The sequence below is a fragment of the Schistocerca nitens genome, chromosome 2 (assembly GCF_023898315.1).
Source record: "Schistocerca nitens isolate TAMUIC-IGC-003100 chromosome 2, iqSchNite1.1, whole genome shotgun sequence".
Lineage (NCBI taxonomy): Eukaryota > Metazoa > Arthropoda > Insecta > Orthoptera > Acrididae > Schistocerca > Schistocerca nitens.
This window is the reverse complement of record NC_064615.1, coordinates 284351206-284495384: the sequence shown is the minus strand read 5'-3', so window position 1 is coordinate 284495384 and position 144179 is coordinate 284351206. Positions and strand designations below refer to the sequence as shown.

Sequence of the window (144179 nt, the reverse complement as noted above, 5' to 3'; positions counted from 1 at the left end):
TTGTAGCAGTCTTTGGCATGGGGAGATACTGTAGATCGGAGAAACAGTCGCACATCCCACGGAATCACCTTCCAGACACCCACACACAGTGCAACCACCCACTTGTACACCGCTAGCGCCTATGTTCAGGGATCGGAGAAAACTACATCCCTGAGGGTGCATTGATGTCTGTCACCCAAAAATTCTATCATCAGTATTTTTTACCATCCAAGAGAAACTACAAATTAAAAAAGCTCCGCTAATGTCATCCGACAGAGAACTCAATAAGAGTTTTCCTCGTCCCTATTTTCCACTATATATGTATGGTTCAAATGACTCTGAGCACTATGGGACTTAACATCTATGGTCATCAGTCCCCTAGAACTTAGAACTACTTAAACCTAACTAACCTAAGGACAGCACACAACACCCAGCCATCACGAGGCAGAGAAAATCCCTGACCCCGCCGGGAATCGAACCCGGGAACCCGGGCGTGGGAAGCGAGAACGCTACCGCACGACCACGAGATGCGGGCCATTATACATGTATGTATGTATCGAAAACAAATACGGTCTGTGTGGTGTCGTCATGCATACATAGTGCTCCTGCTAAATATACAGGTATTGATCCATTGGAGCAGGTGGCAAATGGTTGAAGTCGTTTGCAGAGACTAGTGTAAAGTTTCATCGCCTTTACTGCAGGAGGACCATATCCCACAGACTATCAGTCACAAGAGAGAACCCCTGTTTTTGTTATCTGATACACTGTTTTTTTTCTGCTGTAACACATCCAAGCACTGTATTACTACAGCTCTGTACACAGCCATACATTGCATGGTCTAAATCAAGTTTCTGCTGCTCCCACAACACATACACTGGTCAAACGAAATAAAACACAGCCACAACATAAGGAAATACTGTGGGGTGTTTCCAAACAGCTGTCCAGTGGTGACTGATGACATCCACATTTCAACTCATCAATCACAGTGATGGAGTAGCAGATGGCTTGGTGTTCCATTTCGAATGACTGCTCAAACTGCAGTCATGTACATGATCACTGTTTCGGTGCTAGCCATCCCCAGAAGGTGTTGCTCCTTCACCAAGACTCTTTCTCCATTTCAAACAAGTGATGTCAGTCAATAATTATCTGGTAATCAACAGCATACCAGTGGGGTGGAAATGACACTGTCAGTGTACTGTAATAAGCATCACAGTTGATAGTGCGATCAATTTTAACAATGTTACCAGTTTTTCAATGCCAACCAGTGAGACAGTGGCATGCTTCCCAGTTTCTGTATCATCGCTAAAACACCCCTCCATTACTTTGCGAGTACCATATACTAGATTGCGAATGAGACAGATGATTGTGCAGTACACCCATTAATTGTTAATTCTGGAACACACACACACACACACACACACCCGAATGTAGACAGATGATTGTGCAGTACACCCATTAATTGTTAATTCTGGAACACACACACACACACACACACACCAAAGTATACCAGAGAGCATTCTACATATATCTAGCACCTCGACAATAGACTATAATTTACGACTACGATTGCCCATCTTTCCTTATGCGAATGGGAGTCATAGTACGTTCTCGCATTCTTAGCATAATCGCCAATTTAATTTGTAGCTGACCAGAAGTAGGCCGCTATGTTCCATATCTTGTAAAGGAGCAGAGCAAGCCGAGTCTGTAACTACTTCTCTGCACCAATCTTATTCCTGGCACCCATCCAAGTGTACAATATCTCTCCAGATGCATGCATGTCGAGGAGGTTAGCATCCCTGATTAGCATGTAGTTGGTATGAAAGCGTTGTGATGATATACAGGTGGTTATGAACAAGAAATATGTGGTTTATGCGTGATGGAGCTCCAGATGGAAGTAGTTTGAACCATTTTATGTGACTCTAGTGCGCTATCAGTTCAGAAATATTGTTCTTGTGTCTGAAGTCAGTACCAGAAAGGTCAGTACCAGGAAGGTATTGGCAAGAGAGAACATAAATACACGCATACCTAAGGCTAAACGATTCTGCACTTAAAACATGGCTGTACCGAGTGGCCGTGCGGTTAGCAGCACCATGTCACGGAATGCGTGGCCCCTTCTGCTGGAGGCTCAAGTCCTCCCACGGTCCCACAGGCATGGGTGTGTGTGTGTGTGTGTGTGTGTGTGTGTGTGTGTGTGTTGTTCTTAGCGTAAGTTAGTTTGAGTAGTGTGTAAGCCTACGGACCGGTGACCTCAGCAGTTTGATCCCTTAGGAATTCACACACATTTGAACTTATGCTACAACGCTAGAGCGGTGTGGCTTCCGACCTATTAGTCATGCAGAATGCAATGCTGTTAATACTCCAATGTAAGAAATACATCCCCAGCGAATGACATATCTTACCCATGTATAAACTATGGCGGCAAACTGTGAAGTGATAAAACTACTACCTTGCACGCCAAAGAAAACATCGATTCTTTGTAACACAAACACTACATAGGTTTCTAGAGGTGCATGACTTGCCCTCTCCCTGATGATCCACTTTAGGATAGAACGAATAAGAAAAGTGTAGTAACAGTCGTTTCGATTTACATCCAAGATGTGGCAGAGAAATGCGCTACTTCACATACATCTTCGTTCGTCTAGTGGAGGGTACTAAAACAGGTTTCCCATCGATGGACATGTTTCATCACACATGAGTTGGAAGTCCTCTGGTGACTGTGGTTTGGAGAGGTTTGCTGTTAAGGATCGCAGGTACACAGCGCTCTAAGTCGCACACATAACACACAATTGTGTACGAGTCAACTGCAGTTTATACCATACAACTGATGCACCCCGAGAGAATAACGTAAAAAACAGGTTAAGTGTGGGATTAATGACTTGCAGCAACATCTTCCTCTCAACCGATCATACCATCTACTTGCTAACTTCCTTTAACGCAGATCCGTGTAAGTTTAGAGGCAGGAGAGCATCAAAGGCAGGAATCATCTTGCATGTATCACTATTACCTCAATAGACATAGAGTAGAATGATACCATAGATAAGCTGTTTGTTAGCTGACGCCGCAAGGTTGTGCTTGGCAGAGAATACAGAGAAGCACATTGTAAATACTATTTGTCAGGTTTTAAAGGCCTAAACAAACATGCACAGGATCAAACATGTGATCCATTCTGTAGCTGTATACGGCACCCCAGCCAGCAATACAACACTCTTTAGCTAAGGACCCGTTTACAAAAATTAATAAGGCGATTGCAGATAACTTTGGGATCACACCTGGGCTCGTGATCCGACGTATCTAAATTTATTACTTTACATTTGGCTGCCCCCACGTTAAGAATTCTGTTCCAACCTTCTTATCGCTGTCGATGAAGAATGACTGTTTCCCTGGTTCCCGGTGATTCTACGTCAAGGTTTTCTCGTATACCTCTTGCTGTCACATACTGATTCCCATACACAAGAATCACCATGCACCAAGCCGAAGACATGCAAGTACTCCCTCAACATCCACACTTTTCGGCGTCTTTTCCCTCAATTTATACGTATTTTCCGTCATTTTTCGTTATTTTTTGGATTTTATGTCACTTCTACCCATGCGATTATGACACCACTACTCGTTCTGTAAGCAGGCTGTTCAGGTTTTTATGATGCTAACGCCACGTAGTGCTCTGCATTAAAATCGCTGACTGCGCTGTGTGCAGTCTGTGGCTAGTTGGACTCGTTATTGGAAGTTATTCATCAGTGTAGTGTTGGATAGCTGGATGTGAACAGCCTGTAGGGTTGGGCAGTTGGAGGTGAGCCGCCAGCAGTGATGGATGTGGAGAGAGAGATGCCAGAATCCTGAGATGTTAATATGGGGGGACAATCTGGGCGTATGTCCGTCAGAAAAAGGTAATCTGTTGAACTAGATATCATAACTTTTGAACATTATTAAGGTAAATGGATTGTTTATTCTGTACCAAAATCTTTCATTTGCTAACTACATGCCTATCAGTAATTAGTCCTCCAGTAGTTACAATCTTTTATTTAGCTGGCAGTATTGGCACTCGCTGTATTGCAGTAGTTCGAGTAACGAAGATTTTTGTGAGGTAAGTGATTCATGAAGGGCATAGGTTATTGTCAGTCAGGGCTATTCATTTGTAGGGATTATTGAAAGTCAGATTGCGTTACGCTGAAATATTGTGTGTCAGTTCAGAAATGATCAGAATAAGTAAAGAGAAAACAGTCTCAGTACGTTCAGTTTCACTCTGGAGCTTGAAAATCAAGTAACGCAGAAGTTTTACCAGCACAGTCATTCTTTTCATACAAAAGGGGACGTTTTAGTTCCATATTCTAATATGTGATATCGTAATAAAATCAGATGAATTACCGAGTTTATGAAGTGATATGTAGTGTGAACCTTATATTTACAACTTCTCTGTGCTGTTATCTTAAAAATGGTTCAAATGGCTCTAAGCACTATTGGACTTAACATCTGAGGTCATCAGTCCCCTAGACTAAGAACTACTTAAACCTAACCAACCCAAGGACATCACACACATCCATGCCCGAGGCAGGATTCGAACCAGCGACCATAGCAGCAGCACAGTTCCAGGCTGAAGCGCCTAGAACCGGTCGGCCAAAACGGCCGGCTGTTATCTTAAGAGAGAGATTGAAAGTTAGGAGGCATCCTGTGACAGTGGTAGAACTTAGCACTCTAACATGAATCAAAAATGAGGTTAATATTCTACCTATAATGCAGGACATGACCGATAAGAAAATATATTTTGCTACCTGATGAGAGAATACTTAGAGGGGATATAGCCTATGCCATGATCCTGTACAGGATGTTCACAACAAGTAACGATACTTTAGCAATGTGAAGACGGGTGTGTGGTCTGATTTCTTCCATCTTCGAAATTAACCCATATAAAATGGAGAAATCTACATTTTGCGTGAGACAGTCGCTGCCTCGGATTGGGTATAGCAGATTTTTTTAAACTGGTGGTTCTATATCAGGATAGAATTGTTTAGAACTACTGTATCCATTCAAGCTGCAGCTGCTTGTTTTGCAGTGCACCACGGCTGGCTGCAGCGGTGGTCACGAGGAGTTGGTAACCAGAAGTAACGGATTAGCTCAGCCTGGGCCAGATAAAAAGAATGCACTGACTTATCTGATCTTGCTCACGGCAGCAAGGGCTGGCGATGTGACCAGTGTGCTGGGTGAGAACGACAGAGGTGGATGTGTGTGTGTGGTGCATGAGAGGATTCAAAATGGTGGATGTCTGCGCTGGGTGTATTGATAACATCCGAATTCCTACCACTCTAATCATCCCCAGATGCCCTCCATGGACGGGAGTGGTGCACTCTGGCATACAAGCGCGTCCACGACTGCAGCTTCGGCCGTGGCAGTAGTTGCCTCCGATACCTGAACGTGGGCGCTGGTGGTGTACTAATAGGTGGTTGCACCGTGTGTGGATGTCTGGGAGGTGAGTCTGTGGGGTGTGCGAGTGTTTCTGCAATCTCCAACATCTCCCCACGGAAACTACTGCTACGGACTGGGTCGTGTTTTAAGTATGTCGTGTTTGGTGGTTCTCAGTACATCACAGTGGACTCTATCTGTTGTTGTCGTTGTTGTGGTCTTCAGTCCTGAGACTGGTTTGATGCAGCTCTCCATGCTACTCTATCCTGCGCAAGCCTCTTCATCTCCCAGTACCTACTGCAACCTACATCCCTCTGAATCTGCTTAGTGTATTCATCTCTTGGTCTCCCTCTACGATTTTTACCCTCCACGCTGCCCTCCAATACTAAATTGGCGATCCCTTGATGCCTCAGAACATGTCCTACCAACCGATCCCTTCTTCTGGTCAAGTTGTGCCACAAACTCCTCTTCTCCCCAATCCTATTCAATACTTCCTCATTAGTTATGTGGACTACCCATCTAATCTGCAGCATTCTTCTGTAGCACCACATTTCGAAAGCTTCTATTCTCTTCTTGTCCAAAACATTTATCGTCCATGTTTCACTTCCATACATGGCTACACTCCATACAAATACTTTCAGAAATGACTTCCTGATACTTAAATCTATACTCGATGTTAACAAATTTCTCTTCTTCAGAAACGCTTTCCTTGCCATTGCCAGTCTACATTTTATATCCTCTCTACTTCGACCATCATCAGTTATTTTGCTCCCCAAATAGCAAAACTCCTATACTACTTTAAGTGTCTCATTTCCTAATCTAATTCCCTCAGCATCACCTGACTTAATTCGACTACATTCCATTATCCTTGTTTTGCTTTTGTTGATGTTCATCTTATATCCTCCTTTCAAGACACTGTCCATTCCATTCAAATGCTCTTCCATGTTCTTTGCTCTCTCTGACAGAATCACAATGTCATCGGCGAACCTCAAAGCTTTTATTTCTTCTCCATGGATTTTAATACCTACTCCGAATTTTTCTTTTGTTTCCTTTACTGCTTGCTCAATATACAGACTGAATAACATCGGGGAGAGGCTACAAACCTGTCTCACTCCCTTCCCAACCACTGCTTCCCTTTCATGCCCCTCGACTCTTATAACAGCCATCTGGTTTCTGTACAAATTGTAAATAGCCTGCCGCTCCCTGTATTTTACCCCTGCCACCTTTAGAGTTTGAAAGATAGTATTCCAGTCAACATTGTCAAAAGCTTTCTCTAAGTCTACAAATGCTAGAAACGTAGGTTTGCCTTTCCTTATTCTTTCTTCTAAGATAAGTCGTAAGGTCAGTATTGCCTCACGTGTTCCAGTGTTTCTACGGAATCCAAACTGATCTTCCCCGAGGTCGGCTTCTACTAGTTTTTCCATTCGTCTGTAAATAATTCGTGTTAGTATTTTGCAGCTGTGGCTTATTAAACTGATTGTTCGGTAATTTTCACATCTGTCAACACCTGCTTTCTTTGGGATTGGAATTATTATATTCTTCTTGAAGTCCGAGGGTATTTCGCCTGTTTCATACATCTTGCTCATCAGATGGTAGAGTTTTGTTAGGACTGGCTCTCCCAAGGCCGCCAGTAGTTCCAATGGAATGTTGTCTACTCCCAGGGCCTTGTTTCGACTCATGTCTTTCAGAGCTCTGTCAAACTCTTCACGCAGTATCGTATCTCCCATTTCATCTTCATCTACATCCTCTTCCATTTCCATAATATTATCCTCAAGTACATCGCCCTTGTATAGACCCTCTATATATTCCTTCCACATTTCTGCTTTCCCTTCTTTGCTTAGAACTGGGTTTCCATCTGAGCTCTTGATATTCATACAAGTCGTTCTCTTATCTCCAAAGGTCTCTTTAATTTTCCTGTAGGCAGTATCTATCTTACTCCTAGTGAGATAAGCCTCTACATCCTTACATTTGTCCTCTAGCCATCCCTGTTTAGCCATTTTGCACTTCCTGTCGATCTCATTTTTGAGACTTTTGTATTCCTTTTTCCCTGCTTCATTTACTGCATTTTTATATTTTCTCCTTTCATCAATTAAATTCAATATTTCTTTTGTTACCCAAGGATTTCTACTAGTCCTCGTCTTTTTACCTACTTGATCCTCTGCTGCCTTCACTACTTCATCCCTCAAAGCTACCCATTCTTCTTCTACTGTATTTCTTTCCCCCATTCCTGTCAATTGTTCCCTTATGCTCTCCCTGAAACTAGGTACAACCGCTGGTTCTTTCAGTTTATCCAGGTCCCATCTCCTTAAATTCCCACCTTTTTGCAGTTTCTTCAGTTTCAATCTACAGGTCATAACCAATAGATTGTGGTCAGAGTCCACATCTGCTCCTGGAAATGTCTTACAATTTAAAACCTGGTTCCTAAATCTCTGTCTTACCATTATATAATCTATCTGATCTGATAACTTTTAGTATCTCCAGGGTTCTTCCATGTATACAACCTTCTATCATGATTCTTAACCAAGTGTCAGCTATGATTACGTTGTGCTCTGTGCAAAATTCTACCAGGCGGCTTCCTCTTTCATTTCTTAGCCCCAATCCATATTCACCTACTACGTTTCCTTCTCTCCCTTTTCCTACACTCGAATTCCAGTCACCCATGACTATTAAATTTTCGTCTCCCTTCACTATCTGAATAATTTCTTTTATTTCATCATACATTTCTTCAATTTCTTCGTCATCTGCAGCGCTAGTTGGCATATAAACTTGTACTACTGTAGTAGGTGTGGGCTTCGTATCTATCTTGGCCACAATAATGCGTTCACTATGCTGTTTGTAGTAGCTTACCCGCATTCCTATTTTCCTATTCATTATTAAACCTACCCCTGCATTACCCCTATTTGATTTTGTGTTTATAACCCTGTAGTCACCTGACCAGAAGTCTTGTTCCTCCTGCCACCGAACTTCACTAATTCCCACTATATCTAACTTTAACCTATCCATTTCCCTTTTTAAATTTTCTAACCTACCTGCCCAATTAAGGGATCTGACATTCCACGCTCCGATCCGTACAACGCCAGTTTTCTTTCTCCTGATAACGGGCTCCTCTTGAGTAGTCCCCGCCCGGAGATCCGAATGGGGGACTATTTTACCTCCGGAATATTTTACCCAAGAGGACGCCATCATCATTTAATCATATAGTAAAGCTGCATGCCCTCGGGAAAAATTACGGCTGTAGTTTCCCCTTGCTTTCAGCCGTTCGCAGTACCAGCACAGCAAGGCCGTTTTGGTTATTGTTACAAGGCCAGATCAGTCAATTATCCAGACTGTTTCCCTTGCAACTACTGAAAAGGCTGCTGTCCCTCTTCAGGAACCACCCGTTTGTCTGGCCTCTCAACAGATACCCCTCCGTTGTAGTTGCACCTACGGTACAGCTATCTGTATCGCTGAGGCACGCAAGCCTCCCCAACAACGGCAAGGTCCATGGTTCATGGGGGGGAGGGACTCTATCTTGCAGTGCTATTTGTTGTTGTCTCTATCCTATTACACAGTAGAGCTAAGGGGAAGGTGGGGGAATTACACGGATGTGGGTAATCCCACACAGGCTGATATATGCAGTTTGAATGGCGCAAGCTGTTCCCAGTTGGTGCTACACCCTGCTGGCAGGAGTAACAAGTACTATGCAGCTTACGCCAGCCGTTTTCCAGTGGCATTGTTGGAGCAGTGAACTATTGCTTATTTTCGGCGTGTCTGATGTAATTTTTGTCAGCTGTATTTTGCAAGGTAAGTGTTACTATAAGTTGCTTTAATGTAATTCTTGTGTATCAACTACTAACCCTAGATGAAACCTTTAATTTAATCGTAGATTTGTCCCGCTATTTGAATTAGCTGCCGAGTTATGCTTAGGTTTGTCATCGAACTTATGGTGGGGTAATGCCACGCAGCTGTTGAAGTGCATGGTATTCCCCCTTGCAGGTTATATTTTCAATACTAATGAGAGCTTTTTCTAAATTTCAGATGGGTAGATATTATAAAAGAAAAACCCAGAAAGCAACTTTGACACAAGAGGAACTTTGTAAGGCTCTTGATGCCATCAAATCTGGAAGAAAAATAAGAGAAGTATCAAGAGCTTTCGGGATTCATGAAGCTACACTGCGAACGAGAATGAAGGTTAAAAATACCGAGGGTCAAAAACTTGGAAGAAACCCAACATTTTCGACAGAACAGGAAATTGAGATTAGGGATCATGTTATTACAATGACCAAGCTGTTCTATGGCATTACATTCATCCAGCTGCAAAAGATTGCATTTGAGTATGCAGAGGCTAACAACATTGCAAACAATTTTGATAAGTTATCTAGGTTAGCTGGAAAGGATTGGCTAGCTCTATTTTTAAAAAGAAACCCAAGTATTAGCATGAGAAAACCTGAAGCAACTAGCATTAACAGAATACAGGCATTTAATGAAGAAGAAGTTAATGCATATTTTAAAAATTTAGAACGTGTCTTTGAAAAATATAAATTTAAAGAGGGGCAAGTGTTCAACGGCGATAAACGGGCAAAAATACTGTACAAAAGCCCGACAGAATTTTGGCTCCTAAAGGTGTTAAACAAATAGGTGGGGCCACGTCTTGGGAAACGGGGAGAAACGTGACGGTGATATGTTGTTTCAGTGCTGCTGCTACCTACATCCCCCCTATGTTTATCTTCCCCAGGAAGAGGTTGTCAAATCTCTTAAGTAAAGGTGGACCAGTTGGAGCAATGTATGGATGTTCCGTCAATGGCTGGTCCAATGAGTCATTATTTTTCGAATGGATCCAACATTTTCAGAACCATGTAAAATCAACTATTGATGACCCCGTGCTGCTGATTTTAGATAATCACAGCAGCCACATTTCACTTGATATTTTTGAATTTTGTAAAAAACATTCTATTGTCATGGTAACCATACCTCGACACACTTCTCACAAGCTTCAACCACTAGATGTTACATTCTTTTCCTCTTTGAAATCAGCCTTCAATCGTGAATGTGACATGTATATGAAGTCACAGGTGTATCAAAAAATTACACCATATGAGTTAGCAGAGTTTTTTAATAAGGCATATATTAAGGTCGCTACCATGGACAAAGGGCAGTCAGGGTTTAAGGCATGTGAGATTTGCCCTTTCAATCCAAACAAATTTCAGCATGACGACTTACAACAATGTGAGATCGTCAGAGATGTTGTCCTTGAAGATGAAGAGGTTCCGAATGCAACAAATGGAAATGAAGTGGTTGCATCTACAAACGAGCCGCATATCCCCAAAAGGAGTCAAGAACAGATTCATGGATCTTCAACAGAAGATGATCCACTTCCAGTAGGCCTAGAAGAGGTCACAACAACATCAACTAAAAGTGCATGTGTCAAGCACATTAGTGTAATTGACATATCTCCTGTTCCAAAACAAAAACAAGTTCTTCCTAAGACGAAACAAGCCAAGGGAAAGTCAGTGATCCTTACAGCAACTCCAGAGAAGAATAAACTGCTAAGGGAGTTATCAATAAAGAAACGAAAGGAAGTCATGAAAAAGAAAGCTGAAGGAAACAAAAAAAGAAATCTTAAGGATAAAACAGGTAAGTGCAGAAATCTGCAACTTAAAAAAGTCTCAAAGAAGAAACAGACATCATATAAGAAGAAACACAACCAAGAAAGTGAAAGTAGCAGTGAGGATGACCTAAATCTGGACTTGCAGAACATTTGTGATGACGATGAAATGGATGATATTGATCCATTGGCGATTTCAGAAGATGTCTGTTTAGTTTGTGGAGAGTTTGGGAAAGATGGAGAACTATGGTACCGATGTATTTCTTGTAGCAGATGGAGTCATGAAGAATGCAGTGGCTGGAACACTCCAAAAGGCTACAAGTGCGATCTTTGCTGTATGAGAAAATGAACTCTTTTTCACATCAATAAAAATGTAGAAAACGAAAATTATAAGAGATGTTTGTAGAATTACATTATTTCGTTCTTAAATATACTGTTTACTATTTGTAGTAACTAATAAGCAAATAAAAATAGCAATTATTGTACATTTTTATGGTTTGTTTGTTTTACATGTTATTACCCAGTACTTTGCGTGTCATTACCCTCAGGGGTGGGGAATACCACGCATTTGCAATTTTTTTATTTTAATGTTCAAAATTAAGGTACTGTATATAACAATTTACAGACGATTGGAATATGTGGAGAAATGTCCATTGTATAGTATGTACTTATTTTCGTAGGTTTTAATGACGTAACGAATGGTTCACATCGATTTTTCCTTAGGTGCGTGTATTTCCCCCACTCTCCCCTACTTTCTTCCTAATGTAGCAGAGAGAACCATTTTAGGAATTCTATAGTGCTATAAAAACTTATCTACGACGCCAAATTACGACTGATAGTGATCTCCGACATTTAGCCACGACAGCTACTTCTACTACGAATTGGATTTTTGTTTGAGTGTGTCGCATTTATTGCTTTGCAATGCATCACAGTGAACCCTGTCTTGCAGTGGTATTTTGTTTTGTCTCTATACTATCACGCAGTTTTATATCGAAATTGCGCCAGCTTTCCCTTTGTTTCCTCCATTAGCCAATATGCATACAATATTCTGACGAGAGATGAAAACTTCCATCTTCGTTTTTGGATACGTTGGTTCACATGGACAATCAGGGAGTGGCCTCATGGGGGAGGCAGAGACAGGAAGCGAGCCTGAAATTTACTGATCAACAGAATGCTGTCATTTGATGCTTTATTTGGGGGATGCAAGATCAAAGGAGGCTGATATCCGGTCTGCGGTCGGTGGTATTTAGTAACTCTGGGTTGTTTTGACCTTCGTGGTGGTGCCCTGGCGATAGACACACACGTGGGAGACCCCAAACGGTGGCTATTATACTGCAGTTCATTCCATTCCCTGGTGATTATAGTTATTATGTCATGGGGAGCAAGGGTGAGGGTGCAGTAATGATGTCTACTCAAGTGAGGGAGCGCTGTTTGCCACAAACTGATTAAATAAAGAAAAGTATCAATATATTATTGACTTTTATTTGAATTTCGTGTCATGGGATCTCTCCTCTCCAGCACTGAGTGAGTCTTTCTGCTACCAGTTTTTTCTGGGATTGGTGGGTAGGGAGGGGGCGATGGATAGGGGGCTGGTGGTAGCACTGTGCACTAGCTCAGTCGATCCCTGCATGTCAAGGTGAGCATGCACATAGTATTTTCCAATAAGACGATACCTCCAATCTACAGCAGTGTAAATACGTAATTAGGACACGTAGGTCCTGGATGAGAGTTTTTCCCGACAAATAACAGTGAAATTCGGCCCTCTGAACTGAATTTTATAAATGAACACTATATCCTACGCTACACAGCTGAATTTCTCTCCAGCACAGACGACAGCTTAGAGCCCATGGCGGAATCGATTCTCAGTCAGACATTTGCCTTGGAAGGAGTGCTCACATGCGTCGGTATTCCATGGGGGTTTACTGGGTGAACGCTGCTTTGTCTGCAGTTCGGTGCGACCGCAACCGACGGTGCGTGCAGCCCCTGGCAGTCGCACACTACAGGAAGAGAGAAGGAGACAGAGAGAGAGAGAGAGAGAGTGCACATGTTTCAACGGGAATCTCTCAGGTGTCAAATATCAAAGGGCTACCTCCACCTGATGCTTTTGTTTTGGGATTAGCGTGACATCCAGTCTCTCAGTCGCGGATTCCGAGCAGACATTCTTCAAGCCAGCACATTACATGGCTGCTGAAGTATGCGTCGCTTTGTGAGATCCCATGCGACCCTGTGGGTTTGGTGGCACGAGCCAGCTCTGGTTCAGGATGTCGTACAGTCTGTGCTTCGAGATCGAAAGATTATTAATGGTGTCATTACATGTGAAGTGTATTTCATGGAAGTATTCCTTGCGTAATAAGAATGGAAAAGCATCCCAATTCTTTAAATATTCCGTATATCACCTTCTATACCCGTAAATTGTTTAAATAAATAATATTCCACACGTTGTCTAAAGTTTTCAAAGAGTATTCCATACACTGCAATCGGTTTCCCTCGAAATGGCCGATCAACTGACTCTATCTCCCACCAATTTCCAGGTGGGGGAGGGGAGGGGAAGGGCGGGAGTGTTCCCAGAGGGGGAGAGGGTAATTAATTGATCGATTAATTAGTAATCAAATTGATATAAAAAGTGTGCACGTTTTGGTGAGGGGAGTTCAGAGCAATGAGTGAGTAGGAGGGGGGGGGGGAGAAGGATTGGGTGGGGGATGGGTGGGAGAACAATAGGTTAAGGACCTGTCAATCAAAAGAAAAGATTATTCCCAGCAGGTTACAATCCTCCTAGCTCTTAGTGACATCTTTTGTTAGATGTGGTGCACAATTTTGTAGCAGCTGTACTAGTTTTAGGGCCTCAGATGGTTGTGCTCTATACAGTCATTGGAAACGTTCTTTGATCTCTTCCTGACTAAAATATTCGTTCCAATCTGTTGGTAGTATGTTACTAATGTGTCTCTGTTTTCACCCTTTTGTTCTCTTGTGAGATGATAAATATTCCACTTCTCATCTGGTATATATCATAGTACTTGCAGGTGATGGTTTTCTCTTCACTTCTAAGCAGCTCTAAAATTTTCTTTCTAAACTTTTTTAAAGTAAGTGCTCAGTCCTCCCCGCCATCTACTTTTGATTGCAGTTCGTGAGTGAAACGGTAGTAGTACTCGATGTTCTTCCTTCTGGTTTCGTTAATCCTGTAGGCGACATTTGTAAATAATCTCTGAACCCAGTTTTTAAGAGGTTCCCTCAACACTCAGTCACGTTACAGGAGATACGTTTCTGGTTAATTCACTGTAGTGAGCAGTGAGGTCCATATTTACCCATGTTATGTGGAGCAGGTTACAATTTAATTTCCAGTATCCTCTGCTAATTATTTTGGGGCGAGATACACCTTTTGCTTTAACAATTACAGCGTGAGGGTCGGAAAAGCTGACAGGAATTACGTCGTAATCTTGAAAAATTACTCCAGTTGTGATGTAGTTTCTGTCAAACCTTGATGCTGCAACTGCCGAGACATACGTGTAGTGACTATGTGTAACGGCAAGCTGCACGATCACATGTTTCATGTTCAGATCTCCAATGTTTCGCGGAGTGCAACAGAAGTGCCTTTTGAATTTGTCACCCGTGAAATGCAATTAAAATCTCCTGCGATGACGACGTTGCCCTTTGCCTGTATCAGAAAATACGGGACTTCCCTGCTGAAAAACTTTTGCCTTTTAACTCTGTTATCTGATCGCGAGGGAATGTAGAGGTTTAAAAAGGTTAACCCATTCAGAACACCTTTGACAATGCGTCCTCCACTCTCTTTTTCGAGATCTTTTAATTCTAATCCATTTCTGGTTAAAGTACAGCGACTTCTCCCACCATAGCCAACATTGTTAGACACATTATATGTCTGAAAGAAATCGATCTCTTCACAGACGACTTCTTGCAAGAAGGCAATATCAACATCATTTGTTCTAAGAAATTTCCTCAAAATGTTTATCTTTTTTTGGTTTGTAATCCCCCAAATAATTAATTTTGCAAACGCAGCGCTCTTCTGTTTTCCACGCAGCTAATAGTTAATATTTTCGAACATCTCCTTGTGTTTATTTTTTTGTTCCAATTCAGATTCTGTTTGTCCACTTTCTATTTCAATCCTTCCTGTGTTTTCATGTTGTGTTTTCTCCTCTTCATTCTTCATTTTATGGCATACCACCCTTAAGTTTGCTTTCACCTTCATCTTTGACGATTTTGCTCCACTTAGGTGTTTACTGGTGATTTTCTCTGTGTCCCTGGCAACGCACTCAGCAGGTTCGTCAATAACAGTGAGATTATTTTTCGAAACGTTTTTTGCTTTCCTTCCTTGTTATTTTCATTTTCGTTTACAGCTGTTGAAGTCTCAGTTGGCCATTGCTGCGTTGCGGCCTGTTGGGTTCCTTCATTTATTAATTGTCGTTTGCTTTCTTGTTGGATTATGCTTGGGTGGTCTGTTATATCTGGTTGAGGTGTCTAATTTACCACAGCTTGCACTTCATTTTCTGTTTCCGTCTCAAATTCTGTCAGTAAATTCATTGTTTTATCAAACTTTTACTTTCTTTGTATCTGCAATGGTTATCCACGATCTTCTTCTTCTGACGTCAAACTTTCCTTTTGGAGTGGTCGCATTTTGTCATCAAATGAGATTGGCTGTTGTTCTGTAGATTCCACAGGGATAGCTTCAGTATTATCCTGTACATTAAAGCAGGTCATATGTTGCGGTTGTTGGCTTGTACGCTGTTGTAGTTTATTCCTCGAAAGAAACACCCGCCATGGACAATTTTCGCAAACGTGCCTTGGCTTGATACACAAGTGACATTTAGGGTTCTGTCCTGAGTAGATACCATGTGCCTTACATTCAGCTTCAGTGCTGTGGGAAGGGATATCAAGTTACATGAATATCTGCACTGGCGTTAAGCCATTATAACCCTGAATCTTGCATCTACTGGACCATCCTTTATATTCAATGTTTTCAAAGTGGCCATATTTTGAAGGAACATGTACTAAATCATTTTTTCCTAGTTCTGGGGGAAGATTCAAAATTCTAACAGTTTTCAGTTCGCTGTTTGCACTTTATATGTTAACCATGCTAACAGAATCATCACGATGGCGATATTCAGATTTTTCCTGAGTTTTCATTAAAATCTTGTCCAGCAAAACAGCAATATAAAGCTTAACAAATACGCAATACTTTTCACTATCAAACTGGTTGAACTCAGCGTAATCTCCTGAGATACCAGAATAATCATATAACTAATCATGGATTGCCAAGGCACTAGGATGAACGTGATGAATATGCTTATCAAACAAGAATCTTGATGTATTTTTCCTGAGCTATTCAGAAGATATAGTGAATATGTGGGAAGTGGAAAACCTGCATCTTCAACCAAGATAAAGGAAACTTAGTACGATTCAATACTTACACACCTGGAAATTTTACACCAGATTCACTAAGAATACTCGATGACAGGTTATCAAAGTCGCACCATGATGGGAGCTGTTCACAGCACAAACGGCCATTCAGAATGGCTACTGCAACCACACGGAACTTATTTGTTTTCACTTGCTTTAACGAGACATGATTCACTTCAGACAATACAGTTTAGAGCCGAACTGTTAATAAGTAATCTATATTTCTCAATATTTTCGATAGCGATTAGAAAACAATGGGCTATGGCTTCAGGAGGTCGGTTGCTTCTCTGTATCAGTACATGCTGAGTAAAGACTGTGCCTAGAAACGTAATTATTCGATATTTAACTATGACAAATTGTATCCAAACTATATTAATGCACCAGTTGCATATGCCCTTAATGTCAACAGAAGTCTCTTCATAACTGGGACATTGAGATGTGGGAAATTCCACCCTCTTGTTGATTTGACCTAATAATCACCACTTTTTTTAATGGCGAAATTCCTCTTCAAATGTCCTGCCCCCGAAATCTTCGATAAGATTTTCCCTTTTCACAAGTACACCAGTACAGCTGCAGTGACGATTGCATGGTGAATATATAAAATTTTTCATCTTTGACCGGGGTTAAATGCAGACGTCACTGTGATTATCTTTTAATCAGCACTGGTGCAGTTGGCTCTTTTAAGGCCAATTCACACTGACTGCCACAGCACCGTCATGTCATGGCACCATGAAGTCAAGGTATATTCACACTGTCTGTCACACCATGGAATTTCAGGTGAGTTTAAGTCGCAGGATCGCAACTTGCATGGCTGTCCTCAACTGATTTTTCGTGGGAATTGCGATCTCTGCAAGATAGTTTTCAACTGTTTTTAGGCGAAGTGCACTTACACAAGGTAGCTCATGTATGTGGATGCTGCTGTCTACTTTGTACGAAAATGATATTTATTGGACTCAAATGGTTTACAAATTGTATGGATAGCCTGTATATCAGAGAAAGAAGACAGAAATGCAAAACAACACAAAAAAGTGAGGGGCCGAAACTTGTCATTAAGTGATATAGAAGAGGAATTTCACACTTTATACAAAGAGTTCGAGGAAGAAGAATCTTCATTTTATATTTTAGGAAGTCAAAGCATCAGGTTTTTGATTTGTTGCATCAAACTGCACCAGAACTACTAAAAGGAACACAATGTTAAGAGCTCAATACCTTTTCCTTCAAGATGCAGCGGTTTTCTCTAAGTCTTGTATTTGGCTTTTAATAGTTCAAATGCCTTATTTGTACCAGGGTTTAGCTAGTGAAACCACATAAATATTGACCACCAATCGTTTCACACCCAATCCATAGTGTTACTTAACAATAAATAAGCCTGTCACAAACATATATTTAATCAAACAACCTACAGTGTATAAATGTTTCAGTTCATTTCCTTATGAAATGGTACAAATATCTGACAATATACAAATAAATTGCACCTGCCAATCAACCTGATTCAACCACCTGTACTTTTTTCACTTCGAGCTGGAGCCATATTGCAATGCATTTCATTGTAAAATATGAAGTACCACACTTGTATGTAAAAAATCAACTTTATAAATATAGTAAAGGGCAAGTAATTTAGTATGCTCATTTCATACAATTCAGACTGCAGCCTCACTGCTTCAATTAATGTTTCATCATTTATTACAAATTTTATTAAAAGCAATAATGAAACAAAACAATTTATAACAAATAATGAACAAAACCAACTGATATTAACCACCAAAAACGCAACAAAATGAAATCTGGAGATCTGTGCGTGGCTGATTATCAAAAGGAAATGAACCTGAGGTCATGTGATCAACAACAGTCAGATGACGCCAACCAGCAAAACTTCCTTCTTGAGGAACCTTGATTTTGCTGTGATGAGGCATGACAGTATACGATGGCCAGTCTGGATGCAGCCGTTTGAAATGTGTTACTGAATGTTTTGATCGGACTTGACGTGACATGATGTGACGACTCGTGTGAATTGGTCTTTAGAAGCAGTGGATTAGAATTCTGATATAAGTGTTAAATACCTTGGATATATCACAGGTATTATTCCATCTCGTCAGGGCAAGCGTATGTCCTACTCAAAGGCGTTAAATTGCATCCTTCCCATGCAAAAATCACCTTGCTTAAATAATGGAAACTTCATGGTTTGCGAGTGGAATATTGCATATGTTATACAGAGTTTGTCTAAAATATAACCCAAACAAGGTGGAGGATGCTTATAAACAAACCCTGAGGCAGATAGTGGCATTTTCTGAAAGAATTGTATTTCGCAGATAAGGTCAGTTCTCACTGGTCATCACGACACCGTGATGTCATATCACCACAGCAAGGTCTATTCACACTGTCTGTCACGTCAAGGAATTTCAAGTCAGTTTAAGTCACATGATCGCAACTTGTGCGTCTGTCCTGAACGGTTTTTTCACGGTAACTGAGATCTTATGCGCTATGTGAGTCTTGCAGGATCTGCTTGAGTGTTAGAGAAGGAAGAATGTGGATCCAAAAAATGTCATGCGTGGTACAGAAGGGAAATTTCACACACTATCCAGGGAGCTCGAGGAAGAGGAATCGATATTTTATAAGTATCTTAGGAACTCAAAGCTCCAATTGTTTCCCTCTTTACGTGAAATAGCACTCAGAATTACTATAAAGAATACAGTGTTACAGGCTGCCATCACGTTCCATTAAAGTTGGTTTATGTAAGCTTAATTTAAGTTGCCAGTCCAGTTCAAATTTTTGTGCAATGGTCACACTCTCACAATACCTTCCCCTTCAAGATTTATAGTTTTTTCACATCTTGTATTTGGCTTTTAATAATTCAAGCGTCTTACATGTACTGGGATTAGCTAGCGAAACCACATAAATATTGACCACAGGTGCTTACAAAACTGTTTCACACGCAATTCAGAGAGCTACTTAACCATAAATAGGCTTGTCACAAATACATATTTAAACAAACAACTATAATACCTTACTTGATGTATATTCCACAAAGAGTGTTATGCTGCTGTTGCAGAGCATGAAGATTCCAGTTCATTTCTTTATGCAACATCATAAATATTTGACAACATACAAATAAATTCCACTTACTTATCAATCTGATCCTAGCCATAGTATTTGTTTCACTTCAACTTTCAGCCATATTGCAATCCATGATACTGACAAATATAAATACAGTACTGGTGTGTATAAGAATGAAAAATATAAAATTATAAAGAAAAGTAGGAACGAAATGAAACAATTTATAAAAAATAACAAACAACTGATACCAACCATGTAAACTATGATGAAACGAGATGTGGAGATTCTATGTGTCTGTGTATCAAGTGTAAATTAGCTTCGGGGTCGTGTAATCGACAAAGAATGAATTACATCAGCACTCAAAAGTTTCTTCCTGGGAAACCTGGATGGTATGGTATGGCCAGTGTGGATGCTGCAATTTGAAATGCATTTAAGAATGTTTTGAAGAGATGTGACGTGATGGACAGTGTAAACTGACCTTTACACCATCTAAAGTGTTACAAATTATTTAAATCAGTCCAAACAATTCCCTCACCTTCCTAAAAAAATGGAAATTGATTAATATAGCTGTTAGTTTGATAAAAATTCCTAGACTCCACAAATTACACTGATATAAAAACACTAGCAAAAATAAACGGTCTGTCTAATCACGATGCTCAATTGACAACCTTAAAACTCGCCAGTAGAAAAACAGTAAATGATCACACCCAAATTAAACATATTAGAATAAAAAATATGGAATCTATTAGCTTGTTTAGAAACAGTTTACACCATGAACAATGGGAGGAAGTGTAACAGCCAGTTACAATGAATGAAAAATTCAATTCATCCCTGAACTTATTTCACAAGCATTTTGAAGCCTGCTTCCCCCAAAGACAGATTAAAATGAAATCAATCTGGTATGGATGGAAAGAGTGTATAACAGCTGGCATCAGAATATCATTTGCTAAAAAGAGAGACATGTATATAAAACAAAAGGCTAGTACAAACTTAGCACTGAAACTGCATTACAAAAATACTGTAAAATTCTAACATATGTAGTCAGGAAGGCCAAACAATTGCATTATGCAGAAACATCGGCAAGTCAAGCAATAAAGTAAAAACCATATGGAACATCACAAAAGTGAGGTAAATAGGAAGATAAAATCTGAGCAAGGATGGACTCCACAGTCCTGTGGTAGTGGTTCTGGCAAGAATAAGCAAGAAAGTTGTAGCCTCTGATTTTAATAACTTTTTTCTCACTGTAGCTGAAAGAAAAGGGAACCATAATAAACTGTCTCTGACACAATCCCCAGAGCTACTAAATCACATGCATATCATACTAAATACAAGACTTCATTTCAAACGCACAACTACTAAGGAAATTAAAAAAATCATAAAATTACTTAAAAGCTTGCATCTTGTGGATATGATGGAATATCAAATAGGATTCTAAAATCATGTGCAGACTTAATCAGTCTGCTATTATGCTATATATGTAACCAGTCAATGAAAAGTGGGACATTTTCAGACAGAGAGAAACATGCAATAGTGATGCCCATCCACAAAAGTGATAGGGTTTATGGCCATATGACACAAAATGGCTTACTGACATCTACACAGTTTGGATTTCATAAGGGATTCTCCACATAGAGAGCTATATTTAGCCTAACAGATGAAACTAGGTGTATCAAACCTCAGAAGGTATCCAGTGGGGATCTTCTGTGATCCTACTAAAACTTTTGACTGTGTAGATCTTAACACATTACTAAAAAAAGGTCGGCCCTTGTGGCCGTGCTGTTCTAGGCGCTTCAGTCTGGAACCGCATGACCGCTACAGTCGCAGGTTCAAATCCTGCCCCGGGCATGGATGTTTGTGATGTCCACAGGTTTAAGTAGTTCTAAGTTCTAGGGGACTGATGACCACAGATGTTAAGTCCCATAGTGCTCAGAGCAATTTGAAACATTTGAACTAAAAAAAGCTTCCACACTAAGGCATCAAAGACAAACCTTTCACCTGGCTAAAATGTTATCTACACAACAGGAAGCAAAGAGTTATCTTACTGGAGGCAGGTGTAACAGTAATCTCAGATTGCAGAATTTAAAATGCGAGTCCCCCAGGGCTTGATCCTCGAGCCACTGATTTTCCTGGTCTGCATAAATGATCTACCAGTTACAATTAATGACAGACCAAAAATAGTCATGTTTGTGAATGATATGAGTATTCTGATCAAGGGTCCCAAGTCTGCAATGCACGATGCCGCCATGACAGTCACTAAACAACTGCACAAATGATTCACAGCAAATAGCGTAATCCTAAATTTTTCAAAAACTGACATCATACAGTTTCAGATAGTAAATAAAAAACTCCAAGGTCCTCAAATGGAGATCAACAACCAAAAAATTTATGAAATCACACATACAAAATTCCTAGGAATCCAGATACACAGCCAACTAAGATGGGCAGAGCAAATTGATGAGCTGGTGCAAAAACTTTACAAAGAGTGTTTTGCCCTGAGAGCTATTTTCCCCATGTTGACGGAGAAATATTGCTTTTGCCATATTTTACTTATTTCCATTCCATGCTGTCCTACGGTATTATCTTCTGGGGAAATGTTACAGTGGTGGAAAGAGCCTTCAAACTACAAAAACGAGCAGTGGTTGGTATGTGGGGTCTCTAACAGAACATCCTGCAGAGGTCTCTTTAAGACACTCAGGGTATTCTTACAAATCAATCGATATACTCACTGGTGATGTTTGTAGTAATCAACAAGGAATTATTCCAGAAAACTGTGACATCCACAAGCCTAACACAAGAGAGGAGAAAAATTTCCACCAAGGCTCTGTAACTTGACTAAAGTCCATAGGGGAATAACTGAGTCAGGAATAACAGTATATAGCATCACTATAAAAAAGGAAATTGATAACATGCAGGTATTCAAAAGGAAACTAATAACATTCCTCAGATAACAACCTTATTATGACATGAATAAGTTCCTAGAGTAATATGGCATACTTTTGAGTAAAAAAAAAACAGGAAAGAACATCTTTACGTCTGCGATGAAGACAAAATTGTGTACTTCTAACTTAAATTACAGTGATAAAATGTAAATTTATTTAGATGAAAATGTGAACTACCATTTATTCAACACTATTAAGTAGCACTTAACTCATCTGACAAAGAGAATAATTTCGTATTTTAATTCAAATCATAATGACAAAATGTAAATTTCATTATTTATTTGTGACATTGCGATAAAAATGTGTACTTCCATTCATTCTGATGTTTTAAGCATTCACTTAAACATATACCAGTAAAAGGCAGGTTGTAACACTGTTCGCAATCAATCGTTCATAGAAAATAAGTATTTGTGTGATATACAAAATGCACGCATAATTTTGTAATATTTAACTTGTTGTTGTTGTTGTTGTTGTGGTCTTCAGTCCTGAGACTGGTTTGATGCAGCACTCCATGCTACTCTATCCTGTGCAAGCTTCTTCATCTCCCAGTTCCTACTGCAACCTACATCCTTCTGAATCTGCTTAGTGTATTCAACTCTTGCTCTCCCTCTACGATTTTTACCTTCCACGCTGCCCTCCAATACTAAATTTATGATCCCTTGATGCCTCAGAATATATCCTACCAACCTATCCTTTCTTCTAGTCAAGTTGTGCACAAACTTCTCTTCTCCCCAATCCTATTCAATACCTCCTCATTAGTTATGTAATCTACCCATCTAATCTTCAACATTCTTCTGTAGCATCACATTTTAAAAGCTTCTATTCTCTTCTTGTACAAACTAGTTATCGTCCATGTTTCACTTCCATACATAGCTATGCTCCATACAAATACTTTCAGAAACGACTTCCTAACACTTAAATCTATACTCGATGTTAACAAATTTCTCTTCTTCAGAAACGATTTCCTTGCCATTGCCAGTCTACATTTTATATCCTCTCTACTTCGACCACCATCACTTATTTTGCTCTCCAAATAGCAAAGCTCCTTTACTACTTTAAGTGTCTCATTTCCTAATCTAATTCCCTCAACATCACCCGACTTTATTTGACTGCATTCCATTATCCTTGTTTTGCTTTTGTTGATGTTCATCTTATATCCTCCTTTCAAGAAACTGTCCATTCTGTTCAATTGCTCTTCCAAGTCCTTTGCTGTCTCTGACAGAATTACGATGTCATCATTGAACCTTAAAGTTTTTATTTCTTCTCCATGGATTTTAATACCTATTCCAAATTTTTCTTTTGCTTCCTTCACTGCTTTCTCAATATACAGATTGAACAACATTGGGGATAGGCCACAACCCTGTCTCACTCCCTTCCCAAACACTACTTCCCGTTCATACCCCTCGATTCTTATAACTGCCATCTGGTTTTCTGTACAAATTGTAAATACCCTTTCTCTCCCTGTATTTTACACCTTCCACCTTCAGAATTTGAAAGCGAGTATTCCAGTCAACATTGTCAAAAGCTTTCTCTAAGTCTAAAAATGCTAGGAACATAGGTTTGCCTTTCCTTAATCTTTCTTCTAAGGTGAATCGTAAGGTCAGTATTGCCTCAAGCGTTCCAATATTTCTACGTAATCCAAACTGATCTTCCCTGAGGTCGGCTTCTACTAGTTTTTCCATTCGTCTGTAAAGAATTCGCGTTAGTATTTGGCAGCCATGACTTATTAAACTGATAGTTTGGTAATTTTCACATCTGTCAACACCTGCTTTCTTTGGGATTGGAATTATTATATTCTTCTTGAAGTCTGAGGGTATTTCACCTGTCTCATACATCTTGCTCAACAGATGGTAGAGTTTTGTCAGGACTGGCTCTCCCAAGGCTGTCAGTAGTTCTAATGGAATGTTGTCTACTCCCGGGGCCTTGTTTCGACTCAGGTCTTTCAGTGCTCTGTCAAACTCTTCACGCAGTATCGTATCTCCCATTTCATCTTCATCTACATCCTCTTCCATTTACATAATATTGTCCTCAAGTACATCGCCTCGTATAGACCCTCTATATACTCCTTCCACCTTTCTGCTTTCCCTTCTTTGCTTAGAACTGGGTTTCCATCTGAGCTCTTGATATTCATACAAGTGGTTCTCTTTTCTCCAAAGGTCTCTTTAATTTTTCTGTAGGCAGTATCTATCTTACCCCTAGTGAGATAAGGCTCTACATCCTTACATTTGTCCTCTAGCCATCCCTGTCTAGCCATTTTGTACTTCCTGTCGATCTCATTTTTGAGACATTTGTATTCCTTTTTGCCTGCTTCATTTACTGCATTTTTATATTTTCTCCCTTCATCGATTAAATTCAATATTTCTTCTGTTACCCAAGGATTTCTACTAGCCCTCGTCTTTTTACCTACTTGATCCTCTGCTGCCTTCACTACTTCATCTCTCAAAGCTACCCATTCTTCTTCTACTATATTTCTTTCCCCCATTCTTGTCAATCATTCCTTAATGCTCTCTCTGGAACTTCCTACAGCCTCTGGTTCTTTCAGTTTATCCAGGTACCATCTCCCCAAACTCCCACCTTTTTGCAGTTTAATCAGTTTTAATCTGCAGTTCATAACCAATAGATTGTGATCAGAGTCCACATCTACCCCTGGAAATGTCTTACAATTTAAAACCTGGTTCATAAATCTCTGTCTTACCATTATATAATCTATCTGAAACCTGTCAGTGTCTCCAGGCTTCTTCCATGTATACAACCTTCTTTTATGATTCTTGAACCAAGTGTTAGCTATGATTAAGTTGTGCTCTGTGCAAAATTCTATCAGGTGGCTTCCTCTTTCCTTCTCTCCCTTTTCCTACTACCGAATTTCAGTCACCCATGACTATTAAATTTTCGTCTCCCTTCACTACCTGAATAATTTCTTTTATTTCATCATACATTTCTTCGATTTCTTCATCATCTGCAGATCTAGTTGGCATATAAACTTGTACTACTGTAGTAGGTGTGGGCTTCATGTCTATCTTGGCCACAATAATGCGTTCACTATGCTGTTTGTAGTAGCTTACCCTCACTCCTATTTTTCTATTCCTTATTAAACCGACTCCTGCATTATCCCTACTTGACTTTGTATTTATAACCCTGTAGTCGCCTGACCAGAAGTCTTGCTCCTCCTGCCACCGAACTTCACTAATTCCCACTATATCTAACTTTCACCTATCCATTTCCCTTTTTAAATTTTTCAACCTACCTGCCCGATTAAGGGATCTGACATTCCATCCTCCGACCCGTAGAATGCCAGTTTTCTTTCTCCTGATAACGACGTCCTCCTTAGTAGTCCCCAGCTGGAATATTTTACCCAAGAGGACGCCATCATCATTTAATCATACAGTAAAGCTGCATGCCCTCGGGAAAATTTACGGCTGTAGTTTCCCCTTCTTTCAGCCATTCGCAGTACCAGCACAGCAAGGCCATTTTGGTTATTGTTACAAGGCCAGATCAGTCAATAATCCAGACTGTTGCCCCTGCAACTACTGAAAAGGCTGCTGCCCCTCTTCAGGAACCACACATTTGTCTGGCTTCTCAAAACCTACGGTACGGCTATCTGTATCGCTGAGGCACGCAAGCCTCCCCACCAATGGCAAGGTCCATGGTTCTTGGGGGGATATTTCACTTAACTTGCTTTATATTTTTAGTACGCTCTTTGTACAATATGTAATCAACAGGACCAAATAAAATATCAAATCAGTGTCAGCAATGATGTTGACATTCACAATTCTCAAGTGAAGTGTCACTTTAATAACATTGGTAGTCAAAGAGTTTGTTGTGATGTTAAGTTTTTAAGTTACAATAACCTACGACAGTTAGCGACTTTGTCGCCAGAAATGGCGACTTTTGCCTTCGTCTTAGCGACAAAAAAAAACTTTTTAGCGAGAAAAATTATTTAGCTACTTATCTGGTGACTTTTGGAGTACTGATGACTTTTGAAGTACAAATCAAAACTGTTTTGGGCCAGTATTTTCATTGACAAAACTAAGATTTTAACTATAGAATGGGTACTACACTGACTTTGTTCTAGATTTACTAAGTTAAATTAAGTTCTTAGTAGATCATGGAGCATTGTTCAGCATTTAGTAAACCTGAATGAGGGAATTGCCTACAGAGTAAGAAAACCTTGACTATAGAACAATTCATAATTCATTACCCACTAGCCTGTTATCGTAGATAGTGTATCGATCTATAGTTCTTCAACTTTTTTCGAACTGACAAAAAACATATGTAATATTAAGTATAATAAAATATGTTTCTCTCCAGCTACCTCTAATTTTTCGAAATGTTTACTCGCAGTCAAATTATTACCACATGCACAGTGATAACACAAGAACAATTCAGTGGGGATATCTGAGACATTATTGTTTTAAACAATGAAAAATAGGACTGATATCGAGCTATGAAGTGAGTTTTAATGTATTTTCAGTGATTATAAATTGGTGGAACTTATGTTGCCGTTGCTTACATAATGGATTAACCACAGAAGAAGAATCAGTACGTCAAAAACATCGGCATGCGTGGGAAGCAGAACCTGAATTCAATGGGTGGTTGAAACCAGTCGTTGGAGACTTATCCAAGGCAAGATGTTAAGTATGTTCAACAGACTTTTATGCTAAATTGTGTGATATTAGAAAGCATTCGAAAACTATTAAGCATAAACAAAAAAACACAAACCACCTTACCTGTGAAAATTGTTCTGAAAACTACAGTTAGAATAGCAAGCAGAGCGGAAGGCGCTCTTTCTTTATTTATTCCTGAACATTGTTCTATTTTGGCTGTAGATCATTTAGGAATACTGCGCAAGAAGGATTTTTCCGGTGATGAGTTCGCTAAAAACATGCAATTACATCGTACAAAGTGTACTAATATTATAACTGAAGTTTTGGCTCCATATTTTACACAATCGTTGGTTGAAGATATAGGTAACCAAAAGTACAGTGTACTAATAGATGAATCCACAGATGTATCAATATCTAAATTGCTAGGTATCGGTATACGGTAACGGTACTATAGTGTAAACAACCAAACCATTAGATCAGCATTTCTCAAACTCGCTGTAGTAGAAACTGCAGATGCAAGAAATCTGGCTGCTGTTTATGTGAATTCTTTGAAAGATCTCAAACTTCCAATAGCTAATATGGTAGGAACTGGCACAGATAATGCTTATGCAATTGTTGGAATAAAAAATGGGCTTTTCGAACAACTCAAGAGAGAATATAGTTTGAAGTATTTGGTATTGATCAGTTGCATTTGTCACTCTCTTCAGCTTGCAGTTTCGCACGCCTCAGTGAATACCATACCTAGAAACGTAGAGCTTCTTGTACGGGAAACCCACAATTGGTTCTCCATTTCACCCAAAAGACAAGAGGAATTTCAAAAAGGTTTTTGAGACAATAAATTGTGGAAAACAGCCACTAAAAATTTTGTAGGTCTGAGCAACACGTTGTCTTTTAATTGAACCAGCAATACGAAGAAATCTGGAGCAGTGGGAAGAACTAAAGCAACATTTGTCACTTGCCATGGCTCAAGACAATTGTTACATGGCCGATCTTTTGTGCAAGATGTATTGTGACGACTCAAATCATCTTTACATGTTTTACCTTAAACATGCTTTAAAAGAAGTACAAATAGCAATAAAGGCTTTTGAAGGAGAAGACAATGACCCCACTAAGTTACTAGATACACTTGCATTTCTCATGCAGTCACTCGGACAAAACATAGTTTTTCCAACCGTCGATTTGTTGACAACACCAGTTCCAAGCGAATGTATGTACGAAAATCCGAATCTTGGCTTTATGTTTGAACAGAAATTGTCCGAGTCAAGTTTGTCTGAAGAAAATAAAGTTTATTTGAAGAAGAGATGCACTCAGTTTAGCCTGAAACTCATAAAAGAAATTCAACAAAGACTGCCAAGTAACGTTACGATCCTGAAAAAAAATGTCAATGCTGAATGTTGAAGAAACACTAAAAGTGAATAAAAATTATGCTGTAGCGGATGTAGCCAAAGAATTGGGTTTTAGTGGCGATTCCATAGACGGTATGCTGCAAGAATGGCATAATATTAACTTCATTAGGTGGAGTAACACTACTAACACTGTTCGATTTTGGATTGAAGTTTTGAAGTATAAAAATGCCACAGGGGAGAATCCTTTGTCTTTGATTTCACAGCTAGCAATGGCTGTTCAATGCCTACCGCATTCAAATACAGAAGTGGAAAGAATATTCGGTTCTATGACCATTATAAAAACGAAACAACGTAACAGATTATCGTTAAAGACAATTACTGCTTTGATCATATTGAGAGACCAGCTGAAGAAACAAAATAAAGATTGTGCATCTTTTGTCATACCATCAAAAAGTTACTCTTTTGCGACAAAACCAGTCCAACTGCAACATCATCTTCTGAGAGACGTTCAACCCTCTACATCAACTATAGTTCTGTCAGAAGAGTTATTCGATCTTCTGAGTGACGACGATGAATAGCTCACATACCGGTATGTATATATTTTGTAACCTAATTTGAGTTCTTGCTTTCTTTTGTTATAAATATAGTTGTATATTTCTACTATATTTGACTACTGTGATTGAAACAGCACTTTATGTGTGGCGTCAATTACGATATCATGTTTAATTAAACGTTAGCGTATTTTATATGTATGTAGTTGCAAGCGATGCATCATTTAATTAAGACAATATAGCAATTACGTATGAGACAATTTTATTAATATTTTATTACCTCCCCCCTCCCCCGCCCCACTGGCTTATTGCACCATTGACAGCACGAAATTTTCAGTACACCCCTAGTAAAATCAGTTTTGCGGCTTTTGATATTGAATCTAGCGACTCCATAGAGTAAATATCTCTGGAGTGAGCACTCTCATGCGCAGAACAGATTTTGTGTTGACAACAGACATTGCCGGCCTGGTCACGTGATCTCCGGACGTCGTGTGTTTGTTCGTATAGCGCCCTGTATATTTAGAATGTCACTACATCCCTAGTACAGACGGATTTTTTTCGTACGTGTCGTGGATTATTTATATATATTGCGAAGACATTTTAACAGTATCCATTTCATACCGGAAATAAACCAGCTACGTAACTTTTAAGGGCAAGTGATATTACATTCAGCTTCTTTGCGATAGGTGTCAGTTCAGATGCACTCGATTTTTGGTAGTTTTCGGTATGATACGGCACTTTATAGTGTCGCAGACTGTAACATTATGTGATTGCCTTATCATTTTAAATCATTCACTAATCGAGCAGTCGCTCGGCAACAGCTACAGTTAGCAAATAATGTTGCGAGAATGTAAAAGGTGAACGACCTGTGACGTAACTTGTTTATTGTCGAAGCGCGGTCAGAGATGCTGTGAGTTATTGACTTTGAAAATCGCGGCGCGAAAAACGGACAGAAGAAGAACACTTTTACACATTTTTTTTTTTTTTTTGATGTACGAGATATTCTCGATGAACAGTTACTCATTCTTCTCTGGTCTCCTGTAACTTGTGTCGTACGCGCATGTCTTGCCGCCGTATTATTATCGTTAAAATTAATACTGTTCCAGTGTAAAGTAAATGTGTAATACTAAAAGTGACTAGCAGTAGATTTATTGTGCGACGTGTATGTGAAAACGTCAAAGGAATTGTTTTCATTATGAGAAGTGCCAGTCAAAACGGCATCCATGTTAAATCCTTCATTGCAGTATAAGTTCGTCTATTAATTGCCATAAATTCAGAGTTAAATGGAACTGGTGTATGGACTATTCATTTAATATAGAATCTATGTCTCACTCCTTCATGAAGTTATTTAATTTTCTTTATGTTTCTGCCAAATAGAGTGTTCACAGTCACGAATTGTTTCGTCGAAATCGGACGGAAGTTGTATGTGGCAAAATATTTTCTCCGCGCCATATTCTATTGGTAAATGCATGATAAACTACGGTCCCTTAGGAAATTCATGTTGAGCTATCCAAAAATAATTATATTTTGAATAGGCATTTACTCTCTTCCGCAATGCAACTTCCGACTGATCAGACGATCCAACAAGAAACAGCCGCACACGGTCGGCGTTCGCAAATATGTTTCCACCGCTGATTATAGCTATATGTTACAGCACAAAAGTAAACATATTGTTATAACTAGCGGCTACGAACGGGGACATTTATAACTGTATGTTTATGTATACACATTACGTAAACATATCGTTATAAGACCCTGACGTACATTTTTGTAGTGATAGTACTGCAAAACGACTTGTCAGTACGCTAGTACTTTTGCAAGTGTCCGAAAAACACCGAATTTTCCACACATTTGCGATTATATCCCTGCTAATTCGTCCTTTTTTCTTGTATTTCTGCGTATTTTTTTTCTCATTTTTGCGACCTAAAGCACAATTTTTCTTACTGGTGGCACTTTGAGGTATTTATTTAACGCATTTTAAGTACTTGCTCCCAGTTTATTAAATAAATAGTAGACTGAGTAATCTATATACATAATCGAGAAGTCACTGATAAAGGCATGGAGGGTAGTATTTACTGTTCCACTAGCAAATTTACTAGAGGAAGCGATTGTTTGTAAGCTTTTGTACGAGCCGTAATATCTATTATATAGTCATAAAATCGTAGAAAAATAGGTCTACAGAATCAAGTCTTAATTATAATGCGTCTCGAAATTTTGAAACGTATAGTGTCCCTTACTAAAATGATAACTATAATTAGAGCTATATGGAATGTACCCATGAAAAGTTACTATCCCTCCTTTCACATATTTTTCTTTCCATCCGTAGCAACAACGTAATTCACCATCGGTATTACACTATCAACAAACGGTGAAACACAACAAAAACTCTTGGTATTATAAACTTCAAACGCCGCAGAAAGCACACAGGCACAGCGAAGTCCCGAGATCACGTGACAATCCTGGTTTCATGTTGACAACATGCGCAGAACGCAATGCTTACTCCAGAGATATTTACTCTATGAGCGACTCGGGTTTTTTAGACTTGGCAACACTGACCTATGGGACGATGGGATATATTGGTGTTGGTATGCGTGAGTGTGGCTGTTGTTATGTTCTGGGGAGATATATAGCGAGCTAAGGTATCAAAATTGTTAAAATATAGTTTAGTGCAAACTGGTGATTTTTTCCTACTAAAAACAAACGCCAGTTTCTTGGATGATACATTTATTAAATCGTAACTAGACGACAATCGTAAGTAGATTATCCATTCATTTACTCTCAATACTTTAGTAAAAGTACTTTAAAATATGTCGTAGAGTTGCTTTCATTATTTCAATTCTTTCGGTTCGGAGTATGAAGAAAATTTATATTGGAATGTCTGCCCAATTTTATTTTCATGTAGGCCACGATTGCAAAGAAGAGTTGTTTGCAGGTGGTCGTGCGGTTCTAGGCGCTGCAGTCCGGAACCGCGGGACTGCTACGGTCGCAGGTTCGAATCCTGCCTCGGGCATGGATGTGTGTGATGTCCTTAGGTTAGTTAGGTTCTAAGTTCCAGGGGAGTGATGACCTAAGATGTTAAGTCCCATAGTGCTCAGAGCCATTTGAATAGTTGTTTGCTCTTGCATTTTTCAGTGTGGTGCGAACGGTAACAGTAGGCCTTGTCACCGATCAATTTGTTAGCCAACCAGATTTTCTACTTAGCCGTCTCATCAGATTGTCACCTCCCACCCTAATCTAGCCCTCAGCTTATTGCTTATGCTGTAGTATGCAGTACAGTCTGTCACCACAACCAAGATTTCAAGGGGGGGGGGGGGAGGGTGACGTTTCGTTAGGCGACATACTAGCCTATCGATCTCACACTGTAACAAAGAACATTTGCGTATGCGGATTGTTGCGCATGTGTAGTTAAAAATTTCTCGCAGATTGTATTGTTGACTTGTTTAGACAAATCACAGCTACATTCCATCCCAACAATCTGGTTCGTACGCGAGTGTCCTATGAATGCGTCAAACTTCTCATCCTTCTGAAGTATAGACAACAGAGATAGATATTTATGATTATGGGGAGCCGTTAGACAAAACTTCTCGAAAGCAGGAAGAGCCCGATGTTTTCTTCAACCATTTGAAAAGATTCGTTGCCACAGCGATTGATAGAAACAGCTGCTGGAAGGGAACAAGTTTTTCGCATTCCTCTGTTATGCGATTTTTATTTATTAAGTACATTAGACTGAGAAGAGTAATTTACGTCTTGACATGTATGGTCTGTAGATTTTGTAGATTTGTGTGATATTGTTGTTCTTATTAGTGTTTTGCTAGAGAGAGAGAGAGAGAGAGAGAGAGAGAGAGAATCATCAGTGTTAAAGAAAATAAAGGGACTTTCAGCATAAGGCAAGAAATAAACAGAAATACCAAGCTGTCAGTTGTTTTGAATAAAAGATACTTTTCCAGTTGTTGCTCTGAAAATGTTGAATATACCACCTCAAGAGTTGCAATGCTTGCTGCCAGGATTATTCAAAAGGAAAATCGCCCAGGACTTGAAATAACATCCATTATTATTCTTAGAATTTTTCAATAAAAGTTAAGTGACTGAACAAAATAGTATTGGTTTTTACCTGTCACCATTTATATGACATAATGGTGTAGAATGAGTCATGTTATATATATAATAGAGGGAAACATTCCACGTGGGAAAAATATATCTAAAAACAAAGATGATGTGACTTACCGAACGAAAGCACTGGCAGGTCGATAGATACACAAACACACACACAAAATTCAAGCTTTCGCAACAAACTGTTGCCTCATCAGGAAAGAGGGGAAGGAGAGGGAAAGACGAAAGGATGTGGGTTTTAAGGGAGAGGGTAAGGAGTCATTCCAATCCCGGGAGCAGAAAGACTTACCTTAGGGGGAAAAAAAGGACAGGTATACACTCGCACACACACACACACACACACACACACACACACACACACACACATATACAGACACAAGCAGATATATATATATATATATATATATATATATATATATATATATATATATATGTGTGTGTGTAATATGATTAATAATGTGACTTTCATGTGATCTGTCCAGTCATGGTTGGTAAATGATTCAGATTAAGTAATAGAAATAAAGTACTGTTTATATTTATTACGCCATTGTGGCATTGCTTTAATGTAAGTAGGCATGTGATATTTCTAGATGTGCTGCAGTGTTCTTTTCTTAAGTGAGATGCAGTTGTCGAAGCAAGTTTTGTGAGATGAAGGTTCCACTGCCTCTCCTACCCCCTGTTACTTCGGGGTTGAGTTTGGTCACTGTGTTTTTAGGGTTTTGGAGGGCGGTACTAAAAGGGAATTGGTGGTATTGATTGAAGAATATATTAAGGAGGGGAGTACTGTTATTTTAGATGCATTTTCATAGTATAGGGGTTTGGGGAAGAGGGCTTATCAATCACAGTCTTGAGTTTAAAATTTATGAAACTGTGGCATGCACTGATAGATGGCTTTTTTTTTGGGGGGGGGGGCAGTTAAATCAGTCATAGGGAGGGGAAGAGATGGTTTTGTTGCAGTTCATTGATTTGTAAGGTGTGATTGATTCTTGATTATTTTGTGTTCTTTATTTGTTAGCGTTTTGTGGGGGGGGGGGGCGGGCGGAGTGGTTGCGTTTATGAAATGTGTGGTTTGGGGTTGGTAGGTCATGCATGATTTGGGAGGTTTTTTGTTTATGATTTTGTTGTGTGTGTTTGTGTAAAAGTGCTTGGGGTGGGCAATCTAGGTTGTATCGCAGGAATTTGTTGGTGGTAAGTAATTTTTGTTTTGGGTTCATTCTATGCAAATTGTGATGTTTTGTGTGTTTATGGTAGATTACTTGTGTTTCCATTTTTGTAATGTCAGATGGTTTGGGTTGTTGGGTTTTTTATTATATTTTTCGTAGTTCTAGGTGTCTTTTTTTTATATAGGCCTACGTAATAGCATTTGAGCTGTGTAGGTCAAGGGAAGTGTCAGATTCTGTGTGTGTGTGTGTGTGTGTGTGTGTGTGTGTGTGTGTGTGTGTGTGTGTGTGTGTAGTGGAATTCTGTAAATTTCTTTTTGTCTGTTTTGGGATTGTGCAGTGTTTATTTTACTGTTATTTAACTTGGCCCTGCCCCAAACCCACCCGTATCCCGCGGTTGTCCCGTTAGTTTAATTTTGAGTCTATCCATATGAAGTGCTCCACTTGACCAGTTTTAAATATTTTAAGTTTTTATATGTGATTGCAGTATATTGGAGAAGTTCAAAACAGTTTTTTAAAATATTTTATCTTGCACCTGCTGGATGGTGGCCATTTTAATTTGTTGGCGCGTGACGATTTTTCAGCCTGGAGACATTAGCGAAAATTTGAATATCTCTGCACTGGGTTAAGTTAAAACATTGCAGTTGACATGATTGTTCTTAGAAAAGTGTCCTCTACAACATTGTCTGTTACACAAAATACCATAACTTCAAAAATAACCAGTCAAAATGACCTCCAAAATTTGGTATCCAAATTTTCAAAAATCCATTTTTAGGCCCAAAAATAACAAACAAGGAGTGACTTATGAGTCTCTCTCTCTCTCTCTCTCTCTCTCTCTCTCTCTCTCTTCCCCCCACCCCCCTATAATTAGACATCATGCACTACTTGCCTCTTATAGAGCAAGAACACTTACAAATGTTTCCTTAATTTTTTATGAATTTTTGAAATTTGAAAATTTTCATTTTGGGCAATTCCATGTCGAATCAAAAAGTACTACAACCTGACCCTCTCAGATTTTTTTGAAATTAATTATGCATATATTACTCATAAATCGTGACACAAACTAATTTTTTCACATTTTTCTGACAAAAAGCTACAGAGTAATGGACCTTCAAACATTGATAAGATGACAAATTTTTGACTCGCGGAACAATGTAGTTTTCTTTACAACTCGTGTTCTAATTAAGCTAGAACAAAAAATTTACTTCATTGGAAAGCTTTTTTTAAAGAGCTTTTATATGATACCAGACATCATTAGTTTAATATATATATACACAAATTGTTTAAAAAGAAAACAACATGATTGAATGTACTGAATTTTGAAAAACTTTATTTTTAAAATTCTCAAAAAAAAAAAAAAAAGTGAAAGATACACTTTACATCTACATATTCTGAAAGTTTCAACTTGGGATGAGCATGGGATCACTATCAAAAGCAATTTTACATTAAGGGTGGTGCTTCAAAAATTTGTAAAAAGTAATTTATTTTAGATATTAGGCCTACTTCTCACCAGCTGTATGTTGTAAAATGTGGAAATTAAAAATAACTTATAATTGACAAGAGAACATATGTTTTATGCTTCTGTAATTAATAAATACAAAATGAAAACTTATTTAAATAAATATAAACACAGAAAGATGAATACCTGAGATGAGACCTAAATTCAGTTAGTAATTACTATTATTTACAAACAGGTGTCATATTAGTGCACTTCTTCATACTTCGAGCTAATCAGCATGTTGCACATCAACATTTCTGCACTGGATAACTTATATGTTCGCCCTGTAGCAGTTTGAGGGTTCACGATTGCCACTACTTCCCTACTGCTTATGGAAAGAATGTCTGGATGACTCGGAAATGTAAAAGATGGTGACGGGTCTATGTGGATGTAAGAAACTAACTGCAATTTCATCCTTCTCCTGATTTTTTTCCAAGTACACAGGTTAACCATCAGTGTCCATTATAATCACAAGCAACATACCCTTTTATGTCTTTGAATGGCATTGTATCACTGTCAGAAACTGTCACCAGTTCAATTTTACTATCATCAGAGTTTGAATACACTTTTGTTATTATTTTGTCATTGCTAAAAGGAATAAAAGTGTGAAGTTTTTGTGTCCCTACAATTTTACAGCATTTCTCAAATTTCTCCATACGATTCATTTCTTCATTTTTGTGATCTTCTTTAGTAGCATACTTTAAGTTCATTCCTTCTATGTTATCCTTGGCAAACAATAAAGTTGTTTTGGTGTCATTATTTGATCACTGTATGGCCATTCCAGACTTGCTCGATGCGAGGTGGCTGAAAAATGCCATTCAGCTTCAGTTTGGAAATCTTCTTCATGATGGCACAGGTCGATTAAGTTATTCCTATTTTTATAATGAGCTGCTGCTCCATCAGAGAAATAATATATTTTTCTTGGTTTTCTACCGAATTTAACAGTCAGGAAGTCCATCAAGTACGATTGGAACAAATGCACAGCAACAGTGTCATATGTTACGCATTCTGATGTGATTACAAGACTTGTGTGCTTGAGTTTGTTCCCATCCTTGTAATAAGCAACAATGAGATGAATTGTTGGTTGCATGTTTGTCCAGTGATAGCCTTGAACTTCGTCCTGGACGACAAAGGAGTAATTCTCAGAAAAGTCACAGATCACTAAGACCTCGCCTTCTTTAATTTCATTTCTCAGTCTCTTTTGGAAGGTTGATCGTTGATTAGCAACAAATGAATGTCTTGTAAGCTATTTTAATTTATCAAAAAAATAATCAATAAAGTTGTCAGATGATTTTATGATTGTTTCTAGTGATGTGTAAGCAACGGAAACCCATTGCTGTTAAGTTATATTGTCAATATCATTAGTATTCAACAAATCTTGTAAATATGTCTTAAATGTTTCTGGGCCAAGGCAGAATTTGCATTCACCAAAATGACAAGCAGCTAATGACGGATTACATACAACTCTTGCAATGCAGTCTTTGTAAGTTTTTATTGGATTATCTTCATCCTTTGTCACCTGAGGAATGTTGCATCCAGTCAGCATGAGTTTGAAGTTTTGATGGGTAGTACACACACACACACACACACACACACACACACACACACACACACACACTATGTGTACCACTACTTCCAGCTAAAACAATTTTTGGGATGTAGGTCTGCAAACTTTAAAATTCAATGTGGAGCTCTGGATGGTTGTCTTTAAAGTTAGCGTAAATTTTTTTCAAATGACTTAAAACTAGCCGTTATTATACTTGCAGTTTTTCTCTGTTATCTTTCACAAGCACAAAATCGTTTTTCCCAGGCATTGCCCTGCTTATCTCATCAGAACAATAAGTTTCTAACAAAAACTGCAGTTGTTTGATCAAGAGTCTTGCCAGGTTTTGGGTTTGGTGAAGACAAAATTCCCTTGGCCTTCACCAAATCTTTTACTCTTCGAGCCATGTAATTTGTTACGTTAAATTCGTCTTGAAGCTTCTTAACACTCCAGCTTTTAAGTAAAATGGTAAGAATTTCCATCTGTTTACTTAGAGATGTACATGCACGAAATTTATCTTTTAGCTGACTGATCATCTCAGATTCTGCATGATCATGTACCTCTTCTTCTTTTTCGGATAGATTACAGCACAAAGCTGAAAATTTTAGGCATTTTATATTTCTCAAGTGAAGAAACTAATTTTAAAAAAATGTTTTTGAAGTTGAATGCCCCAGCTTTCTATATTCAATACTACACAATATTACTTATCTATTCTTTCACTTCCTGTAAAAAAATTAGGTTAATATTATGCAAACATTAACTGGTTGTAGGCCTACAAACTAACAGACTCTTGTGAGGTTTGTACAAAAGTACCTTTAAGCTAGATTCAAAACACATTTCAGAGTTCCACATATTTTCACTACAGCTGCCTCACAACAAAAGAATGTTTGGGTCACTTTCAACAAAAGGTGAAAATTGCTGACAATATTAACCAGAGATAAAATACTGAATAGATTGCAAATGGTAACACCAAAGAATCATTTTATATATAATCTTTAAAATGAGAGATGACTTCCATTTTTCTTTTCTTTTTTCCGTGGTTTTACAGCTATTAATAAATAGTTAGCACTAAAGTTTAATAAGCAGTTATTCATTTCAAAAGTACAATTTGTGGACCATGTAACAAAATCTAACACTGTAATATTTTCATGTGTAGCAAAATAATAGAAATTCACCCATCTGACTGTGAGTTTGGAGAATCGTGGTAAACATAAAATTGCTTTTGATAGCGATCTCATGCTCATCCCAAGTTGAAACTTTCAGAATATGTAGATGTAAAGTGTATCTTTCACATATATTTTTTTGAGAATTTTAAAAATAGAGCTTTTCAAAATTCGATAAATTCAACAATGTTGTTTTTATAAACAGTGTGTGTGTGTGTGTGTGTGTGTGTGTGTGTGTGTGTATAAAATATATCTAAAAACAAAGATGATGTGACTTACCGAACGAAAGCGCAGGCACGTCGATAGACACACAAACACACACACAAAATTCAAGCTTTCGCAACAAACTGTTGCCTCATCAGGAAAGAGGGAAGGAGAGGGAAAGACGAAAGGATGTGGGTTTTAAGGGAGAGGGTAAGGAGTCACTCCAATCCCGGGAGCGGAAAGACTTACCTTAGGGGGAAAAAAGGACGGGTATACACTCGCGCGCGCGCGCACACACACACATATCCGTCCACACATATACAGACACAAGCAGACATATTTAAAGACAAAGAGTTTGGGCAGAGATGTGAGTCGAGGCGGAAGTGCAGAGGCAAAGATGTTGTTGAATGACAGGTGAGGTATGAGTGGCGGCAACTTGAAATTAGCGGAGATTGAGGCCTGGTGGGCAACGGGAAGAGAGGATATATTGAAGAGCAAGTTCCCATCTCCGGAGTTCAGATAGGTTGGTGTTGGTGGGAAGTATCCAGATAACCCTGACGGTGTAACACTGTGCCGAGATGTGCTGGCCGTGCACCAAGGCATGTTTAGCCACAGGGTGATCCTCATTACCTACAAACACTGTCTGCCTGTGTCCATTCATGCGAATGGACAGTTTGTTGCTGGTCATTCCCACATAGAATGCATCACAGTGTAGGCAGGTCAGTTGGTAAATCACGTGGGTGTTTTCACACGTGGCTCTGCCTTTGATTGTGTACACCTTCCGGGTTACAGGACTGGAGTAGGTGGTGGTGGGAGGGTACTTGGGACAGGTTTTACACCGGGGGCGGTTACAAGGATAGGAGCCAGAGGGTAGGGAAGGTGGTTTCGGGATTTCATAGGGATGAACTAACAGGTTACGAAGGTTAGGTGGATGGCGGAAAGACACTCTTGGAGGAGTGGGGAGGATTTCATGAAGGATGGATCTCATTTCAGGGCAGGATTTGAGGAAGTCGTATCCCTGCTGTAGAGCCACATTCAGAGTCTGGTCCAGTCCCGGAAAGTATCCTGTCAAAAGTGGGGCACTTTTGTGGTTCTTCTGTGGGAGGTTCTGGGTTTGAGGGGATGAGGAAGTGGCTCTGGTTATTTGCTTCTGGACCAGGTCGGGAGGGTAGTTACGGGATGCGAAAGCTGTTGTCAGGTTGTTGGTGTAATGGTTCAGGGATTCCGGACTGGAGCAGATTCATTTGCCACGAAGACCTAGGCTGTAGGGAAGGGACCATTTGATGTGGAATGGGTGGCAGCTGTCATAATGCAGGTACTGTTGCTTGTTGGTGGGTTTGATGTGGACGGACGTGTGAAGCTGGCCATTGGACAGATGGAGGTCAATGTCAAGGAAAGTGGCGTGGGATTTGGAGTAGGGCCAGGTGAATCTGATGGAACCAAAGGAGTTGAGGTTGGAGAGGAAATTCTGGAGTTCTTCTTCACTGTGAGTCCAGATCATGAAGATGTCATCAATAAATCTGTACCAAACTTTGGGTTGGCAGGCCTGGGTAACCAAGAAGGCTTCCTCTAGGGGACCCATGAATAGGTTGGCGTACGAGGGGGCCATCCTGGGACCCATGGGTGTTCCCTTTAATTGTTGGTATGTCTGGCCTTCAAAAGTGAAGAAGTTGTGGGTCAGGATGAAGCTGGCTAAGGTAATGAGGAAAGAGGTTTTAGGTAGAGTGGCAGGTGATAGTCGTGAAAGGAAATGCTCCATCGCAGCGAGGCCCTGGACGTGCGGAATATTTGTGTATAAGGAAGTGGCATCAATGGTTACAAGGATGGTTTCCGGGGGTAACAGATTGGGTTAGGATTCCAGGCGTTCGAGAAAGTGGTTGGTGTCTTTGATGAAGGATGGGATACTGCATGTAATGGGTTGAAGGTGTTGATCTACGTAGGCAGAGATACGTTCTCTGGGGGCTTGGTAACCAGCTACAATGGGGCGGCCGGGATGATTGGGTTTGTGAATTTTAGGAAGAAGGTAGGGGTGCGGGGTGTCGGTGGGGTCAGGAGGTTGATGGAGTCAGGTGAAAGGTTTTGCAGGGGGCCTAAGGTTCTGAGGATTCCTTGAAGCTCCGCCTGGACATCGGGAATGGGATTACCTTGGCAAACTTTGTATGTGGTGTTGTCTGAAAGCTGACGCAGTCCCTCAGCCACATACTCCTGACGATCAAGTACCACGGTCGTGGAACCCTTGTCCGCCGGAAGAATGACGATGGATCGGTCAGCCTTCAGATCATGGATAGCCTGGGCTTCAGCAGTGGTGATGTTGGGAGTAGGATTAAGGTTTTTTTAAAAAGGATTGAGATGCAAGGCTGGAAGTCAGAAATTCCTGGAAGGTTTGGAGAGGGTGATTTTGAGGAAGAGGAGGTGGGTCCCGCTGCGACGGAGGACGGAACTGTTCCAGGCAGGGTTCAATTTGGATAGTGTCCTGGGGAGTTGGATCATTAGGAGTAGGATTAGGATCATTTTTCTTCGTGGCAAAGTGATATTTCCAGCAGAGAGTACGAGAGTAGGACAGTAAATCTTTGACGAGGGCTGTTTGGTTGAATCTGGGAGTGGGGCTGAAGGTGAGGACTTCGGATAGGACAGAGGTTTCAGATTGGGAGAGAGGTTTGGAGGAAAGGTTAACTACTGAATTAGGGTGTTGTGGTTCCAGATTGTGTTGTTTGGAATTTTGAGGTTTTGGAGGGAGTGGAGCTGGAAGTGGGAGATTGAGTAGATGGGAGAGACTGGGTTTGTGTGTAATGAGAGGAGGTTGAGGTTGCTGGAAAGGTTGTGAAGGGTGAGTGAGTTGCCTTTCTGGAGGTGGGAAACCAAGAGATTGGATAGTTTTTTGAGGTGGAGGGTGGCATGCTGTTCTAATTTGCGGTTGGCCTGTAGCAGGATGCTCTGAACAGCCGGTGTGGATGTGGGAGAGGAAAGATTAAGGACTTTTATTAAGGATAGGAGTTGACGGGTGTGTTCATTGGCTAAGTTGATGTGTAGGTGAAGGATTAGGTGGGTGAGGGCAATGGATTGTTCAGTTTGGAAATGGTATAGGGACTGATGGAAAGAAGGGTTGCAGCCAGAGATGAGAACTTTAAGTGTGAGGCCTTTGGGGGTAATGCCAACTGTTAGGCAAGCCTGAGAAAATAGAATATGGGAGCGTAATCTGGCTAGGGCGAAGGCATGTTTGCGGAGGGAATGTAAATAAAACTTAATGGGGTCATTGTGGGGGTGTTGTGGGGGTGACATGGTATTAGAAGGTGGAAGGTGTAACATGAGGCTGAAGTGAAAATGAAAATAAAAATATATGGGGAGAGATAAAGGTGAACTGGAAAGTAACTGGAGATCTGGTGTGAAAAAGGTGAAAACGTGTTGGTTACAGTTGGGCTATGTTGGACTTGGGTTGGTAGACAACGATGTGCACAAAGGTTAGGTGGTTGTGTTGCCGCCAAAACACGTTAAACGACGGAGAAATTCGGGAAAATTTCGAAAAAACTGCGTGTAATGTATTAAAAGGAGTGGTTTTGTGGTGGCAGATTATGAAAATGAGGCTAACAATTGTCTGACGAAGAAATAATGACGTTAAAACCTGTGGGAAGCAGCTAAAATTATCAGTGATGTGGGGAAAAACGGAAATGGAAATAAAGCGAAAGTTATTAGAAATAGCCGAAATGGTTGTTTAAAAGGTGAAAGAAACTGAAGGACTCCAGAATTTCCTCTCCAACCTCAACTCCTTTGGTTCCATCAGATTCACCTGGTCCTACTCCAAATCCCACGCCACTTTCCTTGACGTTGACCTCCATCCGTCCAATGGCCAGCTTCACACGTCCGTCCACATCAAACCCGCCAACAAGCAACAGTACCTGCATTATGACAGCTGCCACCCATTCCACATCAAACGGTCCCATCCCTACAGCCTAGGTCTTCGTGACAAACGAATCTGCTCCAGTCCGGAATCCCTGAACCATTACACCAACAACCTGACAACAGCTTTCGCATCCCGTAACTACCCTCCCGACCTGGTCCAGAAGCAAATAACCAGAGCCACTTCCTCATCCCCTCAAACCCAGAACCTCTCACAGAAGAACCCCAAAAGTGCCCCACTTTTGACAGGATACTTCCCGGGACTGGATCAGACTCTGAATGTGGCTCTACAGCAGGGATACGACTTCCTCAAATCCTGCCCTGAAATGAGATCCATCCTTCATGAAATCATCCCCACTCCACCAAGAGTGTCTTTCCGCCATCCACCTAACCTTCGTAACCTGTTAGTTCATCCCTATGAAATCCCCAAACCACCTTCCCTACCCTCTGGCTCCTATCCTTGTAACCGCCCCCGGTGTAAAACCTGTCCCATGCACCCTCCCACCACCACCTACTCCAGTCCTGTAACCCGGAAGGTGTACACAAGGGCAGAGCCACGTGTGAAAGCACCCACGTGATTCACCAACTGACCTGCCTACACTGTGATGCATTCTATGTGGGAATGACCAGCAACAAACTGTCCATTCGCATGAATGGACACAGGCAGACAGTGTTTGTTGGTAATGAGGATCACACTGTGGCTAAACATGCCTTGGTGCACGGCCAGCACATCTTGGCACAGTGTTACACCGTCAGGGTTATCTGGATACTTCCCACCAACACCAACCTATCTGAACTCCAGAGATGGGAACTTGCTCTTCACTATATCCCCTCTTCCCGTTATCCACCAGGCCTCAATCTCCGCTAATTTCAAGTTGCCGCCACTCATACCTCACCTGTCATTCAACAACATCTTTGCCTCTGCACTTCCGCCTCGACTGACATCTCTGCCCAAACTCTTTGCCTTTGAATATGTCTGCATGTGTCTGTATATGTGTGAATGGATATGTGTGTGTGTGCGCGAGTGTATACCCGTCCTTTTTCCCCGTAAGGTAAGTCTTTCCGCTTCCGGGATTGGAATGACTCCTTACCCTCTCCCTTAAAACCCACATCCATTCGTCTTTCCCTCTCCTTCCCTCTTTCCTGATGAGGCAACAGTTTGTTGCGAAAGCTTGAATTTTGTGTGTATGTTTGTGTTTGTTGGTGTGTCTATCGACCTGCCAGCGCTTTCGTTATATATATATATATATATATATATATATATATATATATATATATATATATATATATAAAAATCAAAGATGATGTGACTTCCAAACGAAAGCGCTGGCCGGTCGATATATATATCACACACACACACACACACACACACACACACACACACACCAGTTACAAAGAAAACAACATTGTTCTGCGAATCAAAACTTTGTCATTTTTTCAATTTTGGGAAGTCCATTACTCGGTAACTTTGTATCAGAAAAATGTGAAAAAATTAATTTGTGGTACTATTTATGAGTACTACAGGCATACTTAATTTCATTTACATCCAAGACGGTAAGGTTGAAAACGGTGGTTTCATTTATAGATTTGATGTGGAATGACCCTTCTTGTTAAGTTTGGGGTTGGTTGTCTCAGTTGGGACTGGATATAAAAATATGATTTTTTGCACATTTTGTACACCTATATGATAACAATGTACTGTAAAAATTTGAACATTGGTATAGCAGATAATTCACATGACTCCACAACTGATCTTATGGCTGTTGCCTATTAATGTGTGATTTTATGCATTATTATTGAAGTAAAGTACTTAATTATATACAAAAATGGAACCATCACTGAAATTAACATTTATATTATTTTGACATACTTAAATAAATATTTTCAATTAACATTCTTAGAGATGCTACTGATCCTAAACCTGGCGGTGAATGGTAAGAACACTTTTCTTCAGACAGCTTCTGATAAGACCCCCCCAGTTGCTGGGGTAAGTTCAAGCATTGAAAGTTTCCTTACAACATTTTTCATTGGTATCCAAACTTTGTCACTAGTAGATTTCTTGAAGGAGACTACTTGGAGCACAACACTTTGGCTGTACACGTGTTTCAAAAGTATGTAATAAATCACATAAAACAAAATTTTCCTGAGGTTGAGAAGCTGATATACTTTTCAGATGGAAGTGGTAGTCAGCATAAGAACAAAAACAATTTTTCAAATTGTGCAACCACAAAGTAGACTTCGGGTTGTAGACTAAATGGCACTTTCTGCATCTTGCCATGGTAAAAACGCATGTGATGGAGTAAGAGGTACAACAAAACGTGAAGTAAGTAAAGCCAGCCTACAAAGACCAATCACAGACCAAAATCTCACAGTACAGGACATGTATGTCTTTTGTAAGGATAATATTGAAGGCATCACCTTTTTTCTGATCAAGAAAGAAGTGGTTCTGCATATGAAAACAACACTTCAAACCAGATTTGAAAACTGTATATCATTTCCACAAATTCCTTGGCATTGCAGAAAACTCAGTTTGATGCTATGTAACATCAGAAACCAAAATTTATGAGGATCATTGTGTCAGTAAAGTTACATCTGTGCCTTTAACGTTGAGTGACATAGTGGCATGTCTGTATGATGGACAATGGTAGCTTGCAGAGGTTGAAAGAATAATTTTGGAAAATGATGATGGTTTTTGTGCATTTTTACCACCCTGCTGGCCCCAGAACATCATTCAAGAAATCTACCAGTGACAAAGTTTGGATACTAATGGAAAAATGTTTTAAGGAAACTTTCAGTGCTTGAACTTACCACAGCATATGTCAAAAAATATAAATTTTAATTTCAGTGATGTTTCCACTTTTTGTTTATAATTCAGTACCTTACTTCAATAATAATAGATAATATCACACATGAATAGGCAACAGCCGTGAGATCAGTTGTAGAGTAATGTGAATTATCTCATTTTCAAAATTTCGTATCTTTGTTTGGTCAGATATCAATGTTGAAATTTTTACAGTACGTTGCCATCATATAGGTGTACAAACAGTGCAAAAATAATATTTTTATATTTAGTCCCACCTGAGAACTAACCCCAAACTTCACAAAAAATGAAAATTTTCAAATTTCAAAAATTGATAAAAAAATTGAGGAAACATTTGTAACTGTTAACGCTGTATAAGAGGCTAGTAGTGTATGATACCTAACTATAGGAAAAAATACTCTCATAAATCACTCCTTGTTTGTTGTTTTTGGGCCTAACAATGGATTTTTGAAAATTTGGATACCAAACTTTGGAGGTCATTTTGACTGGTTATTTTTGAGTTTAGGGTATTTTGCGTAATAGACAATGTTGTAGAGGACACTTTTCTAAGAACAATTGTCAATTGCAATGTTGTAACTTAACCCAGTGCAGAGATATTCATATTTTTGCTAATGTCTCTAAACTGTAACATTGTCGCGCACTTACAAGTGAAAATGGCCGCCATTCAGTGAAGGTGAAAGGTAAATTAAAAAAAAAAACAACCTGTTTTGAACCTCTCAATTATAGGGTAATCACATATAAAAAAAATTAAAATTTTTAAAAATGGTCAAGCGACCAACTTAATTTTTATTGGATCACTTCACTTGGATTGGCCCATTTTTGGAGTGATAAGTTATTGTGTTATTTAGGTATTTTCACGTTCGTTGGTGTGCCTATGTATTGGCGCCATAGGCGTCATGTTGGAGACGCTGAAATTAGGGGTTTCTGCCATATTGATGTCGTGCGTCAAAGCAGACGGGTGGAATCGGAACGCTTCTTTGTTGGCTCATAGACACCTATGTAATTGTTTCATGTAAGAAAACAGCACTGATACTATTAGTGTCACAATTGCTCTTTATTGTTTCTATATTTTTAATTATTATTTGTTTGTATGAGGTCTAACTAATAATTTTAGACATTTTGCTCTAGCTGTATGTTGTTTTGGATATCTTGTACACTGCATAATTAATGAAGAATTTAAGTTCAGTGAACTTGGGAATCGAGTTTTGCTATAAATTTCACAGTTCATCAATCAGGACGAAATTGCGTGTATGGAATGTTGTGTGAAGGTGAAAATAAATACCAAAAGTGTTATGTAATGGTACAGTGTGTTAGAAAACCAAATGACCAAATTGAGTACAGAACTAAGATATTTCGAATTGTGTCCATAAAAAGGTTTTGTAGGAAAGCTGTATACATTGTATGAAAAGTGGCAGGCCTAAAGGATTCTAATAGAGCTGGTATTACACTAAAGAGAGCAGTGGATGGAAAAGATTGGAATGATAGACATATGTGTAAATTATCCTGGAATGTGTGTGTTATCTGGTGTGCAGTTGTGGAATATGCTGACACTGGAGATAAAGCAATAAAAAACAAACTCTACTGTGCAGGAAGCCCATGCAATAGAAAGGAAGTAATCGTTCTAATGCCTTTTTGTTTGGGATAGAGTTGGACCAAGGCACAGTTTGAAAGAACCTGTAATGCTTGTTGGTGGACAGATGTCGTCTTTTCCATTCCTTTTGCCTTTGTTTAGTCATATGCGTTGAACTGCTGTATGTTGACACACTTCTATCAAGGCTGTCACGTATTATGAAATTATGCTAAACACCTGTCTGATGTTTGTCTAACAGTGATTGCATAGGCCGTAGGTGGTGAGATTTAGTACTGGAGAGATTTTTTTCTTATCTGGGTATTATCTACAAAAGTGAGATTACTTCAGTACTATGTTTCATAAGTAATGTTGAGAGATTTGCAGTATGTAGTAGCTATCCCATTGTTCCATGATCATATGAAGAGCCTAAGCCAAGTAGGTGATTTGAGCCATTTTTGACATCAGACATCATGATTTTGTCCGGCAGAAGCTTGCTGAACCAGAATTTGGCTTTACCTTTTTTGGTAAACAATCTCCTCATTTGAGACATCCGGGCGTTTCCCTGACTGATAGAGCTAAGGAAACACACAGGGCTGCCATCTAAACGAGGGCATTCCTTTTCACTTGTATACCACAAGAACACAAGCCCATTGCATGAAGTTTTGAACCCCAAAATGTAGACAATTCAAAGAGAAATGCAAACAGTCTGGGCAGTAGGTATGTGTAGGTCTCAGTACTAGCAGAGATCAGACAAGAGCACATATAACTCTAGTAGTGTACACCTCTGAAATTGTCATACGAACTGTACAGTGGGGTTACAGTGACCTTCAGTTATGTGATGGAGAAATTTTCTGAATATAAAATATTTAATAATGAAATTAGACTCCCATGTGTCAAATGCACCTTATCATACCTCTGTCATATAATTTTTCAGTCAGTTTAGGTATTAATACATCCAAAACTCGAGAACAAGTAAACACTGCCATGGAAGCTTTTCAGTGATTAATCTTTAAAGTGAACAGATCTAGAGACTTCATTTGCGGTTTAGATAGTGATGCTATTCATGTAATAAAATGCATGTATGCCACAAATGTTTTGAGGTGTTCTCAGTTATTCATAAAGCGATTCATTCATTAGTGGGTGATTTCATCTGAAATCATACAGGTCATGTCAACTCGTGGTCATTAATTTCTCTGGAAAAAAATAGTATACTAGACCTCTACATCACAAGTATTCAGAAATAAATTAATTTCATTCTATCTTAATTTTTGTAAATGGTACACCCCTTTGAAAAAGTATGTTTTGTAAATAACTCTTAAAACAGTAGATAACAAAAAATAATAAAACCAAAAGTGCTGGAGACCTGGCAGATGTTTCGCATTAAAGCTCCTCGTTAGTGTGTTGAAATTTAGTTGATACCCGGAGACTTGAGGGCTTCCTTTGACTTACAAATTTAAGATGAAAATACGAATTTTTAGTTCATTTTTTTTTTTCACTTAAATTTTCTTTTCTTTTTAGAGTTTCATAAGTCACAGAACACCATCTTTTCTGTCATATTACCAGATACTACTGATATAATTATAAACAGCATCTTCTTGCTCCACCTATCTGTATTATGTAAATATTTATTACTAAAAATGTAAAAAAATTTGCATTTTTATGAGTTTTTACGAATTTTTTTATCAAAACAAACCCTACCCGAAAACTTTATAAAATTACACAGTATGTTGTTTAGTTAATATATTAGTAATCAGTGCAAACAGTGGGTGATAGTTTCCTGTGTAAAGTGTTCATTGCCTCTCTGAATTTTTAGTGTAAAATATGCATGTTGGCAACATTATTTCCAGTGCTCTTCTGTTTATAACAAACGAGTGAGAACTTGCACATAAACCATTCTGCGTCGAGTTTTGTGTTTGGTTTGAACTTTTTGTTAGATACAGTGTCAGTGAGGAAATACAGTAGTGAAAGAGTGAGGTGTGTTGGACTGTGAAAAGACACAAGAAGGCAGTGTTAAAGAAAAGTGAAAAAAAAACTTTAGTTATTGGAAATCTGTAGAGGTACTGCAGTTAGTTATTGGAAATCTGTAGAGGTACTGCAGTTAGTTATTGGAAATCTGTAGAGGTACTGCAGAAACGCCTTGGTCCTCAAGTAACCGCATTAGCATTGTATCCATTGTGCAGGAATTGCTACAGTCACTACAAGAAGAATTTTAGTGACGACCGACTTGAACGATCACCCATCACCTGAATGTGAAATTGAAGAAGACAGTGCAAATGTTTATATTCCTGGGTGTGAAGTTGTGTTGTGTTAGCATTTCCACTGCAGCCCCTACTATATCACCCCTCAACATACGGGAAAGGTAAGAAGCATAAGAAGAAAGCAACTTGTAATAAGATAAGTGGTAGAAATTGAAACAAGTTTTACACAAGCAACATCTTCAAAACTTTGTGAAGTGCATAATATAGGTGCACTTGGTGCAGAACCTGAAGATAGTGATATGTGCACGAAATGTGACGTGTGGTGTGGTTTCAAAACCCAATTGTGCCATGAAAGGAATAGCTCACAATCATATTCAGAGACAGGCAATAGCAGAAGTAAAATCAGCCACATCCCAGAACACTGACACATTTGTTCTTCATTTCAATTTTCCTGAGAACTGGTCTGTTGCTTTGCAGAACAAAGTTCAAAGTTACTGCTGGCTCACATCACTTCCTTGAAACATCACACTGTTTTGCTATTGTCAGTGATGATCTTATTCGTGACAGTGTGCGTGATTGCTATGCTGTCAACATAATTGATGACATAGCATCTAGAGGCTAAACATGTCTGATGGTGCGGCATCTCGGTTTAAAACCGCTTTCAGCTTTATGAGCTTGGTCAACACTGTAGTACAGGAATTGAGACAAAAAAAAAATGAATTTTTCAGCAACAGGTTATGGAAAAAGTGCATGTGATGGGGTAGGAGGTATTTGTGAACATCTTGTTACAAGATCGAAGTCCCCAATCGGGTTGGGGATTTTCTCTGCCCGGGGACTGGGTGTTTGTGTTGTCATCGTCGTCATCATCATCATTCGTGACAGTGGCTAGATTGGACTGTGTAAAAATTGGGACTTTGTATGGGCATTGATGACTGCGCAGTTGAGTGCTCCACAAACTAGTCATCATCATCAACAAGATTTAATCTCCAGCATGAAGCTATTGATGCTATAAGAGATGCTACTGGATATGTACACGCCATATCAACATCAGAAACAAACTTGAAATTCCTGATCCTAAATGGAAGGGCATTAATGAGATTCAGTTGAGAGAGAGAGAGAGAGAGAGAGAGAGAGAGAGAGAGAGAGAGAGAGAGAGAGAGAGAAATGCTGAGACAACAGCTTACATTAAGTCTTCGTAGTGAGACGCTTTGTTTCTTGTGTTGTGTGTGACTATAAGTGGTGGGTGGGGCAGATAATAAATGCCTCTCATGAGCTGCAAGATATAACCATCTCCTTTATGATACCTCATGGTCCTGCTAATGAAGTGTGGAGTGTGCAGTTCCCATTTCCCAAGTGCTGCTCTCGTTAGATCATCCTTGTCCATGTGCAAATTCAGCTCGGCTAGACATGTTCAGTGAGAAGCAGACGGAAAAAAATTGAACTAGTTTTCAACAGTGCAGTGTTGAATGTTACATTGTAGGCAATTTTAATTCATGGAAAGTCATGAAGCAGTAAAAGCATGACAGAAGGCAATAATAATTTGTGAATAATATAAAAATAAAAATAGCTATAAATTTTCTGTATCTCATTTTTGTTATAAAATGCTTTCGAACAAAATTATAAATTGTTTTCCCGTTCACTTATAATGTTGTAAATTAATTATTTTGATTCAGAAATATCACTTTTGCATGACATTTATTCAAAATCAGCGATCAGTTCAAATATTTAAGTGCCCATGATTCTTTGACCTAAAGCTAAGTCTACCTAAGAAAATTTCTCACATTTTGTACGGACAAGTATTGCCCACTCTGACTGTACATTCCTTCAGTACCATGAAATTTTGAGAACATTTAGAATAGGGGTTTTGGAGAAAATAATTTCTCAATAACCAAAAAATTTCAGATTCTTTCATCCTTATGTACAAATATTTTGAGAGTTTAAGAATTTCATGCATGAATGTCATAGCTGACAGCAGTCCTTCCACTTTTTCATTTCTCAAGACACTTTACATCCTGTAACCATCCATATTTTCAAAACATAGTTTCAAAATTTACAAAAAGTTACAAATTTTCTTAGGTTATTCACAAAAAAATGTGTGTGTGTGTGTGTGTGTGTGTGTGTGTGTGTGTGTGTGTGTGTGTGTGTGTGTGTGTGTGTCCAAACTGTTGCCTCGTCAGGAAAGAGGGAAGGAGAGGGAAAGACGAAAGGATGTGGGTTTTAAGGGAGAGGGTAAGGAGTCATTCCAATCCCGGGAGCGGAAAGACTTACCTTAGGGGGAAAGAAGGGGTATACACAGGCACACACACACACATATCCATCCGCACATACACAGACACAAGCAGGCATTTCTTTCCCCCTAAGGTAAGTCTTTCCGCTCCCGGGATTGGAATGACTCCTTACCCTCTCCCTTAAAACCCACATCCTTTCGTCTTTCCCTCTCCTTCCCTCTTTCCTGATGAGGCAACAGTTTGTTGCGAAAGCTTGAATTTTGTGTGTATGTATGTGTTTGTTTGTGTCTCTATCGACCTGCCAGCGCTTTTGTATGGTAAGTCACATCATCTTTGTTTTTAAATATATTTTTCCCGTGTGGAATGTTTCCCTCTATTATATTCATATATAGATAGTCATGTCTCATTGTATTGGGAACAAAGTATTTATTGAAAATAAATTCATATCATTATCTTTCTTTATTACAATTTTCCTTTTCATTACAACATATTGACACACACTCTCATTTAGAGAGGTCTTTAGCATTGTAACAAATAATCTGAAAATCAAAATATTGTAGCTTTGGAGAGGTATCATGTGGAACTTCAACACACTTTTTTTTTTTTTTTTTTTTTCTCTCCAGCAAACTTTTAAATAGTGATGTGACACATTCACTCTTGATCTGTATGATTTGAAAAGAAATTACCCTATTTCCACACTCTTGAAACACAGACTACAATGTTACAGACAACTGGATGCGTCTTCTGTGGTGGACAGTTATGGTCCAACATTCACCATTCGTACTGTGGACAACTGTATTTTCTTCATCGTTGTCTGAGATTCGGCAATTTCACTGTTATTCATAACTGCTGCAGGAGCCTTAGCTTCAGAATCATTTTCTTCAGAAAAAAAAACACAATCACTTTCATGATTGAGTTCTCCTAACACTCCTTCCCCTATAGTATCTTCAGTCAGTAAAATGTCATTTCTACATGCAATTTTTATATAAACATACTTCACACTCACTGACAGAACAGTTCACGATATATACTCCAGGGTCACAGTGAGTTTTCAAAAAATATTTGTCAGACTAATTAAACAACAGTGTCTCACAACTTCGAAAGCCCCTCCTCTACTAGGTCAGTGACCCAGATGTACGATTTCAGGGTTAAGCAACCCTCGATTTGACCTCCATAAGGTGTGTACTTTCATTATTGCAGCAGATTTTGACAACAATCAATTTGTCAAAAATTGAATGCATTTCTGTGCAGTAAGGTGGGTATAAAGAGGTGAAGTAATTGTTTTGGAAAATGGAATGTCAGTATCTGGGGAAAGGAGATAAGGGAGAGCACAAGTCATTGTTCTTTTTTTCTGTAGCCAAATAACGTTATCAGGAGAAAGAAAATTGGCATTCTAAGGGTTGGAGCGTGGAATGTCAGATCCCTTAATCGGACAGGTAGGTTAGAAAATCTAAAAAGGGAAATGGATAGGTTAAAGTTAGATACAGTGGGAATTAGCGAAGTTCAGTGGCAGGAGGAACAAGACTTTTGGTCAGGTGAATTCAGGGTTATAAATACAAAATGAAATAGGGGTAATTAAGAAGTAGGTTTAATAATGAATAAAAAAATGGGAGTGTGGGTAAGTTCCTACAAATAGCATAGTGAACGCCTTATTGTGGCCAAGATAGACACGAAGCCCAAGCCTACTACAGTAGTACAAGTTTATATACCAACTAGCTCTGCATATGATGAAGAAATTAAAGAAATGTATGATGAGATAAAAGAAATTATTCAGATAGTAAAGGGAGACGAAAATTTAGTAGTCATGGGTGACTGGAATTCGATAGTAGGAAAAGGAAAAGAAGGAAACGTAGTAGGTGAATATGGATTGGGGTTAAGAAATGAAAGAGGAAGCCGCCTGGTAGAATTTTGCACAGAGCACAACTTAATCATAGCTAACACTTGGTTCAAGAATCATAAAAGAGGGTTGTATACATGGAGGAAGCCTGGAGATACTGACAGGTTTCAGGTAGATTATATAATGGTAAGACAGAGATTTAGGAACCAGGTTTTAAATTGTAAGGCATTTCCAGGGGCATATGTGGACTCTGACCACAATCTATTGGTTATGAACTGTAGATTAAAACTGAAGAAACTGCAAGGAGATGGCAATTTAAGGAGATGGGACCTTGATAAGCTGACTAAACCAAGGTTGTAGAGTTTCAGGGAGAGCATAAGGGAACAATTGACAAGAATGGGGGAAAGAAATGCAGTAGAAGAAGAAAGGGTAGCTTTGAGGGATGAAGTAGTGAAGGCAGCAGAGGATAAAGTAGGTAAAAAGACGAGGGCTAGTAGAAATCCTTGGGTAACAGAAGAGATATTGAATTTAATTGATGAACGGAGAAAATATAAAAATGCAGAAAATGAAGCAGGCAAAAAGGAATAAAAAGTCTCAAACATGAGATCGACAGGAAGTGCAAAATGGCTAAGCAGGTATGGCTAGAGGACAAATGTAAGGATGCCGATGACACTGTAGAGACCAATAGGGGTAAGATAGATACTGCCTACAGGCAAATTAAAGAGACGTTTGGAGAAAAGAGAACCACTTGTATGAATATCAAGAGCTCAGATGGAAACCCAGTTCTAAGCAAAGAAGGGAAAGCAGAAAGGTGGAAGGAGTATACAGGGTGTCCCAGCTACCTTGTCCACCCAAAATATCTCTGGGACAATAACAGCTATTGGGAAATGTCTTTCACCGGTATCAATGTAGGGCTGGAGCCCATGAATGTACATATTTGGAAACATTCTAAAACGAAAGCATATGTGTTTTTTAACACAAACTTATGTTTTTTTTAAATGGACCTCCTATATTTTTTCTTCAGCAATCCATAGCATGACAAAGCACATACACAATGGTGTTGATTGCATCGCAATATTCATATTACATCCCGAGATATTAAGACGCAAAGTTGACGCTTGAAACACCCGACATGCGCTGCTAGCGCACGTCCTGAGGCTCAGGTGTGAACCCCATGCTGCCCGTAATCGCGATGTGATTGACATGTGTAATCACACCTCCATACTCATCAAGAGGGACACTTGTCAATCACATTGCGATTACGGGTAGCATGGGGTTCACGCATGAGCCTCAGGACGTGCGCTAGCAGCGCATGTCGGGTGTTTCAAGCGTCAATTTTGCGTCTCAATATCTCGGGGATGTAATGGGAATACTGCGATGAAATCAACGCCATTGTGTACGTGCTTTGTCATGCTATGGATTGCTGAAGAAAAAATATAGGAGGTCCATTTAAAAAACGTAAGTTTGTGTTAAAAATCACATATGCTTTCGTTTTAGAATGTTTCCAAATATGTACATTCATGGGCCCCAGTCCTACATTGATACCGGTGAAAGTCGTTTTCCAATAGCTGTTATTGTCCCAGAGATATTTTGGGTGGACAAGATAGCTGGGACACCCTGTATAGAGGGTCTATACAAAGGCGATGTACTTGAGGACAATATTACGTAAATGGAAGAGGATGTAGATGAAGATGAAATGGGAGATATGATACCGTGTGAAGAGTTTGACAGAGCACTGAAAGACCTAAGATGAAACAAGGCCCCGGGACTAGACAACATTCCATTAGAACTACTGACAGCCTTTGGAGAGCCAGTCCTGACAAAACTCTACCATCTGGTGAGCAAAATGTATGAGACAGGTGAAATACCCTCAGACTTCAAGAAGAATATAATAATTCCAATTCCCAAGAAAGCTGGTGCCGCCAGATATGAAAATTACCGAACTATCAGTTTAATAAGTCACAGCTGCAAAATACTAACGCGAATTCTTTACAGACGAATGTAAAAACTGGTAGAAGCTGACCTCAGGGAAGATCAGTTTGGATTCCGTAGAAATGTTGGAACACATGAGGCAATACTGACCCTATGGCTTATCTTAGAAGCTAGATTCAGAAAAGGCAAACCTACGTTTGTAGCATTTGTAGACTTAGAGAAAGCTTCTGACAATGTTGCCTGGAATACTCACTTTAAAATTCTGAAGGTGGCAGGGGTAAAATACAGGGAGCGAAAGGCTATTTACAATTTGTACAGAAACCAGATGGCAGTTATACGAGTTGAGGGACATGAAAGGGAAGCAGTGGTTGGGAAGGGAGTGAGACAAGGTTGTAGCCTATTCCCAATGTTATTCAATCTGTATATTGAGAAAACAGTAAAGGAAACAAAAGAAAAATTTGGAGGAGTAATTAAAATCCATGGAGAAGTAATAAAAACTTGGAGGTTTTGCCGATGACATTGTAATTCTGTCAGAGACAGCAAAGGACTTGGAAGATCAGCTGAACGGAATGGACAGTGTCTTGAAAGGAGGATATAAGATGAACATCAACAAAAGCAAAACGGGGAATGGAATGTAGTCAAATGAAGTCGGGTGATGCTGTGGGAATTAATTAGGAAATGAGACACTTAAAGTAGTAGATGAGGTTTGCTATTTGGGGAGCAAAATAACTGAAGATGGTCGAAGTAGAGAGGATATAAAATGTAGACTGGCAATGGCAAGGAAAGCATTTCTAAAGAAGAGAAATTTATTAACATCGAGTATAGATTTAAGTGTCAGGAAGTCGTTTCTGAAAGTATTTGTATGGAGTGTGGCCATGTATGAAAGTGAAACATGGGCTATAAATAGTTTGGACAAGAAGAGAATAGAAGCTTTTAAAATGTGGTGCTACAGAAGAATGCTGAAGATCAGATGGGTAGATCACATAACTAATGAAGAGGTATTGAATAGAATTGGGGAGAAGAGGAGTTTGTGGCACAACTTGACTAGAAGGAGGTATTGGTTGGTAGGACATGTTCTGAGGCATCAAGGGATCACCAGTTTAGTATTGGAGGGCAGCATGGAGGGTAAAAATCGCAGAGGGAGACCAAGAGATGAATACACTAAGCAGATTCAGAAGGATGTAGGCTGCAGTATGTACTGGGAGGTGAAGCAGCTTGCACAGGATAGAGTAGCATGGAGAGCTGCATCAAACCAGTCTCAGGACTGAAGAAGAAGACGACGACGACAACAACAACAACAACAACCACCAAATAACTAAATTTAATCAAGACCTTACAATACTGTAATATTGTGTAGTTTAATCATTTATTGCACTTAATATTTCCCACTGTGTAAAGTGTAATTTAAACATTAAAAAAAAGTTCAGTGCACAACATTCTAGTAAGTGGATTGTATCTTTGATTTTAATGTCTTTTAGCTAAGAACTATTGTCTTTAGCAGATGCTAGTCAGTTGCTTCCTGAAGATGGCCCAGTAAGCTGAAAACTAGTTAGAATAAACAAAAACACTTTACTTTTTATTCAACCTTAAGTAGGGAATTGTTCTAACAAAAATTAATGGAAGAATCTATAAATAAATAAGATCAAAATTTTTGTCAGGAAACTGTCAACAACATCAGTATATTTGCAGAAATGCATGATACATGCTGTGCTGTCCTCAATACGTGTATTCACTATACTGGTTTCAATTGTGGATCATCTTCACAGTGGAAAAATATCTATTGTGACAAAAACGTAAGAAAATTGATACTTAACACCGTAACACAGGCCGACCAAGCAGAAAACAATGTTGAAAACATGTACAACTACTGCTCTTACATATTTTCATGTTTTCGGTGTTGTCTTCTGCTTGGTTAAGCCTGTATTACGGTGTTACGTATGAGTTTTCTTACATTTTGAGATCAGTAATGGTGTATACTTTCCTGGTTAACTAGCGTGTATGCCGTATGAAGTTGTCACAGCAAACATTTTTCCACTGTGAAGATGGTCCATCATCGAAAATGGAACTGAGTAAATGTATTCTAAGACAACACAGTTTGTATCATGCATTTCTCCAAGTTTTTTCTCAAGGTATAGGTCTCTTAGCAAGATGCTGAAACGGCAGACGCACTTATGAAGATCATTTTTCGGAATGCAACCTGTTACCTTCACTAGGAGATGCTGATGATGTACCTGAGCACCAAATTTTAAATATTTCAATTGTGATTTCAAAAGATAAACCAATTGAATGGGAGATTGAACCCCTACCTCAACTCGGACAGCTTATAGTGTAATACAGTTCGCCTGACTTTTCGCGTCTCTCGTAATTGTTCGTGATAACTCTTCTCTATTATTATTATGATTATTGGCTGTATTATTATTATTATTATTTGTGCAACAACGCATATATGAAAAGAGCCGCGAAATATCTGTTAGTAATGCTGTGCTTTGAATTTCCTTATCATCATTACCTTTTAACAAAACAAAATATATATATTGAGATCTTATTGCTCTGTATCTGGCCTACAATTAAAGGAACGTTTTTTCGTGACTGTAACTCATTCTAAAAATCAACATATCTTCCCTACTTTATAGTTATTGAAAATTGAAATTACTTTGTTATGAACACTGATGTTACAGTTCGTATGATCGTTCAACAACAAAATTTTGCAGTGGATTTTGTTTCTCGGTAAAACACCATTCAATACCACGACTAGCACAAGAACATGAGACTCTTAATGAAAAAATACGTTTTCACTATAAAGTTTGCCAGACCAGAACGGAGCACAGCAAGATTCCTATTAGATTTTGACGGTACATTAACTTATTTGTACTGTGAGTTATATACTATCAGCAGCCCGCGTCAACCTGCAACACATCATAAAATCTGCTGATCTGCACTGCAAGTCTGGAAGCTAAAAGAAATAATATTATTTTACTATTACTTTACCGCTTCCTTGCGGTATGATAGACTATATTGGAAGTCGTTTGAATACGCCGCGGCAGCGGCTCTTTCGTTCACCACGCAGCTCAGCACCACAGATAATATTTAAATAACTGAAAAATGTCTCAACAGGATGGGATAATAGGCAAGCAAGCTTTAACAATTAATAATGCAAGTTTTCATTTAAATAACTCTATTAAAACATTTAAATATTTCAATTGGTACACACCTTTAAGAATTCATACGTAATGGCGTACATCTCTTAGTCTCGACAAAAGAATGCTACACTAGCGTTCGCTACTACGGCACAGGATATCTTACTCGCTCGACTCCCAGATGAAGAAGACAAAGAAATTAATGTTCGTCACGTATTATATGCTAGTTACCTATTTTAATCTTTGTTGGACATTTATCGTCTGTGGCGGTTTCATTACTCGCCGACGCAGATGTTCTCAAAAATAAATAATAATAAAAAAAATACATAATTTTATACAATAACACAATATGATACATATAATTTTCTCGTTACTACATAATATGGTTTTTTTTTTCTACTAGACGTTACAGACTCCAGCACCAACAGGGTTACATTACAAATGAATACTCAGCTTTTAAATTGTTCTTCCCTCCATCAATTGAACACATTATAATCATCGATACCTATGCTGAAGGAATGCATATATATTGACAGAAGTGGAAAAAAGTAGATGTTAATGATCTTGATGCTTACATCTGTTGTTATTAGCAGGAGTTTATAAGTCATCTGACGAGTCTACTGAAAGTCTATGGGATGAATACAAAATTTGACCAATTTCAGAGCTACAGTATTACTAGAAATGTTCAGAAAGATGTGAAGGGCTACTCGATTTGATGACCCTCAAATGAAAGTACGAAGACGTGGACCAGATAAGTTTGTATTACAAGGGATTTGTGGGAGAAATGGGTAGAGATATTACCGAAGTTAACTCAATAAGTTTGTTACAGCAGATGGGCAACTTATTGCATTCAGGGAAATCTGCCTTTTTCATCAGTATGCGCTTGATAACCAGTGAAGTATAACATCAAATTTTGGGTACTTTGTGACAATGAAACAAATTATCTGTGGCATATTCAGCCATATAATGGGAAACAACTAGGTAGCGCCCCTGAAAAGACCCAAGACCTAAGGGTTGTAATAAATTTGGCTTAGGACTTGAAGGTGCTTAACATTACCTGTGACAACATTTTCACTTCCTGTGAGAAAAGCGAGCGATCACAATGACTGGAACTGTGTGAAGAAACAAGCGTTCCATCCCACCAAAACTATTGCAGACTAGAGGTATTTCTAATTGCACATCACAAAGGAGATAATACCTGTATCTTACAGCATCAGAGGAAAAGGAAAAAAACTTACAGTGCAGAAGTCAGTGATTGCACCAAAAGAAAACCTGAAATTGTTTTAGACTATGGCACTACAAAAAAACTGTGGACACACTAGTCAAGATGGTGGTGAATTATACAGTTAAGATCCCCCTGCAGGTTCGGGGGTCAGAATAGGCCCGCGGTATTCCTGCCTGTCGTAAGAGGCGACTAAAAGGAGTCTCAACCGTTTCGGCCTTATGTGATGGTCCCCTCTTGGGTTTGACCTCCGTTTCTTAATTATTCCGAAGAGCGAGCCAATTGGGGAAGGGCGCCTTACATGGTGCACTGTATCCATCGTGCATTGAGACCTTTAGCCAGGCTTTCTCGTCGTTGCAATGATGCCCCGCTCATTTTCCATCTCTTGGGCATGGATACGTCCTTAGGTGCTATTACCACGCTGCACTGTGCAGTGTTGCTTTTAGCTGCGGCGATGACCTTGGACATTTTTGCACCTAGGATCCAGCACGGTAGCCAGTCCGTTGTGGTGGGGCCGCCATGTACCCTGTTGGTTGTAGCCCCCTGACAACACAGGGATCGCTCTACTGATGCCTGCGCCATTAACTCCCCACGTATGCCAAGGAGTAGATGCCCATCTCCCTGGGGCATCGGGACTCCCGGCAATGGCCATCCTGCCAGGTGGCCTTTGCTGTGGCTGGGTGGCGCCCGTGGGGAGGGCCCTTAGTCGGAGTAGGTGGCATCAGGGCGGATGACCCGCAATGAAGCGTGGTACATCGTCTCTCGCTGGTGGCCAGCCGCCAGCAGTCTCGAAGCGTTCTCAGGCTCAATTTAACACTCAGAAGTACGATCCAAAACCGTTCCCCTCCCTGGCCACACCGTGGGAGGAACGTAAGTCTCAGGATGGCAGTAGTAGTTACTCGCCCCAATTCTTAGTTTGTACGAGAGCTGATGGGGAGTCTTTTCTCTCCACAAAGCCTCAGTTCTTCGTCGAGCATTTAGAGGACAAGTTTGGGGAGGTGGAGGGCTTGTCCAAAATGCGCTCTGGATCGGTCCTGATACAAACGGCATCCTCTGCCCAGTCACGACAGTTACTTGCGTGTGACAAGTTGGGGGATGTTGCTGTTACGATCACACCCCATAAGTGTTTAAATATGGTCGAGGGAGTTATTTACCATAAGGACCTTCTTTCGCAGTCTAATGACGAGCTGCGCGCCAACTTAGAGCGCCCAGGTGTACATTTCGTCCGGTGCGATCATTGGGGTCCGAAGGAAAATCAGATTGCTACCGGTGCCTTCATCTTGGCCTTCTAGGGGGATACATTACCGGAAAAGGTCAAGGTGTTGGTCTACCAATGTGACATCAAGCCCTATATCCCTCCCCGATGCGGTGCTTTAAGTGCTGGAAGTTTGGCCATATGTCTTCCCGCTGCACTTCCAGCCTCACATGTCGAGATTGCGGACGCCCATCTCATCCCGATACTCCATGTGCCGCGCCTCCCATCTGTGTCAACTGCGGGGAGCACCATTCACCTTGCTCGCCAGACTGCAGAATCTTCCAGAAAGAGTGCAAAATCATGGAATATAAGACCCTGGACTGACTGACCTATACTGAGGCCAATTGGAAATACGACCGGTTACATCCTGTGAGAATGACATCTTCCTACGCTGCTGCTACAACACATGTGCTAGCCCCATCAGTTTCTCGACTTCCGGCCGGATCGACGAGTAGTAGAACTCCTCCTGCCCCCTTGCCAGTGGGGGGCTCTACCCACCGGGTTGCTCCTGCGCCACCTACCTCAGGAGCAACACCATCCCACCCATTGGGGACGTCCGTCCCCGCTTCTAAGCCGGAGACGTGTCCAACTTCTTCGGCTTCTCACGCTCGCAAGGGATCCCTTGGGTCCCTCCCTTCCCAGGTTTCCACCAGCGGGAAGGGTGACGACCGACAGTTGTGTAAGTGCCCACAATCCGCTGGTCGTAGGGCTTCACGATCCTCCTCAGTCCCGGAGACTGAATCGGTGAAGCCCTCCCAGCCAGTTAAACCCAAGGAGCAGTGTGAGAAATCCAAGAAGAAGAGCTCTAAGCCCAAGGAACTCGCGGTGGCAGCCACCCCACTGCAACCTTCCAGCTCTGCGTCTGAGGACGAGGTGGAGATTCTGGCGTCCGCTGAGGACCTCGATCTCGCCGGTCCCTCAGACGCCATGGATAGCGCTAGCACCAGTGCTCAATTGGAGGCAGCAGGTGACCCAGTGGCGTAATCTGCCTTCCAAGTCCCGTCACGCCGCTCTGACATGGACAATACCATCCTCCAGTGGAACTGCAGTGGTTTCTTCCACCATCTAGCTGAGCTCCGACAACTTATGAGCCTTCACTCTTTCTTCTGCATTGCACTTCAGGAAACTTGGCTCCCAGCAATGCGAACCCCCGCCCTCCGTGGCTATCGGGATTATTATAAGAACCGGGCAGCTTATGGAAGGGTGTCTGGTGGTGTCTGCATATATGTCCTTAACTCTCTTCACAGCGAGTTTGTACCTCTACAAACAGCTTTAGAGGCTGTCGCGGTTCGGGTGTGGACGCCACAGTATGTTACCGTCTGCAGTCTTTACCTTCCGCCGGATGGTGCTGCCGCGCAGCATGGCCTGGCTGCTCTGATAGCCCAATTGCTGCCACCTTTCTTGTTACTGGGCGACTTCAACGCCCATAACCCTCTGTGGGGTGGGTCGGTGGCGACAGGTCGTGGCGCCACCATTGAGCATTTCTTGGCACAGCTCGATATTTCGCTTTTAAATGATGATTCCTTCACACACTTCAGCGTGGCGCATGGCACGTACTCCGCCATCGACCTTTCGATCTGCAGCCCTAGGCTCTTACCGTCTGTCCAATGGAGAGTGCATGACGACCTGTGTGGTAGTGACCATTTTCCGATCCTTCTGTCACTGCCACAGTGTCAGTCTTCTCTGCGCTCTTGCAGGTGGGCTATGAATAAGGTTGACTGTGACTTGTTTTCCTCCATTGCCGCTATTGAGCCTCTCTCTAGTGATGACATTGATGCGGTGGTTCAATCGGTCACCACCGGCATCGTTACTGCCGCTGAATCTGCCATTCCCCGTTCTTCTGGGTCTCCTCAGCGGCGTACTGTGCCTTGGTGGTCGCCTTAGATCGCTGCAGCGATTAAAGATCGCCGGCGGGCGCTCCAGCGTCACAAGCGACATCCCTGCATTGAATACCTCATCACCTTCAAACGGCTGCGTGCGCGGGCCCGCCGCCTTATCCGCCAAAGCAAGCAGGAGTGCTGGGAGCGGTATGTGTCCACCATTGGCCTCCATGTCTCTCCTTCGCAGGTCTGGGCCAAGATCAGACGCCTCTATGGCTATCGGACCCCTGTCAGTGTCCCTGCGCACTCACTGTACAGACTCCGACGAAACTACCAACAGCTTGGCAGAGCATTTTGCTATGAGTTCCGCTTCTTCCAATTACCCACTGGCCTTCCGCTCCATTAAAGAGCGGATGGAACGTCGGAGCCTTTCTTTTCGCACCCACCATTCTGAATCCTACAATGCTCCATTCAGTGAGTGGGAATTTCACAGTGCCCTTGCTGCTTGCCCTGATACCGCTCCTGGGCCAGATGGCATCCACTGTCAGATGCTGAAACACCTCAGTGGACTGCAAGCGACGCCTCCTTGGACTTTACAACCGTCTCTGGGTCGAGGGTGAGTTTCCGTCGCAATGGCGGGAAAGCATTGTCATCCCCGTTTTGAAACCAGGCAAGAGCCCTTTGGAGGTGGACAGCTACCTCCCCATTAGCCTCACCAACGTTCTTTGCAAGCTTGTCGAACGGATGGTGAGCCGGTGCTTGAATTGTGTACTGGACTCTCGGAGCCTTCTGGCTCCGTATCAGGGTGGGTTCCGTAAAGGCCGCTCCGCCGCCTACAATCTGGTGAGTTTGGAGTCGGCCATCCGTACTGCCTTTGCCCGCCGTCAGCACCTGGTCGCTGTCTTTTTCGATAAGCGGAAGGCATACGATACGACATGGCGTCATCACATCGTTTCTACGCTTCATGGATGGGGTCTTCGGGGCCCTCTGCCGATCTTTATCCGAAATCTTCTGTCGTATAGTATCTTCCGCGTGCAAGTCGCGGCCTCTCATAGTTCCTCCCGAGTCCAGGAGAACGGGGTACCACAGGGATCTGTCCTCAGTGTCTGTCTGTTTTTAATCGCAATAAACAGGCTCGCTGCAGCGGTGGGAAATTCTGTCTCCGCTTCCCTGTATGCTGACGACTTCTGTCTTTACTACAGCTCTACTGGCATTGCAGCTGTTGAACGTCAGCTACAGGGCGCTATCCGCAAGGCGTAGTCTTGGGCTGTAGCGCGTGGTTTTCAGTTTTCGGCTGCCAAGACCCGCGTTATGCATTTCTGCCAGCGCCGAACAGTCCATCCTGAGCTATAGCTTTATCTTGTCGACGAACTCCTTGCTGTGGTGGAGACCCACAGATTTTTGGGTGTAGTTTTTGATGCCCGGCTGACTTGGTTGCCTCGCATTCGGCAGCTTAAACAGGCGTGTTGGCGGCATCTAAATGCTCTGAGATGCTTGAGCCACACACGCTGGGGCGCCGACCTGTTACGGCTCTACCAGGCGTTAATCCAGTCTCGTCTGGATTATGGGAGCCTGGCTTATGGCTCAGCATCCCCATCTGCACTGCGGGTACTGGACCCAATCCTACACAGCGGCATACGCCTTGCCACTGGTGCTTTCCGGACCAGCCCAGTGGACAGCATACTTGCGGAGGCAGGTGTCCCTCCATTGCGGTTCAGTAGCTTGCCCGGGCATCCAAACTGTCGTCTCCTGTTCCCTCGATCGGTCGTCCATCTGCCAGAACGTCGGCCCCGGTCAGGTTGTACGATCGCGGTCCGCATCCGAGAGCTTCTCTCCAGGCTTGGGGCTTTACCTCTTCCGCCTCCTTTCTGGGCACCTCTGCGTACACCCCCATGGTGTGTGCCTCGCCCTCGCCTTCAGCTGGAATTGGCACAGGGCCCGAAGGACTCAGTCCCTCCGGAGGCCTTCCGCCGCCGCTTTCTTTCCCTCCTTGCAATGTATCAGGGTTCTGGCATTGCGTACACTGATGGCTCGATGGTTGCTGGTCGTGTCGGTTATGCGTTTACTCTAGGGGACCATTCCGAACAATGTTCATTGCCAGCTGGCTGCAGCGTTTACACTGCTGAGCTGGTCGCCATCTTTCGTACCCTAGAGTATATCCGCTCCTGCTCAGGTGAGTCCTTCGTGATCTGTAACGATTCCCTGAGCGGTTTACGAGCTCTCGACCAGTGTTTTGCTCGTTCTCGTCTGGTGATGGCTATCCAGGAGTCCCTGCATACTCTTGCGCATTGCGGCCGCTCTGTGGTCTTTGTTTGGACCCCGGGCCATGTTGGGAAACCCGGAAATAAAAATGTTGACCGCCTGGCGAAAGAGGCCACCAGTACACCATCTCTGGACATAGGCCTCCCGGAGACTGATTTGATGGCAGTCCTCCGCAGACACATTTCCTCGCTTTGGGACGCTGAATGGCGCGGTCTGGCCACCCATAACAATCTTCGTGCCGTCAAGGAGACGACGACTGTGTGGCACTCCTCCTTGCGCATCTCTCGCAAGGAGTCTGTCGTCCTCTGCCGACTGTGCATTGGGCACACGCGGCTGACGCACGGCCACTTATTGAGCCGTGAAGACCCACCTCTGTGTCGCTGCGGCTCCATTTTATCTGTGGTCCACATTTTATTGGAGTGTCCGCTCTTAGCTGTGCTCAGGCAGACCTTTGCGCTGCCTGATACGCCCCCTTCCCTTTTATCTGATGACCCTGCTATGGCTGGCTTAGTTTTACGTTTTATTCGGTCAGGGGGTTTTTATCGTCTCATCTGAGTGTTTATGTCCTTTTGTGTTGATTCTGGCCTTTGGTCTACGATTTTAGTCTGCGTTTTTAATGTGTTTCCCGGTGGTTGGCTTTTCCTATTTTGTTTCTATGGTCGGCCAACCACAGACACCCTCTGTGTGATTTTAATTTGTTTTGTCTGATCTCTGTCTGAGTATTTCTTGTCCTGTGTCGTCTGACATCTTTCCTGTTGTTCGTTTTTATTCTCTTTGGGTGGTTTTAATTTTTTTTTATTATTATTTTATTTTTTGAAAAAGGGGCCGATGACCGTCGCAGTCTGGTCCCTTTAATCCCACAAACCAACCAAGCAACTATACAGTTAAGAGAAAGAGAAACAGCTGTCCCTATACTTGTGTTGTCAGATATGATCTGCATGTAACTCACATGTGCTATTAAAGGCAAATTAACCCCCTCCTCACCCGAGTGAAAAACAAACACAGTTCACCGAAGAAACTCCCGGCCAACAGATAATTGATGGGGAAATGAAGGGACAAGGAAATGTTGTAAAGAGAACGTCTTTTGAAACTACACTCTTCACTTCGAAAGAAATTGATCCGAGAAGTAAGAAGATAGGCAGATGTCATCTATGTGGAAAAACTGATAACAGAAGTTCAGTGAAGAGTGCTAAGTGTAAAAAATTAAATTGCGTGAAACATCTTGCATGCACATGTTATAATCTGATACACGAGCGAAGGCGGTTCACACCTGTTGAGGCACAGATGGGGATTGCGTTGTTGACGATTCCAAGCAACAGCTGCAGCACATGCATGTGCATGCTTTCTATTTGAAGAAAGTGTATATCCTGCAAATTAATTCTCTCGTTTGCTTATGCAGAATTTATCACTGACCACCACAATCAGTGACGAAAGCTTGCAACAAATGGAATCGAAATTCACTGAACAACTTGCTGTGATCACGTTTAATGATTGCATTAGCTATGGCATTCACAGCAGAGCATTCAGAACATACTGAACGCATTGGCTGTCGCAGAATACGTGATGTAGGTGCTCAGGACAAGTGACTGCCAACTATAGTAAAAGTGAGGCAGGCATAGGGTAGTAAAATCAACACTCAGATTATAACAACATCAGATTATTTTGTAGTTACACCATTCTGTTTGAATGATTAATACATTAAACTATCTGAATTACAATTTCAGTACGCAAATGGGGGGTGGGGGCTGTGTGTCTTTTCATCCAAACGTCTTAAGTGTATGTGCAAAATAAACACCACAGTAGGATAAAGCCCACCCTTCAACCAATGACCAAGCCCAAGTAATTCTGCTAACACAGCACTGCTGGATGCCTTCTAAGCTCATTGTAGTGGTACTGTGTAGAAGTTGTCGGCTTCCTTTGTTACTGACAGACATGGGTTTATCTGGTGGGGATAGTAGACGGAGCTTCCACACTGATTATTATTTTTTTTTTTTTTTTTTTTTTTTTTTTTTTTTTTTTTTTTCAGTTAGCAAGAGGCAGAGGGCCAGTTTTCAGTCCTAAGCCATGTCGCAGTTGTCGTGTGTTGAATAGTTCCACAACAGTGCAGAGTGAAGATCGTATTCAGTAGACAGACATTATGTTGACTGTTAATGACAGACAGAAACAAAGTGCACTAAGATGATTTATCCTTCCAGTGCTGTCCGGATTATTTCATACTGATTTGTACCATGCTTTATGCTGCAACAGTGGTCAGGAAAATTGAACCGTTTTCAGTATATATACTTGAGTTTTTAGCTACTGTTTGTCACTGATAAAAATCATTGATGGTGGTTCGTATCTGGAAAGGCTCACTTTTTGAACTGTTCTACTATTTTTTCTGTGGGTTGTACAGTATCCATGGGAAAAAAAGGTGATAGCACTTTCTGAATGATTCTTGGAGTTTGTAAGTTATTTGCATGTTCCAGTGACTATAATCTGGCACAGTGTTATGTAGGGTACATCAGTTTACATATGTAATACTTTCTCTGTCAAAAAAAAAAAAAATTGCTGCCCTTTCACATGGATTGTCCTGGCATTAAGCTCTACAGTGGGTGGAGTTCAAATAGAGTCCATCCTGTCCACTGCAATAAGGAATGAGGGTAAATAATGACCTTGCAATTCAGAATAGTAATAATAATAATATTTTTCTTTCTTTCTTTCTTTTCTCAGACATTATGTCTGGTCAAAAATGGAAAGTCACGCGGACCTTGATCAAACGTGACTTCCTTTTAACTGTACGGAATATGTTATATTGCATTTAGGAACTTTCGGGTAATTGAACATGTATCAATAATTACGGATTTCTGTAGTTGTATATATAGGTTTGGATGTAGCTGTATTGCGCTGATGTACTGGTGGATATTGTGTGGTATGACTCCTGTAGTTGATAGTATAATTGGTATAATGTCAACTTTATCCTGATGCCACATGTCCTTGACTTCCTCAGCCAGTTGCATGTATTTTTCAATTTTTTCTCCTGTTTTCTTTTGTATATTTGTTGTATTGGGTATGGATATTTCGATTAGTTGTGTTAATTTCTTCTTTTTATTGGTGAGTATGATGTCAGGTTTGTTATGTGGTGTTGTTTTATCTGTTATAATGGTTCTGTTCCAGTATAATTTGTATTCATCGTTCTCCAGTACATTTTGTGGTGCACACTTGTATGTGGGAATGTGTTGTTTTATTAGTTTATGTTGTAAGGCAAGTTGTTGATGTATTATTTTTGCTACATTGTCATGTCTTCTGGGGTATTCTGGATTTGCTAGTATTGTACATCCACTTGTGATGTGATCTACTGTTTCTATTTGTTGTTTGCAAAGTCTGCATTTATCTGTTGTGGTATTGCATCTTTAATAATATGCTTGCTGAAATACCTGGTGTTTATTGTTTGATCCCGTATTGCAATCGTGAATCCTTCTGTCTCACTGTATATATTGCCTTTTCTTAGCCATGTGTTGGATGCGTCTTGATCGATGTGTGGCTGTGTTAGATGATACGGGTACTTGCCATGTAGTGTTTTTTTCTCTTTCCAACTTACTTTCTTCGTATCTGTTGATGTTATGTGATCTAAAGGGTTGTAGAAGTGGTTATGAAATTGCAGTGGTGTAGCTGATGTATTTATACGAGTGATTGCTTTGTGTATTTTGCTAGTTTCTGCTCGTTCTAGAAAGAATTTTCTTAAATTGTCTACCTGTCCATAATGTAGGTTTTTATATCGATAATCCTCTTCCTCCTCCCTTTCTGCTTAATGTGAATCTTTCTGTTGCTGAATGTATGTGATGTATTCTATACTTGTGGCATTGTGATCGTGTAAGTGTATTGAGTGCTTCTAGGTCTGTGTTACTTCATTTCACTACTCCAAATGAGTAGGTCAATATTGGTATAGCGTAAGTATTTATAGCTTTTGTCTTGTTTCTTGCTGTCAATTCTGTTTTCAGTATTTTTGTTAGTCTTTGTCTATATTTTTCTTTTAGTTCTTCTTTAATATTTGTATTATCTATTCCTATTTTTTGCCTGTATCCTAGATATTTATAGGCATCTGTTTTTTCCATCGCTTCTATGCAGTCGCTGTGGTTATCCAATATGTAATCTTCGTGTTTAGTGTGTTTACCCTTGACAATGCTATTTTTCTTACATTTGTCTGTTCCAAAAGCCATATTTATATCATTGCTGAATACTTCTGTTATCTTTAGTAACTGGTTGAGTTGTTGATTTGTTGCTGCCAGTAGTTTTAGATCATCCATGTATAGCAAACGTTTGATTTTGTGTGGGTATGTTCCAGTAATATTGTATCCATAATTTGTATTATTTAGCATGTTGGATAGTGGGTTCAGAGCAAGGCAGAACCAGAAAGGGCTTAATGAGTCTCCTTGGTATATTCCACGCTTAATCTGTATTGGCTGTAATGTGATATTATTAGAGTTTGTTTGGATATTAAGTGTGGTTTTCCAATTTTTCATTACTATGTTTAGGAAATGTATCAATTTAGGATCTACTTTGTATATTTCCAATATTTGTAGTAACCATGAGTGGGGTACACTAACAAAAGCTTTTTGGTAATCAATGTATGCATAGTGTAGCGACCTTTGTTCAGTTTTAGCTTGATATGTCACCTCTGCATCTATTATCAGTTGCTCTTTACATCCTCGTGCTCCTTTGCAACAGTCTTTTTGTTCTTCATTTATAATTTTGTTCTGTGTTGTATGTGTCATTAATTTCTGTGTAATGACTGAAGTTAATATTTTGTATATTGTTGGTAGGCATGTTATGGGGCGATATTTAGCTGGGTTTGCTATGTCTGCTTGATCTTTAGGTTTCAGATAAGTTATTCCATGTGTAAGTGTGTCAGGGAATGTGTATGGGTCTGCAATGTAACTGTTAAATAATTTAGTTAGATGTGAATGTGTAGAGGTGAACTTCTTTAACCAGAAATTTGCTATTTTATCTTTTCCAGGGGCTTTCCAATTGTGAGTAGAATTAATTGCTTGGGTGACTTCATGTTGCAAAATTATCACTTCAGGCATTTGTGGTATCATTTTGTATGTGTCTGTTTCTGCTTGTATCCACCGTGTATGCCTGTTATGTTGTACCGCGTTTGACCATATGTTGCTCCAGAAGTGTTCCATGTCTGTTATGTTTGGTGGATTGTCTATTTTAATGTGTGTGCTATCTATTGTCTGGTAAAATTTCTTTTGGTTTGTGTTGAATGTTTGGTTCTGTTTCCTTCTATTTTCACTTTGTTTGTATCTTCTAAGTCGTTTGGCCAATGCTGGTAGTTTCTGCTTCTTTTCATCTAATTGCTCTATCGCTTCTTGTTGTGAGATTTTACCTAACCTTTTTTTTTCTGACATTTCATTTCTTATAAATTGTGTTAGCTGACCAATGTCGTTTCTCAGTTTTTCTATTCTGATCTGTAGCCTGTGTTGCCATGCTGGTTTTGTGGGTTTCTTCTCTGTGTTGGTTGGTTCTGATCTCTGCCTAGTGTGTATATTTAGTGTAGTGAGTGCTCCTATATAAACCAGTAGTTGTAACTCTTCCATAGTTGTGTTTTCATTTATTTTGTTGTGTATGATTGTGTTGATAGTTTTTGTTGTTGTTTCGACTTGTGGGTTATTTAGCGGTCTATGCAAGAATGGTCTAATGTCTGTATTTGTGTCTTTGTATTCCATATATGTCAGCTGAAATTTTTCTTCTATATCTAACATGTGTGTCACTTAGTGTTCTATTTGTGCTTGTTCTGGTGGCTGTCTTAAGATTTCGTTTTCCTCTGATTGTTTAATTGATGCGTGGTGTTCTTTGTTTGTTTGCTCTGGGATGTTTCAGTCCATTACTGTATTTTCTTCTTCTGATTGCACATTATTTTGTTCCAGTATTTGTTGTACTTGTTGTTTGATGTTTTCTAATTCTGACTGGGGTATCCTGTTATTTTTGATTATTACACGGATCTGATCAGCTAGTCGTTGTTCTGTTAAAAATTTTAATTCCGGGTATCTGATAATAAATGTTGTGTGTACTTGTGATCTGTATCCAGTTGTGTTGGTTCCTAGGTTTGTTGCTTGGTAATAACAGAACATGAGGTGTCGATTAACTTCATCTGACCATCTCATCCTCTGTCTTTGTTTTCCTTCTATGGTGGTTGCAGGAAGCATATCCTGCAAAACACCTCTATTTGGATTTAAATCATTTTCCAGTTGGCTAGCAGTGTCATTACCATTGTGGGCGGGCATAGGGTTCAAACGTCGTCCCCGACCATGATGGCGCTTGTCCGAGGCTTCTTTAGTTCTGTCCTGAACCAAGTAATAACACTAAAAGGGGGGTTAGCCCTATTAGTGGTTTGTTCTTTTCGTCGCCTTTTACGACTGGCAGAACATACCGCAGGCCTATTCTTTTCCCGGGCATTATTATTATTATTATTATTATTATTATTATTATTATTATTATTATTATCTTTACTTTCTCAGACATTATGTCTGGTTAAGAATGGAGTGACGCGGACCTTTATCAAGCGTCACTTCCTTTTTGCTGTACGGTACATGTTATATTGCATTTAGGAACTTTCGGGTAATTGAACATGTATCAATAATTACGGATTTCTGTAATTGTATATATATGTTTGGATGTAGCTGTATTGCATTGATGTATTGGTGGATATTGTGTGGTATGACTCCTGTAGTTGATAGTATAATTGGTATGATGTCAACTTTATCCTGATGCCACATATCTTTGACTTCCTCAGCCAGTTGGATGTATTTTTCAATTTTTTCTCCTGTTTTCTTTTGTATATTTGTTGTATTGGGTATGGATATTTCGATTAGTTGTGTTAATTTCTTCTTTTTATTGGTGAGTATGATGTCAGGTTTGTTATGTGGCATTGTTTTATCTGTTATAATGGTTCTGTTCCAGTATAATTTGTATTCATCATTCTCCAGTACATTTTGTTGTGCTTACTTGTATGTAGGAACGTGTTGTTTTATAAGTTTATGTTGTAAGGCAAGCTGTTGATGTATTATTTTTGCGACATTGTCATGTCTTCTGGGGTATTCTGTATTTGCTAGTATTGTACATCCGCTTGTGATGTGATCTACTGTTTCTATTTGTTGTTTACAAAGTCTGCATTTATCTGTTGTGGTATTGGGATCTTTAATAATATGCTTGCTGAAATACCTGGTGTTTATTGTTTGATCCTGTATTGCAATCATGAATCCTTCTGTCTCACTGTATATATTGCCTTTTCTTAGCCATGTGTTGGATGCGTCTTGATCGATGTGTGGCTGTGTTAGATGATACGGGTACTTGCCATGTAGTGTTTTTTTCTCTTTCCAACTTACTTTCTTCGTATCTGTTGATGTTATGTGATCTAAAGGGTTGTAGAAGTGGTTATGAAATTGCAGTGGTGTAGCCGATGTATTTATATGAGTGATTGCCTTGTGTATTTTGCTAGTTTCTGCTCGTTCTAGAAAGAATTTTCTTAAATTCTCTACCTGTCCATAATGTAGGTTTTTTATGTCGATAAATCCCCTTCCTCCTTCCTTTCTGCTTAATGTGAATCTTTCTGTTGCTGAATGTATGTGATGTATTCTATATTTGTGGCATTGTGATCGTGTAAGTGTATTGAGTGCTTCTAGGTCTGTGTTACTCCATTTCACTACTCCAAATGAGTAGGTCAATATTGGTATGGCATAAGTATTTATAGATTTTGTCTTGTTTCTTGCTGTCAATTCTGTTTTCAGTATTTTTGTTAGTCTTTGTCTATACTTTTCTTTTAGTTCTTCTTTAATATTTGTATTATCTATTCCTATTTTTTGCCTGTATCCTAGATATTTATAGGCATCTGTTTTTTCCATCGCTTCTATGCAGTCGCTGTTATCCAATATGTAATCTTCTTGTTTAGTGTGTTTTCCCTTGACTATGCTATTTTTCTTACATTTGTCTGTTCCAAAAGCCATACTTATATCATTGCTGAATCCTTCTGTTATCTTTAGTAATTGGTTGAGTTGTTGATTGGTTGCTGTCAGTAGTTTTAGATCATCCATGTATAGCAAATGTGTGATTTTGTGTGGGTATGTTCCAGTAATATTGTATCCATAATTTGTATTGTTTAGCATGTTGGATAGTGGGTTCAGAGCAAGGCAGAACCAGAAAGGACTTAATGAGTCTCCTTGGTATATTCCACGCTTAATCTGTATTGGCTGTGATGTGATATTATTAGAGTTTGTTTGGATATTAAGTGTGGTTTTCCAGTTTTTCATAACTATGTTTAGGAACTGTATCAATTTAGGATCTACTTTGTATATTTCCAATATCTGTAGTAACCATGAGTGGGGTACACTATCAAAAGCTTTTTGGTAATCAATGTATGCGTAGTGTAGTGACCTTTGTTTAGTTTTAGCTTGATATGTCACCTCTGCATCTATTATCAGTTGCTCTTTACATCCTCGTGCTCCTTTGCAACAGCCTTTTTGTTCTTCATTTATAATTTTGTTCTGTGTTGTATGTGTCATTAATTTCTGTGTAATGACTGAAGTTAATATTTTGTAGATTGTTGGTAGGCATGTTATCGGGCGATATTTAGCTGGGTTTGCTGTGTCTGCTTGATCTTTAGGTTTCAGATAAGTTATTCCATGTGTAAGTGTGTCAGGGAATGTGTATGGGTCTGCAATGTAACTGTTAAATAATTTAGTTAGATGTGAATGTGTAGAGGTGAACTTCTTTAGCCAGAAATTTGCTATTTTATCATTTCCAGGGGCTTTCCAATTGTGAGTAGAATTAATTGCTTGGGTGACTTCATGTTGCAAAATTATCACTTCAGGCATTTGTGGTATCATCTTGTGTGAGTATGTTTCTGCTTGTATCCACCGTGCATGCCTGTTATGTTGTACCGGGTTTGACCATATGTTGCTCCAGAAGTGTTCCATGTCTGTTATGTTTGGTGGATTGCCTATTTTAATGTGTGTGTTATCTATTGTCTGGTAAAATTTCTTTTGGTTTGTGTTGAATGTTTGGTTTTGTTTCCTTCTATTTTCACTTTTTTTGTATCTTCTAAGTCGTTTGGCCAATGCTTGTAACTTCTGCTTCTTTTCATCTAATTGCTCCATTGCTTCTTGTTGTGAGATTTTACCTAACCTTTTTCGTTTTTTGTCTGATATTTCATTTCTTATAAATTGTGTTAGTTGTCCGATGTCTTTTCTCAGTTTTTCTATTCTGATCTGTAGCCTGTGTTGCCATGCTGGTTTTGTGGGTTTCTTCTGTGTGTTGGTTGGTTCTGATCTCTGCCTAGTGTGTATATTTAGTGTAGTGAGTGCTCCTACATAAACCAGTAGTTGTAACTCTTCCATTGTTGTATTTTCATTCATTTTGTTGTGTATGATTGTGTTGATAGTTGTTATTGTTGTTTCGACTTGTGGGTTATTTGGTGGTCTATGCAAGAATGGTCCAATGTCTGTATTTGTGTCTTTGTATTCTATATATGTCAGCTGAAATTTCTCTTCTATATCTAACATGTGTGTCACTTCGTGTTCTATTATTATTATTATTAATAATAATTTTCTTTTTTGTTGTTGCTATGTGTAGAAGCAAAATATTTTAGATGAGCTTGGAAACAAAAGTTACAGTATGGTATCCATATTAAAATCAAAATGTAATTGATGATATAAACAAGACACCCGCTTCTGCATTCACTTTTCACTCAAGCATACGTTAAACAGCGAGTAGTTGCTTCCATTTTTATGCGCAGTATTTAGATGGCCAATCCAATTGTCTTCTTCAGGTGCTGCTAGCTATGTTATTCATAGCCACTGCTGCCACTTATAACTACGTATGACTTGTAGTGGCCTCTGTGTCTTTGATGCCCATTTGTTTGTTGGGGCCCTCACTGCTATTCTGTGAAATGCACATTCCCTCAGCATTTTACAGATCTTTGACATCTGCTGTAAATAGTGGTGAGCCACCAATAATGTAATTGGGGTCCAGGCAGTACGTGCGTAACAAGTAGCGATGATGATTGGGTACAAAAGTGGTATTGGCAACTTTATACTGCCTCCAAGATTTCTTGCATATGTTTGATTGATGCTATATTTACCTGTTGTTCTCTGTAGAGGCAGAAAAATAATAAGACATTAAGGTTTAAGAGTACCTAGTAAAGAATTTTAATGTGGTGCTTTGGCGATTTCAGGTTGTTAACAGTGCTCAATATGCAACAGCCACAGGGAAGCACACCAAATGACCTGAGGTCTCTATTGGAGTCAGGGTTGGGTGCTGACGTCTCGTTGGTGGCTGCAGATGGCCAGTTGGGGGCCCACAGCTCGGTGCTGGTGGCTCAGAGCTCCGTGTTCGACGCGTTACTCCGCCGGGGGAAAGAGTTAATCTTTATCTCCGACATGCCTGTGGATGTGGTGCAGCAGTTGCTGACCTTCTTGTACACGGACGAGGTACCGCAGCTGCAGAGTGTAGCACCCCAATTGCTGGTGCTCGCAGACAGATATGAGCTGCACGTGCTGAAGGAGATGTGCGAGCAGCATCTGGTCAAGGATTTATGTGTGGAGAACACTGTGCCGTACTGCGTGCTCGCCCTGCGGTACTCATGCCCACACCTCCGTAAGGCGGCCATTGAATACTTTGCAAGGAACGCTCTGCCAGTGCTGGGCTCTCAGGGGTGGGTCCAGGAGCTGAGGAAAGATCCAAGGCCGCTGGTGGAGATATCCCGCCTAGTGGCCTCCCATGCGATTACGGAAGCCAGGTCTGCATGACTTTGTTTTTGCCCACTTTGTTTGTGCCTGTTTCCAGTTTGTTGTGAAGGTTGTTGTGATCCTGTAGCACAAAAAATACCTGCAATTTGTATAGGTGATTCAGATGCAAACTTCTTTCAGATATGAGGCACAAAGAAAAATATTGCTTGTCTACATTTGTACTGTAAATATAGCAAATATTGAATTCAAGTTTCAGCAGCTGTTATGTCTGTCTTACGTTTGAATCAGGTGCAAACACTGTATTTTTATATATTTGCGACTTATCTTGCAAAACACTATGCTTATGGTATCTGTTATTTTGGATTAATTTTTGCAGCACTCACACCCCTGAATCAACTGAACCACTCATAAAACACAATAGTACTTTCTATACTCTTTATTTGTGTTTGTATTTAACAGCTATTGCACTGCTGCCAAAAGCAAGGTTATTATTTGAATAGATATATTTCAGTTTGAGGATGGCGATAAAACATTTACAGCATTTCACACTAAATTTACAACCGTTTGCAGTCTGTTTTAAACTATTCACAGTAAAATTTGTAAAAGGCAAAAAAGTATCAACCTCAGTGCATTTATGTCCTTTAGGGAGAACAAAATGTACATTAGATTATGGAAAAGCTGTATCGTAGAGAATGTAAATCACACTCTTGTACCACAGACAAAATGTTCCCTTGTAACCTATTGACCGATTTTCCAAATCGGTAAAAGTATTTCTGACCCGTTGTTTGTGACTGCAAAATCACAGGATTTATAAAGCTATCCTGAGTCTTTAAGCACCACATGTGTTTCCATTGCACTTTGTGGCTTGTCCTGCAAACATTGATGATTATTACGTAGTGTGTATTGCTGATTGCAAGCCATGTAAATGTGACTTGATTGGTAACAGTAGAAGAGAGAAAAACATTCCAAAGGGAGCATTTGTCCATATGAACTGTCCTCCTGGGATAGCCTGCATGTGTGCCCCACTTAAGTCTGATATCCCAGATATATTTACACTGTATACTTACACTCTCAAGAACAGTTTTTATTAAATTATATTGTGTAGACTTAAGTTTCCCTTCCGTGTTATTTATGATGTTATCAGTAGGAGTAATTTGTGTGCCGTAGGATCATTTTACAATGATATAGGATCAGTCAGTGTTATACAAGGAATACATCAGTTGTATATAGAAACATGTCAATATGCATGCGAGTTAAAGGAGGAGAGGCATTTGCCTGAAATGATTTAGGAAAATCACAGAAAACCTAAACCAGGATGTCCGGATGTAGTGGAAGCATCCGTCCTTCCAAATCTGAGACCAGTGCCTAAAGGGGGGGGAGGGGGGGCAGGATGTTAAACTGACCAAATTAGAGCAGGAGAGGCACCACAGGATATTTTATTTACTGCTGTCTATACTTTTACGAATAAATTCATAAAACCTTGTCAGCATGGCCAGGAAGGATTCAGGATTCAGACTCACAGCAGTGGAAGTTCAAAAACATAACAATATATATATATATATATATATATATATATATATATTACTATATAACAGAGGGAAACATTCCACGTGGAAAAAATATATCTAAAAAGAAAGATGATGAGACTTACCAAACAAAAGCGCTGGCAGGTCGATAGACACACAAACAAACACAAATATACACACAAAATTCAAGCTTTCGCAACAAACTGTTGCCTCATCAGGAAAGAGGGAAGGAGAGGGAAAGACGAAAGGATGTGGGTTTTAAGGGAGAGGGTAAGGAGTCATTCCAATCCCGGGAGCGGAAAGACTTACCTTAGGGGGAAAAAAGGACAGGTATACAATCGCACACACACACATATCCATCCACACATACAGACACAAGCAGACATATCATTTGACATCATTGAATGAGAATATGCAAAATACGTCAGTTCACTGATCGCTCCTCCCAAATAATATTTTCAATCATTCTAACCGCAAATGTGTCTGAACTAGGTTATTTTAGGCATTCGAAAATGTGCTTTTTCCCACTTAAGTTCTCATCAATATGAACACCTAATAATTTTGAAGTCTCTGTCGTGTTTATTATTTCCTCACCGTGTGTTAGACTTAGCATTAGTGTAGTGCACCTAGATGTGCAGAACTGAGTATGTTGTTCCTTTTTGAAATTGAGGGTGAAACTATTCACAGAAACCAATCAGTGATGCTTTTATGAACTTCTTTCATTGTTTCTTACGTTGCTGTATGTACCATTGGTTGGCTACACTGTCAACCCAATAAAACTTCAATTTATTTTGGCGAACACACATGTACTAGGAGGTATTAGTACTCCTGAATGTGTGTGCAACCATGTTGGTTGCCGGTTGTTCGCTGTGTGAATTTCCTGCTGCACACCCACATCAACAGCTCTGGGAAGTGATGATAGCAGCATGGCTCCCAGTACTTGTGCAGTTATATTAGAACTTTTGTGACAATAATATAGCTTAGCAAAGCCCATCTTATTGACTACTCTTCAAAATGCAGTGCACAGAGCTTGGTCATAGCTGAAAAGAGGTTAGCTCTCAGTGTTGTGCCACGTGTTGGGTTGTTCATATGTCTACCAAATGGAAGGGACATTTTTAGTAGTTACTTCAAACTGCATCCAGGAAGCCAGTCCAGAAAGTGATAGTGACTTACTTGAGGTAAATGACACATAGACAGAGCATGAACTAGCATTCTTGATGCACAGTTTATGAAGATAGCAGCATCATACACAAAATTAAATAAATAAACACACAATTAAAAATATAGCTGTAAAAGAGTTTCAAAGTGAGCATAGCTTTACATTTGTCACAATATCTGTTTAATAATATTATGAATATTTTGTTTAATGGTAATATGTTTTTAATTGTTACTATATTATTCAGTGCTATTTTTGTTCAGTGTGGAAGAATTGGGGAAACTGCTGGCCAGCGGGATTCGGATGGATGAAGAAAAGATCTCTACTTGATGGGGAAAATGTGATTTCAAAAAGATGTCATCTGAAGCAGATGTGTAATGTGTTTGGATTACTCCAATATAATGGCAGATGCTTGGTAACAGTTCAGGTGACATGAAAATAAAGTTCTAATAGATGCTATTGATTTTTACTAAAAGCTGAACAGTGACTACACAAGACTGGAATTTCTCTTCACAGGCAAGTTGTGCCAAAATATATTACAATGACTGAGGAACTTGATTTAAACAGTTTTTGTATAATGCATTGTTATGTAATAAATGTATGAATTTTCAAGGACTGATTACTAATGTAACTCAGACTTTCCATAGTTCTTTCCAATATCTTTATGTTGAAACCAGTGATAATCCTTGCCCACAGCAAATCAGCAAAGAGAAAATTTCAAATATAAATGTTTTCCATGTGTTAATGTCTTAAAAAGTACACTTTCCATCAATTGTGCACACTGCGTCCCTTGAGCAGTGTCACCTGCTAACTAAACAGTAGAAACTTACCATGGTAGGTTGCGATTGAGCTGCTACCTATGTACAGCGCATTTCTGCATGGCTACTGTAGCCACCAGCTGTCAGTCCATCCCAGTTGGCTCACAATTAAGATGTCTTGTGAACGCCAAGGAATTGAAATATGTAAGTTAACAGGTAAGGAATGGTTGTCTGACATATACCCCTGTGGGAAGCATGCTGAAGACAGTTAATTAAGCAGGAATGTGCCTCACTCATTGCTGCTAACTTTAAATACCATTTAACAAGAAAACTTTGTAATTTTCTGGTAGTTAAAGATGGGGTTATGAACCATAAGAAAGATCGTTCTTAATGGCAGCAGATTCAAATTATTTTGGAATATCTGACAGACAAGTTGCCAGGAAGTTTCCTCAGGGTGACTTTAGTAACAAATAATAAATTATAGCTGCAGATGACAGCACTGTTATTGGCAATTTTTAAAGCAAGTTCTACAAAAATGCATAATCAGTAGAATTGTATGTGTGGTCATAATAAATAACAAGGCCGCCAATTAAAAAATTTAGTACACATCGACAATCGTACACTTTCTTGTTCAGGAAATGATCTGAAAACTAATCTATTTAAATTATTACATGTCACAGTAGTCACAATATCATCATCATCATCATCATCTTTTACCACCAGAAAGATGGCTCTTCCAACATCTTTCAACAACCTCTTTGTTATTTTTGGGGCTAGAGCTATAAGAAATCCTTTAATATCTCGTGGTAGAATAGTGTGTTGAGCCTTTTCTTTCAAATGGCTCTCCATTGTAAAGTATGTTCTTCCAGAGAAAAAAAATTCTGGATTTTTTTTTCTTTGCAAAGAATAAGGCTTGTGGAAATATACCAGTAATATCCAAATAATGCAAAAACACCACCAAGGCCCATCGTCTTATTGTCCTTTGTGTGGAGTAGGATTTAATCATGTAATAAACAGTGTCTATTTCACCTTTGATTGCATTGTAATCCAAATTTTCAACAGACTCGCCTCTAGTCATGTCTCTTTCATCAGTTCTGTGCATCAGCATAGGAAACACACAGCCTGTTTGTTTTTGTTTGGCAAGAAACTAGACCGAAGTCATCTTGAAATCGGGAAAGACAGTTTACAGTTTCATGTGACCCGTTGGCAAATATTTCGTTGTTGTTCTTTTTCATAGTCTCAGTGAAGGTTAGAATGTTTTCCAAAAGACACTGTGTTAAAGGAAAACTGCTTGTAGCTATTCCTTTGAGTGCACTTGATTGGTTCAGCTAACATCTTCACAGTATCCGTTGGATGGTTAGGTGCAAGATAATGTCCAGGATTTTCTCTCCCACAGTATACTTCAAAATTACAAGCATGAAAGTCTTGCTATTGCACAGTGCATAAAACTTCAAAGCATGCTTGACTGTCTTATTGGACATGTACTGCACAAACTGACAACTGCAAAATGGAACAAGCTTTTTGCCTATGGTTGTAAATTGCTGTGGGCTGTACTTATTTCTTCAATTGCTCAAAAATGCAGAATGGAGGTTGCAGATGACAGCAAGTTTAATTGCAAGTCATCCTTTTTTTTTTTGTTGAAGCATCATCGAACGTCTGTGACCGGAGCAAGAATAGAAAGCACATGCAGCTAAATGCTCCCTTTGAATAATCTTTCCAGTTTAGTTTGATGCCCACAACTCTAATACATTTGTGTGCCCTGCTTTTTGTACAGCAATGAGAAATAGTTTTCCTGAAAGAGCCATTATATCAGAAGCAGAAATATTTCTGCAGTCACTATCCCTTTTGTGATTCGTAGATGATCTTTTTCTGAAAATATAAATAGCTGGATACATAAAAAAAGTCTACTCACCAAGTGGCAGTGTGAGAACACAGATGTAGAAGATATTACAGTTTACAAGCTTTGAGAGGCAGTGGCTCCTCCTCCTGGCTGAAGAGTTGAAGGGAAGGAAGGGAGGTGAAGAAAAGTAATGGTGAGGTTTAGGAAAAGGGGTAGAGTTTGAGTAAGTCACCAAGAACCCCGCATCAGGGGAGACTTACTGGTGGGACAAATGATCTTTTGTTATTTATGTGTCTGTTGGCATTTGCAACAACAGAATCAATCTTCTCATGATCAAAAACTTTGAGAAAACTTTCTATTTTAGTTTATCCAGCACTGCAGTTTTTTGGGCCAGACCTTGATTGTATTCTTACTGTGTTTTCCCTGGCACTGCTAGTAGAGTATTTACCCATAAAGTTTCCTGGACCTTACCAATATAAAAATGGCAGTCATCACTTGATATTTCTCTAAAATCATTCCTATTCGTGCGCTATTGTTCAGGTTCACTGGAATGATTTGCAGGTTCGATTAGTTCTGCTTCATCACTGCTGTCAAAGAAATCAGCATAATCCTCTTCATAAGATACTTCCAGAAGGAAGCCCTCAATTTCTTCTGGCATCAGTCCCATCCTGTGTGTGAACCCGGAAGATAATAGGAAAATTATAACACTAAAGCAATCTTAATGACTAAATGGTAACTCACCTGAAGTGTTTTTATAAAATACAGCTTATGATCTTCAAAACATTCATTAGTGATTATGCTAAATTTACCTACACTACTGCATATCAGCAGTACGCAGTGCTGCCTGTGTTGTGCTCCACTTCACAGATCAGTACAATAGTGTGCGACAGTAGTGGAAATATGGTGCCTGACTAAACCATCAAACCATATCTAGCCTCATTGTCGTATGCTTGGTGATATTGTACGTCACCACTCTTCTGCCACAGGGCTAGACAGGGTGTCTGCAAAGTGTTACATTTTGAACAAGAGTCAAACACTCTAAGATTTAAGAAATTCATTGCGCATTCTCACACATTATGTAATTCATCTTGTATAAAAGGAAATTTACTTTGAAATTAACGCTTCTCAAACCGTCATTCACAATATTTTTACATGACCTGTTTTTTTCCCCCACAAATACCCTGTTTGCCTGTCCTAGAGTGCTTTGTTATTTGCTTTGACTACTATAGCTCACATCACGTGATCTCGCCAGCCAGTGTCAGCAGATATTTAGAGCGTAGGACATGTGATGTAGACAGCCAACAGCATCACCACTTAAGTAGCACAGAAATAGGCAAAGTTACTGTCTGAAGTTAATATACGTGCAGTATAGCTACAGGAGAAGCTAAGCGTTCACATATGTTACTGGTCCTTTTTAGTGTGCACTACCATTGCAGACGTATTACGGACATGTTGTGACTGATGATGAATTTGCTCACAAAAATGAAAAATTGGGAAGGTGAACCTATCATAAAGTACGAAAACCACAGATCATCGGATGAATATGAAACAGAAGGAAAGAAAGCAAGAAAAAATAGGGCATCTTTCTTTGGATTACAAAATTTATGTTGTATAAGGGGGTAGTTTGTGTTGTTGCCCAGGATGATGATTACATGAATAATTTTGTCAGGATTTGTAAGTGGTGGGTTCTTGAGGTACGGCAATACGCGAACACAAGAAGTAAGTTCAAGCAATTGTATTAACAAAGGCGGATTATAAAGCACGCACACTACGCGCACTCATCGTCACTGTGTCTGACGTCCTAACACCAGCTAATTATGGTCGTATCGAAAGGCTCCACGGTGAGTTAAGAAAAGAGACATATTCACGCCCGAGGCCGCGCTAGTTAATACGGCGCGTTGCGCACGGTGGCCAGTCGCATACTCCCCATCGTAGTGCGGCCGGATGCGGATGTACTGTCCATGCAAGTTGTCAGCATTCCAGATAGGCTGGCCGGCGAGCGCATGTCAGTACCGTATGCCTGCATGCAACCTGTAGACTCTTAACATCGCACTCCCCCAGAGAAAAAATGGCTCAAAACGACCTCTTGGGTGTTATGAATCTGTTTCGCCATTTTGGCATCAGAAGGCATTGCAACATGGATTTCATTTGTAGATACAGTAACATTCGGTGCAGAGAAGCGTGCCTTCAAGATGACAATCTCATACATGACAAATGCTGTTGACAAAAGACAAATTAATAATAATAAAAAAAACAACAACAACAGTGACAAGCAAGTATGCATTAACATTACTGGATGAATCGAAGGACTTATTCAATTTGCTGCTTCAATGAAATTTAACTCATTATCTGGAGAGATTACATTTTTCAATGGTGTCCTTAATTAAATTATTGTCTTCAGAAAAACTTGATAAGGAATGTTTTCCATATGTTATTATGTTGAATCATTGTAATAAACAGATAACATTCTAGTTCATGGCAAATATCCAGTTGCATGAAATGTAGTTGGCAACACACTAGGCATATCAAATAGTTCATGTGATAAATCACAATGTGTGGCATTCAAGATTAATCCACTATTATTCAATTTGAGTGTAAAGGGTAGCTCAGGTGTATCATAATTTTTACTTATATATGTGATATCAAGGGTGGAATTAAATGAAAAAATTATACCTTCACAACATCGTTTAAGAAATGGATGATAAAGATGCGTTTAAATTCTAGGGCAACCATCTCTTGGGGGATGATTCATAAACAATTCTCACAGCTGTACACTCTACTGTCTAAGAGTACTGCCGATTCAGGGCAAATTAACTTATGACTACGTTTACACATATGCAAATTATTTTCATTTAGGGACACAAAATATCTTCAATCCTTGCTTATCAGTAGATAATCATTCAGTACATACTTTACATGAATAACTGCCTGTCTCCATTTCACAGGGTAAGTATAAATCTTATACATTTCAAAATTATGCTTTGATCTAGCAATGGGAATAGAAACAGTAACAGTTCATTAATCTTCAATCATTAAAGAGTGTGCGGTGGTTAACTTGTAGTAAGTAAGAGTTAACAGGGTAAATCATAGTATATGTTGCATCTAGCTTTTGCTCAATTGGTAGTAGGATCTGTAAAAATTGTTCTGGATGTAGTAGTACGCTGCTCAAACAATCATTTGAACTACTTTCTAAGGCGGCTGTTAAGGCATCAATTCTACCATTTGATAAACTTTAAGTAATCCTTAACAAAAGAGTGTTTAATTTAAGTGTGCACTCACAGCATTTAATCCTTGGAATAGTTCTTGGATATCTGTGTTCATTTCATTACGAATTATGTGGAAATGAGAGATACATTGCTTTATAATATGTTCAATGAAAACTGTGTTGTTAGTAATTGTTATTTGCATATTCTGTAATTCGATAATTTCATTAGAAAAGTTAGTTGAATCTGTACTGGACTGTTGTTAAAGCGCTAATATTTTGCCTTTAACTTCCAGTAGATCTCGACTAGTTAAAGTACCAAATACAGTACGAAGGATACTTCCTCCAAAATCAGACCAGGCACGTTTATGTCTAATTAAAGTTTTATATGGTAAAAGCTTTAAAAACAGTAAATCCTTTGTTCATAATTGGGAAATGTAGACTCTACCTGCATTTTGGCTGTGATCCAGTCATTATACCAAGATGTACCCATTTCCAAACTTCTGTCATTACCCGTAACAGAACAAATTAGATCAATTTGCTTCTTTACAGAATTAAAATGTTACTGGATTTCACTCAAATTGTGCTTGAGGACAAGTTTCGCATTAGTTGTTGAAACTATCATGTCTGATTGTGATTCAAACAAAACACCTGTACTCTGGTACTATTACTACAGCATTAGTAGAATATGCTATCATAGCAAACATTAGAATAAAAATGAACATGGTTAATTAGTTCTAAATACTAGAGTTAACAATGAACATAAAATAAATGAGTTTCTTCTGGTAACCTGTGGAATAAAAGGTTTAGTTTCACTTGTGCACTCGTGCAATAGCTTCAGTACTAAATTTTCACAACACATTCATATGAGCACATGGCTGAAATAAACACACACATTGCACTCTCTCACTCTACACACGTTTACGTAGATTGTAAGGGGTATCTGGAACAGGTTCGCTTGGAACGTGGCAATGCCTCGGTCTCGAAGTCTGGACTGCGACCTCGCAATTCTCGCTTCCTGCGTTTGAGAACAGCAGGTCTGCCTCTCAGTCGGTCCTCATCGTATTGTGATACTACAGGAAATCTACCCAGAAATGGCTTTACACAATTATTGACATGAACGACAATCGAACGAAAGGGCAGTTCGAGCTTAAGAGTGACTGGTGATACTACCTCCAAGATTGGATATGGTCCTTTCCAAAACTTCTTCAACTTTTTGACTTGTCTCTTCTTTAACACCACATTGCTCAGATACACAGTATCTCCAACTCGATACTGTGGCAATGCTGCTTGGCGGTCGTGTCGTCTTGCTCGCTGAAGAAAGGGTTGATGATTTCGCTGTTTCACTCCCCTCCGTGCTTCCTTTAGCTTGTGTGCTAGATCCCTTATGTGTTCATTGCTGATTCCGGCAGTTGATCGTGCAAAATCCTAGGGTGAATGCATTCTTCTTCCATAGACGATCTCATATGGACTTAGACCAGTTGAGCTGTGCATTTTGGCATTGTGACAACTTACCAAGTACAGTAAACAGACATCCCAATTGTCGTGTTTGCTGCCCACATAATGGCTGACCATTGTAATAATTGTTCTGTGGACTCTTCCATTTCCTTCAGGGTGTGCTGGTGTAGTCCTTAACTGAGTTATTTGGGCATGAGCTTACAAGTCTGTTTAAGTAATTCACTCATAAAATTTGTTCCTTGATCACTAATTGTAGTTAATGGTGATCCAAACTTAAGAATCCATTCTTTTACAAAAATTTTAGCTATAGTCTCAGCACTCTGATCAGGTATTGGTATCATGAGAAGGTATCTAGAGAAATGATCTAATATTGTCAACATGTATTTGTTTCCATCTTTAGTCTTAGGCAACGATCCTACATCATCTAGTCCTACTCATTCAAATGGTTCACTTGTCTCTGGCATTTCTTGTAATGGAGCTCTACTTTTTCCTACATTTTTCCGTCTGTTACAGGAATCACGTTATGAAGCAAACTCGAAAAAGTCAGCTTTGCAGCTTGGCCACCAAAACATTTGAACTATTTTAATGTTTGTTGCTTTTTTACCACAATGTCCTGATAATAAAGAATCATATTGTTTGCTCGTGATTTGCTCTTTCATGCTTTCCTTTACTAGTGATTTTGTACAATAACCTGTCTTATTTTGGCAAAACGTTGATCGTCTTTCCATAATATGCATTGTGGATCTTCTTCCTAAGCTGCCTTTAACTCTTCTTCTCGACTTATTGTAACACAAACATTGACTTTTCGACTCATTGCATCAGCATTCACATGTTGTTTACCAGGTCGGTGAATAACCTTAAATTGGTACTCACTCAGTCTTAATACCCTTCTTGTTAATCTGGAACTTGGATCCTTTAAGCTCAATAACCATTTAAGTGCGGCATGATCTGTAATAACTGTAAATTCTCTTTCTGTTAAGAAATATCTGTTATGTGTTATACCAAAAACCAAAGCACAAAGCTCCTTCTCAGTAGTAGTATAATTACATTCTGCGTTGTTTAATTGTCTGGAAGCAAATGAGATTGGATGTTCATGGCCAACTTCTTGAGACAAGATTGTACCTATGGCAAAATTAGATGCATCTGTTGAAAGAATAAAAGGTTTAATGAAATCCGGATAGGATAACACTGGGGCTGTGGTTAGAGAAGTTTTAAGTTCTTCCATTGCCTTTTTGCATTCTGTTGACCAATTAAATGTGGCTCCTTTCTTCAGTAGCTGTGTCATTGGACATGCTATATTCACATAACTGGCTGTAAATCTTCTGTAGAAATTTGACAATCCCAAGAATGATTGTAGTTCTTTCAAAATCTGTGCTTCAGGAAAATTCTTTAAATTTTCAATTAATTTTGGATCAGGTCGAACACCTTCACTGGTTATAACGTGACCAAGATAGTTAACTTTAATTTGTGCAAAATGACATTTATCCATTGATAAAGACAGGTTTGCGCTTCTTATACGCTCAAAACCAGCTTGTAATCTCTCGGTATGCTGCTGCTTGTTTTCACCAATAATTATTACATCATCAAGGTAAACAAGTGCTTGTGTTTGGGGTGAGCCCTTGTAAAGCTGAATCCATCAGATGTTGAAATGTAGCTGGAGCATTACGAAGTCCAAATGGCATACAAAGATACTTGTAAACTCCTGTTGCTGTTACAAATGAAATTTTAGCTTGATCATCTGGCTGCACTGTTAACTGATGATAACCACTTGTTAAATCACATACTGAAAAAATTCGACATCTGCCCAAGTAATCCAAAGTTTCCACTAAATTTTGTAAGGGGTAAATATCGGGTGTGGTCACAGCATTAAAAGAGTAGTAATCGACACAAATATGGAAGTGTGTTTCTCCAGAAATTGATTTCTTCTTTACAATTACAGCAGGCGAACACCAAGGTGGGTCTGAAGGATCTCTTGGTTTTATAATTCCGGCTTCTAATTGTTCTTTAACCATGTCTTCTACCAACTCTCTTTGAATCGTATTCGGTAAGGTTTCTGTGTGATTGGGGCCGCATTCCCTGTACGAATACGATGCTGAACTAATGAGTGACAGGTAAATTTGCACATTCTCGGAATAAATCTGCATACTCCAACAAAACAGGCGCTAAAATCTTTTGTTCATCAGCTGTCGAATGTTCTATCTTCTTCCAAATCTTGTGCAAGTCTTGCACTTCAGTTCATTGTTAACTTCGCCTCCTCGTTGCAATATTACGGTACTGTTACAAAAATCTGTGTTTATAACTGCAGCCTTTGGTACCTGATCTGGAATCTGTATTACGTCACTTTTACTTACGCTCGACACTTCAGCAACTTTCGTTCCTCGTGGCAAAACAATATCCTCATTGCTCATATTAGTTATTGTAACAGGGACTTTTGCGACATCCTGTCTCATCATGTATCTACACCTACACTCCTAGCAACATAATGCATTGCATCCAGTATGTCACTTTTCTCGGATCGCTCAATTAATAACGAAGTTCCTTCATTGCATCGGGCTGACTTAACTTCGACCGGCCGCCGTGGTCTAGCTGTAGGCGCTCAGTCCGGAACCGCGCGACTGCTACGGTCGCAGGTTCGAATCCTGCCTCGGGCATGGATGTGTGTGATGTCCTTAGGTTAGTTAGGTTTAAGTAGTTCTAAGTTCTAGGGTCTGATGACCACAGATGTTAAGTCCCATAGTGCTCAGAGCCATTTGAACTTAACTTCAACGTAGATTGTCTTTCCTGCTCCCTTGGGAATTTGAACATCGACTCGGATGATTTGAACTGATGCGTAGATTGGGCGGTCCATTCCCACAACAGGAGTATTGCTGCTCCTTTGAGTACTATCTGAAGAACGATTTCCTAGTTATAGTTGCTACTGCCTAGTCTGATCTTTCTCTCTGTCACAAATATCTCTGCGTCATTAGCGGACAAGAAATCAAATCCAAGTACACCATCGTAACGTGTTTTGTTACTTGTAACTATTTGCACCGTTGCTGTGAATTTATCATTATCTTTGTTTTCACCTTCATCTTGGCCTTGGCCAAGAATTAATTCTACGTCAGCTTCTCCATAGTTACGTAGCTATCCTCCGTTTAACCCTTGCACTTTTAATAGCGGCGTTTTCAATGTATCCCGTTTATCTATTCAACACCACGTTAATGGGGTCTGTGCTCCTGTGTCAATAAGTAGTTTGATGTTTCTCCCATGATATACAGCACCTATAAAGTAGTCATTTTCGGCCTGATTTTCACTGGAACTAACAGGAATCGCGTCTGACGGAGTAGTGGCTCTTACGTTCCCATACTCGTTTAAAGGTCTGGCAGATTGTCTGTTGTTCGCAATACCTTTCTTCTTGTTCCGACAATCTCTCGAAACATGACCCTGCATCCCGCAATGATAACAGATTCGCTTCTCTTTACAATCCTTACGCTTGTGACCCAGCAATAGCATCTGTAGCATTGTACTGTTGTGTTGAAAACTCTGCGTTCTTGTTTCTGCATCTCATTCGGTCGTCTTAGTGCTTCAACGAAACCAACAGCTGATTCTACTGCTTCCTGATACGTTTTACATGGTGCTAACCTAACAACTTTGCTTACTTCCTCTCCGTGCAACCCATTAATTGAATGGTCCAAGGTTCTCTAGTCGGCTTTAAACAACTGAATGCGATTTTCATCTTCTACGAACTCATAAGTTTGAGCGTTGATGTTTCGAATTCTGTCGGCAAACTGCTAGATAGATTCGTCTCGTCGCATTCGCAAACTGTGAAGCTGCTCTCTGTAAAATCTGATCGCGTTTTTACGTTTAAAACTCTGAACAGCAATCATTCTAAACTCATTGTAATCTTCTGTTTTCACACACGTATGCTCCGCGCTAATGAAATCTTGTGCTGCTCTCTGAATTCTTAATTTGGCAACCACTAGCTTATCGGAATCTGTCCATGATCCTAACAGGGTGCACCTTCAAGTTTACGAAAAAAACACCTTCACATCATCTTCGGGTTTACCGCCAAACACTGGTACTGATGGCAATAATGAAAAATTCTTTATTGTAGCTGTACATGTACTGCGTGAACTATCATTTGACAAGTCTTCCGGAATTTTGCGCTCGCTTTTTTCTGCTTTCAACTGCCGAATCTCTTCTTGCAGTTCATTAATAACAGTTTGTAGATTGACAACGTTACCCTGACGGGATTGTGACATTTTGTATAGTTGGAAGATACTCATGTTGCTCAAATTTCACGTTGTTCTGCTCTTCTTCAGGGCTGTAGATTTTCCATAATTATCCCCATGCTGACACCACTTCTATAAGGGGGTAGTTTGTGTTGTTGCCCCAGATGACGATTACATGAATATTGTGTCAGGATTTGTAAGCGGTGGGTCCTTGAGGTACGGCAAAACGCGAACTTCGAGAAGTAAGATTAACAGTTTTATTAACAAAGGTGGAGTACAAAACACGCACGCTACGCGCACCCATCATCACTGTGTCTGTCATCCTAACAGCGGCTATTTACGGTCATATCGAAAGGCTCCATGGTGAGATAAGAAAAGCGACATATTCGCGCCCGAGGCCGCGCTAGTTATATCGGCGCGCTGCCGACGGCGGCCAGTGGCGCACTCCCTGCGCCGCACTCCGGCGCACACACGTGTACTGATCAAGCAAATTGTCAGCATTCCAAGATAGGCCGGCTGGTGAGCACGTGTTACGTACTGTACGGCTGCATGCAACCCGTATACCCTTACATATAATCAAATAACAACTGTGACCAATTTTATATTATGTAATGCAAAGTGACTAAAGTTTTAAAAAGAAAGTTCTAATTAATTGATTTTTATGCACTGACAACTTTGTAATGGCTTCAAATGATAATGAAACTCATTCTGTTATTATTCTAACTTGGTTTTAAAAAACAAGTGTAGGTTTCAGGACTTTTAGGTAATTCTCTTTATCTCCGGAACTATAATAAATAAAAATCTGTAATTTTGACAGCATCATTCCATTAATAACAAAAGACTGCGTGCCAAATTTGAACAAAATCGGATAATAACTAATATGGATTATTTATATTCGTAGAAGGTATGAATCTTCATATCGAGTGAATGTTACGCTATGCAGTTCTCACGGCAGGCAGTGTCAGCGGTGCTGCCAGCAGAGTGGAAAAAAATAAATAAAATAAAAAAATAGCCATCCTGTAGCCACCATACTAGACGGCTGCGTGCCTTACTGCAACGAATGTTATCTCGTAATAACTTGCTGCGTTACAGGAGTCCATAATATGAAGTTGGTTTTTTGTTGCTAAGTGGGTCACGTCAGAGATATGAAGGTCAACTATTTTTTTTTAATGGAGTGCTGTAGTTTGATACTTATTTTCTGATAGCGGCTATTTAGACGAATCCAATGATGGGTAACAGTAAGGTCTTTGAAGGTCAACAAAGGTAAAAAATGTGGCATGAACGTCCATTTACAGAAGGTGTTTGAAGTGATGACCATTGTTATCAATGCAGTGCTTCAATCATATCATCATGGATTAAGTGGTATTTCTTATCACTTAGGCACTTATCGAAGCACATGTTCTGACAATTCTCTCTCGCATATCTTCAGTTATTGTTGGAACGTCTTTATAAACAATGTCTTTTACGAAGAGGGAGAGATGTAAGGAACAGATTTAAGGAACACTATACTGTGTTCTTTTTCTGTTAATTGTGGAGAATACGATGATCTCGCACATATACACAACGAGAAATGTATAAAAACATGATAATTTAGTAAATAACACATATACAAATATGTGGCTTTCAGGGATGATAGCCAGTGTCCATCATCCAGTACCTACTTTGTCAGCATCAGATGAATTTTTAACAGTTGTTGATTTTCAATGGTTTTGTGGGAATAATAGTTATTGCGATTACTTAATGTCTATAGTTTCTGCGATATTTATAAAATTAATGTCTTAATAAACGCATCTCAGTGCCATGAGTGTGATTGGTTTTGCACTATGATGAAGCTGAGGATAACTGCTGAATTTTTAAATAATTTAAGGTACCTACATTCCACGATATTGTGAATGTTGCCATCTTAAAATCCACCTACACCATTTGCCCCGGCTCCCTCTGCCAAACACACACTTAAATTTCTATGACTAAAAGTTTCACCTGGCTGATAGCTCATCAGTATGTGAATTTCATTACAAGTTTTAGCCATATCAGGAATTTAGTCTGTTTTCAGCTGTTAAAAAGCTACGTGTGTAGTGGTAGTTTTGGCTGTTCATAATTTTGTATAAAAATGGATCAGGGAATTAGTGTTAAATTTTGCTATGAGAACGGAATAAAGTTTCACAAATCTTAAATAAGGTTTTTGGTGAGGCTACTATGAGTGAAATAAGGTTCATGAGTGGTCTAAGTGTTTTGAAGAAGTCCAAGAAGCAAGGGCATAGATAGTTTTTGCTTCTGGGTGGGGCTCAGTTTGGTTCAAGTACAAAATCTTCATTCAAATTAGTATCACAAAATATTAGCAGTTGAACTGTCAGAAACATTTTCTGCTTTAGAACTGCAGCACAGGTTGCATCTACTGAAAATTGTAATACAAGTGAATGGAAATGAAAGTACATAGTGGAAAAATTTTGACGATTGTGCGAAGTTCTGGTGACATCCATACTAAGTGTATTGTACTACACATGAATTTGTAAGTATTGAATCTCTTCCCATACTCCAGAATCGATTTCAGCCAAATTTCACACACAAAGAGAGAACTTCCAGAGTTTCACCGCTGTGATGTATGTAATTTCGTACCTCCATTAGGAGCAAAGATAAGAGCAAAACCGTGTTGTTTCAAACTCTTCCATACAGGCTAACCAATACAACGGAGTCTCAACTCTTTGCAGAGCAGCCTACACGCCAGGAGCAGGAAACGATTCTCCGTCGCCTGATGTTTACGAAGCCCTGTGTTTGTGTTGGTGTCGGAGTAGTATCAGCCTTCTTTACTGACTTGCTTTGCATGGCAGTCTGTATGTAAAGAGCAAGAAACAGTTTTCAAGCCATGATGTGTAGGCAGCAGGAGATGGTCAGGTATAGGGAACAGGAGGGGATGGACAGAACAGTGGGGAAGGAGATGAAGGATAGAGGAATGCAAGGAGGAGGAGATGGACACAGAGAGTGTAGAGGAGGAGGTGGATATGGTGGCAAGCAGAGAAGATGGACAGAGGAATGAAGAGGGGCTGGGCAGAGAGAGGGGAGCAGGAGATGGTCAGAGAGCAGAAAGAATAGAGGAAGATGCAGGTGACACATGAAAGGTGTAGTAGGCAGGTGGAAAAGAAAGAGAGGGAGGAAGGCATGGTCAAAGAGAGGGGGCAAAGGAGCTGGACAGATAGAGGAAGAACAGACACAGAGTGGGGAGGAGGAGATACAAGAATGTAGCTGGGAGAAACAATGGACAGAGAGACGGGGCGGGGTGGGGGGTGGAGGAGAAAATGTGCTCAATATATGTGTCGAATGTATATGCAGGTGCTGCCAGGATGAAAAGGCTAGGTTGTCCACCTAAACCACGATCGATTTCAACTAAATTTGATACATATACTATTTGCTACACGAGAATCAGCACTGTGGAGGTTAGAATCTGCTGGTTTCCACAGCAGCAAAATGGTTCAAATGGCTCTGAGCACTATGAGACTTAACTTCTGAGGTCATCAGTCCCCTAGAACTTAGAACTACTTAAACCTAACTAACCTAAGGACATCACAAACATCCACGCCCGAGGCAGGATTCGAACCTGCGACCGTAGCGGTCGCCTGGTTCCAAACTATAGTGCCTAGAACCACAGCAGCAGATATGTTGGAAAAAGGGTTTTCATCCGTGACATGCAGGTTGCCTTCCACAACAGGCATGTTGTGCAGGTAGTATCGACATGTCTTGCAGGGTCTACACAAGCAGATGGCCGCAGCTGAGCAGAGAGATGGGGAGGAGACAGATTATAAGAGAAGAGTGGGGAGGGTTAGATAGATAGGTAGAGAGAGAGAGAGAGAGAATGAGGAGGAGGAGGAGGAGGTGGATGTACAGAGAGGGGAGTAAATGATGAACAGAGAGAGAAAGAGGAAGGTATGGCAGAGAAAGAGAGGAGGAGGAGGAGGAGGAGGAGGTGGTCAGAGAAAGTATTAAGGAGATAAGTTGAACAGAGTGAGGGGAAAGGTGGTTATGGACAGAGGTAGGGGGAGCAGGAGATGTACAGAGAGAGGGGATGGTCAGAGAGAGGGAGAGGAGGAAATGGACAGAGGAAGGGGGGACGAGCGGGAGATGTAGGGGAAGGCAGAAGGTATAGGGGGGGATAATGGGTAGGTGGAAAAGGAGGATGAGGGAGGAGGACACATATTCCTTGGCCAACTTTTCCTGAAACAGTGCCCCCTAATACTGTAAAATTTGGAAGTTTTCATGAAACTTGCCATGATGCTTGCCAATCTACATGAGCTGACACTGACAGTGCATTAGTCATTACACACTGAACTGCGTGGTCTTGTGCTGTGGGATTTATTTTATTTAATTTCAGTTCACAGGCATAGCTGCAAATGCCATATGTGAACATGAAAATCACTGTAACGCGCTTTCACGAGACCGTAGTTATTTCCATCACAGCAAGTGATCAGACTGTAGTGCGAGCTGTAAATGTTGTCAGCACTGTGGCGTATTTCGATCCGTAACATTCCTATTCCCGTGACGGGCCGTTGTGCTTACCACTTCGTTGCCTGCACTATCTGTTGAGATGACACAAAAAAAGCAGAACAAACTACACTGATATTGACTTACTGCAGAAAAATAAGGTCCGCCGTATCTGGATTTATGTGATTTCACCATATTCAGCAGTTTTTAGTTTCTTTCATCATGCTATCAATTTCTGCTGTTTTCCAGATGAGCATAAAATGAAAATACTCTCCGAACTGCATGCTTTGAGGCATAATTTGTAGTGTCACATATTAGGGAAAGTTTCGGCATCCCTTTGGAACTATTACCGAAATGAAATACGAATCTTAAGTAAATTTGTTCATTTAGGTACACCAAAGTATAGGACGACTTTGTGGACCTCCCTCGTCCACCACACAGCAGGCCCTGTGGGCACGGTAATTACGTCCACGAGTAAAAAGTTTCCATCTGAGATCATTGCTGCAGCATATGTGCAACGTAGCGAGTGTATGAGCACCTACATATAGGCAAGGGCAGTCGTGTCTTTCCGAAGTGCGTGCAGTAAATGCGGAAACGTGAACTATGGCACATTATTACAAAATGCGTCCACACAGCACTAGCGTCGTTATCCTTTTTCTGGCCATCGGAGGACGAACTGTCATAGACATGCATCGGAGAATGAAGAATATGCGTGGGGTAGCTTGTATGTTCAAAACCGCAGTCATGAAATGCTGCGTGAATTTCCTTGCTGGTCGTAATTCGACACGATAGGTTGGTTGATTTGGGAGGTCAGCCTCATCAATTACGGACAACACTGACTCACATGGGAGACACTCGAGCATCCGCCCGATAGTCCTGACTTATCTTCGCGCCTTTGGTCCCTTAAAGACCTTGAAGGGTCGACGATTTCTGTCGGACGAGTATGTCCAGCAGGCAGTTGCGGACTACTTCACGCCGCAGGGCACAGTGTTTTACGAAACAGATGTCTTCAACATGGTGCTTCGGTGGGAAGATTGCCTCAATGCTTTCAGGAATTTTGCCTGATTGTCATACCGATTCTGGACTGTATGGCTTTCGAACGCAAACTTTTTGAGCACCCGTTATAATTGAGTAATGAAACATTTTTCCCATGGACCTTGCCATAGGTGAGGTGGCTTGCACGCCTCAGCAATACAGATAACCATACCGTAGGTGCAGCCACTACAGAGGATTATCTGTTGAGGGTTCAGACAAACGTCTGATTCCTGAAGAGGGACAGCAGCTTTTTCAGTAGGTGCAGGGACAACAGTCTGGATGACAGACTGATGTAGCCTTATAACATCTGTGCTGGTACTGAGAATGGCTGTAATTTTTCCCGAGGGCATGCAGCTATACTGTACGGCTAAATGATGATGGCGTCCTCGTGGGTTGATTTGGGAAGTAAAATAGTCTCTGGACGGGGACAACTCAGGCGGATGTGTCTAATCAGGAGAAGAAAAAATTGGCATTGTACGGATCAGAGCGTCGACTGTTGGATCCCTTAACTGGGCAGGTAGGTTAGCAAATTTAAAAAGGGAAATCGATAGTTTGGTGATAGATGTAGTGGGAATTAGTGAAATTTGGTGGCAGAAGGAACAGAACTTCTGGTCAGGTAAATACTGGATTATAAATACAAAATCAAATAGGGGTAATGCACAAATAGGTTTACTAGTGAATAAGAAAGTAGGAATGAGGGTAAGCTGCTACGAACAGCAAAGTGAATGCATTATTGTAGCCAAGACAGACACAAAGCTACAACCTACCACACTAGAAAAAGTTTATATGTCAACTAGCTGTGCAGATGATGAAGAGATTGAAGAAATGTGTGATGAGGTAAAAGATATTATTCAGATAGGTAAGGGAGATGAAAATTTAATTGTGATGGGGGACTGAAATTCGGCAGTAGAAAAAGGAAGGGAAGTAAAAATAGTAGGTAAATATGGACTTAGGGGGAAAGAGTGAAAGAGGAAGCCGCCTGATAGAATTTTGCACAGGTACAATTTAATCATCGCTTCCATTTGGTTTAAGAATCATGAAAGAAGGTTGCATACGTGGACGAAACCTGGAGGTACTGGAAGGTTTCAGATTGATTATATAATGTAAGACAGATTTTGGAACCAGATTTTAAATGGTAAGACATTTCGAGGAGCAGATGTGGATTCTGATCACAATTTATTGGTTGTGGACTGTAGATTAAAGCTGCAGAAAGGTAGGAAATGAAGGAGATAGGACCCAGATAAGTTGGAAAGAACCAGACGTTGTTGAGAGTTTCAGAGGGAGCATTAGGCAACAGTTGACAGGAACAGGGTAAAGGAATACAGCAGAAGACAAATGGGTAGCTGCAAGAGATGAAATAGTGAATGTAGCAGAGGATCAAATAGATAAAAGGACATGGCCTAGTAGAAGTACTTGGATAACGCAGGAGATACTGAATTTAATTGACAAAAGGGCACAATATAAAAATGCAGCAAATGAAGAAGGCGAAAGGGAATGGTTCAAATGGTTCAAATGCCTCTGAGCACTATGGGACTCAACTGCTGAGGTCATTAGTCCCCTAGAACTTAGAACTAGTTATACCTAACTAACCTAAGGACATCACAAACATCCATGCCCGAGGCAGGATTCGAACCTGCAACCGTAGCGGTCTTGCGGTTCCAGACTGCAGCGCCTTTAACCGCACGGCCACTTCGGCCGGCCGAAAGGGAATGCAAAGGTCTAAAAAATTAGACTGACAGGAAGTGTGAAATTGCTAAGCAGGAACTGATAGAGAACAAATGTAAAGATTTGGAAGCATATTTCACTGGGGAAAAATAGATACCGCCTACAGGAAAATTAGAGAGGCCTTTGGGGAAAAGAGAAGAAGCTGCATGAATATCAAGAGCTCAGATGGTAATCCAGTCCAATGCAAAGAAGGGAAAGCTGAAAGCTAGAAGGAGTATATAGAGTGTCTATACAAGGGAGGTGAAACCAGTATTATAGAAAAGGAAGTGGACATAGATAAAGATGAGATGGAAGATATAATACTGTGAGAAGAATTTGACAAAGATCTGAAAGTTTAAGTGAAAGAAGGCCGTCAGAACTACTGATAGTCTTCGGAGAGCCAGCCATGACAAAACTCTTCCCCATCTGGTGTGCAAGATGTATGAGACAAGCGAAAATCCTCAGACTTCAAGAAGAATGTAATAACTCCAATTCCAAAGAAAACAGTTGCTGACAGATGTGAATATTACCGAACTATCAGTTTAATAAGTCATGGTTGCAAAATACTAACACGAATTCTGTACAGAAGAATGGAAAAACTGATAGAAGCTGACCTCTAAGAAGATCAGTTTGGATTTCGAAGAAATGTAAGAACACGAGATGCTATACTGCCCCTACGACTTATCTTAGAAGATAGGTTAAGGAAAGGCAAAACCTACGTTTCTAGCATTTGTAGACTTAGAGTAAGCTTTTGACAATGTTGACTGGAATACTCTCTTTCAAATTCTGAAGGTGGCAGGGGTAAAACACAGGGAGCGAAAGGCTGTTTTGTAACTTGTACAGAAACCAGGCAGTAGTTACAAGAGTTAAGGGACATAAAAGGAAAGCAGTGGTTGAGAAGGCAGTGAGACAGGGTTGTAGCCTATTCCTGATGTTATTCAATCTGTACACTGAGCAAGAAATATAGGAAACTAAAAAAATTGGAGTAGGAATTAAAGTTCAGGGAGAAGAAACAAAATCTATGAGGTTTGGCGACGACTGTTATCCAGTCAGAGACAGCAAAGGACGTGGAAGAACAACTGAACGGAATGATGGACGAAGTAGGGAGGATGGAAATGTAGACTGGCAATGGCAATAAAATCATTTCTCAGGAAGAGAAATTTGTTAGCATCAAATATAGACTTAAGTGTCAGGAAGTTATTTCTGAAGGTAATTGTCTGGAGTGTAGCCACGTACGGAAGTGAAACATGGACGATAAAAGATTTAGACAGGAAAAGAATAGAGGCGTTTGAAGTGTGGTGCTACAGAAGAGCTCAGAGGATTAGATGGGTAGATCACGTAACTAATGAGGAGGTACCGAGCAAAAATTGGGGAGAAAAGAAATTTGTTTTACAACTTGGTGAAAAGAAGGGACTGGTTGATATGACACATTCTGAGACGTCAAGGGATCACCAATTTAGTATTGGAGGGAAGTGTGGGGGGTAAAAATCGTAGAGGGAGATCAAGAGATGAATACACTAAGCAGATTCAGAAGGATGTAGGTTGCAGTAGTTACTTGGAGATGAAGAGGCTTGCATGGAGAGCTGCATCAAATCAGTCTTCGGACTGAAGACCACAACAACAACAACAACAACAACAACAACCCCATAACCTTATTATTGACTGGATGATTAAAATGTTACATCTACTGTCACATAATGTTAGCATGATTAAATTAACACAAGATAGTACACGGTACTAAATGTTCCAAAAAACTGCGCTCGAAAATGCGATTTTTCATGGGGTAATATCTCGGGTATTGTTGATCTATTCTACAGTAGAGGATCAAAATTTGAACATTGCACACTTCCTCCAGTCCAGGAAGATCAAGGATTAAGTGTGGTTTAGACTAAACTTTAGGAATCTTACAAAAGCCTCATTTGTTCGTGTGCAGGTCCTCATCAAACATCGAAACACCATACCTTTTGGGTACAAAAAGTACCAATTGTGGGGATGGCCACTTCCATAATTTTTATTCATGCTAGATGCTGAAAGGTTCTTAAAATGGTATTCTCGGGGAACTCATAACGTTTTCTCGATATCATTATCCGTTACCGAAATCCAGATGTTCAAAGTAACTGTGCTTTTGGAGAAAACCGCAAAAACAGGTTCTTACGCTGTGGGCTGCAATTATCAAAGAGACTAACAGTAGCAAATGGCACAAATTGTAAATGCACATTCTTTTGCCATTCGTGTAGAAATGCCACTTTTCTGTTTTCGAAAATCTGTGTCCATTCTCAATGTACATGTGAAAAATCATGATTGTTGCATACCGAAAGTACCAACTGTTGGTACGGCCGCTTTTATAATTTCTGTTCATGAAAAACCATCGAAAGTGGTACTATTGCTCTTAAGATGATATTGTGCTGGATCCTTGAAACTTTTTTCGATATCTTTATACTTTACCGAGGTCTAGAGATTCAAAATGTCCGCAGTAATGCTCGTAAAATAAACAAGTAATATACTACCTGAGGCATAAATGTGGTTTTAATTGACGCAATGAACACATGGCGAAGGTTCTAAGGTCATCACAAGGGTTCTGAGGTCACCAAACTGTATTTTTAGGCAACAGTTTTTCACCACTAAAGTTTTATCTGTCTCTTCATAGTAGGCACTTCATGCCTACACAAATATGCCCAAAGTGGTGCTGAAGTGACAAAAATGGGCTAAGAAAGACCTTAACAAGCATGAAAAGAACTTAAAGTGACCGCCAAAAATCATGTGAAACTGGAAAGACTGCGAGTTCAGTTAAATCTTTCTTATAACATTTATGCTCTTTTAAGATACAAAACATATCTGGCATTTTCGATTAATTGCGATCGACGAGATAAATGTCCAAAAAAGTATAACGCAGACAATTTTGTGTTAACCCTACATTATGCATACTTACTTGTTGTCCATATGTATCGAAGAATATAAATGTGTCGATGTTTATACACTACTGGCCATTAAAATTGCTACACCACGAAGATGACGTGCTACAGACGCGAAATTTAACCGATAGGAAGAAGATGCTGTTATATGCAAATGATTAGCTTTTAGAGCATTCACACAAGGTTGGCGCCGGTGGCGACACCTACAACGTGCTGACATGAGGAAAGTTTCCAACCGAATTCTCATACACAAACAGCATTTGACCGGCGTTGCCTGGTGAAACGTTGTTGTGATGCCTCGTGTAAGGAGGAGAAATGCATACCATCACGTTTCCGACTTTGATAAAGGTCGGATTGTAGCCTATCGCGATTGCGGTTTACCGTATCGCGACATTGCTGCTCGCGTTGATCGAGATCCAATGACTGTTAGCAGAATATGGAATCGGTGGGTTCAGGAGGGTAATACGAAACGCCGTGCTGGATCCCAACGGCCTCGTATCACTAGCAGTCGAGATAACAGGCGTCTTATCCGCATGGCTGTAACGGATCGTGCAGCCACGTCTGGACCCTGAGTCAACAGATGGGGACGTTTGCAAGACAATAACTATCTGCACGAACAGTTCGACGACGTTTGCAGCAGCATGGACTATCAGCTCGGAGACCATGACTGCGATTACCCTTGACGCTGCATCACAGACAGGAGCGCCTGGGTGCACGAATGGCAAAACGTCATTTTTTCGGATGAATCCAGGTTCTGTGTACAGCATCATGATGGTCGCATCCGTGTTTGACAACATCGCACATTGGAAGCGTGTATTCGTCATCGCCATACTGGCGTATCACCTGGCGTGATGGTATGGGTTGCCATTGGTTACACGTGTCGGTCACCTCTTGTTCGCATTGACGCCACTTCGAACAGTGGACGTTACATTTAAGACGTGTTACGACCCGTGGCTCCACCCTTCATTCGATCCCTGCGAAGTCCTACATTTCAGAAGGATAATGCACGACCGCATGTTGCAGGTCCTGTACGGGCCTTTCTGGATACAGAAAATGTTCGACTGCTGCCCTGGCCAGCACATTCTCCAGATCTCTCACCAACTGAAAACTTCTGGTCAATGGTGGCTTAGCAACTGGCTCGTCACAGTACGCCAGTCACTACTCTTGATGAACTGTGGCATCGTGTGGAAACTGCATGGGCAGCTGTACCTGTACACGTCATCAAAGCTCTGTTTGACTCAATGCCCAGGGGTATCAAGTCCGTTATTACGGCCAGAGGTGGTTGTTCTGGGTACTAATTTCTCAGGATCTATGCACCCAAATTGCGTGAAAATGTGATCACATGTCAGTTCTAGTATAATATATTTGTCCAATGAATACCCGTTTGTCATATGCATTTCTTCTTGGTGTAGCAATTTTAATGGCCAGTAGTGTAGATAAACTTCCAAAACTTTACTGAATTATAGAATTCATTTTATGTAAACAGCAGGGAAGAGAAGGGAGGTAATGGAAAAATACTCCTGTCGGAGCACAAAAAAGGCGGATACGTTCCTCTTTAAGAGACTGACAGAAAAGTGGGGAACCAGCTGCCTCAATATTCATTCCACCTCAGTCACTAAAAATTTTGTCAGGTCAACATATTGCGGCTTTTTTTTTCTGAAAGAGGCTAACAGAGAGACTGGCGATGGAAGAGAGAGAAGACGGTGTTGGGGAAGTAAATTGTGTTGGGAAGACGAAGACACCGGCAGTACACCCGATTCCACGAGATGACACCAAACCGCCGAGAAAGTCTAAGAAATTACAATTTCCGGTAGCTCCGTGTCGTTCGAGGTTTATCGGGAGAACAGTATTTTTAAATTTCAGTCATTTGTGCATTATGAGTTTCCATTGGCACAGTTTAGAAATTGCTTTAAGTATGCTTGGTACGCAGCACAATACGCAGAGCAACGTCCAGGGCCATTTCTTACTCCCCCGCAATTCTGTCTAAATAAAACTACACTCCTGGAAATTGAAATAAGAACACCGTGAATTCATTGTCCCAGGAAGGGGAAACTTTATTGACACATTCCTGGGGTCAGATAAATCACATGATCACACTGACAGAACCACAGGCACATAGACACAGGCAACAGAGCATGCACAATGTCGGCACTAGTACAGTGTATATCCACCTTTCGCAGCAATGCAGGCTGCTATTCTCCCATGGAGACGATCGTAGAGATGCTGGATGTAGTCCTGTGGAACGGCTTGCCATGCCATTTCCACCTGGCGCCTCAGTTGGACCAGCGTTCGTGCTGGACGTGCAGACCGCGTGAGACGACGCTTCATCCAGTCCCAAACATGCTCAATGGGGGACAGATCCGGAGATCTTGCTGGCCAGGGTAGTTGACTTACACCTTCTAGAGCACGTTGGGTGGCACGGGATACATGCGGACGTGCATTGTCCTGTTGGAACAGCAAGTTCCCTTGCCGGTCTAGGAATGGTAGAACGATGGGTTCGATGACGGTTTGGATGTACCGTGCACTATTCAGTGTCCCCTCGACGATCACCAGTGCTGTACGGCCAGTGTAGGAGATCGCTCCCCACACCATGATGCCGGGTGTTGGCCCTGTGTGCCTCGGTCGTATGCAGTCCTGATTGTGGCGCTCACCTGCACGGCGCCAAACACGCATACGACCATCATTGGCACCAAGGCAGAAGCGACTCTCATCGCTGAAGACGACACGTCTCCATTCGTCCCTCCATTCACGCCTGTCGCGACACCACTGGAGGCGGGCTGCACGATGTTGGGGCGTGAGCAGAAGACGGCCTAACGGTGTGCGGGACCGTAGCCCAGCTTCATGGAGACGGTTGCGAATGGTCCTCGCCGATACCCCAGGAGCAACAGTGTCCCTAATTTGCTGGGAAGTGGCGGTGCGGTCCCCTACGGCACTGCGTAGGATCCTACGGTCTTTGCGTGCATCCGTGCGTCGCTGCGGTCCGGTCCCAGGTCGACGGGCACGTGCACCTTCCGCCGACCACTGGCGACAACATCGATGTACTGTGGAGACCTCACGCCCCACGTGTTGAGCAATTCGGCGGTACGTCCACCCGGCCTCCCGCATGCCCACTATACGCCCTCGCTCAAAGTCCGTCAACTGCACATACGGTTCACGTCCATGCTGTCGCGGCATGCTACCAGTGTTAAAGACTGCGATGGAGCTCCGTATGCCACGGCAAACTGGCTGACACTGACGGCGGCGGTGCACAAATGCTGCGCAGCTAGCGCCATTCGACGGCCAACACCGCGGTTCCTGGTGTGTCCGCTGTGCCGTGCGTGTGATCATTGCTTGTACAGCCCTCTCGCAGTGTCCGGAGCAAGTATGGTGGGTCTGACACACCGGTGTCAATGTGTTCTTTTTTCCATTTCCAGGAGTGTAGTAGTTACTGCTACGTGGCTGAAACCATTAATTTTTATTTCATCAGGTGTACCTGGTGTAAGGAAAACGTTTGTTTTCGTCATTCAGATGGCACTTTGCTTTGTTTTAATGATTATGGGGAATAAACAAGGAATTGTTTCATTGTTGCTAAATGTAGGTTATTTAAAAATTATCGTAAGAAATGTGCTCCAGGAATTGTTATAAAATGATGTATGTGTAAGAAATATTTTATTTCAATAAATTAAAGTCACGACAGATGGAAGTCGTCTGTAATGTAACATTAAACACTGCTTTTATTTAGTTTTCTCTGCTAGCCTCCTATGTAAGAATTACGTATGCAACAATTTAGCTGTAGATACGCTCTGCCTCTTATTCAGAACATTAATGATATATCACTTTTTTATGGTTTAGATGCTTCAAATTCGCTTGTGTCAACTGCGGATATTAGAACTACGCGGCGTTATGCTCTCTTGTCAAGGCCCATCGCGGGCTGGGCAGGAATGCCTGTACAAACCACTGTCATAAGCGATTCTTCGTGCGACAAATACGAATCACTTAACAGTGTTTATAAAATACTTACAGAGTGCATTTCTTTCGTTTTATTCGTCCTGCACAAAAAATTTCAGGGTGGGTTTCGACACGTCGACTCAATAATAAATTCAGTTGGTGACTGCTGAAGAGCCTAAACAAGTCTGTATTTGCAGTGCAAATGATGTCAAACGTAGGAAATATAAATAAGCTTGCATACTTTGCTAACTTTCATTCCGTTTTGTCATATGGGATCATATTCTGGGGTAGCTCATCAAACCAAGCAGAGTCCGCAGCTCCTGGTCGTGCGGTAGCGTTCTCGCTTCTCACGCCCGGGTTCCCGGGTTTGATTTCCGGCGGGGTCAGGGATTTTCTCTGCCTCGCGATGACTGGGTGTTGTGTGCTGTCCTTAAGTTAGTTAGGTTTAAGTAGTTCTAAGTTCTAGGGGACTGATGACCATAGATGTTTAGTCCCATAGTGCTCAGAGCCATTTGAGCCAAACCGAGCAGAACTTTTTAGAAGGCGAAAGCTTGTAATAAATCTCGTTTGCGATCTTAATTCAAGAACATCAATTAGAAACCTATTCAAGGAACTTGGTATTCTATCCACTGCTTCTCAGTATATTTGTTCCTTAATGAAATTTTTTGGAAGTATCATGTCTTTGTTTCCAGCCAATATACATAGTATCAATATTAGGAATAACAACAACCTACATAAAGACCTAAAATCACGTACCTTGGGCCAAAAGGCGGTCCTATATTCAGGAACACACATTTTCAATAAATTGCCAGAAACCATTAAAAACTTGGTTTCAGATAAAGCTCAGTTTAAACAGAACTTGAAAGACTTTTTGGTACGCAACTCCCTCTACTCTATAGATGGATACATTAACAGGGACTTTTAGATCAGATTAAGTAAAAATGTTGTCTGTGATAAATTTTTTAAAAGTAAATAACTATGTTCCATTCTGACAGTGCATTAATTATGTAAAATGTCTGTTCCAATTAACTGCAACGTATTCAGCATATTTTGACAATCTCCTGACAAATGGTTAGGAAAATGACTGTTATATTAAAATGTTCTATGTTTGTTATTTTATACTTTCTGACTTGTTGTACGCCCACGAGAATCTTCTCATTTTAGAATCTATGAAACGAAAACTGAATCTAATCTAGTCCAAATCCAATCATTCCCTTGTAAGTCTCCTGTCACTGTTTAAGAAATATATCTCCTTCACATGGAATTGTGAGGGATTTTGTGAAATAAATGTAAATCCAAACCTGATTAATGACAGACAGACAGCACATACATTTGAAGTACTATTTCGTAACAGCAGAGGTCCTTGATAGGAAGATTTCCAGAGTTTATATGAGTAGTAATTTTGGAAACACTGGTATGTAACCTTTTAGTCAACTGAAGACAAATAATCTGTTTGTTGATTTCAGTACTAGATTTCTAATCATAGTAAACCAAGACATGTGTTTATTACTTAACAATTGTAATTTGCTTTAAGCTGTAAACCCTTCCATGATAAATAAACAAGTTGTTAATAATTTAACAGATAACTCTTTGTGTATGAGAATGTTATATGGAGTTAACAAATGCCAGACTTAAATGGACACTCAGATGAGGTGGTCAAATAACGATTGTAAACATAACTTGGTCAAGTAACCTAATGAGAAGAAATTGGCTGATTAATCTCAAAACACATGCACTTGTAGGAGGACCCAGCAGAGTATGTGTTTTAAAATTGCAGTGTGACATTGTTTAATAGCGTATGCTGTGTTTTTATATCTGCTTTTAAGAGCTGTTTGTCATTGTAGCTTTTGAACTGTGGCACTGATACACAAAAAATCAAATGGTTCAAATGGCTCTGAGTGCTATGGGACTTAACATTTGAGGTCATCAGTCCCCTAGACTTAGAACTACTTAAACCTAACTAACTTAAGGACATCACACCCATCTATGCCCAAGGCAGGATTCGAACCTGTGACTGTAGCAGCAGCGCGGTTCCGGAATGAAGCGCCTAGAATCGCTCGGCCATAGAGGCCGGTCACTGATACACAACTGCACTTATAATCAGCACAGTTCTTTGTTTAGGAAAATTATAGCAATGAGAAGTGAAATTAAAACAATCTGGGGCATTGAAAAAAGAAAAATGGAAATGTATTAATGAATACAGTGACTAGATTAAAGAAAATCACAAACTGATACTTAACAGCACTCATATAACAAATTTTAATTACCAGAGATACTTAAAAGAGGAAATATATAAAGTATTTTTCCATGTTAAAAATAGGGGAAGTCATACATACAATGAAGAGTGGCAAAGCAGCAGGAGTAATAAACAGTAGACACTTAATCATATCTAGGGAACACAATTCCGTTGCATTAAGCACATTCTGGTGCAAGTCTTTCAGTTGGACGCCACAACTTAGATGATCTTCAGCCAATAGTAACCGGTTTTTCCTGGTCGGTTATTCATCCAAGTAATAACCAGGCCAAACATTGCATAACTTCAGTGATCAAGTGAAAAGTGGTGTTGCCAATTCTGGGAAATCATTTTCGTAGAGAATAAACGGAATTAACCTGAGCACAGAATCTTGTTCACCAGAGAATTGGGTCGCCATCACCGTTTCTCTGTCCAGGCCATACGCCGTACAGTGGGCAAGTCTGAAAGGGATTTGCCTTCACACAGCCAGAAGCCACTAAAACGTAAAGGATGACGTGAGGTCAGTATTGCAGCAATAGAGGCCAGTATTAAGGAAGAAACAGATGTGTGTTTCAAGATGCTCTCAACAGTTGCGACAATCTGAGACATCAGCTTGGCGAATTTTGCGAAAGGATTTAGGCTGCATCCATGCAAAGTTGTAGTGACTCAAGGTTGAAGCCAGAAGATCACAAACTGCATCGTGCGTTCGCTGATTGGGTCATACAGCAGGTGGAAAATTCAACTTGTCAGATGAGGCGCATAATTATCGTAGTAGCTTAGCCAATAAGCAAAATTGTCGTTATTGGGGCGAGAAGAACCCACTTACCATCTACACCGATCATTGAGGATTGGCAGACACCATTCGTAAACCATCAAAGGAGTGCCGTCTGCTGCATTTCCGAAATCTAGATTATATTGTACAATTTTCGACCGATGCCTGACTCCTTCAAGGTGCAGAACATATTTGCAGACTGTCACTACCAGAATAACGTACTGTCAGTCAATACTGATTACAATGAGTTAGTCAATGCACGACTACAGGACACACAATTACTTGAGCTCCTGTATGGCACCATAACTGACTTCCAGTTTGTATATCACACATTTCTGGTTCATCAAGAAAAAGTTTGTGTGACATGTCACAGAACCCCTTGTCCACTCAGCATGCAGAAACCTGTTCTCAATTGACTGCAGGGGCTGTCACGTCTGGGTGTCCATCTGACAAATAGGCTAATCGGAGATCATTTAGTATGGCTGAAAGTCAAATGTGATTGTAAACATTGGTCTTAAGCTTGTACAGCTTGCCAACGCTCTAAGATAGGCCATTATACACACAACGAAAATGCAGCTGCTATTCGACACCCAAGGGCTGCTTCTAGCATTTTCATGTAGATCTCGTAAGGCCCCTCCGTGAATCAGGAAGCTTCGGTTACATTCTGCCAGCTTTCGATCCCGAGTCACTTGCTGGGTGGAAGCCATGCTATTCTCTGACATCACAGCTATTCGACACCCAAGGGCTGCTTCTAGCATTTTCATGTACATCTCGTAAGGCCCCTCCGTGAATCAGGAAGCTTCGGTTACATTCTGCCAGCTTTCGATCCCGAGTCACTTGCTGGGTGGAAGCCATGCTATTCTCTGACATCACAGCAGAATCCATGGCAAGGGCACTTGCTCACCTTTTATATCCCGTTTTGGTTGCTCTGCCTCTATCATGGCTTATCAAGGTCGCCAATTCGAATCAGCATTCTTCACTGAACTCTGCAACTTGTGTGGCGTTCAGCACTTGCAAACCACACATATCACTCTCAAAGCAACTGCAGCATACGACTATCAAAGGAACCACAGCATATCACCTTCAAAGCGAACGCAGCACATCACCCTCAAAGCAAGTGCAGCATATCACTCTCAAAGCAACGCTCCCATGTCATGGATGTGACCAAATGGAATCCCTATCATGAGTTCTTAGGCATGTGTTCAGCATATAATGAAGACCACCTTGCCTCCTTAAGAATCCTATACAGTGAATCTCTCACACTATTGGTAGACTTTGTACAACTAACGCAACAACCAACAGACAAGGAGATCTGTAGGCTCATCCGCACGGTCAAGCAGCACATTGCAAGCCTCAGGATACTCTCCCCTGCAGGCTCACGGATCACACAAAATCTTTGTTCATGAAATCGTAATAGACTGCAACTGCGTCATACTGAGGGATGACACAGTCCAGCCTGTCTTACAAGCACATTATTTGGCACCCACAAAGTGATAAACCAAAGTAACAACACCTTTGACATTCTACTCCATGGAAAACTGACGATTATTGCAAAGAGTCTCTCAAGCCTGCATGGTTGCTGCGTGATACTGCTGGTACAGCCAATGATGCCACCATCCACACAGAAGCCAATTTGCACGATACCCAGACAATGTCAGTGCACTGGATACATCGGACAGCAGAGACACCTTCATACTGAAATTCGATATGCAGCTATTTCAACTGGAGGATGTTTAGTTGAAATTACACTCTGTGATCAAAAGTATCCGGACACCTGGCTGAAAATGACTTACAAGATCGTGGCCCCCTCCATCGGTAATGCTATAATTCAATATGGTGTTGGCCCACCCTTAGCCTTGATAAAAGCTTCCACTTTTGCAGGCATACGTTAAATCAGGTGCTGGAAGTTTTCGTGGGGAATGGCAGCCCATTCTTCATGGAGTGCTGCACTGAGGAGAGGTATCGATGTCAGTCGGTGAGGCCTGGCACAAAGTCGGGGTTCCAAAACATCCCAAAGGTGTTCTATAGGATTCAGGTCAGGACTCTGTGCAGGCCAGTCCATTACAGAGATGTTATTGTCATGCAACCACTGTGCCACAGGCTGTGCATTATGAACAGGTGATCGATCGTGTTCAAAGATGCAATCGCCATCCCCAAATTGCTGTTCAACAGTGGGAAGCCAAAAAGTGCTTAAAACATCAATGTAGGCCTGTGCTGTGATGGTGCCACGCGAAACAACAAGGGGTGCAAGCACCCTCCATGAAAAACACGACCACACCATAGCATCACCACCTCCAATATTTACTTTTGGCACTACACACGCTGGAAGATGACGTTCACTGGGCATTGGCCATACCCACACCCTGCCATCGAATCGCCACATTCTGTACCGTGCTTCGTCACTCCATACAACGTTTTTCCACTGTTCAATTATCCAATGTTTACGCTCCTTACACCAAGGGAGGCGTCGTTTGGCATTTAATGCCGTGATGTGTGGCTTATGAGCAGCTGCTCGACTATTAAATCCTAGTTTTCTCACCTCCTGCCTAACTCTCATAGTACCTGCAGTGGATCCTGATGCAGTTTCGAATTCCTGTTTGATGGTTTGGATAGATGTCTGCCTGTTACACATTGCGACCCTCTTGAACTGTCTGCGTTCCCTGTCAGTCAACAGGCGAGGTTGGCCTGTATGTTTTGTGCTGTACGTGCCCCTTCGCGTTTCCACTTTAGTATCACATCGGAAACAGTGGACTTAGGGATGTTTAGGAGTGTGGAAATCTCGCGTACAGACGTAAACCACAAATGATACCCAATCACCTGACCAAGTTCGAAGTCCGTGAGTTCTGTGGAGCATCCCATTCTGCTCTCTCATGATGTCTAATGACTACTGAGGTCGCTGATATGGAGCACGTGGCAGTAGATGGCAGCACCATGCGCCTAATATGAAAATCGTATTTTTTTGGAGTGCCCGCATACTTTTGATCATGTAGTGTAATCATTTCATCAGCATCAAACGACAGTACAGGGAATGGCAAGCTGACGAAGGACCTCTTCCTAGACGATTCACTCTCAGTTACCCCTCCTCCCCCCCCCCCCCCCCATGTCATCGACCCAGACACAATTGTGTCATGGTTATCCACTGACAGAACCCTTAGCATCATGGCTGCAGGACGCAATGCGTGCACAAACGGAGTGTCATGCGACTCTTAACTGCGACATCAGCATCCCCACAGCCAGCTCCTACCTCCCCCATCACTCTCCAGTGCACATCAACTATCACGCTATGGCCGACTGCACTGTCTACACTCCTCACCTCACACAATATCACCTATATTCAAACATGACACGGGTAGCTACCTGATGAGCTCTCCACCACCGTGCTGAGAAACGGTCCAGCTGTGCCCTGCGCAAGCGCACAGCCACGTCACGGCTGGTCATGTGCGCCTGCATGAAGATGTCATCCTCAGCGACCTAAAGCCATCCGCACACGGACCGTGCTTTTGAACGTCAACGTAAGCATGCTAAGTTGAATGTGCTGCTAATGCTAGAAACAAAGCGACGTGTGCATATGGTACGTGGGCCCCAAGGTAGTATGCGATCACAACGGGCTCCAGTGGCAGTTGTCAGCTGTATCTGGCTCGTAGGTCACACTGTTAACGAAATGGATGGGCATAAAATTTCTATATTAGCTCTACTGAAACGTGTATTTCCTCCTCTGTCCATATGCTAGTCAGGTTGTTCTGTCTGTAATATACATAAATAAAAATTTCAATATCTGTGAACATATTATAAGCCAGAAAGCAAAGTACCATGTCCAGTCAATAAGGACATTGGCTTATAAAAGTTCCATTACTAATAGTGTGGTATAACTTTACAACAGTTCTCTACATGAGGTAAAAATTATTTCATCATTCTCACATTTTAGTAAAACTACAGTCGTTCTTACTTGATCATTGTTCCAAAGTACAAAACGTAAAAGACGAAAGGGCAAAATGTCTTATTCCAAACTGTTCAAGCTGCCCTGTAGATTAAGCCAAATGCACAAATTCACTCCTCAAAAAGAGCGGACTTATATTTAAATAACATTGAACGTTATAGTATATACTTATATTAAACTAATAAGACAGTATCAGAACCCATTAAAACGTGAAAGTTAGTAAAAAAAAAAATCGGAGAGAGTAGGGCGTTAACCACCAACACATCACACTTTTCCTCACAAATCTGTAATCGTAGCTATGGTACTAACTGAAATTCAACTATAACAAGTTGTACTAGTGTCAGAAACACACAGGTACATGTACATACATTTTATACAGTTATGATTAAATTAGTTTTGATCAAAACTTGGCCACTTCCAGTGCATTTTCTGTTGCTTGTTGAAGGTCATCATCTGTACAGGAGACTTCTTCCCCACAGTCACACCGAATGTCATTTGGATCAGTGTATCCCCATTTTACCAGGATAACTTTTGATCTTCCAACTCCGGATCTCAGTCTATCCAGGGACTTCCAAGTTGTCCATTCCCTGACATGGCCTGGAGGTAAAGCTTCAACAACTCTTTTCCAACCAGGGGGAAGCTAGGTCGTAGCCCTCCATAGTTGTAACCTGGCCTTTTCAGCAGTGGTTCAAAGTTCCTTCGATGTCCTAAGGACTCTCTTCCCTGACTTCAGTCGTTGCTGTTGGCTTTAAATAGCATACTCTCGTAATACGCAAGTTTCAGTAATTCCTAACCACGAATATGACGTCTTTCGTCATTTTATTACAACGAATGATACAATTAACGACAGGTCTTCGAGAGAGGCTGCTGGTAAGAAGCGGCATTTATACATAAGGGCTTCAACGGAAAGCCAATTTGGCGCCTCGAGACTCTGTACTGAGGAGACATTGCGTGCATGTGACGTAGGTGGTGTTCTGCCATCTCTCTGGTCATCGGCCAAACGCACTTTCGAATATGTGACGTGGTAGATTTTGTTTTGCATTTTAGAGAAACTGACCAATGTGCTAGTCCACGCTTTGACTTCAGAAATTCTGCCCGCTCAACACTCAACGTTCGAAAGCACGGTCCGTGCGACGACTGCTTAAGGCTGCCTCCTCCCCCACCCCCGCACCACCAGTGCTCCGCACTCCCGGGAGTTGGGGACTCTGTGGCGATTCAACCGTCGATTGTCTGAAGTATACTCTTTGGTCAACAGGAAAGAGCTCCGCTATGATGCCATCTTTGACTGGCAGTTTGTTCTGAACAATAGCTGTGTGTGCGCGCGCGGTTTCATGTGTACCGCGGTATCAGCAAATACAAATAAAGTGTACATCATCCACACTTGCTATCTCCATTATTCACTGCGAGAATGCTTACCTGGATCCCTTCCTATACATCACTCTGAAACGATTGTGAAGCCAGTAGTTATGTTCATGGTGACCATAGCCCCAGTTTCAAAACGCCGAAGAAAATAAGGATGGCGGTTTTTGCTGAAACAACGTTTAACGGTTATATCGTTTTCTTTCGAAGCCAGTTTAACCTGACTGTTGAAAACTGATCAAAAAAACCGTCTTATGAAATAACGGGCTTTCGGATTTTTATTCCAATTATTTCCTGTAATAAACTTAGAAATCTAACAAAGATTGAAAAATTTCGACTCTTCAGTTTCAAGATACATAGAATCAAAATATTAAATTAAATAGGAAAATAAAATAAAAACTTAGTACGCCCACTGTTCACCGTTTTTCTTGAAAAGTGATAAGTGGTTGAAACTACTACTACAAAAAAGTCAACAGTATCCTATTATGAATAGTGAGTACTAAACGATGAAAACTGATATTGAAGAACTCCGTTTTCCTTGCTAATTTCTAGGTTTTCAAGGGCTACACTTTCTGTTTTTATTGTATACTATGAATGAATTGTTGTTAAGGTTTTAATTTATTACTTTTATTGTAAGTTTCTTCTGCTTTTATTATTTCAGAGAAATGGCAGACAAATCTTTGATCTTTTAAACCAAATGAAGTATTGTACTTCATTGTTACGTTCATAAAAAATGTTTTCAGAATACGGATAAAGCCATTCTGCAATACAACGGATGTCCGGCAGCGACACTGAGGAGCTATCCAGTACACCAGCTGCGGTCAAGTCTTACACACTGCACGTACACCGTGTACCTGAAGCCACGACATTGTCTCAGCAATGCTGTACCAATTCTTATATAATGTGTTTGTTGCTCGGTTATGTTGGCATTGTTATTAAGAAAGCTCAGATCGCTTTTCCCATTTTCTATAGACTTAATATTTCAAGCTATTTTAGGTATTAAAACCATTCCTATTTTTTTTTAAAAAAAAAGGTTATTTGAAAACGAAAAATTTCGGCACTGCTGCTATGACTAATTGATATTTCGTTTTTTTACTAGGTTATTAGTAAAAAATAAAAAACACCTGATATAACAGACCAGATAAATACCGTAAAATACCTTTTATTGGGAACTAAAACACTGGTACGTATTGGTTTTAATGCCTGTTTTTCCCATCCGTATCAGAAAGAGAACAACTGCTCAGAATGACATCAAATTTGAATAGTACGTCATTATCGCAGGGGAAACGCCATGGAACAAAAGAAAATAACGAAAACTTGAATAGATGGCGCTGTAAGCGTCAGAATTATCCACACCAACAGATGTGCGGCACAGATGTGCTCCTGTCCGAGACGCCCAACGTGACTGGTCTCCACGATGAATCGCGCACTGCTGGTAAAGCTCTATCACGAGAATGGTGACTGTGCACCAGTAGCCCTGCAGAAGCTCCAGACAATCAACGGTATGAAGAAAGGCATTGGTCCGACGTCTCCTATGGGTCTGGAGGAAATGATCACAAAATTCAAAAAGACAGGTTCTTCTGCAGTGCAGAGTACCAGAGGGAGGAAAGCAGTGGAACCGACGTCTGTCGAAGCTGTGGCCACAGCATTGCAGGAGAGGTCGAGCAGTGATGTGCAAACACGCAGTGGACAGGGAACTGCCCGAACGTTGGACATGCAAGCGAGCACGGTGCACAAAATCCTATGAAACATCCTGCATTGCTGTCCATACAAAATCACCCTTGTTTAGCAGCTGCTTTCTGCTTAGCAGCCAGCAAGAGAAACGTTCACTCTGGAATTGCTTGCTCGCATGGAAATGGACAATGAACGGCCATGGACAAAATCTCCAAGCGCATGTCGATACCCAGGCTTGCAGAATATGGGCAACGGAAAATACGTGCGCACATCAATTGGTACCACTTCATTCTGCGAAGGTGGATGTATGGTGTGGATTGACGGCATCATTTATAGTAGGGCCGTAGTTTTTCGAAGAGTTGAGTCCTACGGGTCGTGTTACCTGTATCGTCACTGTAAACGCTATGAGAATCTTCTGCGCACCAATGTCATTTCAACTCTTCAACAGGATAGTTTTTATGCAAGATGGCACTCCTCGGCACATTGCACAGCCTGTGAAGGGGCTGCTGTATAAGCATTTCGGAAATGCTAGAATTACCCGCCATCATTATCCTACAGCCTGGCCCTTCAGATCACCCCGATCTTAATCCGTGTAGCTTCTGGCTGTGGGGTTATGTGAAAGATTGTGTGTTCAGTGCTCCAATTACGGAAGTAGCTGAACTGAAGGCCTGCACTGCACTACGCATTCTGAACGTAATCCCTGAGAAACTCCAGTTTTTTTTGCGGAACGTGCTGTTTCTCGATTTCAACTTGCGTCAGAAAATGGTGGACAGCATACTGAACATGTCTTGTGCCATCTTCATAACAATTAGAAAACGATGTCATTTTGCTTTTTAGGCATCGGATGTGATACGACCTTGCGTAGTGGATGGGTTTATCTAACTAACGGTGCCACAACTGTTGATAGCCCAACTTTTGTAGTCATGCACACTGTGTAATGGTATAATGTGCAGCTCAAACCGTAGCATCTGTCATTTGTAGCTGGCTCCATTTAGATGTGCACAGATCTGTTGGTAAAATTGTCGTTACATTTTTTTGTTCCATGACATCTCCCCCTGCGTCAATAGTATGCTGTTCAAATTTGACGCCATTCTAAGCAGTGATTCTCTTTCTACGGCATTTTGAAACCGGAACTTAAATTATGGACACCCTGTATACAGCCAAAACCGTATCCCTAAATGCAAATAAAGGCATGCCCGAAGAAATGAAAAGGAGCGCAGGATCATTAGGGCGATCATGGTATCGAATTACAAGGACGGCAACCACGCTAATGCTCCAACAAAGAAATCTATGACAAAACAGAAAAAATTACAGACTTAATACTGCAATTTTTAATATTCGAACGGTATCTGAAGTAAGTAATCGTTCGACACGAAAATTAGTCTACTTTGCTTATTTTAATTCGCATACGTCGTGTGGCATTATATTTTGGGGTAATTCTACCCATTCTAAAAGGATATTTTTGGCTCAGAAATGGTCGGTTCGGACAATAAGTGGTGTACGTTCGCGAACCTCTTGTCGACCCGTGTTCACTAATCTGCGTATTTTGATATTGGCCTCTCAATATATATATATCCTTTGCTGCTGTTTTTTGTTAAGAATTTGAGCTTATTCCCAAAAATAAGCAGCTTTCACTCAGTTAATTCTCGGCAGAACTCCACCCTGGATTTGGATCGGACTTCCTTAACTCTTGTGCAGAGAGGGGTGCAGTATACTGCTGCATCCATTTTCAATAATCTACCACAAGAATTCAAAGATCTTAGCAGTAATCCACGCGCTTTCAAATCGAACTGAAGAGTCTCCTCACGGGTCACTCCTATTCTGTTGAGGAGTTCCTTGAGGAATTAAGCTGATTTTTATATTGTTGATTGCGTTTACTTAAACTTATGGCTTGACTTTTTTTGGGTTCATAAACATTTTATTTTTGTCTGTTACTATTTTTATGTTGTAATTTCATGTACTTACACGTTCCAAGACGGAGATTTGCTCCTCAATTTGGTCCTGCGGCACTTGACGTGTAAATAAATAACAGTCCGCAAAATACGTGTACAACTTTATGATCACCTTAAATAATGCATGAGAACAGGTTGATCAAGAAGCCGTTCCACTTTTTTTGTTTGAACCTGTAAGCCACATTGTCCTGGTTTAGAAATATTAAAGAACAACTCCAACTCCTAGAAATAAAACCGAGCAGCCAAAAGCGAAGAGATGGTGAGCCTTGGGAGCGGAACGTAAGCAAGAAGCCCAAATAATGAAGTAAATCTGGACTTCTGAGCAAGCAAAGTTCACTGCCAAATGCGACAAGGCTTAACGTGTTCCTAGATGGCCCCAGAGAATTAATAAAAACGACAGCAATAATAATAATAAAAGAAAAAAGTGTCAGAAAATTCAGAAATTTCAAATACAGTACGATAGTATTTCGCAGCCTGGGTAACACCTCGCTACTGTGAACTAGCGCTGAGCCCTGCCTGGTCTCTGTCTCTCTAGTCTGCGCACGCACGCACGCACGCACGAAAACACACACACACACACACACACACACACACACACACACACGTCCTCGCTAAGCCGGATTTGGCAGAGAGGATTTTTCCCCAGACTTTCTACCACTCTCGGATTTAGAGAACAGTTGATGGAAAGGGCGGAAGAGAAAGATCGCGCTTCCATTTTGTTTTTGTTTCCTCCTTTCTCTTGTAGATCGTAATTTGTCCAAGCGGATCAAACAACAGAATGCAGCTGCTTATGATTGTACACCCAGGCTTTATCGCTGTTCCGAACAACATTGCACGACATTTGTTTACTTCACCTTCGACAATCTCCTGGCGTAACGGCCGACGGATTGCGTGCAGAACGCAGCAACTTATGTACTTGATCGGTTAAATAATGTAGCTTCATTGATAGATCTTGTTATGGGTTCATTTCCTTGCGTGGAACACAAATCTTCTCGAGATAAATTTAAAGATCTCTCAATGGTTTATTTCCATTGTTTAAGTTCTTCTGCTAGTTGTTCTCTGGCTTCTCGAAAGCCTTTACTAAATAAATTTTCTTCAGAACTCTGGGTCACCATCATATATTTATACTCTGCAAAACTACTGTGAAGTGCGTGGCAGATGGCACATCCCATTGTACGAGGCGTTATGGTCTCTTCCAGTTCTGTTATCGTTTGGGGAGTAGGGAGAATGGCAACTGACTTGTGTGCATGCAGAATCAGTCTAACATTGTGCAAGCCCGAAATCTGTTTGAACAGTCTAATATTGCCGTTGAGTTCCAAATGAGAGAGCTAAGCAGGGCGTTGCAATATATTTCTAGATTTCACGTTTAATACCAGTTTTTGAAACTAGGAAAATACACTGAGGTGACAAAAGTCGTGGAATACCTCCTAATATCTTGTAGGCCATCTTTTTGCCCGTGATAGTGCAGTATGGCACGACTAAACAAGTCTTTGAATGTCCCCTGCGGAAATACTGTGCCATGCTGCCTCTGTAGCCTTCCATTACGGCGGAAGAGTTACCAGGGCAGGATTTTGCGCACGACCTGACCTCTCGATTATGTCCCACAAATGTTCAGTGAGATTCCTGTCGGGCGATGTGAGTGGACAGATCATTCGCTCGAACTGCCCAGAATGTTCTACAAACCAATCACGAACAGTTGCGTCCCGGTGACGTGGCGTATTGTCACGTACAGCACGAAGTTCATGAATTGCTGGAAATGCTCTCCAAGTAAACGAACAAAACCATTTACAGTTTTAAACATGGTTCTCTGTCATCAACTGCATATAAGTTTCAGTATAGCAATAATACAACCAACCGGTTGCAAATAACTGTTTGGCACATTGACCTAGGTTCGACACCTCTAAGGATGTATTCATCAGAGTGAAATTTCAAGAAACCCTCAAGTTACATTGCGAGAAAGCAATGGTCAACCTTTCTAGCTGATACGACCAAGTCAAAAATTAAAAATAAACACGTTCAAGCATTTGCCACGTATGTCTTGCCAGGAACATCAGGCGATGTCTGATAACTATTTCCAGTCAAAGATCAGTTCATTTTGACAAGAGGACTCAGTTCATTCCAAGTAAACACAGCCCACACCATCATGGAGCCACTTCCAGCTTGCACACTCCCTTGATGACAACTTGGATCTGCGCCCCACTCTAACTTTACCATCAACTCTTACCAACTAAAACCGGGACTCACGTGACCAGGCCACGGTTTTCCATTCATCTAGGTCGTACCGATTTTTTTTTTAGACAACATAGTTGTGTGGAGATAACAGCGATTAATTTACTTATAATCAATTATTCAAAATGACAGTCACAATCGCATTATTTATTTTGCCGCCAACTGGTTTCAACCCGCGATGGTGTCATCTTCAGGGCAATTTACACCATTTGGTCGCTCGCTGGAGTCGTCACCCTGCCTGTGCACGGTTGTTAAGTTACCTGGTAACTTTGATGAAACTCTAATGTAGGCCAAAGTCAAACAAATCTGAGCACACTCGTGCCACAAATCTTCGTATATGTTCAGTATATTGTATGGGTACCACACACTTGAGCAATATTGAGCGATCGGTAGTGCGAGAGTTTTTAAGCAGTCTCCACAGTAGACTCATTACAGTTATCCAGTATCCTGTTCCACGATAACATATCGTTACTTGACATTTCGCGTCGGGTGGAGATGACTGGGGGGGGGGGGGGGGGAAGCGAGAAGTAGGAGGTGGAGGAGGCCCCGTATTACGATCTTTCTCAGTGAAACAATTGCAGAAGACTGAACTCAGTATTTGGGCCTTCTGTCCGTCATCTTCCCTTTCGAGGCCAGTATGATCTCTGACCGACTGGAAAAATGATATTGGTCCGTTTACTGAGTTTATGTACGACTGAAATTTGGAAGGTTGGTTAAAATTTACTTTCAAATTCGTTGAACACTTGTAAGCGTATTGTCATATCGCTGTCTTGGTTGCGGAGTATCTTTGCAGGCGGCCGCGTTCTTTTGCATAGTCGAGCGCGGGACACGTAGCTGCTGTGTTGTGCTGTTGGTAGCTCTGCATGGGAAGGGCATTATTATGGAAGTTAAAGTGTGGCTGCAAGTGCTATAACTGAAGTATTGAGATGTGGAAGTGGATTCAGTGAAGAACGCGTAAGGAAGTAATTAAAAATGAGCGTGCCACCAATAAAGTATTTGAGTATCTGTCCGTTTGCGTGTTGTACCGTACAGCATCAATCATCCGCGTTGTGTTCGACCTCCCAGAATGAACTAATGTGAATCAGTAATATAGTTTACCTCAAAGGAGAGTAGTCAAGTGCCATTGTTGTGTAGTGAGCATGAGAACGTGCGTTCGGTCATCGCTTTCCGCATCATGAACAATCAGCCGCTCCGCGACGGTTACGCGCACGCTCGTACAAGTGAGAACTGTGAACTGTAATTTAACTTTATTAACAGTATTATATTATGACAAGCGTCAATAAGGACTGGTGCCAGATATCTGTGTGAACGACCATTCGGAATCCGCAACATCAACAGTCACCCGCGTCGTGTCGGTTACGAGTACGTTCCTCCAAATGATACTTGCGGACAGATAATCAAGAATGTGAATTGGCATCATCACTTACGACAGAGTGTAAACAGTGCAACCTGCGATTTTCTTATCGTTTCAGAATATAGTTGTCAGCCGGCCGGAGTGGCCGAGCGGTTCTAGGCGCTTCAGTCCGGAACCGCGCGACCGCTACGACCGCAGGTTCGAATCCTGCCTCGGGCATGGATGTGTTAGTTAGGTTTAAGTAGTTCTAAGTTCTAGGGGACTGATGACCTCAGATGTTAAGTCCCATACTGCTCAGAGCCATTTGAACCAATATAGTTGTCCATACCAGATGTTGGACAGTGTTGTGTTTAATGTTGAGTGGCTCCCCTAAACCCGCTTGCATATTTACATACATAATTTCAGGCAAGCCAGCAGCAGTGTGGAGCAGAACAATACAACCGCCGCGGGAGTATCAGGTAGGAGGTGTGGACAGGGCGCACGGTCAAGAAGCGAGAACACTTTAAGGGTTCCCCACCATTTGTACCCCCGGACGTGTTACACACACTATAAGCGATACTCATGTCGCTGCCCGCTGGCCATATCGATAACGTACTCCCTCTGGTAAATCTATATTTAATAGTTATAAAGTGATAAGTGGTGTGACGTGCTCGCGAGTGAGTGTGTTAGCAGCCAATGTGTCATGAACAGTAAATCACTCGCAAACGGTCGCCATTATCATAAAGCATGTCGTCCTGAGATATCGAATAAATGTACTCAGTTCGGAACAATGAATGCACAGTTATATTATTAACTTTCGAATACGTCTAACGTATCGTATCGTGGATGGTTTTTTGGAGACCTGAGTGCAAGCGGAGCTGATGCTTTCCGCGAAAAACCAATTCAAGAGAAAGTTCGTTAAATGACCATGTTTCGCGAGTGGCTGAACATTCGCTTCACTGTCGTGTTGTGGAGACTACGTTCATCCGCGTCGTGGCGGTTACTCGTGAACAGGTATCAGGAAGACAAATACTCTTTTGTTGTGAACCCATTTTGATGGAAGTGGAGGGCTGGCTATTAATTTTTGAGATTGAACTGAATGAAATCTGCTTCTTTAAACAGTGCTAAACAATAAAAAGCTCGAACTGTTCCTGATGACTGGCACCCACTGGATTATGGGAAGATGGAAGGCGCCATCTCGGTCCTGCTGGCGGAATTCTGAACCTCGGTAGAATCTCAGGGAGCCATACCGCAGGACCGGCTACAGAGACTTGGCCCTGGCCGAAACTGCAACACGCCGCCGCGCAGGATCCCTGAAACTACCATATCAGTTACTACTTTCCTCGTGTAAGCGATTTAGCACGGAGTAAATATCTGTCACCAAACACAACAGTAACAACGGAAAACGAAAGCAAAAATTCTTTAACATAAATAGGAAGGGCTTAAAATTGAATAAACAAATACACTACTGGCCATTAAAATTGCTACACCACGAAGATGACGTGCTACAGACGCGAAATTCAACCGACTGGAAGAAGATGCTGTGATATGCAAATGATTACCTTTCCAGAGCATTCACACAAGGTTGGCGCCGGTGGCGACACCTACAACGTGCTGACATGAGGAAAGTTTCCAACCGATTTCTCATACAGAAACAGCATTTGACCGGCGTTGCCTGGTGAAACGTTGTTGTAATGCCGCGTGTAAGGAGGAGAAATGCGTACCATCACGTTTCCGACTTTGATAAAGGTCGGATTGTAGCCTATCGCGATTGCGGTTTATCGTGTCGCAACATTGCTGCTCGCGTTGGTCGAGATCCAGTGACTTAGCAGAATATGAAATCGGTGGGTTCAGGAGGGTAATACGGAACGCCGTGCTGGATCCCCACGGCCTCATATCACTAGCAGTCGAGATAACAGGCGTCTTATCCGCATGGCTGTAACGGATCGTGCAGCGACGTCTCGATCCCTAAGTCAACAGATGGGGACGTTTGCAAGACAACAACCATCTGCACGAACAGTTCGACGACGTTTGCAGCAGCATGGACTATCAGCTCGGAGACCATGGCTGCGGTTACCCTTGACGCTGCATCACAGACAGGAGCGCCTGCGATGGTGTATTCAACGACGAACCTGGGTGCGTGGGCAAAACGTCATTTTTTCGGATGAATCCAGGTTCTGTTTACAGCATCATGATGGTCGCATCCGTGTTTGGCGACATCGCTGTGAACGCACACTGGAAGCGTGTATTCGTCATTGTCATACTGGCGTATCACCTGGCGTGATGGTATAGGGTGCCATTTGTCACACGTCTCGGTCACCTCTTCTTCGCATTGACGGCACTTTGAACAGTGGACGTTACATTTCAGACATGTTACGACCCGTGGCTCTACCCTTCATTCGATCCCTGCGAAACCCTACATTTCAGCAGGATAATGCAGGACCGCGTGTTGCAGGTGCTGTACGGGCCTTTCTGGATACAGAAAATGTTCGACTGCTGCCCTGGCCAGCACATTCTCCAGATCTCTCACCAACTGAAAACGTCTGGTCAATGGTGGCCGAGCAACTGGCTCGTCACAGTACTAGAGTCACTACTGTTGATGAACTGTGGCATCGTGTTGAAGCTGCATGGGCAGCTGTACATGTACACGCCATCCAAGCTCTGTTTGACTCAATGCCCAGGGGCATCAAGGCCGTTATTACGGCCAGAGGTGGTTGTTCTGGGTACTGGTTTCACAGGATCTATGCACCCAAACTGCGTGTAAATGTAATCACATGTCAGTTCTAGTATAATATATTTGTCCAATGAATACCCGTTTATCACCTGCAGTTCTTCTTGGTGTAGCAATTGTAATGGCCAGTAGTGTACTATCGTCCCTCTACTCCTTTAAATAGTACGGGTACGGCGCTCGAGTCCTCTTGTGCGATGCCAACCCAGGAACCCAGCAATTTAACACTGCTATGTGTATCACAGACTTCAACGGTGGCAGGCAACTTAAATACGAGGGCTTCATTTTATCAAACAATTTAAATGGCAGGAGAAGCAGAGCTAAAGCTTTGGAAACAAAAAGCTTATCATACTTTAAGGCCAAGCTCATAAGTACTCTTCTCAAATACAAATAAGTTACTGCCCCACAAGCTGCCCAGTACGCCCACTGAATCACAAATTCAGTTACAGATGCCGGCAAACTTAGACATAACTGGACGTGGCCGCTCAAGCAACTGACCCTAGGGCGCTGTGCAGACCAGGTCAAGTAAGACAGTGCGACAGTACCCAGATCAGTATATACGGTCAAGCCCCCTTAAGTAAAATAACTAAGCAGTATGGTGCGCCACTTCACTATTTTACACAAGTGAAGCGCCCTACTTCATACAAACGTGCTCCGCAATAACAACCACCACAAAAGGCGAAAAACACTATAAAAATCTTTAGAATCAAGTCAAAAAAAAAACCATAACAATTACAAACAAGACAACTTATCTCTCAAGGCCATGCACTGTCGGGAACAGTCTGACCATGCACAGCACAGGGACGCTCCAACGTTCCACGCTCGAAGTTTCACCGTTCTGGAAACCATACCATGGCGGCAGCCCAACAGTTTTTCCATTTTTGGTTAATCCGATAAGAACAACAAGAGAAAACCGACGCGCACCACACCTTTGAGAGGTGATGCTATCTCAGTAACGGCCGTTTCCGTCACTTTACGACGGCAGTTACGCGCTATAACACTCCTTTACAAATAATGGACTTAAACAACCAACGCTGCTGTCGTAGCCAGTCCTTACACTAATCTACTACCGCAACACCACTTACCTTCTCGTGTAGGGTTTCCTTCTTATAACTTGAAATAAAAGTTTTCGGGTGGTCTTTCACCCATTTGAGGCACCGTTAACCACCTTGCTGACAACGGTGACTCTACATACTACAGACAGCGACCGAAAGCGATGACCGAAAGCACGTTCTCATGCTCACTACAAGACAACGGCACTTGGCTACTCTCCTTTGTGGTAAACTATATTACTGATTCACATTAATTCATTGTGGGAGGCCGAACACAACGCGGATGATTGATGTTGTACGGTACAACACGCAAACGGGCAGATACTCAAATACTTTATTGGTGGCACGGCTTATTTTTAATTACTTCCTTACGCACTTTTCACTTAATCCTCTTCATCACCTCAATACTTCAGTTATAGCACTTTCAGCCACACTTGAACTTCCATAATAATGCCCTTCCCATGCAGAGCTACCCACAACACAACACAACTACGTGTCCCGCGCTCTTGGCTACAAATTACAAGCCTGTACCGTGACAGTGAACAGTACAGTAACCATAAACAGCGAGCGATAACGTTAGGACTCTACAAGCAACGACGCGCTTAGTAACAGCAGACTACCAGCTTATCACCAGACTACAGCCGAGCTGCCGAGACCCACAACCCTGGCCGACATCAGCTCTGCCTCTATCCAGCGCTGGGCTCGTAAACACGGGCGGTCAGGAACTGAGGGGCGGGGCAAGCGAGTACCCCAACACCTCGCGGCCACCGCGGACGCCGCTAGCGCCACCGCACCGCCAACGCGCGCACATAGGATGTCTGTGGAATACAGAGGAACTACACAAGGCGGCGCGATGGCGCCAATTCCAGATTGCCAGTGGAGGAGACCGACCGGCACAGTTGCAAAACTGTATCAACAAACAATAAAAATAGGAATAGCTAGAGAATGTGAACAGTGCAATATTGTTTTTGGTCTCAACATATGCACTGTTTTGCCAGAGTTTCGTGTGAATGATTTCAAAATGTGTGCGCTTTCTCCACATCTGTAGAAACTCATTAACTACAGGAAGGCCATCTATTGGTGGAACAGGAGCACTTGGCTTAGCCCGTGTCGCTTCTGATCAGTGGCGTAGAGATTACTGACATGTAAAGTATAGTTCTATGAGGCCTATACGTTTTTTCCCCTGTCCTCTTGCACTGATGTATGCCTGTATTCGTCGTGGCGTAGTATCCATAAGTTCATCAAGGCACTGTTGATCTAAATTGCGCCACTCCTCAACGGCTATTCGGTGTAGGTCCCTCAGAGTGGTTGGTGGGTCACGTTGTCCATAAACAGCCCTTTTCAATCTATCTCAGGCACGTTCGATAGGGCTCATGTCTGGAGAACATGCTGGATACTCTAGTCGAGCGATGTCGTTATCCTCAAGGAAGTCATCCACAAGATGTGCACGATGGGGGGCGCGAATTGTCGTCCATGACGACGAATGCCTTGCCAATATGCTGGCGATATGTTTGCACTATCGGTCGGAGGATGGCATTCACGTATCGTACAGCCGTTACGGCGCCTTCCATGACCACCTGCGCGGTATGGAGGCCACACATAGTGCCACCCCAAAACAACAGGGAACCTCCACCTTGCTGCACTCGCTGGACAGTGTGTCCAAGGCGTTCAGCCTGACCGCGTTGCCTCCAAACACGTCTCCGACGATTGTCTGGTTGTAGGCATATGCGACACTCATCGGTGAAGAGAACGTGATGCCAATCCTGAGCGGTCCATTCGGCATGTTGTTGCGCCCATCTGTACCACGCTGCACTGTATCGTGGTTGCAAAGATGGACATCGCCATGGACGTCGGGAGTGAAAAAAATGGTTCAAATGGCTCTGAGCACTATGGGACTCAACTGCTGTGGTCATAAGTCCCCTAGAACTTACAACTACTTAAACCTAACTAACCTAAGGACAGCACACAATACCCAGCCATCACGAGGCAGAGAAAATCCCTGACCCCGCCGGGAATCGAACCCGGGAACCCGGGCGTGGGAAGCGAGAACGCTACCGTACGACCACGAGATGCGGGCTGTCGGGAGTGAAGTTGCGCATCAAGCAGCCAATTGAGCACAATTTGAGTGGTAACACGACGTCCTGTGGCTGCACGAAAAGCATTATTTAACATGGTGGCGTTGCTGTCAGGGTTCCTCCGAGCCATAATCCGTAGGTAGCGGTCATCCACTACAGTAGTAGCCCTTTGGCGGCCTGAGCGAGGCATATCGTCGACAGGTCCTGTCTCCCTGTACGTCCTCCATGTTCGAACAACATCGTTTTGGTTCACTCCGAGACGCCTGGACACTTCCCTTGTTGAGAGCCCTTCCTGGCAGAAAGCAAAAATGCGGACGCGATCGAACAGCAGTATTGACCATCTAGGCATGGTTGAACTACAGACAACACGAGCCGTGCACCTCCTTCCTGGTGGAATGACTAGAACTGATCGGCTGTCGGACCCCCTCCGTCTAATAGGCGCTGCTCATGCATGGTTGTTTATATCTTTTGTAAGTAGGCTGTTTAGGTTTTTATATTGGTAACGCCACGTAGCGCTCTGTATGAAAATCACTGGCTGTGCTGTGTGCAGTCTGTGGCTGGTTTGCATTGTTGTAATATTCGCCATTGTAGTGTTGGGCAGTTGGCTGTTAACAGCGCGTAGCGTTGCGCAGTTGGAGGTGAGCCGCCAGCAGTGGTGGATGTGGGAAGAGAAATGGCGGATTTTTGAAATTTGTAAGACTGGATATCATGAACTGCTATATATATTATGACTTTTGAACACTATTAAGGTAAATACATTGTTTGTTCTCTATCAAAATCTTTCATTTGCTAACTATGCCTATCTGTAGTTAGTGCCTTCAGTAGTTAGAATCTTTTATTTAGCTGGCAGTAGTGGCGCTCGCTGTATTGCAGTAGTTCGTGTAACGAAGATTTTTGTGAGGTAAGTGATTCATGAAAGGTAATAGGTTAATGTTAGTCAGGGCCATTCTTTTGTAGGGATTTTTGAAAGTCAGATTGCGTTGCGCTAAAAATATTGTGTGTCAGTTTAAGCACAGTCATGTATAATTGTTCTAAGGGGACGTTTCATATGTCGACCCTTAGCCGAGGATGCCTCACTGGAATCATCTGATTTTTTTCTTGTAGTTTGTGTAATTAGTGTAGCTTTTGTTGTTTGCTAGCGAGTAATCATAGAGAGAATTTCCTTTGTAGTTGTAGTTTTTCATTGTCGTACACAGTTGTGGTATGCATGTAGATTTGCACCAAGTATTTCGCAGCTGCGCTTGCAATTAAGCAGATATTATTTTCAATGCTATGTTAATGTGTTTTGTTATTTTGCTCTTCAAATTGTGCTTTTCTGTGTTGTCGTGTGAAATATTGTGACAATAATGGCGTGTGAAAAACGTAATACTAGGCTTCAAAGTAAACTGAGAAATGACAGTGAAGACGAAAGCAGTGTGTTAGCGCCGCAGAGTAATGAATTAACTAATGTTCAAAGTAGTAATTTGGTAATTGTGCATAGGGAAATGGAGCGGGCTGCAAATAATGGTGTAGGCAGTGAAACAATTAGTGAACAGGGAAGCATTATCGATCGATCGGTCGGCAACAGCTCGCCTCAGGAATCCGAAATGACAGAACACGATATTGCAAATACTGTAGACTCAGGTTTTGGGTCCTCACCGTTTTCTCAAATGAGTCAAGACACATTTTCTGCTTGTCAAAACGTGAATATTGCCGGTTTAAATGCACTGCCGAATAGCACTGAGGAACATGTTTCAGACACGAGTGCACTGTTATTACAGTTAATACAAAAGTTAGACACAACGCTTGAACAAAATCAGAAACAAATGGGACAAAATCTTCAAAAGTTAGACATAATGGAACAACACCAGAGACAAACACAGCAACAGTTAGACACAATGGAACAAAATCTTCAGAAGTTAGACACCACACTTGAACAAACACGTGAAGATTTAACTACTGAGTTACATAACATTGACTTGAAATGTCAAAAAGTCTGTAATGACGTAAAAACACAAATTTGTGAGCATTTCCAACCTATTTTTTCGCGTCATGAAAATGCATTACAGAATCACGAAGCAGCCATAAAAGAACTGCAAACTATTTTTCATGAAAATCACGACACCTTGCAAGCTAAAATTGACTCAGTTGCATCTACCGATTCGGTTACGTAACTTGCAAAAGCTCAGGAAAACTTAAAGGACACAGTAGATACTCTGAAAATTGGTTCAGAAAGACACATGGAGGAAATTAGTTCATTGTCAGAGCAAGTAGTTGAACTTTCGGATCAGCTAAATAATTTATCTACGAAGGTAGATGATAATCTGAATGACGCAAAACCGGTAGTCTTTAATGACACAGAAGAGTGCGAACAAATTAGGAAATTCAAACAAAATCAGAATCAAATTAATACGCAACACCAAAGAGAAATCTGGGAAGTACAAGATCAGCTGACACAGGTAATACAAGAATTACGTATTTCAGAGGACACTCGCGCTCCAATACGGGAAGAGGGACACAGAAACACGGAACAGCCACAAAATAATAACACGGGGTACTTCGGAAATTATGAAAGAAATTGGCAAGATGCACCGAATTTTGAGATGGAACCGCCGAAACGAAGTAACAATGACCGATATGCGACTCGCCGACATGATGATTTTGACTATAACCTGTTCATTACTACACGTAAATTTAAAACATTTAAGAATTCTGGCAACGACATTCATCCACAAGCGTGGCTCCATCAATTCTCTCATTGTTTTCCTCCCAACTGGTCATTAGAGCACAGATTAGAATTTATATGTGGCTGTTTAAAGAATGAACCAGCTGTGAGAATGCGATCGGTCATTCACGATTGTCACAGTGAAGGAGAATTTTACCATGCCTTCCTCTCAGCATATTGGTCTCAAGCTACGCAAGATCGAGTAAAACATAGCATCATAATGATGAAACATTTCGAACAATCTGAATTTTCCAGTCTTGTGAAATATTTTGAAGACATGTTGCACAAGAATCAGTACCTGTCAAACCCATACAGCCCCTCAGAACTCATCCGCATTTGCTTAATCAAATTTCCTGAACATTTACGACATATTATTTTGGCAGGACGTTGCAAAGACGACATTGAAGCTTTTCAGGGACTCTTACAAGAATTAGAAATTGACAGTGACAATCGCGGAACGCGAAAACAGGAACACAACAATTATAGGTCACATCTGTCGCAATTCCGCGATGAAAGAAATAATAACTGGAGACGACAAGGCTATTCTCACAACACAAATCGTGACCAAAACAGACACCACCCATATGACAACCGTTGGCAGAGTAGTAATAATTACAGGGAAAGATCACTTCTCCGTGATAGTGACTATCACAGAGACAATCAGAGAAACAGACAATATGGGAAGCAAAATAATTATTATCAAGGGAGACAGAATAAATTTAGATGCAACGGTCCAGCGCGCAGTTACGATTCAGGGAGAAATTCTCCACCACGTGACCGACAAGAAAGAAACTATGGAATCTACCGACATGACGACAGACGATATGATCGTAACGACAGACCTGAATTGCATCAGAACTGGCGGGATTCAAACAGGGCAGGGCCCTCTCGACAAGGTGAATTTGCAGAAGTTAGGTCTCCAAATCCCAATAACGACGCGCACCATCAAATAGACAATAGGCAATGTCTCATACCGCAGGCAGCCACAAAACGTACTTATGAAACGTCCCCTTAGAACAATTATACATGACTGTGCTTAAACTGACACACAATATTTTTAGCGCAACGCAATCTGACTTTCAAAAATCCCTACAAAAGAATGGCCCTTACTAACATTAACCTATTACCTTTCATGAATCACTTACCTCACAAAAATCTTCGTTACACGAACTACTGCAATACAGCGAGCGCCACTACTGCCAGCTAAATAAAAGATTCTAACTACTGAAGGCACTAACTACAGATAGGCATAGTTAGCAAATGAAAGATTTTGATAGAGAACAAACAATGTATTTACCTTAATAGTGTTCAAAAGTCATAATATATATAGCAGTTCATGATATCCAGTCTTACAAATTTCAAAAATCCGTCATTTCTCTTCCCACATCCACCACTGCTGGCGGCTCACCTCCAACTGCGCAACGCTACGCGCTGTTAACAGCCAACTGCCCAACACTACAATGGCGAATATTACAACAATGCAAACCAGCCACAGACTGCACACAGCACAGCCAGTGATTTTCATACAGAGCGCTACGTGGCGTTACCAATATAAAAACCTAAACAGCCTACTTACACTTTGGGCGGGTTTAGTGACATCTCTGAACAGTCAAAGGGACTGTGTCTATGATACAATATCCACAGTCAACGTCTATCGTCAGGATCCTGGGAGCCAGGCTGATGCAAAACTTTTTTTGTTGTGTGTGTGTACAACCGAGTGGTAGGATGGTGACGAACAAGGAGCGCTGAATGTTGATCTGAGGGCGTAAAGACACGGATAAAACATTTAATCCAGACGTGTGCCGTATAGTGTGAAGGGCAGAAACAGACATTATTACTGAGTAAACTGAACGCTCTGCGTTTGTGTCCAGGTAAAATAAGACTGTTTTCACGTGTCCAGTGGACGCAAATTGGTGGTGCGTGTACTCAGGTTTGGACAAGCCTCCAAATGTGTTGTATCAGTCGCTGAACTGACACCGTTCCGCGGGTGCCACGAAGTAGTACATTGTATAGACGAATATATCACGTAAATACGTCAGTGTCGCGTATTTAAAATTGCGCACAGTCTGGAACTGTAGTCCCACGACATGAAGCTCACCACGACAGCTGCGACGGTACAGCCCGCAACTTGGTGAGGTCCGACAAAGCGGAGATCTTTGAAAAAGACTGTCACATAAAATCATGCTCTCAGTTGTAAAAGTGAAGTAGTACTGTACTTGTTTTCTCTTCAAAATAAGATGTTGTTCCAATCATAATGTCGTAATTTGTCGGTCAATCCAGCACTGTCATTGCAACAGAACCAATATAAATGTAATGTGTACCCCACATCTACTATTTAGTAAACTACTAGCCACACCTGTCCAAATTCATTCAGTGCTTTTGCCATGTCCCGTAGGTTCTGATTTCTCAAGTAATGAATAAATAAATTTGTGAAATGAACATATTTGCAAACCACCATTATACAGCAACCGTGCGAACCTGTCATACATGTACTTTGTTTTGACTGGTTGAGAACTACACGATATTAGAATTTGACATTAGTGTAGGCCCTTCGCCCGCATCTCGTGGTCGTGTGGTAGCGTTCTCGCTTCCCACGCCCGGGTTCCCGGGTTCGATTCCCGGCGGGGTCAGGGATTTTCTCTGCCTCGTGATGGCTGGGTGTTGTGTGCTGTCCTTAGGTTAGTTAGGTTTAAGTAGTTCTAAGTTCTAGGGGACTGATGACCATAGATGTTAAGTCCCATAGTACTCAGAGCCATTTTTTTGTAGGCCCTTCACATGTTTTGGGTTAGTTGGTGTACAATATTGTGTGGGTCGCATGGATTCGGTGTGTCAGTATATTTCGAGTAACTGGGTGCATTTATGGATGTATGCATACCTACTGTTCAACGACAGTGGTACTGTATACTTGTGGCAACTATATTTAATGCCATCGAATAATGTTTACTTAATTTCCTTGATCCTGGTTTTTGCATGTTTGAGTAAAGGCACAGGGCGAGTATATGAGTACAACAGCTTTATTGGGTTTGAGTGGGACAGAAAATTTAATTTCATGTTGTAATATGTTTGTCTGCTTGGCCGTTAAGTTCTTTCAGAGTAAAATAACGAAATTGGGGCACGACTTGACTACACCATCATTTACATTATTTAAATTGCGTTCACCATTCTCACTGTGTTATAGAGTGGTCAAAATAAATGTTGCATATTGCTTTATGGTGAATACTGGAGATAATAGGAAACCAAACTGATTTTGCTATATCAGGTACACTTATAAGACGAGAAAAATAAACGAAATAGACACATTTCCACTTAATAAGTCCAAACAAGAAAACGAAAAAAGATTCCATTGCAAACACTATCATTTCTTCTCATTGTCATCTCGCATAACAGGTTGTTTATGAACCAATTAGCACTCCTCGTAATTAGAGACACTTTTGAATGGGATTAGACGTGCTCCTTACCAAATTGTGCACATGAGACTCACGGATATTGTCCAGCTCCTCCTCAGCGGCCTCTATGATGCCCTGTAAGGTCTCTGGTGGGACAGAACAATTGCAAATTGCTCCTTTTAGCATGATGCATGCATTCTCAACCCAGCTGAGATCTGGAGAATATGTAGGTCATTCTATCCGATGCATTCTGTGCTCCACTAGGAAGGTGTTCACAAGAGTGTGACGATGGCCCACAGTGTCGTCCATAACCATGAACCCCACAGCGATATGCTCACCAAATCGAGACACAGCGCTTGCAAGGATGTCGTCCCGATGCTTCCCACCGCTCATCCTCCCATGTTTTGGCAAAAAGGTTTCCTGCGGCCATACATGATTCCACCACAAAACAATACTGAACCGTGTTGATAAATGTGGCGTCTATGATACATCTAATAGCTAAACGTCGTCCTCGTTGCCTCCACACATGAATATATGATCACCGAGGATACCGATACGGGTTTCAGCAGAAAAGAACTTTGTGTCCCATTGCTGCATAGTCCATAAAGAATGGCTTCGTGCCCATGCGACATAAGCCAGGGGCATTGTCAAACACTGACAAAGTTAAGGCGGACGATACAATCTTCAGGGAAAACGTACCCCAGAAGGTTCTTTTTTTCTCAACAGCGCACACCTACGTACGGCCAATCGTGCTTTGGAGCTCCTGCGGGCTTTTGGATGGGAGGTGTTTGATCATTTACCATACAGCTCGGATATGGCGCCAAAGCGACTACCACGTCTTCCCAGCAATGAAGACATGGCTCGCTACGCAACGTTATGATACTGACGCCAAACTGCATGCCGATATAAACTAGTGATTGCAATCGCAGGCGGCAGATTACTGCCGAGGCAGTACTGAACAACTTGAGCAACGGTATGATAAGTACCTCAGTGTGAATTGCGATTATGTAGATAAATAGCGTAAGAATGTATATAATACACTACTGGCCATTAAAATTGCTACACCAAGAAGAAATGCAGATGATAAACGGGTATTCATTGGACAAATATATTATACTAGAACTGACATGTGATTACATTTTCACGCAATTTGGGTGCATAGATCCTGAGAAATCAGTACCCAGAACATCCACCTCTGGCCGTAATAACGGCCTTGACATGCCTGGGCATTGAGTCAAACAGAGCTTGGATGCAGCTTCAATACGATACCACAGTTCATCAAGATTAGTGACTGGCGTATTGTGCTGAGCCAGTTGCTCGGCCACCATTGACCAGACGTTTTTAATTGGTGAGAGATTTGGAGAATGTGCTGGCCAGGGCAGCAGTCGAACATTTTCTGTATCCAGAAAGGCCCGTACAGGACCTGTAACATGGATAAGACGCCTGTCATCTCGACTGCTAGCCATACGAGGCCGCTGGGAACCAGCACGGCGTTCCGTATTACCCTCCTGAACCCACCAATTCCATATTCTGCTAACAGTCATTGGATCTCGACCAACGCGAGCAGCAATGTCGCGATACGATAAACCGCAATCGCGATAGGCTACAATCCGACCTTTATCAAAGTCGGAAACGTCATGGTACGCATTTCTCCTCCTTACACGAGGCATGCCGGCTGGAGTGGCCGTGCGGTTCTAGGCGCTACAGTCTGGAACCGAGCGACCGCTACGGTCGCAGGTTCGAATCCTGCCTTGGGCATGAATGTGTGTGATGTCCTTAGGTTAGTTATGTTTAATTAGTTCTAAGTTCTAGGCGACTGATGACCTCAGAAGTTAAGTCGCATAGTGCTCAGAGCCATTTGAACCATTTGAACACGAGGCATCACAACATTTCACCTGGCAACGCCGGTCAACTGCTGTTTGTGTATGAGAAATCGGTTGGAAACTTTCCTCATGTCAGCACGTTGTAGGTGTCGCCACCGGCGCCAACCTTGTGTGAATGCTCTGAAAAGCTAATCATTTGCATATCACAGCATCTTCTTCCTGTCGGTTAAATTTCGCGTCTGTTGCACGTCATCTTCGTGGTGTAGCAATTTTAATGGTTAGTAGTGTATATTGGTTTTTCGATATTGGTAGTTTTTTATTCCAAAACGTCTGTTCCTTTCTGGATAGCACTCACATTTCAGGACCACAACGTTCAATATTAAAATTTTGGCGACATGGAATATCTATTTTGACCAATGTGTTATCAACATCGGTTGCGTGGGTTTGCGCATTACCATCCACATTCCCGATGGGCCACTTGTAATTTCTTGTAATGTTCTTAATTTCGAACTGTTTTATTGAGTTTTTATAGGAAGCAACCAATAAATTAATGATCAAGGATCACGTGTTGTGTAATACAAGTGCTTGTTTGTAGTGCCAGACCTCTGCATTATACGGAATCGCATAAAATGGTTGAAATGGCTCTGAGCACTACATGACTTAACTTCTGAGGTAATCAGTCCCCTAGAACTTAGAACTACTTAAACCTAACTAACCTAAGGATATCACACACATCCATGCCCGAGGCAGGATTCGAACCTGCGACCATAGGGGACGCGCGGTTCCAGACTCGGTCACTCCGGCCAGCTGAATCGCATAAGATCCTGTGTCTGTTAACTAACTGTTAAAACCACACAAAACCAACGGTTTCTGAAATAACCGATTTTCGGTTTTTTATTGCTATTATTTTGTACTAAATTTGTAGACACTGAACTAAAAGAAATGTAAGATTCTCTCACATATTATGTGTTTCAAGATATGCAGAATCAAACTAATTAAAAAAGTAGGTAAACAAAACATAGTACGTCCACTGTTCGCTGCTTTGCTCGTAAAGTAATGTCGTGCTGAGTACTAAAAAAAAAATCACTTGTCACTTGTATTCTTCGGCATTATGAATATTCATTGCTAAAGGATGAAAACTAAGACTGGAGAACTCTGCTTCTCTTGTTAAGATGTCCGATTTCAAGGGCCACAAGCATCGCCTAATAGGTCACGCCACACGGCAACACATTATTATAGTTATTTAAGATGATCATCCACTGCAAGAGGCGATCAATAAATTTGTATGTGTGAGGGTCTACGGGTTAGCACGTAGCTGTACAGTACGTAACACGTGCTCGCTAGCCGGCCTATCTTGGATTGCTGACAATTTGCTTGGTCAGTACACGTGTGTGCGCCGGAGTGCGACGCAGGGAGCACGCCAGTGGCCGCCGTCCGCCAGATTAACTAGCGTGGCCTCGGGCGCGGATATGTCTCTTTTCTTAGCTCACCACGGAGCCTTTCGACACGACCGTAATTAGCCGGTGTTAGTATGTCAGACACAGTGATCATGGGTGCATGCAGCATACACGTTTTATAATCAGCCTTTTGTTAATAAACTTTTAAAGTTACTTCTCTGTGCTCGCATATTTCTGTACGTCAAGGACCCACTGCTTACTAATCCTGACAAATATTTCGTGTAATTATCACCCGGGGGCAACAACACAAACAACCTCCTTATAGGTGTCAGCATGGGGATAATTATGGAAAATCTACAGTCCTGAAGAGGTGCAGCACAACGCGACCTTCGAGCAGCAGCAGCGTGAACATCTTCCGACTACGCCGGGACATCCAACGCTGGAATTCAGGTTGGTCTACTCCAGTTTGGCTAGAATACGAAAGGCAGTAATGGATTTTTATTTTACATTTGAGTGACTCATTGGCGTTAAATTATACAAAATGTCGTAATCCAGTCAGGGTAACGTTGTCCATCTACAAACTGTTATTAATGAACTGCAAGAAGAGATTCGGTAGTTAAAAGCAGAAAGAAGCGAGCGCAACATTCCGGAAGACTTGTCAAATGATAATTCCCGCCATTATTGCGATCAGTACCAGTGTTTAGCGGGAAAACCGAAGATGATGTGAAAGTGTTTAATCGTAAACTTGAAGGTGCCGCCCTGTTAGGATCATGGAAAGATTCCGATAAGCTAGTGGTTGCCAAATTAAGAATTCTGGGAGCAGCACAAGATCTCATTAGCGCGGAGCATACTTGTGTGAAAACAGAAGATTACAAGGGGTTTAGAACGATTGTTGTTCAGAGATTTAAATGTAAAAACGTGATCAGATTTTACAGACAGCAGCTTCAAAGTTTGCGAATGCGACGAGACGAATCTATCGAGCAGTTTGCCGACAGAATTCGAAACATCAACGCTCAAACTTATGAGTTCGTAGAAGATGAAAATCGCATTCAGTTGTTTAAAGCCGACTAGAGAGCCTTGGACACATTCAATTAATGGGTTGCACGGAGAGGAAGTAAGCAAAGCTGTTAGGTTAGCACGATGTTAAACGTATCAGGAAGCAGTAGAATCAGCTGTTGGTTTCGTTGAAGCACTAAGACGACCGAATGAGATGCAGAAACAAGAACGCAGAGTTTTCAACACAACAGTACAATGCTACAGATGCTATTGCTGGGTCACAAGCGTAAGGATTGTAAAGAGAATCGAATCTGCTATCATTGCGGGATGCAGGGTCATGTTTCGAGAGATTGTCGGAACAAGAAGAAAGGTATTGCGAACAACAGACAATCTACCAGACCTTTAAACGACTACGGGGACGTAAGGGCCACCACTCCGTCCGCCCCCTGCCAGAGATAGTGATTCCTGGTAGTTACAGCGAAAATCAGGCCGAAAATGACTTCGTGATAGGTTCTGTATATCGTGGGAGAAACATCAAACTACTTACTGGCACAGGAGCACAGACCTCATTAAAGTGGTGTTGCATAGATAAACGGGATAAACTGAAACAGCTGCTATTAAAAGTGCAACGGTTAAACGGTGAAAGCTACGTAACTATGGAGAAGTTGACGTAGAATTAATTCTTGACCAAGGCCAAGATGAAGGTGAAAATAAAGATAAATACACTGCAAGGGTGCAAGTAGTTTCAAATAACGAAACGTGTTACGACGGTGTACTTGGATTTGATTTCTTGTCCGCTAACGAGGCAGAGATATTTGTCTCAGAAAGAAAGATCAGATTAGCTCGTAGCAACTACAACCTAGGAAATCGTTCATCAGATCGTACTCAAAGGAGTAGCAACACTGACGTCGTGGGAACGGACCGCCCTAACGATTTATCAGTTCAAACCGGTCTAGTTGATGTTCAGATTGATCATCCTCACCAAATTCCTAAGGGAGCAGGAAAGACAATCTACGTTGAAGTTAAGTCAGCAAGATGCAAGGAAGGAACTTCGTTATTAATTGAGCGATCCGAGAAAAGTGACATACTGGATGCAATGCATTGTTATTTTGCTAGGAGACAGGATGTCGCAAAAGTCCCGGTTACAATATCGAATATGAGCAATGAGGATGTTGTTTTGCCACGAGGAACGAAAGTTGCTGAAGTGTCGAGCGTAAGTAAAAGTGGCGTAATAGAGATTCAAGATGAGGTAACAAATGCTGCAGTTATAAACACAGATTTTAGTAACAGTACCGCAAAATTGCAACGAGGAGACGAAGTTAATGATGAACTGAAGCGCAAGATTTGGAAGAAGATAGAACATTTGACAACTGATGAACAGAAGATTTTAGCGCTTGTTTTGTTGGAGTATGCGGATTTATTCTGAGAACGTGCAAATTTACCCGTCACTAATTTAGTTCAGGATCGTATTCACACAGGCAACGGCCTCGCCGCAGTGGATGCACAGGTTCCAGTGAGATCGCCGAAGATAAGCGCTGTCGGGCGTGTTCGGCACTTGGATGGCTGACCATCCGGGCCGCCATTCACTGTTGCCATTTTTCGGGGCACTCAGCCTCGTGATGGCAATTGAGGTGCTACTCGACCGAATAGTAGCGACTTCGGTCAAAAATACCATCTTACGACTGGGAGAGCGGTGTGCTGACCCCACGCCCCTCTTATCTACATCCTCCACCGAGGATGACACGGCTGTCGGATGGTCCCGGTAGGCTACTCGTGGCCTGACGACTGAGTGCTTATCGTTTTCATACAGGGAATGCAGCCTCAGTCACACATAAACCTTACCGAATACCATTCAGTCAAAGAGAGTTGGTAGAAGATATAGTGAAAGAACAATTAGAAGCCGCAGTTATAAAACCAAGAGATCCTTCAGACCCACTGTGGTGTTCACCTGTTGTAATTGTAAAGAAGAAATCAATTTCTGGAGAACCAGAGTTCCGTTTTTCTGTTGATTACCGAATTTTGAATCTGTGACCACACCCGACATTTACCCCTTACCAAATTTAGTGGCAACCTTGGATTACTTGGACAAATGTCGAGTTTTTTCAGTATGTGGTTTAACAAGTGGTTATCACCAGTTACAGTGCATCCAGATGTGCAAACAAAAACTTCATTTGTGAGCTGTTTTTGAGGGTATAAGAAGTGCAAACCTGTCTTTATCAATAGATAAATGCCATTTTGCACAAAGTAAACTACCTTGGTCGTGTTATAACCAGTGAAGGTGTTCGACCTAATCCAAAATTAACTGAAGATGTAAAAAATTTTCCTGAACCACAGATTTTGAAAGAACCACCGTCATTCTTGGGATTGTCAAATTTCTACAGACGATTTATAGCCGGTTATGCGAATATGGCACGTCCAATGGCACAGCTACTGAAGAAAGGAGCCACATTTAATTGGTCAACAGAATGCAAAAAGGCAATGGAAGAACTTAAAACTGCTCTAACCACAGCCCCAGTGTTAGCCTATCCGGATTTCATTAAATCTTTTATTCTTTCAACAGATGCATCTAATTTTGCCATAGGTGCAATCATGTCTCAAGAAGTTGGTCATGAACATCCGATCTCATTTGCTTCCAGACAATTAAACAAAGCAGAATGTAATTATACTACTACTGAGAAGGAGCTTTGTGCTTTGGTTTTTGGTATAACACGTAACAGATAACAGGAAGAGAATTTACAGTTATTACAGAACATGCCGCACTTAAATGGTTATTGAACTTAAAGGCCAAGTTCCAGATTAACAAGATGGGTATTAAGACTGAGTGAGTACCAATATAAGGTTATTCACCGACCTGGTAAACAACATGTGAATGCTGATGCAATGAGTCGAAAAGTCAATGTTTGTGTTACCATGAGCCGAGAAGAAGAGTTAAAGGCAGCTCAAGAAGAAGATCCACAATGAATATTATGGAAAAATGATCAACGTTTTGTCGAAATCGATGGATTATTGTACAAAATCGCTAGTAAAGGAAACCGCCTAGCTATTCCAGAAAGCATGAACGAGCAAATCATGAGAGAACAACACGATCCTTTATTATCAGGACATTGCGGTAAAGAAGCAACATCACAAACAACCTCGTTATATATGTATTCATCTTGTGGAAACGAATTTATTTGCCCATAAAAAAAGTTGCAGGGTGTCAGTCCTGGATTTCTTACAGGCAATTCATGAGGTTCATGTCTCCCCAGCCAACATCCTGAAAACTTCTCAGCCAATCGGGTCCACACGACGTTTGCAAAGTGAGGCGGTGCGCCGTTTTGCATGAAGACAATGTCGTCGGTATTTTCCCATCCAGATTCTGTGAGCCAAACGTAGTCCTGAAGCGTTGGAAGGAAACGTTCCTCGTTCATTGTTTCATGCAGGAGATATGGGCTGACGACAATTTTAGCCGTTATTCCATACCACATGGTCACTTTTCGACGAGGATGCACCTTTTCCACCGTAACTCCAGGATCCTTTGTCGCCAAGTAATGGCCGATTGACGAAACGTACCACTTGGAATAAGGCTTTGCCACCCCAGAGGATGCTGTGAAACAATTGACGCCAATCTTTTTGCCAGTTCAACTACAAGTTCCCGTACTCTATTCTGTAATCACAGTCTTCTGGTGTCACCTGCCGCACGTAATCGGGTTTCCATGCTCGTAAGTTTCATTCTTTGTACTACATCTGACGGACAGCATGCCTTGTGAGTCCGTTCTTATGAGCTGCGTGGCCTGTTGATTTCTCCAAGCTACGACTGAACATATCCAGCACAATCGTCACATCACCGAGACGTGGATGGACGACCTCTTTTTGCTGCGCTCTTTACCGAACCTGTGGTCATTAGCTCCGTGTGACAGTTCTTTATTATCTCCGGACGAATTGTGGCAATGCTTCCCTTCGCCTTACGCCACCATTTCTGCACAAGAACGTTCGAATTCCGTACCTCATAGCGTGAAGTAATCTGTGCTAATTCTCTAATTGTAAGGCGATAGACCAATTTTATTGTTGTTGTGTGTCCCGCCTCTCACGGCCACCGTCGGTACTACGCGGCATGAAAAATTATTGTCCTATTTAATTTTTTGTATTTCCAATATTATCCCATCAACATTAAAAACTTAGCCATTAATGATACCTAGTTTCTTTCCGCCTACCCTGTATGTTAGGAGCAGGGTGTGGTTTCAGCTTGCTATGTTTGCAAGTTGCTTTGGTAATGAGTTGCACGCGCGATCGAAACACGCCTCACGGCCAATCTCAGAAACTTCGGAACAAACTTGTCCCAACTGCTCTGCTCTGTGGGAACTCATCAACTGCCAGCCGTACGGAATATTCATCAAGAAGAGTAATTACTGCAGTGGGCGACGTAGACGGTCGATGGTTGTCGGCCTTAGGAACTGCAACCTCAGGCAAAAAGCTCGGGTAATTACGGCGTATAGAACTTGAATCAATTGTTTACATGTAGTGCGCAAATCTCCATTACATAATATCTATTGTCGCGAAAAGTTTTCTGCGGTGGATTTTTCCGCTGTGTATTGAGAAGAAGACATTCTGACGAAAGGCTTCATTCGTTTCTGGAGCTATTATTTATTTACTCAAAAACAGGTTTTCAGCCTTTTAAGGGCCTCGCAAACGAGCGACATGACGCAGAGATCCATAACATGCGATATGTCCTGCAATCGGTCCCTCCCATCGATACCCAACACACGAGCGATTTTCAATCACTATAATGAATGTCACTATGTCAAGAAGTCCTGTACCGAAAATTGACACTATGTTTAGCAGCGGTTGCAATTGATTTCCGTATCCTCACGATTACCTCCAAACCTTAAAATAAACGAGATTTATAGTTTATTAAACATGTTTCGAAGCGCTTTCCTTGAGAACTGAAGAGTACTTTACAGAATACATTACATTTTTCACTGCAGCCAAATGGGGTGCGTATATCTTTCCATTGTACCAACACAGTTCTTTTTACAGTCATTAATCCTAAGTCCTTTTTTAGTTTTTAGTCTTACAGTTTAACTGCAAGTATTTACACAGTTTACTCATTGTTCCTATAGATGTTGTCAGTAGCAGCACTACTGATAACCTTAACTCTGGATATAAATTGTATGAAGTTGCGTTACATGAAATGAGTAGGGACTCGAGTGTAACTGTATAACAGATTTGCCCTGAACGTTTAAAATAAAGTATTCTCTTGATTTAGCAGTAGGTACGTATGTCATTCTATTTAGAAGTTAATAACTTTAATAATGCCTGCAGTTATTTCATAACTAACTCAAAATCATGAGGTGGAGCCCACTGTAATACAAACTTCCCCCCAATTCCACTTCGATAGCACCGATAGCACAAGCTTCAATCTGTTAATCACTGCAAAATTGGAGTGTGTATTTTGTATTTACTCTTAATACAGATGGCAACTCCTATTTTCACTTCACTTTCCAGAGTATTTCGCAAGCCCTAGGTAACTATAAATTCTAATCTACATTTCTTGCTCAACATGTGAAACGAAACAAAACTGCACAATCACGCTCGATAAATAGACTCGTCGCAGCCATATTGGCACACATCGCTGGTAACCAGCAAGGCAGCCATATTGCTTGCACGAATCGCATGCGATCCATCAGATTGCCTGGAATTTCCATGTGATCAGCGATCAGCGACCGATCGCTGGTATTTGCCCACACACGTGCGATCTATGAAGCGGTCGGTCGCTCATGTGATGGATCACTGCGATCCGTCGCTCGTGTGTGGGGCCCTTTACTGTAGGCAATCTCAAGGTGACAACAGAATGTCACAGTCACAGATAAAATGACGTGTGACATACAGAGGCATTATAGCACATAGGGAAAAGTTAATGGTGGAATCGTATTATAAGTAATAAAGCTGATCTTACTTTTGTAAAATGGTTTTCTCACATGAAAATTCATTTTTTTCTTTGTCAAATTACATTCACTTATAGATATATGAGTGATCCACATTAAAATATCGAAACAATAATTCCTGTCTAATTCTTTACAGCTTAAAACTAACAGGAACCAAATATTTTTTTAACATTAACTATATTCTCCATTGGTGCGTGGCAGAAAATGGCAGTAACAATAAAATCGAAACATTATTTTATGTTCTACAGCTACTAAGTCTATCACAAACAGTTCTTCTGTTCCCTAGTCTATCATCAGCTGTACAGATGAAGCATTTACAGATCAATGGCGTGTGGCAATTTATGACGTCGGAGAAGCTTAATAGCTACAATGTTCACATTGCCGGTTTCAGCACTTGATTACTGTCTTCAGATGAGATTAATTCGCTAACAGCTTTGTCAAGATATATAACGATTTCAGTTAAGCATTCTAACCTGCAACCTTATAAAACATTTTAGTGAATACATCCCCTCGTCACGTTTTTAAGACGTCAACTTTTAAAAAATAACACATATCTCAGAGTGATGCTGGTAGTAAAAATAAAGAGTTTTTAGAAAGAAAAGTATGATTAACAAGAAATTACAGAGATTCCCCATAGATTTCAGGAACGAGTAATACGGGAGATCATGCCATTGTAATCTGGTTTCCTCACATGAAACTTAATTATCCCTTTTCAAAACACGTTTCAGCTATGCATATATGCGTGAACCACGTTGCAACAGTAAAATCAGGCTTACTATTTTTTGCAATCTAAGGCGAGTCTATGTATTTCTTTAAACAACAGTACATTCTTTTGTAAATGATAGTTACAGAATATCAAAAAATGTTTAATATCTTTATTATTGTCGTGGTCTATTAAGCAACAACAGAGAATTCAGTTAAAGTTAAAACAGGTTTAGTTGCTGTTGTTAGTTCTATGCCTAAACAGAAAGGCTGGTATTGCTGTTTCATTGTGGTATCTACATTTTGAAGAATACCTCCTTTTTTATCCTTTTTATTCCGTTTCGCCGGCATAAATATCTCGATATTGAGAAAGCAACTGAAATAAATCCTTCGTTTTCGACAACGAGGGTGCACGTTTATGTGTTTCGATAGGGTAGAGTCGTTCCTTATTTCTTAACTACATAGTTCTCCTGATAATAATAAGTAGCTTAGTGCAGGCTGATTTTTTCGCGTAGACTGTATGGTCTGTACAGACTTTTTTGTTTTGCTTTAGTTGAATTTAGTATGTTGTTCACAAATTGTAACACCTAAACGTTTCACGCTAAAGAAGGTCATAGAAACATGATCTTTGCCGAATGTTCTATTGACCAGTAAGCGATTCTGGTAGCTGGAGTCAAAATTTTTTGTTATTCACGCCTTTTGCGTTCTTGTGGGGGTATTTCCATAGAAACTGCATCCCCTAACGCATGTTTGTTTATATCTAACCGAGAAGTGAAAATACCAGTTTTCACAGACTTAACTTTAAAATTTTTTGAATATAACGAAATATTTTCTTAATTATTTTCGTCCCCTATTTTACCCCCTTAGTGGCTGAATTTCCAAAAAGTTGAAACATGTATTTTTTTGACTGAGAAACCAAATATCAATTTTCGTAGTTCTAGCATCAAAATTACCTTAATAGTGATATGTTTTCAAAACGCCTTTCATCCCATATTTCAATTCTTTAGGAGTGTAATTTCGAATAATCCCTTCTTAAAGGACGCCTATAGTATAAACTTCATACTCTATCCAAATTTCTGGTTTCTATCCTTAGCGGTCTGCGCTGGGCGATGATGAGTCAGTGATGAAGTCTGGCCCTATTCCACACCCTTAGACGCTGAATTTCCAAGAACAGTGAAATACGTATTTTTTCATTTCTAACTGAGAAGCCAAATACCAAGTGTTACAGACATGGCTTTAAAAATGCTTTCACAATGAAATATTTTCATAAAATATTTCACTCCCTTTTCAGCTTCTTATGGGTGGAGTATTCAACAGAAATTTCTAACAAACAAGCCAAATACAAATTTTCGTAGATTTATCTTAAAAAATGCTTGCGTAAAGGAATACTTCCATACAATCTTTCTTCCCCTATTTCACCCCCATAGAGATTCAATTTCCAAAAACAGTGAAATACGTGTTTGTTATTTCTAAGGAAGAGTCCAAATCCATGTAAGTCTGCAGGCTTTCGTGGCCGTCGTCACTGAAGTTAAAATCTTCTGGGTTGTTAGGCCGCGTCATATTTCCAAGTTCAAATTATGATAGATTTAGCTTTAAAACCTTAGGGGTTGGATTTTCAAAAACACCGAAACACGTACTTTTTAATTTATAATCGAGAAATCGAATAGCATTTTTCGTAGATCTAACTTTAAAAATACTTCATTAGTTCTTCAATAATGATTTATTAAAGGAAATTTTCACTCACTATTTTAGCCGCATAGGAATTAAATTTTATAAAATGCTGAAACACATTTATTTCTGAGCGAGAAAGCAGATACCGTTTTCCTTAGATCTAACTTGAAAATTGCCTTGATAGCGACGTGTTTTCGAAAAATCTTTCATCCATTGTTTAACTCCCTTGGGGGTGAAATTCAAGAAATTCCTTGCCAAACGACGCCTACAGAATAAGATCAGCACCATTTGCGAATTTCAAGTTTCTGTCCTTATCGGTTTGGGTTCAAATGGTTCCAATGGCTCTAAGCACTATGGGACTTAACATCTGAGATCATCAGTCCCCTAGACTTAGAATTACTTAAACCTAACTAACCTAAGGACATCACACAAATCCATGCCCGAGGCAGGATTCGAACCTGCGACGGTAGCAGCAGCGAGGTTCCGGACTGAAGCGTTTAGAACCGCTCGGCCACAGCGGCCGGCTTAGCGGTTTGGGCTGGGCGATGATGCGTCAGTGAATCAGTCATCGGGACATTGCTTTTTATGT

At 41.0% G+C, this 144179-nt stretch overlaps 1 protein-coding gene across 2 annotated transcripts; it reads left to right on the top strand.

Annotated features, from left to right (window-relative positions):
- Positions 1-31419: 31419 nt before the first annotated feature.
- Positions 31420-78735, top strand: LOC126236030 (speckle-type POZ protein-like). Of its 2 annotated transcripts, none has more exons than XM_049945052.1 (3): positions 31420-31614; positions 74928-75491; positions 78387-78735. In XM_049945052.1, exons 2-3 carry the CDS (start codon positions 74947-74949, stop codon positions 78451-78453), a joined length of 612 nt encoding a protein of 203 aa, XP_049801009.1. In that variant the 5' UTR covers positions 31420-31614; positions 74928-74946; the 3' UTR covers positions 78454-78735. The 2 variants fall into 2 exon arrangements, with proteins under 2 accessions (XP_049801009.1, XP_049801010.1); XM_049945053.1 differs by having other exon boundaries at positions 31432-31502.
- The last annotated feature ends 65444 nt before the right edge of the window (positions 78736-144179 follow it).

Excerpts from the sequence above, each read along its gene's own strand:
- LOC126236030 (XM_049945052.1), top strand. The coding sequence starts at position 74,947 with ATGCAACAGCCACAGGGAAGCACACCAAATGACCTGAGGTCTCTATTG. Across the intron at positions 75,492-78,386 it reads CATGCGATTACGGAAGCCAG|TGTGGAAGAATTGGGGAAAC; the intron begins GTCTGCATGACT and ends ATTTTTGTTCAG.